General features: G+C 43.7%; 2 protein-coding genes and 4 long non-coding RNA genes across 20 annotated transcripts in view; 3 read left to right on the top strand and 3 right to left on the bottom strand.

Moving 5' to 3' along the window:
- Positions 1-34,940: 34,940 nt before the first annotated feature.
- Positions 34,941-51,007, bottom strand: LOC123601149. Its single transcript, XR_006713994.1, has 3 exons — positions 50,996-51,007; positions 47,751-47,755; positions 34,941-36,908 (listed from the first exon to the last, which is right to left on the bottom strand). It is a non-coding gene; the product is annotated as an uncharacterized LOC123601149 (long non-coding RNA).
- Positions 41,711-58,940, top strand: LOC123601151. Its single transcript, XR_006714000.1, has 3 exons — positions 41,711-41,721; positions 52,348-52,355; positions 58,831-58,940. It is a non-coding gene; the product is annotated as an uncharacterized LOC123601151 (long non-coding RNA).
- Positions 58,941-70,392: 11,452 nt separating this feature from the next.
- MGAT1 (alpha-1,3-mannosyl-glycoprotein 2-beta-N-acetylglucosaminyltransferase) lies at positions 70,393-93,285 on the bottom strand. 10 transcript variants are annotated; one of them, XM_045483954.1, is made up of 4 exons: positions 90,254-90,378; positions 88,974-89,405; positions 78,225-78,332; positions 70,393-73,022 (listed from the first exon to the last, which is right to left on the bottom strand). In XM_045483954.1, exon 4 carries the CDS (start codon positions 72,897-72,899, stop codon positions 71,556-71,558), a length of 1,344 nt encoding a protein of 447 aa, XP_045339910.1. In that variant the 5' UTR covers positions 72,900-73,022; positions 78,225-78,332; positions 88,974-89,405; positions 90,254-90,378; the 3' UTR covers positions 70,393-71,555. The 10 variants fall into 10 exon arrangements, 9 of the variants coding, with proteins under 9 accessions (XP_045339910.1, XP_045339878.1, XP_045339869.1 ...); XR_006713989.1 differs by lacking the exons at positions 78,225-78,332; positions 88,974-89,405; positions 90,254-90,378 and adding an exon at positions 83,637-83,811 and having other exon boundaries at positions 70,393-70,912; positions 71,386-73,022; XM_045483922.1 differs by lacking the exons at positions 78,225-78,332; positions 90,254-90,378 and adding an exon at positions 90,524-93,285.
- Positions 93,286-101,316: 8,031 nt separating this feature from the next.
- LOC123601153 lies at positions 101,317-108,565 on the top strand. Its single transcript, XR_006714001.1, has 3 exons — positions 101,317-102,166; positions 102,838-102,913; positions 107,791-108,565. It is a non-coding gene; the product is annotated as an uncharacterized LOC123601153 (long non-coding RNA).
- Positions 108,566-115,214: 6,649 nt separating this feature from the next.
- On the top strand, positions 115,215-117,657 carry LOC123601157. The gene is made up of 2 exons (XR_006714002.1): positions 115,215-116,068; positions 117,539-117,657. It is a non-coding gene; the product is annotated as an uncharacterized LOC123601157 (long non-coding RNA).
- A 12,226-nt stretch (positions 117,658-129,883) lies between these two features.
- ZFP62 (ZFP62 zinc finger protein) overlaps positions 129,884-144,179 on the bottom strand; it is a 16,052-nt gene continuing 1,756 nt past the window's right edge. Inside the window, exons 1-4 of one of the 6 annotated variants that reach the window (XM_045484034.1) lie at positions 142,277-142,353; positions 140,660-140,766; positions 134,682-134,968; positions 129,884-133,755 (exon numbers count right to left, since the gene is read on the bottom strand). In XM_045484034.1, the coding sequence (XP_045339990.1) occupies positions 130,973-133,755; position 134,682 (2,784 nt within the window). In that variant the 5' untranslated portion in view covers positions 134,683-134,968; positions 140,660-140,766; positions 142,277-142,353 and the 3' untranslated portion in view covers positions 129,884-130,972. Of the gene's footprint in view, positions 133,756-134,494; positions 134,512-134,681; positions 134,969-140,659; positions 141,581-141,611; positions 142,233-142,272 lie in introns of those variants that run through there. The other 5 variants (XM_045484025.1, XM_045484007.1, XM_045484015.1 and 2 more) reach the window with 5 other exon arrangements.

Genomic DNA, 144,179 nt, shown 5'->3' on the forward strand with positions numbered 1-144,179 from the left:
GAGTGGGCATCCCTGTCGTGTTCCTGATCTCAGGGAAAAAGCTCTCAGTTTTTCCCCATTGAGGATGATGTTAGCTGTGGGATTTTCATAAATGGCTTTTATGATCTTTAAGTATGTTCCTTCTATCCCGACTTTCTCAAGGGTTTTTATAAAGAAAGGGTGCTAGATTTTGTCAAAGGCCTTTTCTGCATCGATTGACAGGATCATATGGTTCTTCTCTTTTCTTTTATTAATGTGATGTATCACGTTGATTGATTTGTGAATGTTGAACCAGCCCTGCATCCCAGGAATGAATCCCACTTGATCATGGTGAATAATTCTTTTTATATGCCGTTGAATTCGATTTGCTAGTATCTTATTGAGAATTTTTGCATCCATATTCATCAGGGATATTGGCCTGTAGTTCTCTTTTTTTACTGGGTCTCTGTCTGGTTTAGGAATCAAAGTAATACTGGCTTCATAGAATGAGTCTGGAAGTTTTCCTTCCCTTTCTATTTCTTGGAATAGCTTCAGAAGGATAGGTATTATCTCTGCTTTAAACGTCTGGTAGAACTCCCCTGGGAAGCCGTCTGGTCCTGGACTCTTCTTTGTTGGGAGATTTTTGATAACCAATTCAATTTCTTCGCTGGTTATGGGTCTGTTCAAGCTTTCTATTTCCTCCTGATTGAGTTTTGGAAGAGTGTGGGTGTTCAGGAATTTGTCCATTTCTTCCAGGTTGTCCAATTTGTTGGCATATAATTTTTCATAGTATTCCCAGATAATTGTTTGTATCTCTGAGGGATTGGTTATAATAATTCCATTTTCATTCATGATTTTATCTATTTGGGTCATCTCCCTTTTCTTTTTTTTTTAATTTTTTTTAATGTTTATTTATTTTTGAGACAGAAAGAGACAGAGCATGAACGGGGGAGGTGCAGAGAAAGAGGGAGACACAGAATTGGAAGCAGGCTCCAGGCTCTGAGCCATCAGCCCTGAGCCCGATGTGGGGCTCGAACTCACGGACCGCGAGATCATGACCCGGGCTGAAGTCGGATGCTTAACCGACTGAGCGACCCAGGCACCCCTCATCTCCCTTTTCTTTTTGAGAAGCCTGGCTCGAGGTTTGTCAATTTTGTTTATTTTTTCAAAAAAACAACTCTTGGTTTCGTTGATCTGCTCTACAGTTTTTTTAGATTCTATATTGTTTATTTCTGCTCTGATCTTTATTATTTCTCTTCTTCTGCTGGGTTTCGGCTGCCTTTGCTGTTCTGCTTCTATTTCCTTTAGGTGTGCTGTTAGATTTTGTATCTGGGATTTTTCTTGTTTCTTGAGATAGGCCTGGATTGCAATGTATTTTCCTCTCAGGACTGCCTTCGCTGCATCCCAAAGCATTTGGATTGTTGTATTTTCACTTTCATTTGTTTCCATATATTTTTTAATTTCTTCTCTAATTGCCTGGTTGACCCATTCATTCTTTAGTAGGGTGTTCTTTAACCTCCATGCTTTTGGAGGTTTTCCAGACTTTTTCCTGTGGTTGATTTCAAGCTTCATAGCATTGTGGTCTGAAAGTATGCATGGTATAATTTCAATTCTGGTAAACTTATGAAGGGCTGTTTTGTGACCCAGTATATGATCTATCTTGGAGAATGTTCCATGTGCACTCGAGAAGAAAGTGTATTCTGTTGCTTTGGGATGCAGAGTTCTAAATATATCTGTCAAGTCCATCTGATCCAATGTCTCATTCAGGGCCCTTGTTTCTTTATTGACTGTGTGTCTAGAAGATCTGTCCATTGTTGTAAGTGGAGTGTTAAAGTCCCCTGCAATTACCACATTCTTATAAATAAGGATTCTTATGTTTATGAGTAATTGTTTTATATATTTGGGGGCTCCGGTATTCGGCGCATAGACATTTATAATTGTTAGCTCTTCCTGATGGATAGACCCTTTAATTATTATATAATGCCCTTCTTCATCTCTTATTACAGTCTTTAATTTAAAGTCTAGTTTGTCTGATAGAAGTATGGCTACTCCAGCTTTCTTTTGGCTTCCAGTAGCATGATAAATAGTTCTCCATCCATTCACTCTCAGTCTAAAGGTGTCCTCAGATCTAAAATGAGTCTCTTGTAGACAGCAAATAGATGGGTCTTGTTTTTTTATCCATTCTGATACCCTATGTCTTTTGGTTGGTGCATTTAGTCCATTTACATTCAGTGTTATTATAGAAAGATATGAGTTTAGAGTCATTGTGATGTCTGTATGTTTTATGCTTGTAGTGATGTCTCTGGTACTTTGTCTCACAGGGTCCCCCTTAGGATCTCTTGTAGGGCTGGTTTAGTGGTGATGAATTCCTCAGTTTTATTTGTTTGGGAAGACCTTTATCTCTTCTTCTATTCTAAATGACAGACTTGCTGGATAAAGGATTCTCGGCTGCATATTTTTTTCTGTTCAACACATTGAAGATCTCGTGCCAATCCTTTCTGGCCTGCCAAGTTTCAAAAGAGAGATCAGTCACAAGTCTTATAGGTCTCCCTTTATATGTGAGGGCACGTTTATCCCTTGCTGCTTTCAGAATTTTCTGTTTAACCTTGAATTTTGCCAGTTTCACTATGATATGTCGTGCAGAAGATCGATTCAAGTTACGTCTGAAGGGAATTCTCTGTGCCTCTTGGATTTCAATGCCTTTTTCCTTCCCCAGTTCAGGGAAGTTCTCAGCTATTATTTCTTCAAGTACACCTTCAGCACCTTTCCCTCTCTCTTCCTCCTCTAGGATACCAATTATGCGTAAATTATTTCTTTTAGTGTATCACTTAGTTCTCTAATTTTCCCCTCATACTCCTGGATTTTTTTATGTCTCTTTTTCTCAGATTCTTCTTTTTCCATGATTTTATCTTCTAGTTCACCTATTATCTCCTCTGCCTCTTCAATCTGAGCCGTGGTCAGTTCCATTTTATTTTGCATCTCGTTTAAAGCGTTTTTCAGCTCCTCCTGACTGTTCTTTAGTCCCTTGATCTCTGTAGCAAGAGATTCTCTGCTGTCCTCTATACTGTTTTCAAGCCCAGCGATTAATTTTATGACTATTATTCTAAATTCACTTTCTGTTATATTATTTAAATCCTTTTTGATCAGTTCATTAGCTGTTGTTATTTCCTGGAGATTCTTTTGAGAGGAATTCTTCCGTTTGGTCATTTTGGCTAGTCCCTGGAGTGGTGCGGACCTGCAGGGCACTTCCCCTGTGCTGTGGTGTATAACTGGAGTTGGTGGGCGGGGCTGCAGTCAGACCTGATGTCTGCCCCCAGCCCACCGCTGGGGCCACAGTCAGACTGGTGTGTGCCTTCTCTTCCCCTCTCCTAGGGGCAGGATTCACTGGGGTGGCGTGGCCTGTCTGGGCTACTTGCACACTGCCAGGCTGTGGTGCGGGGGATCTGGCGTATTAGCTGGGGTGGGTAGGCAAGGTGCACAGGGGCAGGAGTGGTAGGCTTAGCTCGCTTCTCCTTAGGTGATCAACTTCAGGAGGGTCCCTGTGGCAGCGGCAGGGAGTCAGACCCGCTGCCGGAGGGGTGGCTCCACAGAAGCACAGCGTTGGGTGTTTGCGAGGAGCAAGCAAGTTCCCTGGCAGGAACTGGTTCCCTTTGGGATTTTGGCTGGGGGATGGGTGAGGGAGATGGCGCTGGCTAGCGCCTTTGTTCCCCGCCAAACTGAGCTCTGTCATCCGGGGCTCAGCAACTCTCCCTCCCTTTGTCCTCCAGCCTTCCCGCTTTCCGAGCAGAGCTGTTAACTTATGACCTCCCAGATGCTAAGTCGTGCTTGCTGTGGGAACACACTCCCTCTGGCCCCTCCGCTTTTGCAAGCCAGACTTGGGGGCTCTGCTTGGCCAGCAGTCTGCCCCTCCGCCCCGGCTCCCTCCCGCCAGTCCATGCAGCGTGCACCGCCTCTCCGCCCTTCCTACCCTCTTCCGTGGGCCTCTCGTCTGCGCTTGGCTCCAGAGACTCTGTTCTGCTAGTCTTCTGGTGGTTTTCTGGGTTATTTAGGCAGGTGTAGGTGGAATCTAAGTGATTAGCAGGACACGCGGTGAGCCCAGCGTCCTCCTACACCGCCATCTTCCTCGAACCCCCCCCCCCAAAGGGACTTTGAATTGAATATTGGACCCAGGCCAGGTTCTCACCACGTGACCATCAGCCAGAATCTCCAACCAGCCACCCCTGTATCACTGCTGCCTGTCCTCTAATGGACAGGGCAAGAATCAGACCCAAAGTTGGGACTTTCCCTCCTTTTCTGAAGGAAGAATGCAGACCCTTCGCTGACAGGGCTCCTGGGTATAGCCCGTAAAGGGCTCCCTTCACCAAAGTCCGCATGTCCTGCTTATTGCCGAGAGAACCAGCTTGCCAGGAGATGGCATTGGTCACTTCATTTTCCACATGATCCCATTCTCATTCCTAGTGAGGAACTCTGGCCCTCCGTGGATCCATTTTCACCCTTTTTTCTCTATTTTATCACTCGGTCATCTCTAAGGCTCATTCCATGTACTCTCGCAGTGGAATATCATTGGTGTTCAGCTGGACACCCTCATCTCATCCTTGTGACTGTGTGATCGGCTTGGCCACAGGACCCTGGCAAGTTGATGCCGTAACCATGCAGGCATTCAGAGGCCTAGGGCATTGGAAGGGCCCAGGTGAGAACATTTGCACGTAGGGTGGGCCAGAGGACTGGGAAGGGAGCGAGACCCCTTTCTTTGTTGAGGGGACATGAAGTGACACAGCCCCTTTCTAAATTGTTCCCATTCCCATTGGATATTTGGAACTTTGGCCCTCCTTATGGACACTCAATTCCCATGGCTCTTTATCTATTTCCCTGTTTAGACTTAGGACCCATAGAGCTGTCACTCACTCAACCCGTGCCCAGGGATAGATTTTCACACCAGCCTGTGCATGTTGGAGGTGCACCCCAAGCAAAGCAGCGTAACCACTACTAATGACAACACTGTACTTCGTCTTGGATTGACCTTCCATCTGGGACACAGATGGGACCACGGGTATTGTTACTGGGAGCATGTCACCACCCAGTGAGATTTCTGGGTTAGGTGCAAAGACATGAACAGCCCTGTGCATCAAGGCAGTGCCATAGTAGCCTCAGTGGCCCAGCAAAACCACCGGTGGTCATGGTGTGGCAACCATGGCATTGGGCTGTGCAGTGCTGTCCTCCTTCAGCATAGTCAACTGTAGCAAAAGTGATAGTTCTGGTGGGCAGGACTAGGCCCAACACAGCTCCAAGGACCGTGGCAAAAGGCAGGGACTGCCACATAGGGTGGAATCCACTAGAGCCGTTCCTGGTGTTTGCCTCCTTACCAGTTCACTTCTTCCAGCCCACGTTTGGAAGATTAAAGTGCTCTCACATGGGTGCCCTCATATGAAATGGATAAGCATGTTATGATGTGGTGAAGAAAGCCAGGGATAACCTATATGGAGGGTGATCTGAGTCAAGACGCTGGCCAGTGTGCAATATGCCTGGAAGAAATGCAGAGGGTGGTACTAGAGCATGCTTGCCTTGTCTACTCATATATCACTGGGGTTGCATGGGTTTGAAATAAGTACTTCTTGCCCTGAGCTTCATTCAAATAGTGTAACCAAATCCCATTTTATAGGTATTCTTGTCTTTTCAAGATGCTTCAACCCCGAGAGGCTCTGAGGATCTTCCTAGCCAAATAAATCCAAAACCACAGGCCTGCTTGGCCAGAAATCGGAGTTCTGTGAGACTCATGCAGAGATGAACCATCACCCAGGGAAAAGGATGCTGCTGAAGAGCCAGGGGCCCTTAGGCCAAACATCTGCCACAGTCACAATGACTGGACCAGAATCCCAGGTCAGGGCCCAGGATACGACACTAAGAATTAAAATAGTGCAAAGAGGTGACAATGGATAGAGGGAGGGCCAGAGTTCTGTATCAGGGATAATGAAGTGGGTGACTGGCAAAATCTTCCCCAGCTCACTGACTGACTCAGGAAGGAGAAACACCTGTGGACTTTGGCAAATGGTGGCATCCACAAGTTCCACCTGTAGGTCTCATCAGCAAGAAGCCTGCCCAGATTCTTCCTTCAGGATCAGAGGGAAAGGCCTGGCTCTGGGTATGTGTCCTGCCCTTGCCATCCGTGCATAGTGGTAGCAGTGATACAGCTGTAGGAGGACTGTGCTGTCCAGTGATGGAAGTGTTTGGAAGCATGTCTTGTTGCAGGATTCCATCCAAAGGTACTTTCTGTGCTGAGCAGATCCTGGACCATCCTGCCCACATGAAAATCTGCCGTTCTTCAAAATGAAGGGATCTCTATTAGTGAGGGGAGGGAGGCCAACTAGATACCCATGCTCATGCATACACTAGTCAGCTAAGCAACACCATGTGCTCAGGGAGAGAAAAGCCATGTTTCCTCTGGGATAATAGACCCACATACCTTCAATTTCATCAGGAACTCACTGGGAAAGTGGCACCATTCATACAGCCATGACTCCTGGAACAGGAACGGAGGCATAGTAAGGAAAGCAGCCTTGGGATGTGCATGAGTACAACAGTGCCAAGTTTGCATCTCCAAAGGGCTGGCATCCACCAACCAAAAAGATATCTTTCTTCATCAGCTCTGGATCCAGACAGGAGGCCAGGTCCATTCCTAAAACCTCTGGCTTAACCTACCCACAAGCGTTATCCCTGGGCACCCTCACACAACTTAAGTTTGGGGAAGGCCACATGATTCTGAAACCAAATTGAGAAGGGCCCAATGTTCATCTCACATGAAATTGGTAGAATGTCGAGGATGAAGTACCCAGCACAGTCTCCTACCAACTGGCGTGTATCTGGAATAAGAAAGACCTGTGGGTTTAGCAACGGGAGCCCACTGAACTACTACATCTGAGAACCCTGTCAGCAAGAAGCCTGCATTCTTACCCTGGGAGCCAGTTATTTCTGGATTGTTCTATCCCTGCCACATTTCCCATCAATTGAGGGAGGTAGCAGTGCATGAGCCATAGCTATTGGGTCCTGAGGGCTCTTGCTCAGGAATCTGCAACAGGGGCTTGGTTCCCTAATTCGTGGCAAGGGCTCTTCCAATGCTGACTCCCTCCTTGTTCATACTGCCCACGTTCAAACCATCTGCTTCTCAGAAGGAAGGCAAGTCAATCATCAGGTCATTGAGGCAAGCTGGCTCCCCTTCCCCCACCAGAGCACAGCAAGCCAAACACCAAGCACCTAGGGACTAAAGACCTTCTTTTCTTTGGTAGAGCAGAGGCTGATAGCTCTCTCTGAGCACAGGAGCAGAGTGATAGTTTGCAGCCAACCCAGGGATGCCAGCTGAGTGAGTGATGGCCCCATGGCCAGAACAGGAGAAAAATAATAAATTGTCAGAAATACAGCAAGGGGAAGGCACTCGGTGCCAGATAGGCCCAATCTCAACATTTCAGAGGAGCTTTGCTTCATTTGCCTTTGGCCCAGAAGGAAGCCAGCTCCCTGCCCAAATCTCTGGCCCAGTCTACATACCAAACATTCTCTTCAGGTCCACCTCAAATGCCCTGGGCTTCTGATTGATCACATACCTTTGAAACTCAGTGAATTAATGAAGATAGAGCCCTGTGGCAGAACCTCTCCCCTAGTCACAAGTACTGGACCATAATCCGAGATAGAGGGCAGAGGCATGGAATCTTGAGACCCTGACTCAGAAATGATCATGAGAGGAACCTTGTTTCTACAAGAGAGCCAAGATGTGTCAAGGTGGATAAGGAGGTCCTGAAGTCTGCAGACCTTAGATAGGGAAATCTATGGAGAAGGGGATCTTCCAACACCAGCTCCTGGCAATCTGGCCCTCAGAAGAAGAAACACCAGAGGGCTTAGGCAAACACGCCATCTAGTGTCTCCATCTGGGAACCCTCGTCAGCTACAGGCCTGCCTTCTTCCTTTAGAAGGACCTAGAGAGCCCTGGGACTTGGTCTGCTTTGCTTGCTTTTCCCATCATTGAATGGAGTAGGAAGTGACAGTGCTTTCCCAGCTGTGGCTCTAAAGTGTGGAAAGGGGCATTGGTGCCCTCTTCGTGTATAGGGCTTTTCTGTGCTGACCAGCTTCTGGAGCTTACCCCTCCAGTGTGAACAGTCTGTTATGTGGAAGGAAAACACCTCAATGAGGAAGAACAACGAGGCGAGCCTGCTCCTCTCACCCCCACCTCTTGCTTCCAACAGCCAAGCACCAAGATCAGGAGTAGGAGGCCTATTCTCCTTTGGAATATCCGATGCTCATGGCTGTTACTGATCAGGATACCCATTTGGAACCCGACACCCATCACTGGATGCCTGCTAAGTGAGGGCCAGCTCCATGGTTCCTAGTGGTGAATGAAGAAGCAGTCAGGAACAGGGGAATGGCCTCAGCAAGGACCAAAGGGCGTTCAATAATTCCATCCCACGGGAATGCAATCAGTGTTGAATGGAGTTGTTTATCTTCAATTCCGCTGGGCCCAGCAAGGAAGCCATCTCCTAGGTAATACATGTGGCCCAGCCTTCCCCAAAACAGCTCTCAGCTGGACCCCTTCTGATGCCCTAGGGCTCTGGATGCCCATGTGGTTCTGAAACCAAAGAGACTGGTCTCCTTTGTCTCCACTGTTCCCACTCTCATAAGGGTTTTCCTCTTTGGGCAACTGCAGGCTAGAGACAGTACTCTCAAAGACTAAATTTGTATGGACATGATGAACTGTAATGGATGATACAACAATGTCATGAAACTGGATGCAACGAGGGCCAGAGCTCTTCAAGTTTAGAAGACCCTGACTAGCACACTGCATTCACAAGCTGGCTTGCTCAGGAATCACAGGGACCTTTTTGGGCTTTCGCTAAAGGAGTGCTCCAAAGGATGCTCGTTGGAGCCCTGTGAGGAAGAGGCCCACATTCTTGCTTAAGAAATAGACAAGAACTTTGTCTTCTTGTGTGCTTCTGCACACCGTATCCATGGAGAGGAGCAGCAGAGATTCTGAGATATGAAGAAGTTGTTTCCATATTTTGATCAAGAGGTGGGAATAAGGGCTCGGTGCAGCGTATATTCAAAAGGCTTTTTGTGTGCCGATCAGGTCAGGGTGCATGCTGGACATGCACAGACTGTTCTGCCGAATGAGGGTAGCTCCATCCATTAGGGGCAGAGTACATGTGACTACGCATTGTCACGAGAGTGTTGCCTGCCCAGCACCAAAGGCTCAGGGACAGCGGTGCTTGGTATCCTCTGGGATATCAGACTCTGTGAGCCCTGCATTGCCTCAGGGAAGGCTTGGAAACTCAACTGCACTGAAAGGACCTTGGTTGGTGTAGGGGAAAGACACAGGATCTCTGTGTGTGAACTGAGACCAAGTTAGGAAAGCAGCAGTGGGAGAGGAATGACACTAAGGAGAGACAAAGCTGTGCATTCAAATTGGCTTGCGGGAAACAAGGAAAGACACCATAACCTTGCTTTCCCCTTATCCCACACAGGAGGCAGGATCCACCCCCAACCTCTTTCTTAGCCTACCCACAAGGCATTCTCCATGGGCACCTACACACCCTGGGTTTAGAGAGGGCCACATCATTCTGAAACCGTCTTGAGAACTGCCCAATGCAACACCTCTCTCACCAACTCTAAAACACCACCAACACCCCAAGCTGAAAGAAGAGGATATTACTCTGAGACACTGTCAGAATAATTTCCATGATGGGGCACCTGGGTGGCTCAGTCAGTTGGGCATCCCACTTCGGCTCAGGTCATGACCTCACGGCTCGTGAGTTCAAGCCCCATGTCAGGTTCTGTGCTGATGGCTCAGAGCCTGGAGCCTACTTCGGATTCTGTGTCTCCCTCTCTCTGCCCCTAACCCACTCACACTCTGTCTCTGTCTCTCTCAAAAAAAAATAAACATTAAAAAAATTAAAAAAAGAAAAGAATACTTTCCATGCAAACTGTCTTTCAACAATAGGGCTCAGAGGTGACAATGGAGACACACATTGCCAGAGTTCTTCATTGCACATGATTTGGAGACACGAGAGAATGAAGCATCCAGCACAGTCTCCTATCAACCAGGTTGTATCCAGAATAAGAAAGCCCTGTGGGCTTAGGCTAAGGGAGCACTCTGAAGGATTACACCTGGGAACCCTGTCAGCATGAAGCCTGCCTTCTTTCTCAACGAGCCAGGGAATTCTGGTTTGGTCTATCCCTGCCATGTCTCCCATCAGTTGAGGGAGGCAGCAGTGTTTGAGCTGTAGGTATGGGGTTCTGAGGGCTCTTGCTCAGGAATCTGCAACAAGATTTGATTCCCTAATTCCTGGCACAGGCTCTTCCAATGCTTACCCCCTCCTCATTTCTAGTGCCCATGTGCAAACCGTGTGCTTCTCAGAATAAACACAACTCAGTCATCCAGGTCAGTGAGGCAAGCTGGCTCCTGTTAATCCTCCATAGCACAGCAGGCCAAGCAGCAAGCACCCAGAGACTCAAGGCCTTTTTTCCTTTGGTAGAGCAGAGCCTGATAGGTCTCATTGAGTACAGGAGCAGAGTGGGAGATTGCGGCCCACCCAGTTGCGCCAGCTGAGTGATGGCTCCATGGCGCCTAAGGCGGGGGGGGGGGGGGGGCGGAATACATTCTCAAAGACACAGCAAGGGGAAGTAAGTTTGCTCTAGGTGTGCCGAACTCATCATTTCACGTGGGAATGGGGATTCCCTTGGAAAGAAGATTTTTGGCTTCATTTGCCCTCAGCCCAGAAGGAGGCCAACCTGCCCAAGTCTCCGGCCAGCATACACAACAAACTTCCTCTGCTGGGTCCCTTCAAATGCCCTGGCCTTGGAATGGACACATACTTCCCAAAAGCTGTGATTTAATGAAGAAGGGGCCCTGTGGCAAAACCTCCCTTACACTCACAAGGACTGACCCAGACTCTCAGGTGGAAGGCAGAAGATGGGACTCTTGAGAAACTGATTCTGAACACATTGTGGAAAAATCCTTGTTTCTACAATAAAGCAACGATACATCAACGTGGATGAGGAGGGTCAGAGCTCTTTACAGCTTGGAAGGGGAATTCCATGGAGAAGGCAGTGCCCTGCACCAGCTCCTAGCAACCTGCTATAAGAAGAAGAAACACCAGAGAGTTTACGCAAAACTGCCATCTAGTGTCTCCTTCTGGGAGCCCTGTCAGCACCAGGCCCGCATTCTTCCTTCAGAAAGACCTAGGGCACCCTGGGCCTTGGTCAGCTTTTGTTGCTTTTTGCAACACTGAATGGAGTGAGCAGTGACAGTGATATGGCTGGGAGGTTCCCCCAGCTGAAGCTCCAAAGTGTGGACAAGGGCACTGGTGCCTTCTTACTGTAAGAGGCTCTTTCTGTGCAGACCATCTTCTGGAGCCTTCGGCTACTGTGTGAACTGTCTGCTTTTCAGGAGGAAGGCACATCAATCAGTCAGAGCAGAGAGGTGAGCTGGCTCCACCCCACCCCACCCCCCCATCCCTTTGCTACAAACAGCCAAGCACCAAGGTCAGTGTATCGAGGCCCATTTTCCTTTGGGATATCTATCAGATGCTGAGGACTATAACTGAGCATGGAACTGAGCGGGAACTCGACACCCATCCAAGGGTGCTTGCTGAAGAACATGAAGTGCCAGCTCCAAGACTCCTAAGGGTGAATGAAGATGCAGTCAGAAACACAGGAAGGGAGAGGATATGGCTACAGTCAGGACCAAAGGGCATTCACTATTTCCATCCAGTGGGAATGCAATAAGTGTGGAATGGATATGTTTATCTTCATTTCCACTAGGCCCAGCAAGGGAGACAGCTCCCTGCTAATACATCTGGCCCACACTCCCGACACACAGCTCTTGGCTAGACCTCCTCCGATGCCCTAGGTCCTTGGATATTCACACAGACCTGAAACCAAATGGCCAAGGCCACTTTAGCTCCACCAGTCCCACAGTCACAAGGGCTGGTCCCTGTGGGACATTTGCAAGCCAGAGATAGTACTCTGAAAGGCTGAATTTGTATGGACCCCAAGACGAACCTTGACGGATGGTAAGCAATGTCATCAAACTGGAAATAATGAGGGCCAGAGTTCTTCATGTTATAAGAACCTGACTAGCACCATGTGTTCTCAAGCTGGCTTGCTCAGGAATCACAAGCTCCTTTTGTGGGCTTTGGCTCCAGGAATTCTGCAAAGGACACCCGTTGGAGCCCTGTGAGCAGGAGGCCCACATTCTCCTTTAAGAAACAGAGGGGAACTTTGTCTTCTAGTATGTTTCTGCCCATCATATCCATCGAGAGTGTCAGCAGTGGATCTGAAATAGGAAGAATGTGCTTCCATGTGACAATCCAGAGGTGGGAACGAGGTCTTGGTGCACTATTTATTCAAAGGGCTTTTTGTGCGCTGCTCAGGTCATGGAGCATGCTGCACCTACCAGAGTGTCTGTTGTTTCCATTGAGTGTAGCTCCATCCATGAGGGATGGGGGTCCACGTGTCTACCCATTCCCATAATACTCTAACTTGCCTACCACCAAAGTCTCAGGGACAGGGGGAATAGATGTCCTCTGGGACATCAGACTCTGAGAGCCGTGCTCAGGAATCTGCAGGAAAGGCTTGGCAACTCACCCACAAATTGGGGATCATGGTTGCTGGAGGAGACAGACACAGGGTCTCCATGTGTGAACTGAGAACAAGTTAGGAAAGCAGCAATTGGAGAGGAATGACTCCAGGGTGAGTCAAAGCTGTGCCTTCAAATGGGCACGGGGAAAACCAGGGAAAGGGACCCCCACTCTCCCTTACACTTGACCCACACGGGAAGGTGGCATCCACCCACAACTTCAGACTTAGCCTACCCACGATCATTCTTCCTGGGCACCTTCACACACGCTGGGTATGGGCAGGGCCATATCATTCTGAAACCAGATTGAGAAGGGCCAATGCAACATCTCTATCACCACCACAGGCACACCCCCAAATCCCCAAGCTGAAACAAGAGGATGTTTTTATGGGACGCTGTGCCAGAATAGTGTCCGTGCAAACCCTCTTTAATCAGAAAAGCTCAGTCAGGAGCGGCAACGGAGATGCACACTGCCAGAGGTCTTCACTACACATGAGATTTGGAGAAAGTTGAGAAGTTAGTACCCAATGCCATCTCCTATCAACCAGGTCATAGCCAGAATAAGAAAGCCCTGTGGGATTAGGCCAAAGGGGCCCTCTGAATGATTACACCTGGGCACCCTGTCAACACGAAACCTGCCTTCTTTCTCAAGGCGCCAGGGAGTTCTGGTTTGGTCTATCCCTGCCATGTTTCCCATCAGTTGAGGGAGGCAGCAGTGTTTGAGCTGTAGGTATGGGGTTCTGAGGGCTCTTGCTCAGGAATCTGCAACAAGGACTTGGTTCCCTCATTCCTGGCAAGGGCTCTTCCAATGCTCACCTCCTCCTCATTCCTAGTTCCCACGTGCAAACCGTGTGCTTCTCAGAATAAACGCAACTCAGTCATCCAGGTCAGTGAGACAAGCTGGCTCCCATTAACCCTCTGTAGCATAGCAGGTCAAGCACCAAGCACCCAGAGACTCAAGGCCTTCTTTCCTTTGACACAACAGAGCCTGATAGGTCTCATTGAGCACTGGAGCAGAGTGGGAGATTGCGGCCCACCCAGTTGTGCCAGTGGAGTGAGTGATAACTCCATGGTGCCTAAGGGAGAAAAAATATTACATTGTCAGACACACAGCAAGGGAAAGGAAATGGGCACCAGGTGGGCCAAAGCTTGGCATTTATGGTGGGAATGGGGATCCACTTGGAAAGATGGCTTTCTTCATTTGCCCTCAGCCCAGAAGGAGGCCTACTTTCTGCCTGTACTCGGGCCTAGAGTAAACAGACATCCTCCGTCGGTCCCCTTCAAATCCCTGAGCTCGGAATGGCTGCATACTTCTGAAACCCAGTGAATTAATGAAGAAGTAGCCCTTTGGCAATGTCTCTTTCACAGTCACAAGGACTGGATCAGACTCCCAGGAGGAAGACAGAGGATAGACTCTTGAGACACTGATTCTGAACAGATTGCGGGAAGAGCCTTGTTTCTACAAGAGAGCAAACATGTGTCAAGATGCATAAGGAGGTCCAGAGTTCTTCAGAGCTTGGAAAGGGAATTCTATGGAGAAGGGAGTGCCCAGCACCAACTCCTCACAACCTGGCTGGCTGTGAGGAGAAGAAGCAACAACAGACGGCTTAGGCGGAGGTGCCTTCTAGAGTCTCCTTCCAGGAACTCTCTTAGCAACAGTACTGCTTTCTTACTTCTTGAGGACCTATACAACCCTGGGGCTTGGTTTGCTTTTGTTGCTTTTCCCATCATTGAACAGAGGGAACAGTGACACTGTTGTAGCTTGGAGGTTCCCGGAGCTGTGGCTCTAAAGTGTGGGGAGGGGCATTGGTGCCTCTTCAGTACAAAGCTCTTTGTGTGCTGACCAGCTTCAGGAGCCTACTGCTCCTGTGTGAACTGTCTGCTTTTCAGAAGGAAGGCATCTCAATCAGGTAGATCAAGGAGGTGAGCTGGCTCGCCTCCCCCCTGCCCCTGGCTACAAACAGCCAAGCACCAAACTCCGGGATAGGAGGGCTATTCTCCTTTGCAATATCCAATGCTCATGGCTGTTAATGAGCACAGGACCGAGTGGGAAGCTGACGCCTGTCCCTGAGCGCCTTCTTAGTGCAAGCCAGCTCCAAGGCTCATAAGAGTGAATGAAAGAGGCAGTCAGAAACACAGACACAAAGAGTGAGGATATGGCTGCAGCCAGAACCTAAGGGCATTCAATGTGTCCATCAAATGTGAATGCAATCATGTGGAATGGAGATGTTTATCTTCATTTCCCTTGGGACCACCAAAGGGGCCAGCTTCTTTCTAATAAGTCTGGCCCAGCCTCCACACCAACAGCTATCTTCTGACCCCTACCAAAGCCCGAGTGCTCTGGATGTCCATGTAGCCCTGAAACTAAAAGGTCAGGGACACTCTGTCTCCACTGGTCCCAAAGTCACAAGGGCTGTCCCCATTGGACATCTGTAGCCGGATATAGTAGTCTGAAAGACTGTGTTTTTATGGTTGCGAAGACGAACCTTGATGGATGAGAAAGCAACGTCATGAAAGTGGATGCACTGAGGGCCAGAGTTCTTCATGTTCCGAAGAACCTAACCAGCACAATGAATTCATAATGAGCCTTGGTCAGGAATCACAAGAACCTTTGGGACCTTTGGCTATAGGAGGTCTCCACAGGATGCCCTTTAGAGCCCTGTCAGCATGAAGCCCACAATCTCCCTTAAGAAACAGAGGGGGGGTGGCGCCTGGATGGCTCAGTTGGTTGGGTGGCCAGCTTCAGCTCAGGTCACGATCTTGTGGTTTGTGGGTTGGAGCGCCACATCAGGCTTTGTTCTGAATGCTTGCTCTGAGCCTGGAGCCTGCTTCGGGTTTTGTGTCCCCTTCCTTCTCTGCCCTCCCCCACTTGTGCTCTGTCTCACTCTGTCTCTCAAAAATAAATAAATGTACAACAATGTTTTCAAAAAGGAACTAGAGGGGAACTTTGGCTTCTGGTGTGCTTCTGCCCATCGTATTAGTAGACAGGGGCAACGTTGGCTGTGATCTATGAAGAATGTGTTTCCATGTGATGATCAGATTGTGGGAAGGAGGCCTTGGTGCTCTATTTATTCATAGGCATTTTTGTGTGCTGATCACATTTTGGGATCATGGTGCATATGCACAAACTGTTCTTTTGATTGAGAGTAGCTCCCTCCATTAGGGGCACGGGTCCGTGCGGCTACCCATTTGCATGATACTGTAGCCTGCCCACCAAAAGAGGCTCAAGGATGGGGGAGGAGCAGCAGTCCTCTGGGACATCACTTTGGGGAGCTCTGTATTAGGTCAGGAAAAGCTTGGAAACTCACCCCTAAACTGGGGACCTGTGTTGGTGTAGGTGCCAGGCAAAGGGTAGGGTAACAGTATGTGAACTGAGACCAAATTTGGAAAGCAGCAATGGGAGAGAGATTACTACAAGGTGAGCCAAGGCTATGCATTCAAGTTTTACGTGGGAAACTGAGGAAAGAGTCCATGACCTTCCCTTCCCCTTGCCCCACATAGGAGATGGGTCCACCCCCAACCACGGGCTTTGACTACTCAGGATAATTCTTCCTGGTCACGTTCTAACCTAGTGATTGATACAAGCTATTAGTTGAATGTTAGTTTCCCCAGAGTGAAGTCTGACAGAGTTGAGTACATGGAACTTGACGCACAGTACCCGCGCAGGTTTTCAAGCCCTTGGAACTGAGTGAAATTAGGTGTTAGCTAAAAGATGGTGTCCTCAGAGTGTGCTTTCACACGGGTGACTATACAGTACCTACCTTGCAGGCCCCGCGCAGTTGTCAGACAGCTCTCTTTTAGTGCAGCAAGATATTAGGAGAAAGACCATTTCGCCACACCGTGTTTCACGTGATGGAGTGTAAGGGCACTTTCTACGCAAGCCACCGTAGGTTCGCAAACACTTGGACCTGAGTGAAACGAGATGCTAGCTGAAAGATGGTTTCTCCACAGGGTGGAGGGTCACTTTCCACGTCGTTCTCCGCATAGGATTTCAATAATGCCAACCTGGTGATACAAGATGTTCCTGGAAAGATGGTTTCCCCAAATGTGCAGCTTCACAAAGGTGAGTGTATGGCACTTTCAATATAGGCCTCCCACCACTGTTCCGCCTCTTCTCACTTAGGGAAAGGAGATGTTAGCTGAAAGGTGATTCCTCCCCCCTGTCCCCCACGGTTTTGTTTCACACAGTTGAGGGCAGAGCACTTGCCGTGTACGTCTGCATACGCTTTCAAACTCCTGCAACTTAGTCAAACAAGATGTCAGCTGAGAGATGTTTTCTCTGCAGGATTCTTTCAGAGTATCAAGTACATGTCACTTTCCACATCGTGCCCCGCATAGGTTTTCAAACGCTTCTAACTTAGTGATACAAGATGTCAGTTGAAGGACGGTTTCCCCGAAGGGCAAACCTTTGACAGAGTTGAGTGGCATGTGCTGCATAAAGCCCCCACAGGCTTTACATGCTTCTTACCTGGTGAAACCCAATGTAGTTGAAAGACGGTTTCCCCAACAGTGTTGTTTCACAGCGTTGAGGGTCTAGGCCCCACATGGGATTGCAAACACTTCCAAGTTAGTGGAACCAGAGGTGAGTGGAAAGCGTTTCTCCAAAGTGCAGTTTGCCTGAGTCGAGTATATGGCACCTTCCACATAGGCCCCACAATAGGCGTTTGTTCAAACACTGGTCTAACTTAGCGATACAAGATGTTCCTTCACAGAGCCGAGTTTGTGGCACTGACCATACATGTGGGCGCCGCATAGGTTTTCAAACAGTTCTCCCTCAGTGAGCCAAGATGTTAGTTGCAAGATGGCTTCTCTATAGGACTTTCTCACAATGCCGAGTAAATGTCACTTGCCCCTTCTTTGCCCGCAGAGGATTTCCGGCAAATCTAACTTAGTGATACGGGATATTATTTGAAAGGTGGTTTCCCCAAAGTGTCTCTTGACAGAGTCGCGTATATGGCACCTTCATCATAGGCCCCGAATGGGTTTTCAGACACCTCTGCCCAGTGAAGCGTGATGTCAGTCCACAGTATTCTCTCCCACTGTCGACTATATGTCACTTTCCCCCTGGCTCCCCACAGAGGGTTTCAAACACTTCTACATTAGCGATGCAAGCTGTTAGCCAGAAGATGGCTCCTACAATGTGCAGTGTGACAGTGCTCTGTATATATATATATATATATATATATATATATATATATATAGCACTTTGTGCTTAGGCCCCAACGGGTTTCTCAAACACTTCTAACTTAGTGAAACCACGTGTTAGTTGAAACGGTCTCCCCACAGTGTTGTTTCACAGAGTTGAGTATATGGCACTTTCGCTGTAGGCCCCGCACAAACGGTTTGCAGCCACAGGTAACATAGTGAAGTAAGCTGTTAGTTGAAGGACGGCTTCTCCGCCCTCCCCCCTCCCCACACACACACCCCAGGTGTTGTTTGACAGAGTGAGGTGTCTCATACTTTTGGTGTGAGCTCCGCATAGCTTTTCAAACATGTCTAACAAGGGAACCCAGATGCTATTTGAAGGATGGTTTCACGACAGTGTTGTTTTACAGAGTTGAGCACATGGCACTTTCTGCGTAGGAAGCCCCTCATTTCTGAAACTCTTCTCAGTAAGGGAAACGAGAGGTTAGTTGAAAGGTGGTGTCTCCACGGTGTTGTTTCACAGAGTTGACTCTATGGCACTTTCGTCACAGGCCCTGCATGGGTCTTGAAGCCCTTGTCACTTTGGGAAACGAGCTGTTATTTGAAAAGTGGTTTCCCCCCAGGGTCTCACAGAGTTGAGGGTAGGGCCCTTGCCGCATAGACCCCCAACAGTTTCCAAACACTCTTAAGTTAGTGAAACCAGGTGTTAGTTGAGTGCTCGTTTCAGCACACCATTGTTTCTCACAGTTGAGTAGACGGCACTCAACCGTTAGGCTTCTCGTAGGTTTTCAAACCCTTCTACCTTAGAGAAACCACATGGTAGTTGAAGGGCAGTTTCCCCACAGTATTGTTTCCTAGAGTTGAGCATACGGTCCCGTGCGCTAGGCGCCTGCGAGCCTTTTGAAACACCTGTGGCTTAGTGAAACCAGATGCTAAGAGACAGATTGTGTCCCCACAGTGTCATCTCACAGGGTTCAGTATATGGCACTCTCGTTGTAGGCCTTGCAATGTTTGGAGCTACGTCTACCTTAGCGAAGTGAGATGTCAGTGGAACGACGGCTTTCACCAAGTGTTATTTGCCACAGCGCAGTGTGAGATACTTTCAGGCTAGGCTCCGCGTAGCTTTCTAAACACTTCTAACGAGGGAACCCAGATGCTGTTTGAAGGAGGGCTTCACCACAGTGTTGTTTACAGAGTTGTGCACAGGGCCCTCTCTGCGTAGTACCCACGTAGGTTTTCAAACCCTTCTCACTAAGTGAAACGAGCGGTTAGTTGAAACGTGGAGACCCATAGTATTGTCTCACAGAGTTGAGTGTATGGCATTTTCCACATAGGCCCTGCATAGGTTGTCAAACACTTCTAACTTTGTGAAACGAGATGTGATTGGAAAGATGGTTTCCCCCACAGCGTCTCAGAGAGTTGAGTATACGGCAGTTTTGTTGTAGTCTCCGGATGCTTCTCAAACACTTCCAACTTAGTGAAACCACGTGGTAGTTGGAAGATGCTTTCTCCACAAGGTTGTGTCACAGAGTTGAGTGTATGTCACTTTCTACATAAGCCTCCATAGGTTTTCAAACACGTCTGCCTTAGTGAACTGAGATGTTAGTTGAAAGGTGTTTTCCCCCACCGTGTTTTTCCCCATAGCTGAGTATATGGCACTCACCGTCCACGTCTGCATACATTTTCAAACTCTTCTAACTTAGGCAAACAAGGTGTTAGCTGAAAGATGGTTTCTCCACAGTATGTTTTCACAGAGTCGAGAACATGGCACTTTCCTCATTGTTCCTAGCAACGTTTTTCACGTACGTCTAACATGGTGAAACAAGATATTAGTTGGAAGATGGTTTCCCTAAAAATTGACAGTGGAGCAGATGGCACTTTCCACCTAAGCACCCCCACAAGTTTCGAAACACTCTTACAAAATGAACCCAGATGTTATTTGAAAGACGGTTTCACCACAGTCGTGTTGCGCAGAGTTGAGCATATGACACTTTCTTTGTAGAACTGGCATAGGTTTTCAACCATGTCTAAGTGAAGAGCAGTTAGCTACAACATGGATTCACCACAGTGTTGTGTCACAGAGTTGAGTGCATGGTCTACACGCCTAGGTCCATGTGTCTTCTCAGACACGTGTAACCTAGTGAAACGAGAGGCTAGAAGAAAGATTCTTTCCCCCACAGTGTTGTTTCACAGAGTTGAGTATATGGCACTTTCGGAATAGGCCCCACATGGTTTGCATCTACATCTAACATAGTGAATTAAAATGTGAGTTGGATGGGGCGCCTGGGTGGCGCAGTCGGTTAAGGGTCCGACTTCAGCCAGGTCACGATCTCGCGGTCCGTGAGTTCGAGCCCCGCGTCGGGCTCTGGGCTGATGGCTCGGAGCCTGGAGCCTGTTTCCGATTCTGTGTCTCCCTCTCTCTCTGCCCCTCCCCCGTTCATGCTCTGTCTCTCTCTGTCCCAAAAATAAATAAACGTTGAAAAAAAAAAAATTTAAAAAAAAAAAAAAAATGTGAGTTGGAGGACGGCTTCCCCAGGTGTTGTTTGACAGAGTGGAGTGTATGATTCTTGCGGTGTAGGCTCTGCATAAGTTTTCAAACACTTCTAACAGGGGAGCCCAGAACCGCATAAGGTTCTCAAACACTTCTAAGTGAAACAAGAGGTCAGTTGAAAGGTGGAGTCCCCACAGTGTTGTTTCACAGAGTTGACTAGGTGGCACTTTCGGCGCAGGCCCTACATGGGTTTTCAAACGCTTGTAACTTTGTGAAATAAGATGTTAGTTGAAAGATGGTTTCTCCACAGTGTCTCACAGAGTTGAGTTTGTGGCACTTTCGGTGTCATCTCCGTGTGCTTTTCAAACACTTCTAACTTACTGAAACAACATGTTAGTTGGAAGAGGGTTTCCCTGACTGTGTTGTGTCTCGAAGTTGAAAATATGGCGCTTTCCTCATAGACCCTGGATAGTTTTCAAACAGGCTTGAAGCAGGGAAACCAGATGTTAGTTGAAAGATTGTTTTGCCACACCATTATCTCTCACAGTTGAGTCCATGGCACTTAACCGTTAGGCTTCCCATGGGTTTTCAAAGACTTCTACCTTAGGGAAACCAGATGGTAGTTGAACGATGGTTTCCCCATAGTGTTGTTTCACAGACTTGACTGTATGGCACTCTCCGTGTGGCCTCCACTTAGGTTTTCAAACCCTTGTAACTACACACAGTGAGAAGTTAATTGAAAGGTCGTTTCACCACAGTGTTGTTTTATTGAGTGGAGCGTATGGCGCTAGCCACATGGGCCCCGCATGTGTTTTCAAACACTTGTAACAGTGAAACCAGATAGTAGTTGAACAATCCTTTCACTACACTGGTATTCACACAGTTGAGTATAGGGCACCTTGTGATCAGGCAATCCTATGAGAGCATAGGGTTTCCACACACTGCTTACTTAGAGAAACTAGCTGGTAGTTGAAGATCGTTTTCCCACAGTGTTGTTTCACAGAGTTGAGTATATGGCACAGTCTTCATAGGCCCCTCGGGGGTTTCAAACACTTCTAACTTAGTGGTCCAGTTTTTAGTTAAAAGTCAGTTTCTCCCATGTTGTTTCACAGAGTTGAGCGTATGGTGCTATGCACCTAAGCCCCCTCCCCCGTCTTTTCAAACCCTTGTAACCTCGCAAATCCAGATGCTCGGAGAAAGACTGTGTCACCATAGTGTCTGTTCTCGGAGTTGAGTATATGGCACTTTCATTGTGGGCCCAGCATGGTTTTCAAACACATCAAACTTAGGGAAATAAGATGTGAGTTGGAGGACGGCTTCCTCCAAGTGTTGTTTGACACAGTGCAATGTAAGATACACCCAGTGTAGCCACCGCATGGGATTTCAAACACGTCTGACAAGTGAACCCAGGTGATATTTGGAGGATGGTATCACCACGCTGTTGTTTTACAGAGTTAAGCATGTGGCACTCTCTGCGTAGTCCCTGGATAGGTCTTCAAACACTTTGAACTTAGTGCACCAAGATGTTAGTTGAAAGAGGGTTTCTCCACAGGATTCTCTACAGTGTCCTGTACATGTCACTCTCCACATCGTTCCCCACATAGACCTTCACAGACCTCTATGCGACACGACAGGTTAATTGACAGACTATTTCCACAAAGTGCATTTTGACAGAGTTGAGGATGGGGCGCTTTCACCATAAGCCCTGCATTGATTTCCCAACACTTCGAACCTAGCAAAAAAAGATGGTAGTTGAACGACTGTTTCATTACACTGCTGCTTCACAGAATCAAGTATATGGCACTTTCATGTATCCCAAGCACAGTTTTCCAAACACTTGAACCTTAGTGAAACCAGATGTTAATCGAACAGTGGTCTCCTCACAGAGTTGTGTATATGGCACCTTGTGGAGGCCACTCAAGTGTTTCTAAACACTTCAGACTTTATGAAACCAGGTATTAGTTGAAAGACGGTTGCCCCACAGTGTTGTTTCACAGGGAGGTGGGTATTTAGCACCTTCCGCTTAGGCCCCTCATAGGTTTTCAAACTCTTCCACCTTAGAGTAATGGGCTGTTACTTGAAAGACGGTTTCCCCCGCAACGTATCAGACAGGTGTGTATGTGGCACTTTTGATGTCGCCCCCCGCATGGGTGTTCAAGCACACTAAGCGAAACCAGATGTTAACTGATAGATGTTTGCACCACACAAACGTTTCACAGGGTTGAGTACCAGGCACTTTCGCTGTAGTCCCCGCATGAGTTTTTAGCCACTTCTAGTGTAGTGAAACAAGACATTAGTTGAAAGGTGTGTTGTTTGCCAGAGTTGAATATGTGGCACTTTATGCATGGGCTTTATGCATAGATTTTGGAACATGCCTAGCAAAGTGAAACCGTTAAGTTAGTTGAAAGATGGTTTCCCCACAGCAGTTTTTAGAGTCGAGTATATGTCACTTTCCCCATAGTCCCTAGTGTATGTTTTAAAGCATTTCTAACAGTGAAACAAGTTGTTAATGGAAAGATTTTTATTCCACAATATTGTTTCACAGAGTGGAGTATATGGCACCTTCCTCTAGGTCCCTCATAAGTTTTTAAGCTTTTCTAAATTTCTGAAATCAGATGGTAGTTGAAAGAGGTTTTCACCTCAGTGTTGTCTCACAGAGTTTGAGTATACGGCACTTTCCTCATAGACCCGGCATAGGGTTTCAAGTACTTCTGTTAGTGAAACAAGATATTAGTTGAAAGACCGTTTCTCCATAATACTTTTTCACACAATCAAGTATATGTCACTTTCATCGTAATTCCCCAAAAATGTTTACAGAAACTTCTAACGGTGAAACAAGATGTTAGTTGAAGGATGGTTTCACCACACTGTTGTTTCACAGAGCTGAGTGATGGCGCTTTCCGTATAGTTGCCCACGTGGGTTTTCTAATACTTACAAATTAGTGACATCAAATGGTAGTTGAAAGATGGTTTCACCACAGTGTTGTCTCACAGAGTGGAGGATATGGCGCTTCTCTCATAGTTGCTCACGTAAGTTTTCCATCCCGTCCAAATTAGTGAAACCGAATGTTTCTTGAAAGAGGGTTCCCCAAAATGTTGTTGTTTCCCATATTTGAGTATAAGGCACTTTCCCTGTAGGTGTCGCATAGGTTTTCAAACCGTTCCAACCTTGTGCAACAAGAGGTTATTTGACTGAGGGTTTGAGCAGACTCTTGTGCAGAGTTGAGTGTATGGCACTTCCCACATAGGCTCCGCATAGGTTTCAAAGATGTTTTTATCGTAGGGATACCAGATGTCAGTTGAAAGATGTTTCATATAGTCATGCATATGGCAGTTTCGGTGATGGCCCCGCATGGGTCTTCAAGCACTTCTAACTTGGTGAAACCCAACGTTAGTGGATAGATGGTTTCACCACACGGTTGTTTCCCAGGTTTGAGTGCATGGCACATTCGGTATAGGCCCCACATGGGTCTTCAAACTAAGAGGGGTCTAATGTACTGAAACAGGATGCTGGTTGAAAGATGGTTTCCGCACAGTGTTATTTGCCAGACTCGAGTATATGACGCTTTATTCGTAGGCCCCACATAGGTTGTCAAATACCTCTAACATAGTGAGACCTGATGGTAGTTGAAGGATGGTTTCTCCACGGTAAGTTTTCAGCGTGGAGTGTATCTCGTTTTCCTCATAGGTTTTCAAACACTTCTCAGTGAAGCAAGATGTTAGTTGATAAATGGCTTATTTATGAAAAGTGTCACATACTTAATGCGGTGTAAAATCACTGTGCGGAAACATCTTGCAACTAACAACTTGTTTCACAAAGTTAGAAATGTTGGAATCCTAGACATAGAAGTAAAAAGGAAAGTGCACTTTACTCACTTTGTCAAGGATCGTTGTAGACAAACCACTTTTCAAATAACATCTGGCTTAACTAAGTGGGAAGTGTTTGCAAACACTTGCAGGGCCACAAAGACACTGCCATGTACTCAACGCTGTGAAACACCAGTGTGGTGATGCCTTTTGCCAACTAACATCTGCTTTCACTGCATAGGTTTTCAAGTGTTTGAAAACCCATGTAGGGACGAAACGGAAAGTGCCAGAGGCTGAAGTGTATGAAACTCTGTGGGGGAACCACCTTCCGACTAAAATCCTGTTTCAGTATGTTGGAAGCATTTGCAAACCTCTGTGGGGTTTAGGCGGAAATGCCTACACGCAGCTCTGTGAAACAACTATGGGGAAAGAATCTTTCACCTAACATCGGGTTTTAGTAAGTGAGAACTCCTTGAAAACCTATGCGGGGCCTACAGGGTAAGGGCCATAGAGTCACCTCCGTGAAACAACACCGTGGGGAAACAAACTTTCAAGTAACATCTATCTGATTTCACAAAGTGAGAAGTGTTTGAAAACCCATGCAGGGCCTGGGCGGAGAGGGCCCATACACTCAACTCCGTGAAAAAACACTGTGGGGTATCCAGCTTGCAACTAACCTCTTGTTTCACCAAGTAGAATTGGAAAGCCTATGTGGGTCCTACGGAGAAAGTGCCATGCACTCAACTCTGTGAAACAGAAAAGTGTGAGGGAAACATTTTTCCACTAACATCTTGTTTCACCAAGTTAAAAATGTTTCAAAGTAAATGCAGCACCTACACCGAGTGTGCCTTATACTCAATACCATGAAACACTCTAGGGAAATCTTTCTCCTGTCGTCTTATTCATTAAGTTTGAAGCATTTGGAGACCTATGCGGAGCCTAGGTGGAAAGTTCTATATACTCAACTCTACCAGGCAGCACTTTAGGGAAACTATCTTTCAACTAACATCTTGTTTCACTAAGTCACAAGTGTTTGAAAAACACTGTAGGCCTACCCCGACCAGTGCCTTGTACCTAACTTTAGGAAGTACCGTGGGGATACCATCATTCAACTAACGGCTACGTTTCACAATGTGAGAAACGTTAGTAAATACGTGCGGGGCCTACACGGAAAGTGCCTTATACTCACCTCTGGAAAAAAGAGTGAAACATCGGGTTTTGCTACGTTAAAATTGCTTGAAAACTAGGCGGAACCTAGAGGTAAGCACCATAAAGTCAGCTCTGTGATAGAACACTGTGGGGAACCCATCGTCCACCCAATTTCTCATTACACTAAGTTAGAGGTGTTTGAACACCATCCGGGGATTACACCGAAAGTGCCACATAGCCCTGGGCACCGTCACGGTCGAGAGACAATCTCCCAACATCTGGTTTCACTCGGTTACAAGTGTTTAAAACACATGCAGGGCCTATGTGGAGAGTACCGAACACTCAACTCCGTGAAACAACACTGTGGGGAAACCACCTTTCAACCTCTATGTGGTTTCTTTGAGGTAGACGTGTTTGAAAACCTATGAGAAGCCAATTGGTTAAGTGCCATGCCTACGCTCAACGGTGAACAATGATGGTGTGCTAAAACAATATTTCAACTAACATCTGGTTACACTAATTTAAAAGTGTTTGAAAACTATTCAGGATCTGTGAGGAGAATGCCATATGCTCAACTCTGTGACAGAACACAGTGGGGACACCATCTTCTGACTAACATGTGTCAGTTTGAAAACCATGAAGAGCTACACCCGAAAGGGACTTACTCTATGAGACGCCCTAGGGAAACCATCTTTGAAGTAACTTCTCGTTTCACAAACTTAAAAGTGTTTGAAAACCCATGCATGCAAGGCCTGCGCAGAAAGTGCCTATAGTCAACTCTGTGAAACAACACTGTGGGTCTCCACGTTTCAACCAACCTCTCGTTTCACTTAGTGAGAAGGGTTTGAAAACCTACATGCGTTCTACACAATGAGTGCCCGTATGCTCAACTCTGTATAACAACACTGGTGAAACCATCCTTCAAGTAGCATCATGGTTCACTGTTAGAAGTGTTTGAAAACCTATGCAGAGCCTACCCTGAAAGTATCTTACACTGCACTCTGGCAAAGACTTTGGGGAAGCCGTCCTTCAACTGACATTTTATTTCACTATGTTACATGTGGTTACAAACCATACGGCGCCTACAGCCAAAGTGCCATATACTCAACTCTGTGAAACAACACTGTGGGGAAACGGGTTCAACTAACACCTGGTTTCACTAAGTTAGAAGAGACCGAACAACAGGAGAGAACCTGATGTGGGGGTCAAGCTTGCAACCATGACATCACACCCTTAGTGATAAAGTGATGCTTAAGTAACCGAGCCCCCCAGTAGCCCTATTCTTTTATTCTTTTACTTTTTAAAATATTTATTTAATGTTGAGAGAGAGAAGGAGACTCAACACACACACAGAGTGATAGAGAGAAGGAACAAGGGAAGGATGAGAAAGAGAGAGAGACACAGAATCTGTAGCAGACTACAGGCCTCAAGCTGTCAGTATAAACTGTAACATGGGACTCGAACTCACAAACTGTGAGATCATGACCTGAGCTGAAACAAGGAGTCAGAAGCTTAAGCAACTGAGCCATCCGTGCGCCCCTTTTTACTCTTCTTAAAAGTGGAATCGGCCATGGGCAACTCTGGCCCCTGGTTCAGAGCAATTCCCTCTGATTTTAATTGGGGATTCTGGGTGAGTTCTTGTGACAGCAAAATAGGTTGGGCCATAAGAGCCCTGCAACATGCCTTCCAGATCTACATTGACAACATTAGATGCAGGTCAGTGGAAAGTGCCTAGCAGAGAATATTTGATTGTAGCTAGGGCCAAAAGGGTTGGGAGGCAGCTGACCTCATTTCCAGAGCTATGGCAAATGGAAGGAGATATTCTCTCTCACTTTCTTCCATTCTCATATAAAATGAAACTTTGGCTGTCCATAGAGCCATTCCCCTCCCGTTGCTATCTGCTAACTAGGACTTGGTTTGCAGGCTGGGTGGGCCAGTAGGGCTGTCAATCACATAGTGAGCTGCCAGGGATTGCTGATGAGTTCTTATGCTGCTTCTCTGCTAACCAAGAGTAATTAGTTTCTGACAATCCACAGAAAAGATTTCCCTACTGTCAGAGAGCACTTAGTGCATGGCCTATGATTCTGAAGAGCACAGAATCCACACACACCAGGTATGTTCTAGGGCCTAGTCAGTGCATACGGAGGCCCTTCAAAATCTAATGCACCACAGGAACGATTCCAAACACCTCTGAATCTCTGTTTCCTCCATTGCCTGTAGGGAAAGATAAGAAAAACAACCAGAGCCAGAACCTTTGCAGAAGGAAATATGCAGACCTCTTGCAGACTGGGCTTTCAGGAGGTTTCCCTTTAGAGGTTTCCTTTGTCTCTAGCCACAGGAGTTTCTTACTCCTTAGACAGGACCCTGTCAGGAAGTTGTCCTTGGAGACACTTCATTGTAATCTATGTCCCATTCTCATAGATATTGAAGCACTTTGGCTTCCAGATTTCCATTTCAATGAATACTTTTTTCTGTTTGCAAATTAGTTTCTCCCTGAGTGCCATTCAGAACCAGTCTCAGAGAAATATCCTTTCTTTTAAGATGGGGAATCGGCCAAGTCCTGATGTCTCTGGCATAATTGGGACACAAGACCCTTCATTATGTGCCTTTCAGAAGTGGGTGGGCAATGGGAGACATAGGGCCCTTGAAGGTGCCCCGCAGAGTTTCCATGTACAGACAATGTGAGGGTTTGGGAGGGAGTGGCCTTACTTCTGGTCGAAGGAGAAACTATGTTAGACATTCCATTCCCGTCTTTACCCTAATCGCCTCTAATGTAGAAGCTTGGCTCTCCTTATAGACCTTTCCATCTACTTTCTGTTTTAATAACTAGGTCATAGGTCACAACCAGGTAGAATTGGTTTGTCAGCCACATACCCAACATACAGAATTTGTGATGAAATACCATTCTGGTCCTGTGCTATGTGAGAGCAATCAGTGTCTTTATCCTGAAGAAGAATGACTCTCCTGCCCATGAGAGCCTGTTGCTTGACTGGCCCAATCTTTGTGATTGGTAGCCAGCTGGCCTCCCTCCCCTGCCTGATTGAATTGTCTTCATTCTGTAAGGCAGATGGACGGGGAATGTATAGTAGATTGCAGGAAATTCAGCCCAAAAAAGCCTTAAAAAGAATACTGCATCATGACTTAGTTAAAAAACCTAAAGCACCCTCAGGAGCACTGTTACCAGGAATTAGTTCCCTGAGGTTTAGGGCATACAAAGGAGCCAAGGTCAGGATCCATCTTTCTCTTTCTGATGGAAAAGTGCAAGCCTTTTGCCAAACACCCAGGTGTAGGCAATGGATGTTTCCTTTTGCCCCTGCCCACAGGTGTTTCTTACTAAAGACAACAGCTTCTCCAAAGATTGTGCTATGCACATCCTTGTCGGCTTCATTCTGCTCTCCTTTGGAATGAAGCACTTTGACCCTCTGGCAATTCATTTCCTTCCTTTTCCTCTTTTTTTCAAACTAGGATCATGCTGGAGTCCATTCAGAATCAGTGTCTCAGAGCAACATACTCTAATTTAAATAAGGGACTCTGGCTGTGTCCTGGTGACTCTGGCATAGATTGACAACAGGACCTCTTATAACTTCCCATGAGAAACTCTGTTCACAGTGAGAGGTCTAGGGCATATGAAGGCCTTGGGTATGGGTGGATGTGTGTAGGAGGTCCCAGAGGATTGTGGAGGAGCTGGCCTTACAGATGCAGCAAGGAGAATTGAAATAAAGTACATATACATGCCCAGCATTACCCCAGTCCCATCTGTAATGTAGATCCTGACCTTCTGTGTAGCCATTCCCACCGATTTGCTATTTTCTAAGTCTTGGGACACATTCAGGGATAACTGGGCTTTCCCTCACTTCACACACGCAGAGCCCAAAGAAATGTGCTAAACTCTCAGTCTGGTCCTGTGCTATGTGAGAGCAAACAGTAATTTCAAATCAAAGGAAGGATGGCCTTCTTGTCCCTGAGTGCTTGGTGCTTGGCAGCTCTGGTAAGTGCAGTGAAGGGTAAACCTCCCTTCACTCTGTCTCACAGATGGTTCCTATAGGCACATTATGCTTTGGGACCTGGTCAGCACAGAAAGGGCTCTTTAAGAACTACTGCATCAGGTCCAGGTTCCTTGACAACCCATGACAACCAGCTGGGAGCAGGAACCCCTTGCCTCTGCATCAATGGTGCATCTATTTCCTGATGGGAAGGACAGGAAAACCCACCAAACCCAGGTTTCCCTCTGTTTCTGAAGGAAGAACACAGGCCTCCTGCAGAATTGCCCTCTCAGATGGAGCCAATGGAGATTTCCTTGGACAACAGCCCCCACCTGTATCTTATTCCCCACACAGTCAGCCTGCCAGGAGATAGGAGTAAGCACTGAAATCTCACTTTAGCCTATTCTCTTCTGTAATGAGGAACTCTGGTCCTCGGGCTGCTTATTGGCATTGTATTTTTCTTTTTTTCAAACTAGATTCTATCTGGGAGCCATTCAGAGCAAGAGTCTCAGAAGAATGTACCCTGTTTACACTTGAACTTTCTAGGATCCATGGGTCTGTGTCAGGTATACAGCCCAGGTCCCAACATTGGTGTGGAGTTCCCAGTCAGTTCTTGAGCCAGTTGACAGCTCTCAGTGTCTGGTATCCCAAAGGAAAGAAGGACCCTCTGTCTCTGGGGGTGTGGTGCTAGAGTCATTGCAGGGATGTGTAGCCTGCTGGCATCCCTCCCCTGGCTGACAGAGGTGCCTTCATCCTGCAGAGTAGATGGTTCATGCATGCCCACTCTGCTCCAGGCCCTGGATAGTGCTCGAAGGGACTTTGAAGTGAATATTGGACCCAAGCCAGCTTCTCACCACTTGACCATCTGCTAGGAGCTCCAAACCACCACCGCTTTATCACTTCCACCTGTCCTCTAATGGGAAATGGCAAGAAACTGACCCAAACCCAGGGCTTTCCCTCTTTTTCTTAAGGAAGAATGCAGACCCTTTGCAGGCAGATCTCCCGGGTGTAGCCCATAAAGGGCTACCTTCACCAAAGTCCACATGTCCTGCTTATTTCTGAGAGAGCCAGCTTGCCAGGAGATGGCATTGGTCACTTCATTCTCTACATGATCCCATTCTCATTCCTAGTGAGGAACTCTGGCTATCCATGGATCCATATTCACCCTTTTGCTCTATTTTCACACTCAGTCCTCTCTGAGGTCCATTCCATGTAGTCTCTCAGAGGAATATCATTGGTGTTCAGCTGGACACCCTCGTTTCACCCGTGTGACTGTGTGATAGGTTTGGCCACAGGACCCTGGCAAGTTGATGTCATAACCATGCAGGCATTCAGAGGCCTAGGGCATTGGAAGGGCCCAGGTTAGGTCATTTTCATGCAGGCTGGGCCAGAGGACTGGGAAGGGAGCAAGACCCCTTTCTTTGTTGAGGGGACATGAAGTGACACAGCCCCTTTCTAAATTGTTCCCATTCCCATTGGATATTTGGAACTTTGGCCCTCCTTATGGACACTCAATTCCCATGGCTCTTTATCTATTTCCCTGTTTAGACTTAGGACCCATAGAGCTGTCACTCACTCAACCCGTGCCCAGGGATAGATTTTCACACCAGCCTGTGCATGTTGGAGGTGCACCCCAAGCAAGGCAGCGTAACCACTACTGACAACACTGTACTTCGTCTTGGATTGACCTTCCATCTGGGACACAGATGGGACCACGGGTATTGTTACTGGGAGCATGTCACCACCCAGTGAGATTTCTGGGTTAGGTGCAAAGACATGAACAGCCCTGTGCATCAAGGCAGTGCCATAGTAGCCTCAGTGGCCCAGCAAAACCACCGGTGGTCATGGTGTGGCAACCATGGCATTGGGCTGTGCAGTGCTGTCCTCCTTCAGCATAGTCAACTGTAGCAAAAGTGATAGTTCTGGTGGGCAGGACTAGGCCCAACACAGCTCCAAGGACCGTGGCAGAAGGCAGGGACTGCCACATAGGGTGGAATCCACTAGAGCCGTTCCTGGTGTTTGCCTCCTTACCAGTTCACTTCTTCCAGCCCACGTTTGGAAGATTAAAGTGCTCTCACATGGGTGCCCTCATATGAAATGGATAAGCATGTTATGATGTGGTGAAGAAAGCCAGGGATAACCTATATGGAGGGTGATCTGAGTCAAGACGCTGGCCAGTGTGCAATATGCCTGGAAGAAATGCAGAGGGTGGTACTAGAGTATGCTTGCCTTGTCTACTCATATATCACTGGGGTTGCATGGGTTTGAAATAAGTACTTCTTGCCCTGAGCTTCATTCAAATAGTGTAACCAAATCCCATTTTATAGGTATTCTTGTCTTTTCAAGATGCTTCAACCCCGAGAGGCTCTGAGGATCTTCCTAGCCAAATAAATCCAAAACCACAGGCCTGCTTGGCCAGAAATCGGAGTTCTGTGAGACTCATGCAGAGATGAACCATCACCCAGGGAAAAGGATGCTGCTGAAGAGCCAGGGGCCCTTAGGCCAAACATCTGCCACAGTCACAATGACTGGACCAGAATCCCAGGTCAGGGCCCAGGATACGACACTAAGAATTAAAATAGTGCAAAGAGGTGACAATGGATAGAGGGAGGGCCAGAGTTCTGTATCAGGGATAATGAAGTGGGTGACTGGCAAAATCTTCCCCAGCTCACTGACTGACTCAGGAAGGAGAAACACCTGTGGACTTTGGCAAATGGTGGCATCCACAAGTTCCACCTGTAGGTCTCATCAGCAAGAAGCCTGCCCAGATTCTTCCTTCAGGATCAGAGGGAAAGGCCTGGCTCTGGGTATGTGTCCTGCCCTTGCCATCCGTGCATAGTGGTAGCAGTGATACAGCTGTAGGAGGACTGTGCTGTCCAGTGATGGAAGTGTTTGGAAGCATGTCTTGTCGCAGGATTCCATCCAAAGGTGCTTTCTGTTCTGAGAAGATCCTGGACCATCCTGCCCACATGAAAATCTGCCGTTCTTCAAAATGAAGGGATCTCTATTAGTGAGGGGAGGGAGGCCAACTGGATACCCATGCTCATGCATACACTATCCAGCTAAGCAACACCATGTGCTCAGGGAGAGAAGGGCCAGGTTTCCTCTGGGATAATGGACCCATATACCTTCAATTTCCTCAGGAACTCACTGAGAAAGTGGCACCATTCGTACAGCCATGGCTCCTGGAACATGAACGGAGACCTAGCTAGGAAAGCAGCCTTGGGATGTGCATGAGTACAACAGTGCCAAGTTCTACATCTCCAAAGGGCTGGCATCCACCAACCAAAAAGATATCTTTCTTCATCAGCTCTGGATCCAGACAGGAGGCCAACTTGATTGCTAAAGCTTCTGGCTTAGCCTACCCACAAGCATGTTCCACCGGGCACCTCCAGATTCTCTAGGCCTGATGGTGTCCACAAATTCTGAAACCCAACCACAGGATGCCTGTGGCCAAACCTATTGCACACTCACCAGCATTGCACCAGACTCCCAGCGTAAAAGGAAAGTACATGACTCTGAGACAATGGCTCTGAAACAATTCCAGGGAGACTCTTGTTTCCAAAGAAAGGAAATTGTTTACTATACTATAGAAGACTACTAAACAACAAAAGCTCAGGGACATGAGAATCAATTGTCCTCTGGGACATCAGACACTCAGAACCCTCCACTGGCTCTGGAACTGACTGGAAATTCACTTACAATCCTTGTAACTCAGTTGTGTATGGGAGAGTCACTTGGTCCCAGTGTGTGAAGTGAGACCAAATTAGAAAATCAGCAATGGACAGGGATGACTACAAGGTGAGTCAAAGCTATCCATTCAAATGGGCACGAGGGAAATTGAGGAAAGAGACCTCTACTTTTCCTTCCTTTTGTCCCACAAAGGGGGCAGGATCCACTACTAACCTCTGGCTTACCCTACCCACAAGCATTCTCCCTAGGCACCTTCACACACCTTAGGTTTGGGGAAGGCCATATCATTCTGAAACCAAATTAAGAAGGACCCAATGGAATACCTCTGTTACCATCACAAGGACACCATGAACCCCACAAACTGAAAGAAGAGGATATTACTCTAAGACTCTGTTTGGAATAGTCTCCATGCAAACCCTCTTTCATCAAAGGGCTAAGGGGTGACAGTGGAGACACTGCCAGAGTTGTTCATCACGCATAAGATTTGGAGAATGTTGAGAATGAAGTACCCAGCATAGTCTTCTGTCAACTGGGTTGTATCCGGAATAAGAAAGACCTGTGGGTTTAGCCACGGGAGCCCCCTGAACTACTACACCTGAGATACCTGTCAGCAAGAAGTCTGCATTCCTGCTTTGGGATCCAGTGATTTCTGGATTGTTGTATTGCTGCCACATTTCCCATCATTTGAGGAAGGTAGCATGCTTGAGCTGTAGCTATAGGGTTCTGAGGGCCCTTGCTCAGGAATATGCAACAAGGACTTGGTTCCCTAATTTCTGGCAAGGGCTCTTCCAGTGCTGACTCCCTCCTCCTCATTTATACCATCCATGTGTAAACCATTTGCTTCTCAGAACAGAGGCAAGTCAATCATCAGGTCAGTGGGGCAAGCTGGCTCCCCTTCACCTACCATAGCACAAGCCAAGCACCAAGCACCTAGGGACTAAAGACGTTCTTTTCTTTGGTAGAGCAGAGGCTGATAGCTCTCTCTGAGCACAGGAGCAGAGTGATAGTTTTCAGCCAACCCAGGGATGCTAGGTGAGTGAGTGATGGCCCCACGGCCAGAACAGGAGAAAAATAATAAATTGTCAGAAATACAGCAAGGGGGAGGAACTGGGTGCCAGATAGGTCCAACCTCGACATTTGAGAAGAGGTTTTGCTTCATTTGCCCTTGACCCAAAAGGAAGCCAGCTCCCTCCCAAATCTCTGGCCCAGTCTACACACAAAACATTCTCTGCAGGTCCACTTCAAATGCCCTGGGCCTCTGAATGACCACATACTTTTGAAACACAGTGAATTAACGAAGATGGAGCCCTGTGGCAAAACCTCTCCCCCAGTCACAAGTACCGGACCACAATCCGAGGAAGAAGGCAGAGGATAGGACTCTTGAGACACTGACTCAGAAGTAACCATGAGAAGAACCTTGTTTCTACAAGACAGCAAAGATGTGTCAAGGTGGATAAGAGGGCCAGAGTTCTGCAGACCTTAGATGGGGAATTCTATGGAGAAGGGAGTGCCCAGCACCAGCTCCTGGAAATCTGGTCCTAAGAAGAAGAAACACCAGAGGGCTTAGGCAAAGGTGCCCTCTAGTGTCTCTATCTGGGAGCGCTGTCAGCTACAGGCCTGCCTTCTTCCATCAGAAGGACCTAGAGAGACCTGGGACCTGGTCTGCTTTTCTTGCTTTTCCTATCATTGGATGGAATAGGCAGTGAAAGTGCTGTACCTGGGAGATTCCCGCATCTGTGGCCCCAAAGTGTGAAGAGGGGCATTGGTGCCCTCTTCCTGTGAGGGCTCTTTATGTGCTGACCAGCTTCTGGAGCCTACAGCTCCTTTATGGATGTGTCTGCTATTCAGAAGGAAAACACCTCAATCAGGCAGACCAAGGAGGCAATCTGGCTCCACTCCCCCAACCCCCGACCCCTTGCAACAAATGGCCAAGCGCCAAGCTCAGGTGTAGGTGGGCTATTCTGCTTTGGGATATCCTAAGCTCATAGTTGTTACTGAGCATGGGACCCGGTGGGAAGCCAACGCCCATCCCTGGGTACCTGCTGAGTTAGTGTCAGCTCCACGGCTCCTAAGGTTGAATGAAGAGGCAGTCAGAAACATAGAAATGGCTTCATCCAGGACCAAAGGGCACTCGATATTTCCATTCAATGGGAAAGCGATCAGTGTGGAATGGACATGCTTATCTTCACTTCCCCTAGGCCCAGCAAGGAGGCCAGCTCCCTCTAATACATCTGACCCATCCTCCACACAAACAGTCCTCCCCACAAACAGTCCTTGGCTGGACCCCTTCTGATGCCCAGGGCTCTGGATGTCCATGTAGTCCTAAAACCAAAAGGCCTGGGCTCCTTCAGTGCCACCTGTCCCACAGTCATAAGGGCTGGTACCTATGGGACATCTGCAAGCTGGAGATAGTACTCTGAAAGACTGAATTTGTATGGACCCCAAGGCGAACCCTGATGGATGATAAAGCAATGTCATGAAACTGGAAACAATGAGGGCCAGAGTTCTTCATGTTTGGAAGAACCTGACTGGCACAATTATTCAGAAGCTGGCTTGCTCAGGACTCACAAGAGCCTTTTGTGGGCATTCGCTACCGGACTGCTTCAAAGGATGCTCATTGGAGGCCTGTGAACAAAAGGCTCGCCTTCTCCCTTAAGAAACAGAGGGGATCTTTGGCTTCTGGTATGCTTTGCCCATTGTATCCGTCACAAGGGGCAACAGAGTTTCAGAGTTATGAAGGAGGTGCTTCCATGTGACGATTAAGAGGTGGGAACGAGGCCTTGGTGCAGTGTGTATTCAAAAGGCTTTGTGTGCACTGATCAGTTCGTGGAGCATGCTGAACATGCAAAGACCATCTGTTTTGATGAATGAGAGTAGCTGAATCCATTAGGGTGGGGGAGTCCATGTGGCTACTGTAGCCGGCCCAGTGCCAAGTCCTCAAAGACAGGGGGCTAGCTGTCCTCTGGGATATCAGACTCTGGGAGCACTGCATTGGCTCAGGAAAGCCGTGGAAACTCACCTCCATACCAGGGACCTTGGTTGTTGTAGGACACAGACACATGGTCTCCATGTATACACTGAGATTGAGTTGGGAAAGCAGAAATGGGAGAGGAATGGCAATGGGGTGAGTCAAAGTTGTGTACTCAGACTGGATGGGGGACACCAAGGAGGGAGACCGACAACTTTACCTCCCCATGTCGCACACAGGAGGTGTGATCAAACCCCAACTTCTGGCTTAGCCTACCTGCAAGCATTCTCCTTGTGTACCTGCACAAACCCTGGTTTGGGGAGGGCCACATGATTCTGAAACCAAATTAGGAAGGGCCCAATGCAACATCTCTAGCAGCATCATAAAAACACCACCAAACACCCAAGCTGAGAGATGAGAGGACTTTGAGACACTATCTCAGAATAGTTTCCATACAAACCGCCTTATATCAAAAGGGCTAAGGGTTGGTAATGGAGACACACACTGCCAGTGTTCTTCATCACACATGAGATTTGAAGAAAGGTGAGAATGAAGTACCCAACGCAGTCTCCTATCAACCAGGTTGTATCCAGAATAAGGAAGCCCTGTGGGCTTAGGCCAAAAGGGCCTTCTGAGGGACTACACCATGGAGCCCTGTCTGCAAGTACTTGCATTCTTTCTTCAGGAGCCAGGGATTTCTGGCTTGGTTATCCCCACCATTTTTCCCATCAGTTGAGGGAGGCCACGGTGCTTGAGCTGTAGCTATTGTGTTCTGAGGGCTCTTGCTCAGGAATCTGCAACAAGGACTTGCTTCCCTCATTCCTGGCAAGGACTCTTCCAATGATCACCGCCTCCTCCTTCATACTGCCCATGTGCAAACTGTCTGCTTCTCAGAATGGAGGCACGTCAATCATCCAGGTCAGAGAAGCAAGCTGGCTCCCCTTCACCATCCATAGCACAGCAGTCCAAGCACCTAGGGACTCAAGGCCTTCTTTCCTTAGGTAGAGCAGAGCCTGATAGCTCTCACTGAGCACAGGGGCAGAGTAGAGTTTGCAGTACCCAGGGGTGCAAACTGAGTGATTGATGGCTCCGTGGCTCCTAAGGGACAAAAAAGGATAAATTGTCAGAAATTCAGCAAGGGGAAGGAAATGGGCACCAGGTAGGCCAAAGCTTGGCAATTCCAGTGGGAATGGGGATCCACTTGGAAAGAAGATGTCTTTCTTCAATTTCCCTTGGCCCAGAAGGAGGCCAGCTCCCAAATGTCTGGCCCAGCCTTCACATCAAACATCCACTGCTGAGTCCCTTAAAATGCCCTGGGCCTCTAAATGGCCACATATTTTGAACCCCAGTGAACTAATGAAGAAGGAGCCTTGTGGCAAAACCTCACCCCAGTCACAAGGACTGAACCAGACTTCCAGGTGGAAGTCAGAGAATAGAACTCTGAGACGCTGACTGTGATGGATTGTGGGAAGAAAATTGTTTCTACAAGAGAACGAAGATGTGCCAAGGTGAATAAGGAGAGCTGGAGTTCTGCAGAACTTGGATGGGGAAGTCTTTGGGGAAGGGAGTGCCCAGGACCTGCTCCTGGCAATCTGGCTCTCAGAAGAAACACCAGAGGGCTTGACAATGGCGCCCTCTAGTGTCTCATCTGGGAGCCCTGTCAGCTACAGGCTTGCCTCCTTCCTTCAGAAGGAATTAGAGAGCCCTGGGACTTTGCTTTGCTTGCTTTTCCCATCATGAAATGGAGTGGGCAATGACAGCGCTCCAACTGGGAGCTTTTCCAGCTATGGCTCTAAAGTGTGGAAAGGGGCATTGGTGCCCTCTTCGTGTATAGGGCTTTTGTGTGCTGACCAGCTTTTGGAGCTTACTGCTCCAGTGTGAACTGTCTGCTATTCAGAAAGAAAACACCTCAATCAGGCAGAACAACGAGGTGAGCCTGCTCCTCTCCCCCACTCCCCTTGATTCCAACAGCCAAGCACCAAGGTGAGGAGTAGGAGGCTTATTCTCCTTTGGAATATCAGATACTCATGGCTGGTACTGAACAGGGCACCCAGTTGGAACCCGACACCCATCACTGGATGCCCACTGAGTGAGTGCCAGCTCTATGGCTCCTAAGGGTGCATGAAGAGGCAGTCAGGAACAGGGGAATGGCCTCAGCCAGGACCAAAGGGCGTTCAATAATTCCACCCTATGGGAATGCAACCAGTGTGGAATGGAGAAGTTTATCTTTATTTCCCCTAGGCCCAGCAAGGAAGCCAGCTCCCAGATAATACATCTGGCCCAGCCTCCCCAAATATAGCTCTCAGCTGGACTCCTTCTGAAGCCCTAGGGCTCTTGATGCTCATGCAGTTCTGAAACCAAAGAGGCTGGTCTCCTTTGTCTCCACCTTTCTCACTCTCATAAGAGCTTTCCCCTTTGGGCATCTGCAGACTGGAGATAGTACTCACAAAGACTAAATTTGTATGGACAAGATGAACTGTAATGGATGATACAGCAATGTCATGAAACTGGATGCAACGAGGGCCAGAGTTCTTCATGTTTAGAAGACTTAGACTAGCACAATGTATTCACAAGCTGGCTTGCTCAGAAATCACAGGGACCTTTTGTGGGCTTTCACTACAGGAGTGCTCCAAAGGATGCTCGTTGGAGCCCTGTGAGGAATAGGCCCACATTCTTGCTTAAGAAATAGACAGGAAATTTGTCTTCTGGTGTGCTTCTGCACATCGTATCCATGGAGAGGGGCAGCAGAGATTCTGAGGTATGAAGAAGTTGTTTCCATGTGATGATCAAGAGGTGGGAATGAGAGCTTGGTGAAGTATATATTCAAAAGGATTTTTGTGTGTTGATCATGTCATGGAGCATGCTGGCCATGCACAGACGGTCTGCTCTTCCAAATGAGGGTAGCTCCATCCATTAGGGGTAGGGTCCATGTGACTACCCATTCCCATGATAGTGTTGCCTGCCAAGCACCAAGGGTTCAGGGACAGGGGGCTTGGTGTCCTCTGGGATATCAGACCCTGTGAGCCCCTCATTGCCTCAGGAAGGGCTTGGAAACTCACTTGCACTGCAGGGACCTTGGTTGGTGTAGGGGACAGACACAGGGTCTCTGTATGTGAACTGAGACCAAGTTAGAAAAGCAGCAATTGGAGAGGAATGACAATAAGGAGAGCCAAAGCTATGCATTCAAATTGGCATGGGGGAACAAAGGAAAGACACTACGACCTTGCCTTCCCCTTGTCCCACACAGGAGGTGAGATCCACCCACAACCTCTGTCTTAGCCTACCCACAAGGCATTCTCCTTGGGCACCTGCACACATCCTGGGTTTAGAGAGGGCCACATCATTCTGAAACCGTATTGAGAATTGCCCAATGCATCACCTCTATCACCATCACTAAAACACTACCAAATCCCCAAGCTGAAAGAAGAGGATATTACTCTGAGACAGTGTCTCAGAATAGTTTCCATGCAAACTGCCTTTCATCAATAGAGCTGAGAGGTGGCAATGGAGACACACATTGCCAGCATTCTTCATCACACATGACTTGGAGAAACTAGAGAATGAAGTATCCAGCACAGTCTCCTATCAACCAGGTTGTATCCAGAATGAGAAAGGCCTGTGGGCTTAGGATAAGGGAGGACTCTGAAGGATTACACCTGGGACCCTTGTCAGCAAGAAGCCAGCCTACTTTCTCAAGGAACCAGGGATTTCTGACATGGTCTATCCATGCCATTTTCCCCGTCAGTTGAGGGAGGCAGCAGTGTTTGAGCTGTAGCTATGGGGTTCTGAGGGCTCTTGCTCAGGAATCTGCAACAAGATTTGGTTCCCTAATTCCCAGCAAGGGCTCTTCCAGTGCTCACCCCCTCCTCGTTATAGTGCCCATGTGTGAACTGTGTCCTTCTCAGAATAAAGGCAACTCAGTCATCCAGGTCAGTGAGGCAAGCTGGCTCCCCTTCACCCTCCATAGCACAGTACGCCAAGCACCAAGCCCCCAGGGACTCAAGGCATTCTTTCCTTTGGTAGATCAGAGCCTGAATGCTCTCACTGAGCACAAGAGCAGAGTGGGACAGTGCAGCCCACCCACTTGTGGAACATTACGGCCCACCCAGTTGTGACAGCTGAGTGAGTGATGGCTCCATGGCGCCTAAGGGAGAAAAAGATACATTGTCAGACACACAACAAGGGAAAGGAAATGGATACCAGGTGGGCAAAAGCTCGTCTTTGATGGTGGGAATGGGGATCCACTTGGAAACATGGCTTTATTCCTTTGCCTCTGCCCAGAAGGAGGCCTGGTCTCTACCCAAATCTCTGGCCTAGCCTAAACACCAGACATCCTCCACTGGTCCCCTTCAAATCCCTGAGCTCTGAATGGCTGCATACTTCTGAAACCCAGTGAATTAATGAAGAAGTAGCCCTATGGCAATATCTCTCCCACAGTCACAAGGACTGGATCAGACTCCCAGGTGGAAAACAGAGGATAGATTCTTGAAACACTGGTTCTGAATGGATTATGGGAAGAGCCTTGTTTCCACAAGACAGCAAACATGTGTCAAGGTGGATAAGGAGGGCCAGAGATCTTCAGAGCTTGGGAGGGGAACTCTATGGAGAAGGGAGTGCCCAGTACCAGCTTCTGTTAACCTGGCTGGCTGTGAGAAGAAGAGACAACAACTTAGGCAAAAGTGCCCTCTAGAGTCTCCTTCTGGGAGCTCTGTCAGCAACAGGACTGCTTTCTGTCTTCTTAAGGACATATACTACCCTGGGACTTGGTTTGCTCTTGTTGCTTTTCCCATCATTGAATGGAGGGAACAGTGACACTGTTATAGCTTGGAGGTTCCCAGAGCTGTGCCTCCAGTGTGTGGGGAGGGGCATTGGTGCCTCTTCAGAACAAAGCTTTTTCTGTGCTGACCAGCTTCTGGAGCCTACTGCTCCTGAGTGAAATGTCTGCTTTCCAGAAGGAAGGCATCTCAATCAGGCAGATCAAGGAGGTGAGCTGGCTCCCCTCCCCCCTGCCCCTGGCTACAAACAGCCAAGCACCAAACTCTGGGATAGGAGGGCTATTCTCCTTTGCGATATCTGATGCTTATGGCTGGTAGTGAGCATGGGACTGAGTGGGAAGCCGACGCCTGTCCCTGAGTGCTTTCTTAGTAAATTCCAGCTGCAAGTCTCCTAAGAGTGAATGAAGAGGCAGTCAGAAAGACAGAAACAAAGGGAGAGGATATGACTGCAGCCAGAACCAAAAGGCATTCAATATTTCCATCAAATGTGAATGCAGTCATGTGAAATGGAGATGTTTATCTTCATTTCCCCTAGGACCACCAAAGAAGCCAGCTTCCTGCCAATATGTCTGGCCCAGTCTCCACACAAGCAGCTATCGACCTGACCCCTTCCAAAGCCCTTATGCTCTGGATGTCTATGTAGTCCTGAAACCAAAGGGCCAGGGACACTTTGGCTCCACCGGTCCCAAAGTCACAAGGGCTGAACCGATTGGACATCTGCAGCTGGATATAGTAGTCTGAAAGACTGAGTTTTTATGGTCCGGAAGACAAAACTTGATGGATGAGAAAGCAACATCATGAAAGTGGATGCACTGAGGGCCAGAGTTTTTCACGTTCAGAAGAGCCTGACCAGCACAATGAATTCATAATATGTCTTGGTTAGGAATCACAAGAACATTTGGATGTCCTTTGGAGCCCTGTGAGCAAGAAGCCCACATTCTCCCTTAAGAAATAGAGTGGGGTGGCGCCTGGGTGGCTCAGTCGGTTGGGTGACCAACTTAGGCTCAGGTCATGATCTTGCAGTTTGTGGGTTGGAGCCCCACATCAGGCTCTGCGCTGAATGCTTGCTCTGAGCCTGGAGCCTCCTTTGGATTCTGTGTCTCCTTCCTTCTCTGCCCCTCCCCCACTTGTGCTCTGTCTCACTCTCTCAAAAATAAAGAAATGTACAAAAAAGTTTTTAAAGGAAATAGAGGGGAAATTTGGCTTTTGGTGTCTATCATATTAGTAGAGAGGGGCAACACTGTCTGTGACATGTGAAGAATGTGCTTCTATGTGATAATCAGATTGTGGGAATTAGGCCTCAGTGTCTATTCAGAAGCATTGGAAAAGTTATTTTTAGCAACATGGCAGAGAAGCAGGGGGATCCATATGTCACACGTCTCTCAAACAAAGAAGTGTAGAAGCCAAAGGACTTTGAACTCCAGAGCCTGGGAGGAAAAGAGACTGAATCTACTAGGAAGAAAATTGGAAATCTGGAAAAAAGATAGGTGGGTAACTGCGAACTGGGGGAGATAAAAAAAAAAGCCCCCGTGGGCAAGGAGGGGAGGGACCCCCTTCTGCGGAGAGACAAAGGGAAGAGAAAGAGCAGCTAGGGAAGTGCAGGACCTTAGCTGAACATGAGAAAGACCTTGGACTGAGCCTGAGAGGGATCTCTAACTGTGGGGCTTTCTTCGGACAGGGGCAGGCTCCCCGTTCGTGCACCTGGGGTGGAGGGGAGCCAGCCCTGGGTGCAGTGGTAAGCCAGAGGCCTAGTCTGCAGCTGGAGAAAGTGGCTCCCTCCCTGGAGGGCTGCATGACAGCACAGAACCTGCCTGCATCCGCCACCCCAGATTGCAGTGGCCCGGCCGAGGTCTCAGTCTGCAGGAGGATAAGGCGGCTGTTTCTCTGGAGGGCTGTGGGAAAGGACAAAGCCTGCCTGCGTCCACGACCCCGGGGGCTTGCGGTGAGGGAAGTGGCTCTCAGTCTGCAATAGGAGAAGTCAGTCCTCCCTGAAGTGTGGCGGCACAGACAAAGCCAGCTGGGACCACATATCACCGCACTGAGAGGCACTTCCCCAGCACCAGAGCGCATGGAGTGAGACTTTGAATCCTAGCCAAGCGCAGGGTCAGGGGAGTTGGTGGAGCGAGAAGTACCACCCCGTCTGTGCCCACGGCACAGTGAGGATGACTCAAATGGAGTCCACCGGCTCCGGCTCCATGGAGAAGAGACTGGAAGATCACCATTCCCCCCCTCCCACCACCACCAAGGCGGGGCCTCAGGGATCACTCCCAGGCCCCGCAGTGGAGGTGGGTTTAGAATACACCAAACCACACCCCCTTGCACTGGGTAACTGCACATCCACCTGAGCAGCACAGACCCTGCAAACAGCTGTTCCGGACAAGCGATGCAGCATTGCCTGGATTAACACTAAGCCAATTCTGGATACATTGATATATTCTCCCCCCACCCCATTTCTCCTCCTTATCTCTTCCCTCCCCTAGGCAGGTTACTCTGGTTATTGGTCTGTCTAAACAGGCATATTTAATCCATTGTCTTGATACATATTCTACACCTCCTTCTTTACACTCCTTTCTCTCTCTCTGGGATAATCAAGCCATATAGTTTCTCTGTCTGAGTAATTTTATCTTCGTTTCATTTTCCCCGCCTCCTTCTTTATTTTCCTTTCTATTTCTCTGGATTAAGCCTTTTAATCTCTCTGCCTAATCAACATTTATTCCCCCCCAACCCCCCAGCCCCTCTCCTGTTATTTCTCTTTGTATATGCTCTTACATCAGCACTGCCTCCACCCTCTTCTTTACTTGTAGTCGGTGTTTTGGGGATTTTTGTTTTTAATCTTTAGGTTTTTGTTTCTGTTTATTTGTGTTATTTGTTTGTGTGTTTTTGTCTCCTGTCTATCTGTTTTCCTTTACAGGGCTACTCCAAGGAACAAGTCAAAGCACACCTTGTGGAGGGTACAAAATATTACTACGAGTAGGGTAATAAAATAACCAAATTCACAACATCAGAGAGCAAGTAACAATACCTGAAAAAACACTTCCTGAAGGACCAGGCTCTGGACAGTGTATGACCCTCCTTTAATATAGCAATGCCCACAGGTGCAGAGTACACAAGCTTTTAAAACGCATAAGGGACAGAAAACTAGGCAAAATGATGAAATGGATTAATTCTCCTCAAAAGAAACTCCAGGAAGTAGCAACAGCTAACAAATTGACCAAAAACAATTTAAGCAATATAACGGAACAAGAATTTAGATTAATAGTCATAAAATAAATCACTGGGCTTGAAAAAAGCATAGAGGACGCCAGAGAATCTATTGCTACAGAGATCAAGGGACTAAAAAATAGTCATGATGAATTAAAAAATGCTATAAAAGAGGTGCAAAATAAAATGGAGAAGGCCATAGCATGAATTGAAGAGGCAGAGGAGAGAATAGGTGAATTGGAAGATAAAATTATAGAAAAAGAGGAAGCTGAGAAAAAGAGAGATAAAAAAAATCCATGTATATGAGGGGAGACTTAGAGAACTAAGTGATGCAATCAAATGGAACAATAACCATATCATAGGAATTCCAGAAGAAGAACAGAGAGAAAGGGGCTGAAGGTGTACTTGAACAAATTATAGCTGAGAAGTTCCCTGATCTGGGGGAGGAAACAGACATTGATCCAAGAGGCACAGAGAACTCCCTTCAGACATAACTTGAATCGATCTTCTGCATGACATAGCATAGTGAAACTGGCAAAATACAAGGATAAAGAGAGAATTCTGAAAGCAGCTAGGGATAAACATGCTCTAATTTACAGAGGTAGACCCGTAAGAGTAGTCACGGACCTATCTACTGAAAGTTGGCAGGCCAGAAAGAATGGCAGGAAATCTTTAATGTGATGAACAGAAAAAATATGCAGCCAAGAATCCTTTATCCAGCAAGCCTGTCATTCAGAATGGAAGGAGAGATGCAGGTTTTCCCAAACAAACAAAAACTGAAGGCATTCATCACCACTAAACCAGCCCTACAAGAGATCCTAAGAGGTATTCTGTGAGTGAAATGTTGCAAGAACCACGAAGTAACAGAGACACCACTACAAGCATAAAACCTACAGCCATCACAATGACTCTAAACCCATATCTTTCGATAATAACACTGAATGTGAATGGACTATTGCTCCAACCTAAAGACATAGGGTATCAGAATGGATAAAAAAAACAAGACCCATCTATTTGCTGTCTACAAGAGACTCATTTTAGACCTGAGGACACCTTCAGATTGAAGTGAGGGGTTGGAGAACTATCTATCATGCTACTGGAAGTCACAAGAAAGCTGGAGTAGCCACACTTATATCAAACAAACTAGACTTGAAATTAAAAGCTGTAATATGAGATGAAGAAGGGCATTATATAATAATTACAGAGTCTATCCATCAGGAAGAGCTAACAATTATCAATGTCTATTGATCAATGTCTATGCGCTGAATACAGGAGCCCCCAAATATATAAAATATATATACGTTTTATATATATATATATATTTTTTATATATATATATATAATTTATATAATATATTTATATATATATAATATATAAAACAATCACAAACATAAGCAACCTTATTGATAAGAATGTGGTAATTGCAGGGGACTTTAATACTCCACTTACAACAATGGATAGATAATCTAGACACAGGACCAATAAAGAAACAAGGGCCCTGAATGATACATTGGATCAGATTGGCTTGACAGATATATTTAGAACTCTGCATCCTAAACAAACAGAATATACTTTCTTCTCGAGTGCACATGGAACCTTCTCCAAGATGTATCACATACTGGGTCACAAAACAGCCCTTCATAAGTATAAAAGAATTGAGATCATACCATGCACACTTTCAGACCACAATGCTATGAAGCTTGAAATCAACCACAGAAAAGTCTGGAAAACCTCCAAAAGCATGGAGGTTAAAGAACACCCTACTAAAGAATGAATGGGTCAACCAGGCAATTAGAGAAGAAATAAAAAAATATATGGAAACAAATGAAAATGAAAATACAACAATCCAAATGCTTTGGAATGCAGTGAAGGCAGTCCTGAGAGGAAAATACATTGCAATCCAGGCCTATTTCCAGAAACAAGAGAAATTCCAAATACAAAATCTAACAGCACACCTAAAGGAAACAGAAGCACAACAGCAAAGACACCCCAAACCCAGCAGAATAAGATAAATAGTAAAGATCAGAGCAGAAATAAACAATATAGAATCTAAAAAAAAAAAACAACAGTAGAGCAGATCAATGAAAGAGTTGGTTTTTTTGAAAAAATAAACAAAACTGATAAACCTCTAGCCAGGCTTCTCAAAAAGAAAAGAGAGAGGACCCAAATTGACAAAATCATGAATGAAAATGGAATTATTACAACCAATCCCTCAGAAATATAAGCAATTATCAGGGAATACTATGAAAAATTATATGCCAACAAACTGGACAACCTGGAAGAAATGGACAAATCCTAAGCACCCACACACTTCCAAAACTCAATCAGGAGGAAATAGAAATTTGAACAGACCCATAACCAGTGAAGAAATTGAATAAGTTATCAAAAATCTCCCAAAAAATAAGAGTCCAGGACCAGATGGATTCCTGGGGAATTGTACCAGACATTTAAAGCAGAGATAATACCTATCCTTCTCAAGCTGTTCCAAAAAATAGGGAAGGAAAACTTCCAGACTCATTCTATGAAGCCAGCATTACTTTGATTCCTAAACCAGACAGAGACCCAGCAAAAAAGGTGAACTACAGGCCAATATCCTGATGAGTATGGATGCAAAAATTCTCAATAAGATACTAGCAAATCGAATTCAACAGCATATAAAAAGAATTATTCACCAGGGATTCATTCCTGGGCTGCAGGCTGGTTCAATATTCACAAATCAATGTGATACATCACATTAAAAAAAGAAAAGATAAGAACCATATGATCCTGTCAATCGATGCAGAAAAAGCATTTGACAAAATTCAGCATCCTTGCTTAATAAAAACCCTCGAGAAAGTTGGGATAGAAGGAACATACTTAAACACCATAAAAGCCATTTATGAAAAATCCACAGCTACCATCATCCTCAATGGGGAAAAACTGAGAGCTTTCCCCCTGAGATAAGGAACACGACAGGGATGTCTACTCTCACTGCTGTTGTTTAACATGGTGTTGGAAGTTCTAGCATCAGCAATCAGACAACAAAAAGAAATCAAAGGCATCAAAATTGGCAAAGATGAAGTCAAGCTTTCACTTTTTGCAGATGACATGATATTATACATGGAAAACCCGACAAACTCCACCAAAGTCTGCTAGAACTGAAACGTGAATTCAGCAAAGTCATAGAATACAAAATTAATGTACAGAAATCAGTTTCAGTCTTATACACTAACAATGAAGCAACAGAAAGACAAATAAAGAAACTGATCCCATTCACAGTTGCACCAAGAATCATAAAATACCTAGGAGTAAACCTAACAAAGATGTAAAAGATCTGTATGCTGAAAACTATAGAAAGCTTATGAAGGAAATTTTTTGGAACAGCTTCAAAAGAATAGGTGTTAACTCTTCCTTAAATATTTGGTAGAATTCCCCTGGAAAGCCATCTGGCCCTGGACTCTTATTTTTTGGCATATTTTTGATTACTAATTCGATTTCTTTACTGGTTATGGGTCTGTTCAAATTTTCTGTTTCTTCCTGTTTTAGTTTTGGTAGTGTATGTTTCTAGGAATTTGTCCATCACTTCCAGATTGCCCATTTTATTGGTGTATAATTGCTCATAATATTCTCTTACTATTGTTTTTATTTCTGCTGTGTTGGTTATGATCTCTCCTCTTTCATTCTTGATTTTATTTATTTGGGTCCTTTCCTTTTCCCTTTGATAAAAGTAGCTAGTGGTTTATCAATTTTAATTCCTTCCAAGAACCAGCTTCTTGTTTCATTGATCTGTTCTACTGTTTTTTTGGTTTCAGTAGCTTTAATTTCTGCTCTAATCTTTATTATTTCCTGTCTTCTGCTGGTTTGGGGTTTTGTTTACTGTTCTTTTTTCAGCTCCTTAAGGCATAAGGTTAGTTTGTGTATCTAAGATCTTTCTTCCTTCTTTAGGAAGGCCTGGATTGCTATACACATTCCTCTTATCACCACCTTTCCTGCATCTCAGAGGTTTTGTGTTGTGGTGTTATCATTTTCATTGGCTTCCATGAACTTTTTAATTTCCTCTTTAACTTCTTGGTTAGCCCATTCATTGTTTAGTAGGTTGTTCTTTAGTCTCCAAGTATTTGTTACCTTTCCAAATTTTTTCTTGTGGTTGATTTCGAGTTTCATAGCATTGTGGTCTGAAAATATGCACGGTATGATCTCAAACTTTTTGTACTTCTTGAGGGCTGTTTTGTCTCCCAGTGTGTGGTCTATTCTTGAGAACATTCCGTGTTCAATGGAGAAGCATGTATATTCTGCTGCTTTAGAATGAAATGTTCTGAATGTGACTGTTAAGTCCATCTCTTCCAGTGTCATTCAAAGCCATTGTTTCCTTGTTGATTTATTGATTACATTATCTGTCCATTGCTGTGAGTGGGGTGTTGAAGTCCCCTACTATTATGGTATTACTATCAATGAGTTTCTTTATGCTTGTGATTAATTGATTTACATATTTGGGTTTGGCGCATAAATGTTTGGCACATAAATGTTTACAGCTGTTAGGTCTTCTTTGCGGATAGACCCCTTAATTATGATATAATGCCCCTCTTCATCTCTTGATACAGTCTTTATTTTAAAGTCTAGATTGTCTGATATAAGTATGGCTACTCTGGCTTTCTTTTGTTGACCATTAGCATGATAGATCATTCTCCATCCCCTTACTTTCAATCTGAAGGTGTCTTTAGTAAGTGGGTCTCTTGTAAACAGCATATAGATGGATCTTGTTTTCTTATCCATTCTGTTACCCTATGTCTTTTGATTGGAGCATTGAGTCCATTGACCTTTAGAGCGAATACTGAAAGATATGAATTTATTGCCATTATGTTGCTTGTAGAGTTGGAGTTTCTGGTAGTGTTCTCTGGTCTTTTCTAGTCTTTGTTGCTTTTGGTCTTTATTTACTTGTTGTTGTTGTTGTTGTTGTTGTTGTTGTTGTTGTTGTTATCTTTTCTCCCCTCAGAGAGTCCCCTTTAAAATTACTTGCAGGGCTGGTTTACTGGTCACAAACTCCTTTAATTTTTGTTTGTCTGGGAAACTTTTTATCTCTCCTTCTATTTTGAATGACAGCCTTACTGGATAAAGAATTCTTGGCTGCATATTTTTCTGATTCAGCACACTGAATATATCCTGCCACTCTCTTCTGGCCTGCAAAGTTTCTGTGGATAGATCTGCTGCAAACCTGATCTGTCTTCCCTTACAGGTTAAGGGCTTTTTTTCCCTTGCTGCTTTCATGATTCTCTCCTTGCCTGAATATTTTGTTAATTTGACTGTGATATGCCTTGTTGATGGTCGGTTTTTGTTGAATCTAATGGGAGTCTTCTGTGCTTCCTGGATTTTGATGTCTGTGTCTTTCCCCAGGTTAGGAAAGTTTTCCACTATGGTTTGCTCACATAACCCTTCTAACCCTATTTCTCTCTCTTCCTCTTCTTGGCCCTCTATGATTCTGATGTTGTTCCTTTTTAATGAGTCATTGATTTCTCTAATTCTTAAATAATGCTCTTTTGCTTTAATCTCCCTCTTTTGTTCTGCTTCATTATTTTCCATAAGTTTGTCCTCTATATTCTGATTCTCTGTTCTGCCTCATCCATCCTTGCCACCATGGCATCCATTTGAGATTGCAGCTCAGTTATAGCATTTTTTATTTCATCCTGATTAGCCTTTACTTCTTTTATCCCTGCATAAAGGGATTCTAATCTATTTTTGACTCCAGCTAGTATTCTTATTATCATGATCCTAAATTCTGGTTCAGACATTTTGCTTGTATCTGTGTTGGTTAAGTCCCTGACTGTCATTTCTTCCTGCTCTTTCTTTTGGGGTGAATTCCTTCGTTTTGTCATTTTGAAGGGAGAAAAAGAACTAATGGGGTAAAAAATTAAAATAAAAAAATTAATATTAAAAAAATATTAAAATTAAAAACTTAAAACACACACACACACAATCGAATAAATGATGCTATATTCTGGGTGTGGTTTGGTTTGGGTGTTGAAAGGGGCTTGATAGATTAGAGAAAAATGGGGAAAGAAAAAAAAGGAAATCATTTGAAAATTTGAAAAAATGAATACACTGAAGTAGACTAAAATGAAATGATGGAAGTAAAATAGAATTTGAAAAAATTTACACAAAAGTAAAAAATATAGTAGAACAAAATTAAAGAAATTTTTTTAATAAATTGAAAATAAAATTGAATTTTTTCTCTTTCTGTATTCAAGAAAAAGAAATGAAAAAGAGAAAAAAGAGAAAGAAGAAAGAAAGAAAGACATTGAATAGATGGACCTGTGAACAGAGTGAAATATGACTGAAATTACTTAGTTTTCTTCTAGAAGTCAAACTATGAAGCACTTTATAGTCCATAAACTAAGCAGGTGGAGAGATTTGTGTTCCTGAAGAGCGAGGTTGGCCCAGATGGACAGGGCTAGTGTAATGGCTCCACTCTCCACTAGATGGCGCTGCTTAGCTTACTGTGGTGGATTGTTGTGGTGCTTGTAGGTGCCTATGCACATTCGTGAGAGCAGTGAAAATGGCATCACCCAGCTACCCAGTCTCTAGTATCAGAACTCTGTTCTCCCTGATCAGCAATGCGTACCCTCCTTTGTCTTCAGCTTCTGTCCACTCCCTGCTTTTACACAGTCCGTGAACAAGTCCCAGGCAACACCTCTCTCCTGAGTTTTGTTTCCGATGTGGCTGTTTTTCCCAACCCCTTACTTCTGAAGGACTGCGGCTTTGACCCGTTCTGTCCCTCTGCCAAGGGTCTCACTGAGCAATGGCCAGGTGCCGGCCGCACCCAGGAATGTTTGCTTGTCTGTGCTGCTGCCGATGCCCAGAGACTGTGGTTGGGTGCCAGCCCACCCCAGAAAAAGTTCACAAGATAGTTAAAAGCAGCATTTCAGGAATTATGGAAAATCACAACACACATCTGGCACCAGGCTTTACCCTCAATGACCTTGTTCCAGCACCAGTGAATGTGGTTGTTCTCCCGGGTCCACTGGTGCCTTCCCTTTGGGGTACCCACACAGCCTCTACCAGGTGTCCTCCCAGCAGGGAAACCACCTCTCCCCATGTGGCCTGAAGAACCCAGGACTCCACTCTCCTCCTGGGGATTCGCCCTTGCCACCAGAGTACTGCCAGGTATCGAGCTGTGGAGTTTCAGTCTCTGCACTCTCCTGTTTCTAGTCTTAATGGAATTTAAACCCTCTCACTTCTCTTTTCTCCCTCTTAATTCAGTCCCTGCAGCTGTTTCCATGTTTCCCCTTTCTCTCCAGCTGCTTTTTTTGGGGGGTGGGGGGTGGGGTGCTTTTCCCATATTCTCTCCCCCCCCCCCCGTCTCTGTCCTCTCTCCCATGCAAAAGCAGCTCCCTGCCCTCTGTGGCTTCTCTCCTCCCAGTTTACCTCTCCACACTGTGTACCTGCTGAATTCTGTGGTTCAGGTTGTGCAGATTGTTGTGTTAATCCTCATATCAGTTTTCTAGGTGTGCAGGATGGTTTAGTGTTAGTCTGGCTGTATTTCATGGATGGGAGACACACAAAAAACTTCCATGCTGTTCCACCATCTTGGCTCCCCCCTCTTTCCATTTCTCTTTTTTGGAACACTTTGAAAATAGTAGGTATTAACTCTTCTTAAGTGTCCGGTAAAAAACTCCTGGGAAGCCATCTGGCCCAGGACTCTTATTTGTTGGGAGATTTTTGACAACTGATTGAATTTCTTTGCTTGTTATGGGCCTGTTCAAATTTCCTATTTCTTACCATTTGAGTTTTGATAGTTTGTGAGTGTCTAGAAATTTGTCCATTTCTTCAAGATTGTCCAATTTGTTGGTATATAATTTTTCATAGTATTTTCTTACAATTGTATTTCTGTGGTGTTGGTTGTGATCTCCCTTCTTTCATTTGTAATTTTATCTATTTGTATCTTCCCTCTTTTCTTTTTGAGAAGTCTGGTGAGGGATTACCAAATTTGTTTATTCTTTCAAAAAACCAGCTCTTCCTTTCATTGACCTCTTCTGTTCTTTTCTTGTGTGGGGGAGGGGAGGAATTCTACATCATTTATTTGTGCTCTAATCTTTATTATTTCCTTTCTTCTGCTGGCTTTGGGCTTTATTTGCTGCTCCTTTCTACCTCCTTTAGGTGTAAGGTTAGGCTGTGTATTTGGGACTTTTCTTGTTTCTTGAGATAGGCCTGAATTGTAATGTATTTTCCTCTTAGGACTGCCTTTGTGCATTCAAAGGTTTTGGACTGTCTTGTTTTAATTTTCACTTGCTTCTATGTATTTTTCAATTTCTTCTTAAATTTCCTAGTTAACCCATTCATTCTTTAGTAGAATGTTCCTTAACTTCAATGTATTTGAAGGCTTTCCAAATTCTTTCTTGTGTTGATTTCAAGTTTCATAGTGTTGTCACCTGAGAATATGTATGGTTTGATCTCAATCTTTTTGTACCTGTTAAGGGCTGTTTTGTGACCCAATATGTGATCTCTTCTGAAGAATGTTCCATGTGCATTTGACAAGAATGTGTATTCTGATGCTCTAGGATGAAATATTCAGAAGATATATTTTAAGTCCATCTGGTCCAATGTGTAATTCATAGCCATTGTTTCCTTGTTGAGTTTCTATTTACATGATCTGTCCATTTCTGTGAGTGGAGTTTTAAAGTCTTTTACAGGGGCACCTGGGTGGCTCAGTTGGTTGAGCATCCGACTTCGGCTCAGGTCATGATCTCACAGTCCGTGAGTTCGAGCCCCGCATCGGGCTCTGTGCTGATGGCTCAGAGCCTGGAGGCTGCTTTGGATTCTGTGTCTCCCTCTCTCTTTGCCCCTCCCCTGCTCATGCTCTGTCTCGGTCTCAAAAATAAATAAAAACATTTTTAAAAATTTTAAAAATAAAAAAATAAAGTCTTTTACAATTATAGTATTATTATCAATAAGTTTGCTTATGTTTGTGATTAATTGATCTATATATTTGGGTTTCCACATTGGGGGCATAAATATTTACAATTGTTAGCTCTTCCTGATCAATAGACCCCTTAATTATGATATAATGCCCTTCTTCATCTCTTGTTACAGTCTTTGTTGTAAAAATCTAATGTGTCTGATATAAGTATGGCTACTCCGTCTTTATTTTAGCTTCTATTAGCATGATAGATTGTTCTCCATCCCCTCACTTTCAATCTGCATGTGTCCTTAGGTCTAAAATGAGTCTCTTGTAGGCAGCATATAGATGGATCTTGGTTTTTTATCCGTTCTGAAACTCTATGTCTTTTGATTGGGGTATTTAGTCCATTTACAATCAGAGTGATTATTGAAAGATATGAATTTAATGCCATTGTGTTATCTGTAGAGTTGCTGTTTGTGGTGACGCTGTGGTCCTTTGTAATTTTTGCTGCTTTCCCCTCACAGAGTCTCCCTAGAATCTCTTTCAAGGCTGATTTAATGGTCAACAAGCTCCTTTGGTTTTTGTTTTCATGGAGAAGTTTTTATCTCTCCTTATATTCTTTATGACAGCTTTGGTGGATAAACGATTCTGGCTGCATATTTTTCCTATTCAGCATATTGACTATTTCTTGCCACTCTCTTCTGGTCTGTCACGTTTCAGTGAACAGGTCTGCTATTAACCTCATGAGTCTATCCTTGTATGTTAAGGATCATTTTTCCCTAGCTGCTTACAGAATCTCTCTTTATCTTTGTATTTTGCCAGTTTCACTATGATATGTCATGGTGTTGACATGTTTTTGTTGATTTTGAAGGGAATTCTCTGTGCCTCTTGGACTTCTATGCCTGCATCCTTCCCCACTTTAGGGAACTTTTCAGTTATAATTTGTTCAAATAAACCTTCTGCCCCCTTTTCTCGCTTTTCTTCTTCTGGGACTCCTGTGATACAGATATTGTTTCATTTCATGAAGTCACTTAGTTCGCTAATTCTCCCCTCATGATCTAGTAATTTTCTTTCCCTCTTTTTTCAGCTTCATTATTTTCCATAATTTTATCTTCTTTTTTTTTTTTTTTTAATTTTTTTTTTCAACGTTTATTTATTTTTGGGACAGAGAGAGACAGAGCATGAACGGGGGAGGGGCAGAGAGAGAGGGAGACACAGAATCGGAAACAGGCTCCAGGCTCTGAGCCATCAGCCCAGAGCCCGACGCGGGGCTCGAACTCACGGACCGCGAGATCGTGACCTGGCTGAAGTCGGACGCTTAACCGACTGCGTCACCCAGGCGCCCCCATAATTTTATCTTCTATTTTACCTATTCTCTCCTCTGCTTCTTCAGTTCTCACTGCCACTGTGTCTAGTTTATTTTCCATCTCAGGTATAACATTTTTTTTTTTAGTGATAAAAATTCATTTTATTAAAAGATATTTTCAGAGCTAACATTTTTTTAACCTAAGCTTAAACACTTTATTTGCTAGTCATTTGTTAAAATAGGAACCATTTTACAAGATATCAAGGTAAAGCATATTATTTATTTTATGAACCCAAAATAAGTTTCTTTTGCTCTATAAAATCATTATTATGTATGAACCCAAAATAAGTTTTCTATAAATCATTATTTATAAAATCTCTATAAAATCATTATTATGTATAGATTATAATTCATAATTCAATTGTCATTTAATAGCATTGAATTTCTATTTTATACTATCATGACTTCAACACACAGCAGTTTTCTAAAATGTGCTCAAAGTGGAGTGTATTTATATAATAGATGAAATATTATAGCTGTTATGGTGATTGGAATTGAATAGATATAGTATATGTAAAAAGTAGGGGTAACAATTTACAGTTATTTGATGTTGGTAGAAGCATTTTGATTAATATTAGTACTTTTCTTTTTTTTAATTTAATTTTTTATTTTTTTAAATTTACATCCAAATTACTTAGCATATAGTGCAACAATGATTTCAGGAGTAGATTTCTTAGTGCCCCTTACCCATTTACCCCCATCCCCCCTCCCACAACCCCTTCAGTAACTCTCAGTTTGTTCTCCATATTTATGAGTCTCTTCTGTTTTGTCCCCCTCCCTGTTTTTATATTATTTTTGTTTCCCTTCCCTTATGTTCATCTGTTTTGTCTCTTAAAGTCCTCATATCCGTGAAGTCATATGATTTTTGTCTTTCTCTGACTGACTAATTTCACTTAGCATAATGCCCTCTAGTTCCATCCACGTAGTTGCAAATGTCAAGATTTCAATATTTTTGATTGCCGAGTAATACTCCATTGCATATATATACCACATTTTCTTTATCCATTCATCCATTGATGGACATTTGGGCTCTTTCCATACTTAGGCTATTGTTAATAGTGCTGCTATAAATATGGGGGTGCATGTGTCCCTTCGAAACAGCACACCTGTATCCCGTGGATAAATGCCTAGTAGTGCAATTGCTGGGTCATAGGGTAGTTCTATTTTTAGTTTCTTGAGGAACCTCCATACTGTTTTCGAGAGTGGCTGCACCAGCTTGCATTTCCACCAACAATGCAAAAGAGATCCTTTTTCTCTGCATCCTCACCAACATCTGTTGTTGCCTGAGTTGTTAATGTTAGCCATTCTGACAGGTGTCAGGTGATATCTTATGGTGGTTTTGATTTGTATTTCCTTGATGATGAGTCAAGTTGAGCATTTTTTCATGTGTCCGTTGGCCATCTGGATGTCTTCTTTGAAGAAGCGTCTATTCATGTCTTTTGCCCATTTCTTCACTGGATTATTTGTTTTTTGGGTGTTGAGTCTGACAAGTTCTTTATAGATTTTGGATACTAACCCTTTATCTGATATGTCATTTGCAAATATCTTCTTCCATTCTGTCCATTGCCTTTTAGTTTTGATGATTGTTTCCTTTGCTGTGCAGAAGTTTTTTATTTTGATGAGGTCCCAGTAGTTCATTTTTGCTTTTGCTTCCCTTGCCTCGGGAGACGTATTGAGTAAGAAATTGCTGCGGCCAAGATCAAAGAAGGTATAGCATTTTTTAATTCATCCAGTGAAGCTCTGAGGTCTTTGATCTCTGCAGGCAGGGGTTCTCTTGTGTTTTCTATGCTTTTTTCAAGAGCAGCTATTAGTCCTATGACCATTATACTAAATTCTTGTTGAGATATATTGTTTATATCTGTTTTGAGCAATTCTCTGGCTGTGATTTCTTCTTGACCTTTCTTTTGGGGAGAATTTCTTCAGCTTGTCATTTTGGCTGTTTCTGTCTTTTCCATGTTTTAAAAGCTTGCTATGTGTCTTGCACCTGAGAGTACTACTATATTAAAAAGGGTTTGTACACTGTCCAGGGCCTGGAACTCCAGGAAGTGTGTCTGGTGTATGTTGCATTCATTCTGTTGTTGCATTTTGGCTGCTCTTTCTCACTGGTCAGTCCTCTGCTGAGCTCCTCCTTGCTTGTAGTGGTGGAGTGTTCAGACCTTTAACTACTTGTGCTTTGATTTGTTTGTTAAAGTAACCCTGGGGGAGAAAGGATGGAGGAAAGCCTGATTCCATAAAAAGAGAAAAAGGAAAAGGGAGAAAGGAAAACCAGAGAATCAAAAAACTATAAGACTTATTCCAGATAAAAAGAAAGGAAAATAAAGAAGGAAGAGAAAAGATGGAAAAAGAACAAAATAAAAATGCCTGATCAAATATATACGTATATATATTTATATAATAAGAATTGACAAAAAAACAAATCAGAAACTATGAGCCTGATTCCAAAAGAAAAAAAGAAGAGGGAAGGAAACAAAAGAAAAAAAAATTTTTTAATTTTTTTAATAATAAAAAAAAAAACCCAGTTGTCTGTTGGTCCCTGGGGCTGGTGGCTGTGCTGGTGTGGAAGAAAGACTGGCTGAGTTTGGTCAGTCAACCTTGCTCCAGCTCCGGTAAATAAGCAGTTGCCAGGCATGGAGGCGTGGGGTTTGGTGTAAGCTTGTCCCACCTCCACTGGGGGTCGCTGTGCTGCTCTCTGAAGTCTCACCCTAATTGGCGTTGGAGGGAAAAATGGCCTCACTCCGATCTCTTATCCCTGGATTGGGGCTCTCAACCCATACCATTCAGGCAGCCCTCATAGAATAGCGAGGGTGGCCCGCTTGCCCTGCACTACAGTTATCCTGCACCTTCCACTTGGCTTTCAGCTGGGAGTCAAAACCTCATGTCTTAAAGGCCCCCACACCACACAGACCCTGCTCTCTTTATCTTTGTATTTTTCCAGGTTCAGCCTCTCAAACCTGCTGATGAAAGGCTGGCACCTGCTGGGTCTTTTGTCTATAGAGAGGCAATAACCACTCTTCCCAAAGTACTCTGGGAGGGGGCCTGGTCTCTCCCAGTGCACTACAGAGATCTCTACCCCAAGCTATGCACTCCAGGAAACAACTCCCTCCTTCCCAGAACAGTGTGCCAAGGCTCATCTCCGGAGAAAGTTGCACACTTTCAAACCCTCCAAGTTTCAGGTCCAAAGGATGTTTGCCAAAAAGAACTGGCACTCTCCATACTTCTCATTCCCCAGTCTGTGGTCCAGAGAGGTTTTCCTCTTGTGCTAACTCAGTGCCACATTTTCACAACCCTTCTCTCTTTCACTCCCCTATGTCTTTCCACTCCCCTGTGTCTTTTCCCTCCCCTCTGTGGCTATGATATTTTATCTCCCCCAATTCACATATATGCACCTTGATCCTGACAGGCTATCTCCCTCCATTTCTGGAGATCCTTCTGCTGTTCTGCAGATCAATTTCCTGGGTATTCCAAGTGATCTGACTGCAATACACCCATGCTTAAGGGAGAAGGAAATTCCAGGTCTCCCTACTTCTCTGAGATCTTAACTCCCTCCAATCTATTTTCTTTCTAGGGACCTGCTCCATCTGTCCTGAAGCTATCTAGAACCCTACTTTAAATCACCTCATTAACATAAACTCAGGTGTGATTGAATGGGGCTCATTTTGAATAACAAAAGACATTCCTATCACTCAGGAAATTCCAAGGGTTTTAGGAGATTTGTGCCTGGGGACAAAAAGACCAAATGTATTTTTGTCTTATAACACAGAGAGTTAAGTTTCCCATCCCTCAAGGTATTGGCTCCTATTCTAAGCTTCCGTGAAGCCTCAACTGTTGCCAAATCTTACTTGAGGACTGATCATGAAAGAATGGAGTAGAAAAGGAGGATTTCTGTACTTTTCTAGAGCACCGGGAGCTCCTTTTCTCATCCATGAGCCAGAACTAAAGGGTTTCTCTTGGAACAGGTCTGTACCCACTGTCTACTTTCTTAATTGATGGCTGCTTTTAAGGTGACTATGGTTGGTGTTTATGCTTACTCTCTAAAAAAGGTTGTATCCTAGTTCTAAAAAGGTGTACCTTTTTAGACTATATTTTAAATTTACATGAGAATTTTGAGGTTTTTAGGTAAGTTTAAAGTTGAACTAAAATTCTGTTCTGGGTAACCAGCTATCACCAGGCTCGTTAGGCTTTTCACCTCTACCTACAAATCTTCTCAATATTTTGCAACATAGATGAGTTCATCCTGTAAAGATTGTTCATAAGTAGCTCATCTGGTTTGGGGCAGGGGGCGGCTAGCTTAAGTTCTCCTTGTTAGGTTGTTCTAGCTAATTCATTACGCAAAAGGGACCATGGGTAATCTTTGCTGTGTAGGGCTTTTAATTTTCCTTTCATCTTTCCCTTATGATACTTTATAGAGCCAAGTTAAATTTCTATCTCCTATACTTTTAAGATTTAACTAAATGTTTTGATTATCCTATATTAGTTGAATTTATAGTTGTTTGGGCTAGTTTTGGCTCAAGATGGTCAGTTTGATATGAAATCTTCTGGGTGTCAGCCAAATGCTTTATTTAAGCTACATCTTGTTTATCCAAGCACAGCTTCCTGTATGCTTACCTTGTTACCACTTGTCTCCTCTTGTGGTTTTTATAGTTTGAATAGGTTGTCTTTGAGTTTTGTCACTTGAGGAGGGTGATGGGCAGTGTGTGTGTGCTTCATGGCCCAATTCAACTGAGATCTCTATTCTCAATTTACTACTAAATCCTCCTTTAGTTCTTAGTTTCATAAGGACTTTCGTGGAAAATATTCTAATGTAGAAAATGTAGCCCATTACTTCCCACCTCATAAGTTACACCTTGACCTAACTTTTTTATGTTAAGATACTTGTGCATACTTTTCTTCCTTTTTAGGGTTTGCTGAAGATGGCGGTATATACACTGGATTAGCAAGAGGTATTGAGGTTTATTGATTATAGAACAGGCCCCACTAGGGGGATATAAAGCACCGCCAAGTCCTTTCAGTTTTAAGCTGTTGCTAATAGTTCTCTGGCGGATAAATTTGTTTGGTTAATTATCTAAGTTTAGGGCTAAACATAGTGGGGTATCTAATCCCAGTTTGGGTCTTAGCCATCCTGTGGTCGGAGATATTAAAGTTACTTTCGTGCTGTATTTTTATGTTAGCTGTAGCTTTTTATAGCCTAGTTAACATTTAACTTTAGTGCGGGTTTTCTCTATAACATGCTTTACGCGGTAGGTCTATTAGTTCGGGTTAATCGTATGACCGCGGTGGCTGGCACGAAATTTACCAACACTTGTTTAATATGGCTTAGTCAAACTTTCATTCTTGGCTTAATTCTTATCACTGCTGTATCCCGTGGGGGTGTGGCTAAGCAAGGTGTCATGAGCTACTGCAGTCATGTGCTTGATACCTGCTTCTTTAGATCATTAATAATTTAGAGGGCATTTTCACCAGTGTGGGAGGCTTGCATCTGTGATCCTATTAATATGGATCCTATTAATATGGAAAGGCTAGGACCAAACCTTTGTGTTTATGGAGTCTGGCGACTCATCTGGGCATTTTCAGTGCCTTGCTTTGTGTATTTAAGCTACATTAACAGGGGGTGTTGGGTTAGTTAGTTGGTTGATGGGGTTGGTTGTGGGAGAATATTGCTCAATGGGGACGAATTAGAGCCCAAGGTTGCGTATCTATAGATAGCTGTGGATCGAGGTGTTATACTGGTATTTTATACTATGATTTTGGTGCATTTATAAGTTTTCATACTTAGGCCTTATGTTTGGATGCAGGTTTAGTCTTGTTTTTGGGGTTTGGCAGGGGTTGTAGTACATTAAATTTGGAGGATAACAGAAGGGGGAAAATAATGAACTCAAGGTTAGTTCCAAGTACACTGAACTTTGCTCTTCTTCCCTAATCTGCCTATTTACTTTTTAGTGTTTTCAAGTAGCTGGTAAATGCAATTTGTCCAGGCTTTATAATTGTGTTCAGCTCTCTTAACTCTGTCTGAAAGACAGAATAGAGGCAGCTCATTCCATGTTACCCTGAACTGGAACCACCCTTGAATTTTATATTATATATATGATTTTTTTTCTAATAAAGTTCTTCATTATTACTATTATCTTCCCAATAGGGGCTTTAATGCACTTTAATTACCCAATAACTCCTTCCCAATCTTATTTATTCTTCTTGAATGTTAGCTTAACTCAATAAGATTATTTAAACACATCAATTAGTAATTTTACATTAAATTTACATTACTTAAATTACCTCATTTATTAATATCTATGCTCACCACTTCTTTTCATTCCATGCCTTCTTTCTGTAATTATATTCCTTCTTGCCAGAGTACTATCCAAGATAAAGCCAGATACAAGTTAAAAGTTTTATTCAATAATAGATTTTGAAATAGGAAGGAGGGTCCTGCATGAACTGATTTCAACTTCACCGAAAGAGAAGGCTGGAAACTATTTAAAGTTCAGGGTGTGTTACGGGAAAGGCGGGGAGAGGTAAGAAGAGCAGTTAGTCCATGTGGCTAATCCACCTGGATTTGTCAATTGGCACTTATCCAGAGGAGAAAGAAATTCTAGCATGTTCTAGCATGCTTGCTGACTGAGCTCAGGAACTGAGAGCTCATGGCAAATCCTACCTATTTATTCTCTAACTATTCTAATAAAAAAAAATGTATCTGGTAAAAAAAAAAAGTACATTCTGAAAAGATCCTTATCATTTTACTAATATCAAGTATATTTGTATATAATAATGTCTATTAGTGTTTTGTTGATTTAACAAAGCACTCATCTTCAATCAAATTAAGAACTTCTGTTTATCAAAATCACCACTGAGAAGGGAAGCCACAGACTAAGAATATATATGTGCAGTAGGTATAAACAACAAAGATGTTATATCCAGAATATGTTTTAAAAATTTTTTTAACGTTTATTTATTATTGAGAGACAGAGAGAGACAGAGCATGAGCAGGGGAGGGGCAGAGACAGAAAGGGGGAGACACAGAATCCGTAGCAGGCTCCAGGCTCCAAGCTATCAGCACAGAGCCCGATGTGGGGCTCGAACCCACAAACCGCGAGATCATGACCTGAGCTGAAGTTGGACACTTAACTGACTGAGCCACCCAGGCACCTCCCGGATATTTTTGTTTAAACATTTATAAATCAAAAGACAAACACCCCATTTTTTAAAACAGGGCAAAGATTTGAACACTTTCCAAAAGAGGATATCCAAATGGCCAATCAGTGTATGAAAAAGCTTACATGGCCTTATCCATGTCTGAGTTCTAAATGTTGCAAACACAACTCACTTTTCATGGTTTTGACCAACAAATTTATTTTTCCATCCTAGACCACTCCTCTGATATCTTTACCCATAGATTAGACTTACTCGCTGGATGTTCACATAGGCAACTCAAAATAAAAATTGTTCAAAGGTGGGGAGCCTGGTTGGTTCAGTTGCTGGAGCATGAGACTCTGGATATCAGTGTTGTGGGCTCAAGTCCCATGTTGGGTGTAGAGATTACTTAAAAAAAAATTTTTTTTAATGTACAAAGGTTAATTCATTATCCTCACACAATTCATTTCTCAAATTTTCCCCATAACTCTAAATGGTACTTCCTTCTATTTACCTGCTCCTGCAAGAAATCCAAGAGTAACCTGCTGCTTCATGGTTCACCTTTTACATGCATTCTCCTCTTCATCTTTAATAATAGAGTACTACATCATGTTTTATTTGTGTGTGAATTAGTTTATCTATCTATAATATAATGAACACTGACACAAGAACTACATATTTCTAACAATTTACATATGTGTATTGTACCCTGCCCCGAAATTCTGCACTGTCCTGTCCCCACACCAAATACCAATTTTTATCAACGAAATGTCTATAAAAATTACCTTAAAGTGGTTTTGGTTTTCCCTGATTAATAAAGTAATTAGGGATAACTTCAAATATTTACAGGCTAAAAACTTTTCCTCTTTTCAGAATTACATGTGTCATGTCTTTTGCCCTTTTTCGACTGGAAAATATGTTTGAATACTTCTGAATCTGTAAAAGTTCTTTATCCTTTGTTTTAATCCCTGTCAGTAATATATATTACAATGGTTATTTTGTAGCTTGTGACTTGTTTTTTTCACTTCTTAAAGGCATATTCAGATGACATTTAATTTTAATGAGGGATCTGAGACCTGTCTAGACCGGGCTCATTTTTATTTCCACATATTTGGAATTCAAAAAACTCTGTGTGGACTGGGTCAGGGAAGTTGTTTGGGACCCATTGAAAACTGGTATGACATTGTGGGCAGTGGCAGAGGTCAGATACTTAAGAGGGAAGTTATTTAGCAGAGGGAAGATGACAGCAGGTCCTGGTTAGCTTAAATGGAGAGCACTGTGAGAGACATCTCTTCTAGACATCACATCTTGGTTCTCTGGATGACCAAAAGAGCAGAGAGCTCAGTATGTTACACATTCCATAGCAAGAGGTTCTGGAGACATTTGGGAAGGAGCTGTCTGAAGTAGAAAAAATGAGGCAATGAGAAGACTTTTGGCCAAAAAATCTGAGAGCGATGTAGTTGTAGTCCTATCTCTTCATTGGACTTCACCCTGCTCTAGATTGATGCTTCCAGTTTTTGTGATCTTCAAATGCCTCCTTCCCTCTTTCACTCCACTCACCACACTCCTATCAAAGCCAAACTATCCCTTAAATTTCCCCTGCTAGAAAGAGTATGACAGTAAACCTTGAAATTTACTTTATTCATTTACCTGTAAAATCACTTCAGTTCCTGTCTCACATGGGATGGAGGCAGACAACAAGGTAATTAAATATGAGCTCAGTGTGATGGCTATTTGGAACTTGAAAAGAAACAGGCTAAATACTGAGTTGGGAAAGAGATGGCAAGAAGTGATATTCTTTTTACAAATCTTATAGAGACCTTGTTATATAAATGTGAATACTTGAATATGCTAATATTCAATGAGACATAAGTTGGTAGATAAAAGAACAAAAAAGTGAAATGAATTTATTCCAGAGGACCCAGGAGGTGCAAAGTATAAACAAGACCTGACTGGGGGCACCTGGATGGCTCAGTCAGTTAAGTGTGTGACTTCTGCGCAGATTATGATCTCACAGTTTGTGAGTTTGAGCCCCATGTGGGGCTCTGTGCTGACAGCTCAGAGCCTGAAGCCTGCTTGGGATTCTGTGTCTCCCCCTCTCTCTGCCCTTCCCCCACTTGTTCTCTCTTTCTCTCTCTCTCTCAAAAATAAACATTTTTTTAAAAGCCATGATTAGAGAAAAAGGGATAAAAAGGATGAACCAAAGAAGAAACAGAAAAAGAATCTAAGAAAAAGAATCTAAGAAAATCATTAGTTTGGTCTGGGAAGACAGGTGTTTGGAACCACACATATCTGTCATCCTGGAGTGGAGAACTGCCATGGACTGGACTGGAGCCTGTGTCCATCATTTTGGGCCTCAATTCAAGGGAGTAATATAGTCAAAACAGGCAAGTCAGACTAGGTTTTCGAGGTGAGGCCTCTCCCAAATCTTGATAAAACCCCCAGGTATGGGGCCATGGGGCTCTGGTTCTGCAGTTTCAGAAACTCAACTTTTTTCATTCATCCACTAGTAAGGAGTCTGAGGAGTCAACAACTCAAACCCAGAAGAGACTATGTAAATCAAAATCCCAATACCTGACAATTCACCCAGCTGTCAGTAGAGGGCACCCCTGCCCAAGAAAGACCAAATTCAGAGAAGAAACTTGCTCAACAAACCAAGAATCAAGTTAGTTGAGTTACGGGTAAACTTCGTTTTCTTTCCTTTTTCTTTTCTTTTCCTTTCTTTTCTTTTCTTTTCTTTTCTTTTCTTTTCTTTTCTTTTCAGATCTAGAAGAGTTTATTTTGGAGGAGTGTATTATTTTCTATTTATTTTTCTATATTTTACAAGACCTATACTATGAGTATATATTACTTATATGAACAGGAAAAAAAGGTTATTTGAAAATAAAATTCATTCATCAACTTTCTGTCAACTGGTACAGAAAATTATATGTATTTGTCATATGACAAATATTAATTGTCCTATCATCTATATGAGACTTCTTGGTACTTTGTCTTTCAACTTCTCTGGGTTTGAGAATTTTCATAATAAAACTTTGGGGATATCTTGAATATAAAATTGAGAAAAGTTTTGGGAGAAAAAAAGATTCACATTGATTAATTCAAAGATCATTCTATCTAAATAGTAGAACCAGTCTCTTAGATAATGATACTCTCACTCCTAGTATTGATGAATAAATGCTTTAAAAATCTTATTCTCAAAGCATTTGTTTAAACATTCCCTTCTGATTACATAAAATCTTCTAACATTTCAATGACAGAACATAGTACCTAAGCATACTGGGTAATATTGTCACTTGACAAATTACCCCAAAACTTAGCATCATAAAACAACCATTTGATTTTTGCTATTTGTGGGTCATCAATTCAGGAAGGGTTGACAGGGTAGTTGTCAATTTGGGTGTCCCATGTAGTTACACTCAGATGCTGGCCAGAGCTGCAGACACCTAAAGGCTCCCAGCTGGGTATGTAAGATAGCTCACTCACACGGCTGTGCCTCTCTGGCAAGGCAGTTTCAGGGTCCATTAGACTTCTTACATGGCAGGTCTACATAGCTTTGGCTCCAAGCTTGAGCAGTCCAGCAAACCAGGTAGAAGCTGCGTCCCTTTTCATGATCTGATCTCACTCCTGCTGCATGGCTTTATGCGGGCCCAGCTGACTGATCCAAAAGTGTGTTGCTCCTAGTATTTTCCTCTGGGAAGGCATTCAGGGCTTGAGTGAGGCCTGATCACCACTCACCTACTCCATTTGGGGCTGAGGGGCTTCTCTTTTTTTCTAAATAGAAACTTTGAAAAATAAGCAAACACTATCTTCAAGAAGGGGTGTTTGACAGGTTTTGCTGTATTGCTTGTGCCCAGAGAAGGCTGACCCATCTTACATGGTAAGAGAAGTTTTAGGGGTGCCTGGGTGGCTCAGTCAGATAAGCGTCTGATTCTTGGTTTCGGCTCAGATCATGATCTCATAGTTCATGGGATCATGCCCTGCATTGGGCTCTGTGTTGACAGCATGGAGCTTGCTTGGGATTCTCTCTCTCTCTCTCTCTCTCTCTCTCTCTCTCTCTCCCCCCCCCCACCCCTCTCCTACTTGCACTCTAAATAAATAAATAAATAAATAAATAAATAAATAAATAAATAAGTTTTAGCTGAACATATGGCTGCCACTCTGTTTCCTTAGTCTCTCCTGAAATTTGGGGAACAAGAGCAAGTTCTTGTGAGTGGGAGATGAGGGAAGGCCTTATACACAGATTCCAGGTTTCATTCTAAAAAAAAAAAGGAGGCTTGTCTTCTTCTCTTTTCCTCCTTCCTGACTGGAGCCAGAGCACCATCTTTGGGAGCTGGGAATCACGTGTTGAAGATAGTAGGATGACAAATGAAAGACAGTCTCTGGTGGGTGCGGACATCCTGTAGTAGCCCAGAAACACCACTTGGATTTTTGAGCAGGTAAGAAATAGACCATCTTATTTAGGCCATGATCATGTTGGGTCTTTTTCCAGCTGCCAGACTAATACCCTATCAGATAAAGGTCCTCTACTTTTAATACAGGTGTACAGTGCATCTCTGGAGACACACAGATCCTTGAGTACATGGCTTAGGCAATGGTCACAAGAATGTAAATCCCTTCTCCTTCCCTTAGAAAGAAAGAGCGATAGGAATAATAACAAAGAATGAGGATCAGTCAGAAGGTACCAGGCCCCTTTTCCTGGAGGTTCTCCCACAACAGTGCAACCAGCAGGCAAAGGGTCCAGGAAGGATGTGAGGTATACACTCTCAAAACACTAAAGAAAATATCTGCTCCTTTGTCATTAAGCATTTCTGGGGTGAAGTGGCCTTTAAGAATTTCAGATGTCATGTGTGACCCTGGGAAAGCCTAGTCCCCTTAAGCACATTGGCCCTGCTTCTCACAGAATCCACTAGGATTAGGGCCCTAGGAGTCTTAAACTCTGCTCCTCTCTGGGTCAAGGCTCCTAATGCAATCCTCAAAACCTCCCCATCATCCTGCCCTCTGAAATCCTCTCTGTCGCTGTCACAAGTTCATTCTTCCAGGCCTAGGGTGTGCCAGAAGCCCTGAAATTTCCCGCACAGTCACTGCCTTTATCCTTAGAGGAATTATAATTTGATTCTGCTGATTAGTTACTTTTTCCAGCAGACTGGTATGTCTGTGTGATCCAGTTCTGGCCAGGGAGCTGTAATCAGGCTGTTGCTGACTTCCAGGAACACTGCAACAAGAATCCACCTTTTGCCCTTCTTCTTTTCTCTTTCTTCCTGCCTAAAATGTAAGCATGATGGCCAGAACTCCTGCAGTCAGAGTAACACCTAGGAGGGAAGCATCATGCTAAGGAATGAGACAGAGAGACAGAAGACACGGAAACTACCTTGCAGCCTTACACCACCTAGCTCTCACTTACATAAGGTACTGTGGTTAGACTTGTCTGCTGTAAGTAGCTAAATCAAGTTCAATATACTGTCATCATTTTAGAATAAAGAGCCAGATTTCAAATGAGCTGAAGGGACAGTGGAAGGGAGTAACAGCCTCAGGACCACCGAGGGCCCTTTGTCTCAACAGCTATGCCTGTATCACTCTGCTTCCTCCAGACGCATACAAAGGGGAACATAAGGTAGGATCAAAGATGAAACTGGGTAAAAGAGAGCACCAGAGATGGAGATTTCTCTAGGACTTGAACTGTTGCTTTCACACATATTAATCTTCACAATCAGCCCAAAGGGAGGCACTATTGTCCTCACAGGAAGAGGCTCTGGCTGGACAGATGGCTGATCCAGAGTCCAACGTACAGGCAGTGAGCCAGAGCTGGGTCCAGCTTACATCCTTCACGTGATAGGACCAAACCACCAAGCCACATCTTCCTGCCTCAAAACAAAAGATGTGGCACTCCTCTCCTCGCCTCTGCTCCAAGTATAAATTCTCTGTGACTTGCCCAGGTTGGACAGAGGGTAGATAGGAGGACAGATGGAGGTTCAAGGGCCCCACTGGAGGCAAACCACTGATCTCTACAGAAATCCTGCCAGGAACCCTGAAATCCATCATTTATAAAGATAATTAAGAAAAAGGGGAAATTATTAAAATTATGGTGAAGGTAAATATTTGACATGGCTATGATATAATATATAGGGTATATATGTGTTTAACTCATATAAAGCTAAATCAATATTTCTGTATTTCTATGGGTTTTATTGATCAATAAATGTTTTATTTATTTATTTATTTATTCACTTACTTATGCAAGAAAGAAACCTGGTATGTATAATGTATAAACAGAGGTGAGGGGGAATGTGGAAGTGTGAATGTTTTTATTATCTGCTTTCTGATTTTTCTGAAATGAACATGTATTGTTTTTGTAATTAGAAAAAAAGTAAACTATACCTTTCATTTTAAAAGGGCATTGTATCTGACATTAAATACAGACCCTTCCAACCCAGCCAGGGCCCCAGCCTCAGACCCTGCTCCCTCTCCTAAGTCCTCTACTGTGCCCTGGTCCCCATGTACCATCTCTAGCCTTTGCCCCTCAGCTCTGGCAAGATTCTGAACACACCTGTGTGGGTCAATTGAAAGCTCAGGGAAAGCATGGTCAGGGACCATCCATTTGTCCACACTGAAGGTGACTCACCCCACAAGTGATGACCCAGATGACCCAGGATGACCCAGAAAAGAGAGAAGGCTGTTAAAAGTAAACAATAGATCCCAAATGGAGTCAGTTGTGCTAATCCCATGACACCAAAGAGGGCTTAATACCAAACCTAACTGCAGTTTCAATCTTCCCCATGAATGTAATCTTAACCAGTATGGAATTTCCTGATCAGCACTGATGAGGTAATCTAAATAATAAGATCCTTTTGTTCCCCAAAGTGAGGTGACTTCGCCCCCCCAATTTTTTTTTTTTGGTTTATGACTTCCTTGTCCTGCCTTTAAAAACCTTCCCTTTCTATAACCCTTTAAGAACTTTCTACTTGCTAGACAGGATGCTGCCTGATCATGAATCATTCAATAAGGCCAATTAGATCTTTATAATTTTCTTGAATATCTGTTATTTAACAAGAGCAAAGTCCAAGAGACTGATGGAGGGGAGACTCATGGAGAGAAGGCAGAAATAGCGGTTCTTGGTACCAGGAGCAGGAGGATGGCATGAAATGGAGGAAGGACTATGGGTCACAGGCAGAGGCAGAAGTGCCAAGGCTAAGGCCAGTGGTGGCCTGGCCCAAGCAGCTGCTGGGCCCACATGCACACCGCATCCCTGTAAGGCCTTCTGTAGGCAGCTGAGACCCCAGATGCCACTCGGGCAGACCCTCCACCTGCACAGCCTGCATTGGCCATACCAGTAGGTCACTGGCTGTTTCAGGGAGGGCCTACCTGGCAGGGGAGCTGCAGTGAGCTAGGTGAACTTTTTGGAATTACCTTTAAATCTCTGAACTCAAGGTTAATCCTGAAACATTTAATACATGGTACTTTTGTATTTGGTAACATCCCCAGGAAGATCATGGTTCTTTTTTTTTTTTTTTAAGTGTACTTATTTATTTTGAGAAAGAGAAAGTAGGAGTAGGGGAGGAGCAGAGAGAGGGAGAGAGAGAGAATCCCAAGCAGACTTTTCGAGGTCAGTGCAGAGCTGGATGTGAGGCTCAAACTCATGAACTGTGAGATCATGACCTAAGCCGAACCCAGACGTTTAACAAGCTGAGCCACCCAGGTGCTCCAGAATCATGGTTCTTAATGGATAGCAGCCCTGCACACATGAACCACACCTGAAGATGACCAGAAGAGGAACAGGACCAGGGATCCCTGAAAGTTCTCCTTGCTTCAGGAGAAACCTGAGAAATCAGTCTGTATCTTTAAGACTGGCATCTCCTCTGCAATCTCTCCCAGAGGGCTGCCACTGCTCATGCTACCAGCCGAGGCAGATTGTGTGCTGCTTGCCAGGACGTCCAGTACCATCCACCACTCTGGGGCCTGAGGGAGGAGGCCAGAGTACAAAGGAACCTGAGAAGACATTCTTGGAGGAAGGCAGTAAAGGATATAAAAGGAACAGTCTAGTATTAGGTGATAGTTAACAGCACAGGCCCCAGTCAAATCCACCACTCCATCCTGACCAGGTGGGTGATTTAGGGCAAGGGAATCTCTATGTGCCCATTTTGTCACCTCTAAAACAGGAGCAGTTCTTACCACCCACAATTGCTTTGAGGATGAAATGAGTTGATATTAATCACAGAGTGCTCAGAACAAGCCACCTGGTGAATAACTGTGTAATACATTTAGTGCTAAGAACATGGAGTTTGGCAGCCAATGTGTTGTGTCAGGCAGGATCCGGTGCTGCACTGGTCCTCTTTTCCTATCTGCAAATCACGGATAATGAGCATCTCCCTCCCAAAACAGAGTTAAGTAATCCATCTAGGAGCACATGGGAAGACAAAACTAGTTCTACAAACATCTGAAAGTTTAAAATGAATGTCTGACCCTGGTTCCCATAGCACACTCCACATTCCTAAGCCCAGGAAAAAGGAGGCTAGAGTTGCTTCCTTTGTGCCCAGGTGACCCCATTCACTCCACAGCTCACATGTGTAAAACTCCAGAATGGTATCTGTCAGCAAAGTCACCTACTCAGAGTTTTAAATCCACTAATGAATCATTAAAAAAAGTAAAAATAGTGAAGAACAGAAACTCTCAATGTATTACACATAAGTTTTAGGAAATGTTTATCAGTTACATGTATGTTGTAGGTGGCAGTAAAAGGCATTCTCACTGGGATCATGGTCAGGACTCTGAGTGCCACTGCCAGAGCTTACCTGGTATCAGCTCTGCATCCAGAGCTCAGGGCCAGGGCCAGGAGGATGCCCAGGAAATGCATGACCACCAGGGGGCACCCAGCACACAGCACCCACTCTGTCAGGGACTGCCAGGGTTCTCAGGCCAGGCTTTCAGGCTGACAGCAAGCTCAAGCCCACCAAAGGTTCACAGCCCAACTCCAGAGATTAGCAGCAAGGGAACTGTAGCCTCAGACCCTCTCCACCTCCATGCCTGGCCTTTCTTTCACACCCAACCCCCCCAGCTGTCATCTTCCGGTCATCTGCTTTCCTTCCTTTAGCTGATCCATTTCCTCTTGCCCAACCAGCCCTTTCCCTCAGTCCCTATTCTCCCTTCTTTTTCCTCCTTCCTTTTTCCCTTCTTCTTCCTCCTTCCTCTAGCCATCACCTCTCCACCCCCTCCTCCTGTGCTAGGACACAAACACATACACACAGTTTTTCGGACAATTTAGCCTTTATTTTTGAAAATAATTCTGTAGCTTCAACTTTCTTCCGTGAACCGAGGTCAGGCCAGAAGCAAAAACACACACATTGCTCTCCAACTTGCCATCCTCATCCTAATCTGAGCAGATAAGGATATGCCCCGGAGACAGCGGAGGGAGGCAGGAGCCATCCTGTCTTGGCTGTTCTACCTCACCCTGGGAAGGCCACCAGAAACCACAACCTTTAGGGAGGAGCCTGTGCACCAAACCCCAGGGGAAAAGGGACACAAGAAGCTAATCTCTCTTCCACAAAGCCAGCATGAAACCTCCTAGAGCAAAAGGGAAGGGATCAATTTTTAGAAAGGTCAGGATCCAGGAACAGAGTCTGTTTCTTTGAGGCAGGATGAGGGAGGTATGTCCCAGCACACCAAGGCTTTCCCCCTACCACCTTTCCCCCAACTTCTGCAGACAAACTGAGGAGACGTCTTGCTTTCCCCCTTCAACTTCTCATCTTAGAATCACAAATTGTTAAGCTGCAAGGAAAGAAGAGCAGAAAGGAGGTCAGGGATAAGGAGAAGAGTAGAAGAGAAATAAGAGTAGGTGGCAGTAAACCCTGAAAGCCTAACAGCTCCACCCAGACTCTGATGATGAAACCCCTTTGGTTAGTTTCATTTTGGCCACAGATAAGTCCCCTTTTCAAATAACCCAGCAACCCTTCAAATTGGGGGAAGGTAGGGGTGGGGAGCAGGTATAGGAGGTGAGCTCACACCCTGGCTGGAAGAGCCGGGACAGGGGAAAGAGAGCTGGTCAAGAGAACTAAAGTTGCTCACCTCTCCGCAGATGCTCTAGGAGAAAACCTGGAACATGGAAGTCTATGGCTCCAACATGCCCAAGTCTCTCCCCTACCACACAGTGGTTTCTTGCTTAATACTGCTCAACATATCCCAGGAAGTTTCCCCTGATGTGACCCACCCCCCCGCCTTGAGAATGGGAGAATAACCCTCACCTTATCCTCTGTGCTTCTGAATGCCACTCGAAAAAAGAAGAAAAAAAGAAAAAAAAAAAGATAAATGTACCCAAGAGACACACAGAGAGGGCGATGCAGCCCAAGGACACGGTCCCATCTCATCCCATGATATGGCAAGGAAGGAGCCCAGGAGGAACAGACAGGCACCGCTAATTCCAGCTAGGATCATAGCCATCCCAGGTCTGTGGGGGAGCCAGGTGGACACGGCGGCCCCGGAATAGGAAGCTGACAATGCCCCGGTAGCCGGCCCTGGGAACACCAGACTTGAGGTCATCCATGACGCCCAGGGCTTTGGCAAAGGCCTTGAAGCTGTCCCTGCCTGTGTACTGCACCCGCACCTCCCCCAGCTCGTTCTGCTCACTGGTCCTCACTTTCTCCACCTGCAGCAGGGGAGCCCCATAGACACGGGCAAGGAAATCTCGGTCATAGGTCTCCTGTCGCAGATATGAGAGATCCAGCTGGGTGAAGGGCACGAAGTGCTGGTTCAGCTTGATGAACTTGAGGTGCTGGTCAAAGAACTGCCCGTGGCTTACACCCTTGCGGCCAAAGGTCATCGTTCTGGAGATCTCAGGTCGCACACAGGCCCGGCCCTGCCGCTGCTCAGGCCTGCGCATCCAGTCATCCCAGAAGGCCCTGGGCCACTTGGGCTCCAGCTCAGCCCAGAGCTCAGCCAACAGCAGCCAGCCCAGGCCAGGAAAGAAGTCTGTGCGGTAGAGCAGCTCTGGCTTGCTGGAGTCCACCATCTGCTCCTTGCCATTGTCATTCCAGGCAGACACACACCAAAGGGAGGGGTCGGCCTTCAGCAGCGGGTAGGTGGCCTGGAAGTACTCGAAGAAGTCTGGCGCCACCTCCAGGTCATCCTCCACCACCACAGCTGCTGAGAACTTGAACCTATGGAAGACCTGGCCCAGTGCCCAGCGGTAGTGCCGTGCAATCTTATAGTAGCCCTGGAACTTGCGGTGGTCTGGGGGCACCGCAATGTTGCTCAGGTCCGGCTGCCGGATATGCGTGACAGCACTGCCATAGGAGGTGATGACCTGGGCTGTCTCCTCGTGCCCGCAGTCCTGGCTGACGATTATGGGGAAGTGCTCAGCCGAGGGCCGGTAGTGCAGCAGCTTGTCCAGGCAGCGCCGGACAGTGCTGCGGTCACAGGCAATGACCAAGATGGGGATCACAGCTGGTGGTGAGGACACAGGCACATGCGGTGGGATGGGTGGGGCAGCAGTGGGCACCCTCCACCTCTGGCTCCACCGAGCATGATGCTCCCTGATCTGCTGCAGCAGCCCCCTCTGCCTTTCCAACTCCACCTGCGCGTCCTCGGCCAGGCGGATCACCTCGCGGGTGAGGCTGGCGGGATCATCATCCAGAGAACTGTCAGAGGGCAGCCTGCCAGGCGCTGGGCGTGTCCAGAAGAAAAGCAGCAGCAGGGCATTCCAGGCCACAAAGAGGATGGCGCCCCACAGCACAAGCCCTGCAGACTGCTTCTTCAGCATCCTGGCCCCCGAGGGGGTGGCAGGCAAGGGTGGGGCTCAAGGCTGCCCTTGGCTTGCCTAGTTCACTTCCACAGCTCTAGGGATGCTTTCTCTGGACCTCAGGATTAGGAAGCAGCCATGCACCTGAGAAGACAGAGAAAACCAATCTTCATCACAAAAGCATGGGGCTGTCCTAGGGGGAGGAATGCAGGATGGGAGAGGAGGGAGCCCAGGAGGTGGACTCCAGAGCTCTCGTAGAAAAGAACAGCCCATCTCCTAATCTGGGATGAATGGGGCAGGACAACATACTCTCCTCACTCCAAAAGGAGTCCATGTGTCCTCAGAAAAGCAATGTGGTTTGAAGGGAAAGTAGAAAGTGATGTTGTAAAGGAGGAAGCAAGGGAACCCCACTTTCCCTTCCATACCTGACAGATTTCATTTCCATCTTCCATCCAGAGTTTAGGGGCAGGGGTGGAGGGGAGACCATCTGACTCTCATTCCTCAAATCAAACTGCTCAAAGATTATTGATTTAAAAACTCTAATATCACACCTCTGGGCTAAAATCAACACCCTACCTAAAAAGGAAGCACTAGAGACATTCCTACAAAGGTCAGGGGCAAACTAAGCTGCCCACCATGTATATGACTAACATTCTGCTAGAGGGATCAGCCAATGTGAATGGGCTACAGAAGAAAAAAGCAGAAGTGGAAAAAGAAACATGACTATCTCTATTTATTGATACTGTAAGAATATGCCTGGAAAACTGTAGAGAATTAATGATAAAACCACCCCAAACAACTGAAGAACTGAGCAAAGTAGCAGGATATAAACATTAACATGCAAAAACAGGCTTCAGATAAACAAAAAATAACTCATTAGAAGAAACAATGGATGAGAAAATCCTATTTACCCTAGCCATGAAAATGATAAATTAAGAATAAACTTAAGAAATATTCAAAACCTACATGAACAAGATGATAGGTCCTGAAAGACACAAGAGGACTTAATATCCCTTGTTCTTAGTTATGACACCTCAACATCATCAAAATCTGAATAAAAATCAATTTTCTGGGAGCTAGACAAAATGACACTAAAGTTCATGTGAAAAAAATAAACATACAAGATCTAGAAAAATAATGAAAATGAGGCGTGAAAGAGGGACTAGCCCTACCAGCCATTAAAATACTACATATTACACAACTTCTATAATTAAAACTATGTGAAAAACAAACTCAAAATGGATAAATGACCTGAATGTGAGACAGGAAACCATCAAAACCCTAGAGGAGAAAACAGGAAAAGACCTCTCTGACCTCAGCCGTACCATCCCCAAAGGCAAGAAAATTAAAAGCAAAAATGAACTGTTGGGACCTCATGAAGATAAAAACCTTCTGCACAGCAAAGGAAACAATCAACAAAACTAAAAGGCAACCAATGGAATGGGAAAAGATATTTGCAAATGACATATTGTACAAAGGGCTAGTATCCAAAATCTATAAAGAGCTCACCAAACTCCACACCCGAGAAACAAATAACCCAGTGAAGAAATGGGCAGAAAACATGAATAGACACTTCTCTAAAGAAGACATTCGGAAGGCCAACAGGCACATGAAAAGATGCTCAACGTTGCTCCTCATCAGGGAAATACAAATCAAAACCACACTCAGATATCACCTCACGCCAGTCAGAGTGGCCAAAATGAACAAATCAGGAGACTATAGATGCTGGCGAGGATGTGGAGAAACGGGAACCCTCCTGCACTGTTGGTGGGAATGCAAACTGGTGTAGCCGCTCTGGAAAACAGTGTGGAGGTTCCTCAAAAAATTAAAAATAGACCTACCCTATGACCCAGCAGTAGCACTGCTAGGAATTTACCCAAGGGATACAGGAGTACTGATGCATAGGGGCACTTGTACCCCAATGTTTATAGCAGCACTCTCAACAATAGCCAAATTATGGAAAGAGCCTAAATGTTCATCAACTGATGGATAAAGAAATTGTGGTTTATATACACAATGGAGTACTATGTGGCAATGAGAAAGAATGAAATATGGCCCTTTGTAGCAACATGGACGGAACTGGACAGTGTGATGCTAAGTGAAATAAGCTATACAGAGAAAGAGAGATACCATATGTTTTCACTCTTATGTGGATCCTGAGAAACTTAACAGGAACCCATGGGGGAGGGGAAGGAAAAAAAAAAAAAGAGAGAGAGAGAGGTTAGAGTGGAGAGAGCCAAAGCATAAGAGACTCTTAAAAACTGAGAACAGGGGCGCCTGGGTGGCTCAGTCGGTTAAGCGGCCGACTTCGGCTCAGGTCATGATCTCACAGTCTGTGAGTTCAAGCCCCGCGTCGGGCTCTGTGCTGCCAGCTCAGAGCCTGGAGCCTGTTTCGTATTCTGTGTCTCCCTCTCTCTGACCCTCCCCCATTCATGCTCTGTCTCTCTCTATCTCAAAAATAAATAAACGTTAAAAAAAAAACAAAACTGAGGGCTGATGGGGGGGTGGGAGGAAGGGGAGGGTGGGTGATGGGTATTGAAGAGGACATCTTTTGGGATGAGCACTGGGTGTTGTATGGAAACCAATTTGACAATAAATTTCATATATTTAAAAATAAATAAAAAAATAAAACTATGTGATACTAGTAGGTTAATAGATTATCCAAAGGAACACAATTTAAATTACAGAAATAGACCCCAAAACATGTAGAAACCTAATATATGATACAGGTGATATTTAAAATTACTAGGGCAAAAAAATGTCTTATTAAGAGTGTTATAACAACTATATAGCTATTTGGAAAAATGAAATTACATCTGTGCAAAAGAATAACTTCCAAGTGGATTAGAGATCTAAATATAAAAAATATAACTATACAAGTGCTAGAAGAAAATACGGGTCAATTCCTCTATAACCTGGGTAGGGAGAAAGGCTTTCTAAGTATGATTCAAAATCTAGATGCAGTAATAAATAAAACATTTTTGCATGATAAAAACACCATTAGCCAAGTCAAAAGACAAACTGGGGAAGAATATTTGCAATATACACACAAATATACAAATATACAAATAAAAAGCCAATACCCTAAGAGACAAAGAACTTTTACCCTGAGGAGGTAAAAAGCCAAAACTCTGTCTTTAGACAAGGGCAACTCACAAAAAGATACTGAAATGGTCCTTACCCATATGAAAAGATATTCAAGTTCACTTATAACAGAAAAATGCAAATTAAACTATATTAAGAATTTCTCACCTATCAGACACAAAAATTCAAACCCTTGTCCTTTTATTAAGACTGTCAACTGAAAGACACAAGTTCTTAATTTTAATGATAATCAGTTATCAGGGGTTTTTATCTTTTATGGATCATGCCATTGGCATTGTATCTAAGAAATCTTTGCCCAAATCACAAATATCTTTCCTTGTTTTCTTTTTTAGGTTTTATAGTTTTAGGTTTTACATTTAGGTTCATTTTGAGTTAATTTTTGTATATAGTATGAGGTATGGAACTAATGTCCTTTCAGAGCATTCTGGCAGTTTGTTAAAATGCTAAACAGAAGATAACCATACCACCAAGTCCACTCTTAGATATATAGTCAAGAGAAATAAAAACACATGTCCATACAAAAATTATCTGGAATGTTTATGCAGCTTTATTCATAATCGCCAAAAACTGGGAAAAACCCAAAGGCACATCAACAGAGGAATATGGATAAACAAATTGTGGTTTACCTGCAAAATGGGATAATATATAGTAATAAAAAGGAATAAACTACTGATACACACAACACATGGATTAATCTCAAAATAACTGTGATATGTGAATGGCCAAAAAAGAGCACATACACTGATTCCACTTATATAAATCTCCAGAAAATATAAAATAATCTATAGTAGCAGAAAGCCGATCGATGGTTGCCTAGGCATGGAGACAATGAGGACAGTGAGGGGAGGTATCACAAAGGAACAAGAGGAAACTTTGCGGGTATGGATGCAATTTATTCTATGTCAATTATACCTCAATAAAACTTTTTCTTTAAAAAAAAAGGCAATATTGGGTTAAATGACAAAATTGGAATATAGACAATTAAAGTATCAGTGTTGATCAACTGAGAGCCATACTGTGGTTATGGAAAATAATACCCCAATTCTTAGGTAAATTAGACTGAAGTAATTAGGAGAGCCAAGAAAGCAACTTCTCAAATGGTTCAGAACACAAATATCATGTATACAGAGAGAGAGAGAGAGAGAGAGAGAGAGAGAGATCAAATGCATCAAAATGCTAATAGGTGAATCTGAGTAAAGGGATTAAAAGTGCCCTTATACCATTTTAATTATTGCACCTTTTTGTAAGTTTGAATTTATTTCCAAATAAAGTTTCTTAAAATCGATATGGGGACATGGCCCAAAGTTCTGACTAGTTTTGTCCAATATAGCCCAAGTTAGGCACATCAGTAGGGGCAACTAAAACAATCCCTTTGTCCTGAACTCCCTAATCATTCAATGACATGCATCACACACCTGCTGTCTGCCAGGCTCTGGGAAGGGACTGGGACACATATCTTACAAGAAAAAGGCATGGTCCTACCAACCCTCTCACTCTATCAGAACCCACTATTTGGAAGAATCTACCACACCCTCCAATTCCCAGGTAGCTGCCATAACAATCCACACAACTCTGTCCCTGGCCTTCCCACTTCTGGTCTATACCCTTCACATCCTAAAGCTTCAGGTATGTTCCCTCTTGTGCCCTGCTGCTCTGCCAGCTACCCCTTGCCTCACAGCCACCAAAAAATCTGGGCTTCTCTGCTAGTTACCCTTTGCCTCCCAGCCACCAAAATCTCAGATTCCAGATCTCATCTCTGTACTTCTGGGCTCTTGAGCAGGCAGATCCAGTGTTAAAGGACCAAAGTATTGATCCTGAAGGGTCTCTAAAGGAACCTAGATTCTGTCTCCCTTCTGGGGGGACTACCCCAGTCCCTGCCAGCACCACCACCACATGTTGTCCTCTGAGAAACCATCTACCCCACAACTCCATAGCACCAGTCTCCTCAGAAAACTCAGGTCCATTTCCGTTTTACTGTATCATTAAATTCCCATGTTGTCAGTGCTCATATACAAATCAAGGTTTCCTAGAAGAAGAGAGAGACAACAGATTTCCAGTTTCTTCCTTGCTGCCACAATGTGGTCCATGTTGGAACTTTCCCTCCAATCTTACGGCCAGGATTCCCTATCCCCCAAATAGGGAGATTTTTCTCCTGCCTCCTAACTGACTGGGCAGGAAAAGTCTTTAGATAAAGGGATGGAGGAAAGAAAAGAGACTGAATTCTATCATCTGAAATGTTACCTCAAGGCTGGAGGAGCAGAAACCATCTCTGACTTATCCATGAGCCACCTCAGACCAGCAAGCTCTCAGACTGGTGGCAAAACCCCAAGGAACACCATCCTCACAACCCTGCAGATGACAAGTAAAAGCCTTCACTCTTCTCCAGACATTGGGAATTAGGTGGCCCGCATCCACTTCCAGAGGCCTCTGCTCACCTATCCTTCTAAGCCATGCAGATCAAAGCAATTTTCTCAGTCCCTCAGAGGACTGGATTCTTAGCAAATCTGTAAACATTGAGAGTGGCTGGATAGCCCACAGGAAACCGCTGTTCCAGTCCAGTCCAGGCCTCTACCTTAGCCCTCAGGACTTAGTTCGCCAGACTATGACCATTTTTTCTAAATTGTAAAACAGAACTTGTTCCTCTTTCCATAAGAGAACACAATACCCCTATTCCCAGGCTCCACTGCTTCTCTACACAAACTTACCCAGAGTCCCAGAGCAGTTTCCTACTGCTTCTCCACATACTCTCCAGGACAGGATCCTCTGCTCTATATGGAAGTTAATGAATGGTGTGTGCATACACAAGCACATGCACTCCCCAGCAGCTGGCTGTGACTGAGGGGTGATAAAGCACCAAGGGCCAGCCCAGCCTGTAGCCAGCAAGCCCACACACTCATCCAGAAAGTGCTGCTCTCAGTCCTACCATCAGGAGTAACAAGGGCAAGCCAAATAGCTCAGGGCAATGTGTGGTACCACCCCATGTTTTTTCACATCTCTAAAACTCAATCTTCTCACCTCTAATATGGAAATAATAATAAGATAGAAATCAATCACTGGGTTGCCGTAAGGATTGGGTGAGATAATCTGCATCAAGTATTTAGAACAGTGCCCAGTTGTGATATAAATGCTAACCACTTGTTCCTCTGTTCCCTCTCTAGCTGGCTGGCTCTCTTTGCTCCACTCTACTACATCCTTCTGGGCTACAAACACATAAGCCTGCCTCAGGGCCTTTGCACGTACCTGTATGACTGGTCTGATCTTCCCTCTCTCCTTCACTTGGTGTACTCTGACTCATGTCTCTGCCAGGGAAGGTATCAGACAATATGAAGTCTATCTCCCCTTCACAAACACTGACATCAGTGCAATCTCTTGCTCAAGATCTATAAAGTTCCCTCAGCTACAAGCTATTCAGGATGGGACCAGCTCCCCCACTGCAGCCAAGCAGCTGTGCTAGGATCTTGGACCATCAAGAGATTTGCCGATGACCTAAAAAGTGACTTCTGTGTGGATGTCACTCACCCACAATTCCTTAACCGCCATTCCCAAGCCCAAAAAGCACCAAAAAATTGAGTTTTCTACACTCATTTGGCAGTAAAACCTTTGGTGAAATCTGATGTGATCTAATGTAAGACTATTTATAGCATTTATTTATCTCATTTAGTGACACTATTTATACATTTTGCCACAGAAACCAAAATGTTGGATTATGGTGTGCTGTTCCACATTTTATACTACATCATAAACGTACTAGATCATCTTTTTAAAATCCAAAAAAATCCTGAATTCTGAAACATATCCAGACCAAGCATTTTAGAATTATGAAAATGTTAAGAGACAGCTACTCATTCACTGCCATAGTTCCATTTCAAGCCCACAAACCTTTAAATTGAACCCTCTTTCCTTATGAAATACTGTTTTAAGCCTGAACTCTTGATATAGTTTCTCAGCTAGTTTACCTATCGCTAATCTCACGTCCCTCTAAGCAACCTTCCCAAAAGCAACAGAGCATCCTTCTTAAAGTGCGCACCTCATCACAACACTAACCTGCCTTAAAAACCATCAGAAGCTACCACTGCCCACAGAATAAAACTCAAATCATTATGACACGCAAGGCCTTCACAGAAAATTAACTCAAACATCGTTTTTTCAACCTCACCTCCAATCCCTAACCCTATGAACCCCACACTCTGGCTTCAGCAAGCTACTTACTTCCCCCAAAGAGTACACTTGTATGCGCTGCAGTCTTTGCTCCAGCTGTTCTTCATCTTGAGACATTACCTATGGCCCCAGTGCAAGCACTCAACACATCCATAACATCCCAGGCAGAGCCAGCCAGGCCTTCCCACGACTACACTCACACCACACTCTCCCCACACCTCCTGTTTCTCCCCTCCACACTGTAACAAAATCTGTGGTTGTGCTTACATGCCTCTCACCTTACTCCTTAGGAAAAAGTCTCGGTGACCTCTAAGTCTATTACAACTCTTGGCACATGTATGAAGTTCAAGTGGCTAGATGGGGGACTGCTTGCATTATTAGCTAGATCAGCGAGAAAGAAGACCAAACCAGCAGCACAAGACTGAAGGATTACATTTTCCAAAGATGATCATCACATACCCCATCCCACATGCTTTTCTTACAAAGATGTAATGCCATTCCTCCCACTAGAGGTGGGGGAGATGGGGTCTATGTTCCCTCTCTTTGATCTGTGACTATGGAGGAAGTAACCATACATGATTTGCAAAACTAGTCCATGAAAGGCAATAGTTTCCACCTGTTGCTCCTGAGATGCCTGCTGTTTGAATGCAGCCACAATGGTTAGAGGAAGCCCAAGCCACATGGACAGGACACCTATAGGTATTCCAGCTCACAACCCAAACTAAGGTTCTAGTAGACAGCAAGCATCTGAAAGGTTTGATCCCAGCCCTGGCCACATCTGATTTCAACTGCATAAAAGACCATGACCAAGAACCACATAGCTAAGATAGGAATAAAATGATTCTGTTGTTTTAAGCCTTAATATTTTGATGTGATTTGAGATACAGCAAAAAGTATCTGAAATAATGAGTAAAAGAGAATCTAAGTACCTTTGATAAGCACAGCCAAGTGTTCTTCCTGTCCTCTGTGCTCACGCCCCAAGTCCAAGTTGAGGCCTGCCTCAACTCATATTCCTTTCCTTATTAGAAGCTATTGTTGAATAAAAACATTTAATGGCTTAAATCAATAGCAATCATTTATTCTCTCTCATAGTTCCAACAGGTCAGGAATTTGGACAGTGAAGCACAGAGGAGATGACCTGTCTCTACTCCATGATGTCTGGGACCTCAGCTGGAAGATTCAAAAAGCTGGGGCCTGGCTTAAAGGCTTATTCTGTCACATGTCTGCAGGTTGATGTTAGCATGGTTAACTGAAGTGCTGGCTGCAACACCTCCACGTGGCCTCTTCACGTGGCTTGGGTTTCCTCTGAACTCGATGGCTGGGTTCCAAAGATGAGTGTTCCAAGAAAGAGAGTAAACCAGGTGAGACTATATCCTTTTCATGATCCAGCCTTGGATCACTTCTGCCTACTCATAGGTCAGAGGAATCATGACTGCCTCCCCATACTCAAAGGGAAAAAACCACAGATCCCACCACTGGTGGGTGAGAACAAAGTCCAATTGTAACAACAAGTGGAATGGGATATTGATGGGGTGACTATTTTGGGACAAAACAATCTGCCACACCTTCCTTTTCTAAAATAGAACAATAGTCCTTTTAACCCTGACCCAAGTTCCTGAGGTTCTGTTATTAATGATATTTGCCTGCAAGGCACAGAAATCAAAATTAGTTTTGATTTGCTAGAATTTTTATACTCTTTTAGCCAAGTGACACAGCTGATCCACACTACCAAGTACAAAGACATCTGCACTGTGGTGCAAGATGAGTGAGCATTTTGGGTGTATAAAACCCTCAGCCAAAACCCTCAGGAGGCTATAAGCAGATCCCACCAATCCCTATGGGTCTCAATTTCTTCCTCTGAAGGACTGCCTAGAAACTGTGAGATCCCTAACACTCTGATTCCATGGTATTACCTCTGTAGCTAGTCCTCCATCTCTGGCAAAAATATTTCTTAAACAGCAGAACACCAGATAGTCAACTTCTCTTTGTGAGCAACAATGGAGAAGTCATACTTAGATTTAAAAAAGTATGCAAGTTGAAGGAATGTTGACAGGCTTTCCCTTCTATCTTTATCTTGCTTAGTATGTTAAAAAGCACTGCCTAAAAAACCCAAAGGATAGAATACACCACAGATAATGGAGACCAAACTGAATTCATTATAAGCCCTCTGCTAGACTCTTGCATCATGTATAAGGCTCCATAGTTTCACAAGAAATGAAAAGAAGTCAGAGAAGATACACTAAGTAATTCAAGAACTTACAGAATAAGACCTGGGAGGAAGGGATGCGGGTTATTCATCCTGAAAAAGAAAATGCTAAAAGAAGTATGATGTTGGTGTAGCAAAAAGCATGATGGCCTGGGAAACCAGGTAACCTTGGGCAGGTCACTTGACCCACTTGTTCCTTGGTTCCCATAATTTGAACAGGGATAGAGTTGATTTGGCTCTTCTCCACGTTCCCTGGTTTCTAATGATGAAAAGGACAGCAACAATCTCCTCAATGTCCCAAACAGGAAATTAGTTTAACCTGTCACATAGGCCACTGAGGTTAAACATAACTACAATACTAACTCTGAGAGAAGGACACAGAAGCAGGTATCCAGGAGAGCGCAATGGTCTCCAATAATGGGGTCAGACAGGGGTGATTCACAATGAGAGGCAGACTCGGGATGTAAGCATCTAAGAGAAAAGGCTCCGTGGTCTGAAAACTATTACAAACGACAGAAAATAAAGCTGCATCTCTCATTCGGGGACGACCTAAAGCAAAGAGTAATTAAACAGGCCACAGGATCAAGGGTTAACCAAGGTGGAGCCTCACCCTGGGGCTCACTGTTCAGTACAAACACAGATCAGCTGGCCACACAGCCCCTCTGCTCCACAGTTTATAAGATTGGCGGGGGGGGGAGGGGGGGAAGGCCTGCACGTCTCAGGAGGCCCCAACTCCACACACGTGAGCTAACAGGAGGAAAAAGTTTTCTTTCCAGTTTACGTATTTTCACATTGTGTCAATTCTTCCTGGAGGCTGAGGAGAAAGAACCCTAGTGGAAGGGACGCTGGGTGGGGATTGGGGAAAGGCCACCTCCCATTGCCGCTCCCCAAACCCTCTGCAGCAATCCCACCCCCTCTGGCCGTGCACCCACGTACGCCCTAAGGCCGAGTTTCACAACCGCTTCCCTCCCGGCGGAGCCTGCCCGCCCTCCCTCCAACAGCTGGAGGCCCGGATTCCGAGAGCGGAATGCGGAGTTCGACTTCCCGGCTAGAGAGGGGTGCGCGACCGAAACCCGGGGCGGGCCGGGCCAAGTCCTCTCTGAGGCTTCCGGGCACCAGGGCTGTCGGGGGACACGAAGTGCTCGGAGAGGAGCAGCTTCTCAAGCCGGGACCTGAACTCCTGGAGCGCCCTCTCCACTCCCGCGGGGCCTCCTTCAGTTGGACCTCCATGCCCTCCCTGGGACAAGCCTCAGAGCGGACAGACGCCGACGTTTCAGGCCCCTACTCACCAGGTCCTCCCAACTTCCCGGCCCTGAACCTGGACCGCCCCGGGGCGCGGGGAACAATCCCGGTGCCCCGGCGCGTTCCAGGCGCTCGCGCGGGTGCCGGCGCCGGCGCCTTCCTCCGGGCCGGCCCTTCCTACACGAACCGGACCCGCCCGCCGGGCGAGCAACGTGGCCCTTCCCCGGTAAGGGCGGGACGGGGAGGGCCGAGGGGCGGGACCGGCCGCCCTCACTCGCCAGGGGCCCCTTTTTCCCGGGCCCGCCTCCTCCCTCCGCCCGACTCTTAGCAATCACCCTGGATTTCCTCAGAACTTGATGGCTGAGCATCCCAAGTTTTACGAGGTTCTGAACTTCAGGAGGCGCTGTGTTGGCATCTGTTACCACAGGGACCTTCCCTTCTCCCAATCGCAATCCCACGGGTCCCCACTCACACCTTCGGACCCCTCCAGTAGAGACGTCTGGAGTCTTCCCCTTCGCAGCCCCAGAGCTTGGAGCCTCATGGAATTGAAGGGGAAAGCCCTGGCTGAGGTAAGGCCAGGCAGCCGGGAGGGTGCATTCACCAAATCCAAGGCCAAGCGTCTGGGGTCAGCTCTCAGCAACCTGCTCAACGCTAGCTTCCGGGAAGGAGGAGTTGGGGGCAATAGGTCACAGGGTGGAGGGCTATGAGAACAAAAACCAGGGTGCCAAAAAGGAAGCCAGAGAGGAAACACCTGCTGCCAAAAGCAGAAGAGGGCCAGCTGTTGTTTCTTTTCTTTTTTTCTTTTTTAAATACTTCCATTTTGTTGTTTTTTTCCTTTCGAGGTGGGGAATGAGAGCTGTTCTAAGTACAAGAGCAGAGACAGACTTGTCCCTGGGGTAAGAACCATCAGACCTAAGGAGTAAAGGACTTAATCACAGGATTTTGTGGTAGCCCTGTGAAAGGGGGTGAGGGAGCACCCTGGAAGAGCCTTGATGTCTGTATCTGACCCTGGGAAGTGAGGGTGGAGAACTTAGAACTACTGGCTACTCAAGCACATGACTTCTCTGAAAAGGACTGAGTCCAGGGCCAGCCCTACCATGTGACCAGGACACACTCTGCAGGCAACAGGCCCTCCCCCCAACCACTTCCCTCCTGTGTTCCAGAGCACATAGCAGGCAGAAACTTAGCAGTGTGTAGTTACTGACTGATTTTGCTCACTAACTTGTTTCTACATGAAACCAGGAATTACCAGGGTTCTAGAGAAACAAAAAGGCAGGGCATGCCCAGAAGGCACCCCATGCCTGGGGCTGAGGAAATAAACCAACTGCACAGAGGCCTCCTCATGCAGGACCCTCCTAGAAGCTCTGAAGAGTATACATTAATCATTCTATTCTTCAGATCAGGAGTGTGAATATCAAGGGTAAGTGACAACCAGCTGACAGTTGCAAGACCTAGCGAGGAGCATGGCCATGTTTTAAACCCAGGCATCCCTGCCTCCATAGCTGGCACTCATTCCTTCCTATCATGCTCCCTTGCTCTGAGATGGCTGTGTGTCCAACAAGACAAGTGCACAGTGGGGCAGGAGGGAAGTCCTGGTAGAAGCAATTGGAGACTAGCCTGAAGGAGCAAAGTGAGAAAAGAGCTGACACCTCAGAGGGTGGACATGCGTGCATATACACGCGCGCACGTGTGTGTGTGTGTGTGTGTGTGTGTGTGTGTGTGCGTGTGTCTAAGGTTTCCAGCTGAGCTGATTTCATGGACCATGGTAGGAAATGCAAGCCCACGCTCATCTGCCAGCCAGCAGCCATGGTCTCTGCACTTCTGCCCTCTCTTTGTTTTCCTCATGAAGGGAGTTGGGGGATATGGAAGGCCTACACACTCACACTCCATGTCAAAGTAAGAAGGAAAAGGATAATTCCTAAAACTGTAGAAAGTTGGGAAACACTGGTTTGCAGATCCAAGATATCAGGAGCTAAAATCACCCTCCAGGACAAAGGACACAGTGGGATGCTGAAAGGTAGGGCAGAACAACCAGCCCACGAGATGTCACATTCCCACCTCTAACAATAATCCTTCTCTATCTAAGGCAGTTCAATGGGGAAAAGAATGGGGGACTGTTTGTGCACCATAACTCACACCCAATGACTACTGTCCTTTGTTGAAATTCCAAGGCTCACAGGAAGATCTTAGGGTAGAAATTCCCCAACTGCAAAAGAACTGTCCCAAGCAGAAAGAGCCTGGTTAGTGAATTGGGATGGGCTGAATTCTTGGATGGAAACAAGAGAAAACATTTGGTATGAGAGGCAAGAAGCCAGGGTGGTAAGTGCCAAGTTGACCTGGGAAAAAAGGCCCAGGCTTTTGATGGACATTTCATGAGGAGGTACTATGGAGGAGATAAAGGGCAGAAATAAGGAGATAGGTGCCTGGATTCTGGGAATGAAACTGGGATTCGAATATCTGAAAATGGAAGAAATCTGAAGATCTGGTCACAAGATAAGAGAAAATTAGAAGGGAAAATACTGTATCCTGCCCACCCCTACTACCTCCAAAAGAGGACTGGAGAGATAAAGAGAAGGAAGTGAAAATTATTCCAACTTCCCTCCCAGAAACTATGCCTAAGATATCCTGAAACTTTTTACAATTTGGAAAGAATTCATGCTCTGAACTTAAGACAGATCTTTGCTGGAAACCATCAGAAGAAGTAAAATCAAAGTTTTAAATCAGTGTTTTGTCTGTTTTTCCCTCTCCCCTTCTCACAACATTCCCACTCCCCATGGAGACCTAGAAACACAGCTCATCAAGATCAATGACCAGTCAGCAATGTCTGTGAAATGGAACTTTTGGTTAGCTCTATGCAATTCCTTTTGGAAGACAGAATGGTATAAATAAATTCAGTTAAAACACACACACAACTTTTAGTTAAGTCTATCATTAAGTCTTAAGGTCCTGGCTAAGTGGCCTGAGCATCCTGGTAACCCTATGAGAAGGCCAATGGCTGTCTCATGACAGGATCAGGCAGAGCACAGGACTAGTGCTTTCAGTGGAAATGACGGGAGAGGAATTCTGGCTCAGTCTAGGGAGGAAATATGTCTTATCAGAGAGGCTGTCTGAAAGGGCACTGAATTCCCCTCCCTGAAGGTTTACAGCAGAATCCAGATGGCCCTTGACAGGTCAGATGCTGTAAAAGCAGCACAGAACTCGGCAGGGGATTACAGGGTCTGCCTCTCCACACTTAGGCAAACCCTTTGTGCTCAGGACTTCTGCAGCTTCCCCTTACATACCAAACTGGGGAAATAATCCCTGCTCTCTCTTCCTCACAACAATGTGGTGATGGAAAACTGACACAATAGCCTGGACATTTCACATAACATCACTACAAACACAGCACAACTCTGTGGTACTTTAAGTGTTTCGAAGCACTCACAGGCCTTCCAGGTAAGAAGAGGGCTGCAGACGCATCCTGGGACCACATATCCCTTGCAAAGACTGGCATCAGGAATTTGCTGGGCCAAGTTGAAGGAGGTGACATGCCACCCTGAAATCCAGACCTTCTAAAGTAGAAGCTCGGCCTGAAAGGGGCTGCCCCAGAGAAGGAACAGCTCACTACTGGGGGAAGGCAGGCAAGAAAGAAAGGACAGGAAAAAAGAAACTAACTCATAAATACAGGATTTTCAGCTTGCAAATGAACCTAGTTATTGCCTCCAGCCCCCAATGAATGTGAGGTTCAGGTGGTTACACAGCCAGTAAGAGGCAAAGAGATGCTAGAAGCCAAGCTTCCTCCCCCACAACCAGGCCATTATACCCCACTATCTATCAAAATTCCCAACACATCTCCTTTCTGTTTGTTGTCGCTGTGAAAAGCAGGTATCTGGCATAGAAAAACTGGAGTTCAAGATAGGAAAGGGAAGGAGGTAAGAAGGTAATTATGAACAGGTTTGCTTTAAGTGGGAACGGAGCCTGCAAAAATATAAAGGGCTAAGAGATAACAGTCTGAAAAAACTGTCATCTAAAAGAACAGGAGAGAGGCACCTGAGTGGCTCAATCAGTTAAGTGGCCACTCTTGTTCACCACTCAGGTCATGATCTCACAGTTCATGGGATTGAACGCTACATCAGGGTTCCATGCTGACAGTGTAGAGCCTGCTTGGGATTCTCTTTCTCCCTCTCTCTCTGTCCCTCCCCTGCTGATGCTCTCTCTCTCACACACACAATAAATAAACTTTAAAGAAAATAATAAAGTGGGAAACAACACCTTCTTTAAAAAAAAAAAAGAGCAAGAGAGAATACCAGGATATGGCAAAGGAAGAAAAGGCCAGTACTTACTCCAAAAAATGGAGCTCAGTCTCCTAAATACACACTTGGCCCTTAGACTTATCTTTTCTCCACCCCTCTTTAATCTGCTACCTCAAAGAGGCATACTTGTCATAAGTGTGGAGAACCCTGAGGGCTAGAATCCCTCAATCACCTTTGCCACTTGATGATTCAGGTATTGTTTAAGAGCAACAGGATGAGACAAATTCAGGGTAGGCTTTTAATTGAGGACATCCAAGGCTTTTACCAGTACACTAATTCAATAAAAGAGCAGAATTCCTAATTCAGAGGTTTTTTTGTATATAACAATTATGCAATCATTATCAAGCAATGTCAATGGTACTATTTCATAAGTACATGGCCCTGGATACTTTCCAAAATTTATCATTTCGTTTGCTCCCTGTAACAACCTGTGAGGGACCTGTAAAGTTACTTATCTCCATCTTGCAGGTGAACAGAACACTGGCAGAGCTTAAACCAACATATCTAGGGTTGCACACTAAGAAAGCAAGAGCTAGAACAAAAATCCAACTGATCTCAAACCTGTGTTCTGTCCCTGTTATCTGCATGAGATTTCATGGTCTAAACACCTTATAGGGGGAGAAGGAAGAAAGACAACTTAGGAAGTTATCTAGACCATTTTCTACCCTCCCCCTCAAAGGCAATTCTATTCAATTAGTTCCCCAAAACACAGCAGCCTGCTTCTGCCTGGGTAATCCGTTCTAGTCTTATTTAGCCCTAAATGTGTTGACTCAGTGTTCAAAAGACTCTTATAGATAATCTAACCAAGCCTCTCTTCAGAAGCTGAAATTATTTTCATGTTCTCCTGGGCCTAACTTCACAATTGCCATTGCCTACAACCCCTTACAAGATACTCCTTCTGCCTGGGTAAAGAGAGGCTGGGAACAGCCTCTCTAAGAGAGTGAAAGAGAGGTGAAGCTTCCTCTGTACCCATCAGAGTAAGGGTTCTCATCAGGCACTTCATAAATGGCAGCATCCCCAGACTTGACCCACTCAACATTTTCTGCACAAAAGCAGTAAGACACCAAGTGGGAAGTGAGACAAGAACCTTACCTTTCTTCTCTTCTCTCAGCTGCTCCCCTGGAGATCATCAAACCCCCTTCCAGTACTCCATTTCAAAAACTTCAAATCCCAAATCAGATACACCAAACAAAGTGCAGCTTCTCTCCTGTTATCCAGGTCCAAAGTCCATGGCTGAGTGGACTCTGAGGGGGAGGAGTCTGGGGGGGAAGGGGTATGTCCAGGCCCCTCCCCCCCCAATGCAGGGTTCAGTGTCCCTCCCAGGGGTCTGTTACATTCCTTCATTCAGCTGGCTTATTAAGCTCAGAGTCTGGTGTTGGGCAGATCCCAGGTTCTATCCCATCTCTTGCTCAGGGAAGGGAAGTCATCCACTGTGAGGACTGGCCTTTCTGTCTTCTGCTGGGGTTCATGAGAAGAAACAGGCCATAGAACCAGCATGGCCAGAAGGCTGATTTCAGTGTTAACCTGTGGAATATTTAAACATTGTGACACTCTCTAATCTATTATATGCCCAAATGGATTCCTAAGACTACTTAACTATTCTTTTACTCTGCTCTATCATCAAAATACCAAAAGCACTAACAATGCATGTAGATGGTCTTCTAAGAAATATAGAAAAGAACATCCTCCTCCCATCTCCTTCTTGTCTTGTTATTACCATACACTAATCTCCTACATCTCCCAAGCTTCTTAGAGTGTTCAGTGTTTTCATCGTCCAGCTCTCCCTGAATGAACTAAATCCATTCCAGACCTAGATGCTGGCACCTTCCCCATGCATTCTTTGCTCTTTTCCCTTCACCCTCGCCTCCCCTCTGCATCCAAAACTGTGCCAGGGATGGAATTCCCAATCTCAGTCAAACTCCTTCCCGAGGCCACTGAGAGCACTCTCCTGGAACAGAGGCCTGAGTCCTGCCAGCAATAGCTGCACAGTGTTCTAATTTTGCAGTCCGGAAGCCCACCCGCGTCGCCCCCTCTCTTCTAAGTTTATTCTAAACACACACACACGCGCGCTCACACACACACACACACACACACACACACACACACACCGGTCGCCCCCTCCCTTCTAAATTTATTACTAAACACACACACACACACACACACACACACACACACACCCTTCCTTCCTGTAGGGGCGTGGCGTTCACATGAACCCCCCCGCCCCCAAAATTTAACTCCTCCCACCCTCCTCCTCGGAACCCAGTGCTCCGCATTCAATGAGGAAGGGAGTGACACAGCGACCCTCTCTAGACTCTGACACCCACCTCTCTGCCGCCCGGACGACCCTCGCCCAATCTGCGCTAAGTTGTTACCTGGATCCCTCCCGCCCGGTCTTAGCAGGAAGCCTCGGCCCTCCCGAGAGCAGAGTCCAGGCCCCAGGTTAGGTCCCGAAAGCTGGCCCAGGCCCCACCCCCTCGACCCCCGGCGGCCAGGCCCTCCCCTCGCGCTCCTTTCCCCCCCTCCCACCATCCGCCGCAGCCACTTCCGCCCGTCCTCCGGAAGTGAGCGAGAGGCAACTGCCACCTCCCCACATCCCGCCTTGTTCTTCCACCACACCCCCCCTTGCTCCCGCCTATCACCACCGCCACCACGGGAGCGCGGGATGTTGGTCTGCAGGGTTTGAAGCTGTTCTGCAGTCACTGCGAATAGGACTGGAGACGAGGTGTGAGCAGGACCGAGTCCGGAAGAGAACAGAGATGGGGGCCAAAGTAGCTGCCCTGCAAGAAGGGGCGGGGCAGAGAGTCCGGCGAAGGGATGGGGCGCGCATCACTTCGAGCCTTGTGGTAAGAAGAGCGCATGCGTCACGACGCCTCGGCCTGTCGCGAGAGTAGAAGCCGGTGGGCCTGGCGGGTAGGACTTGGGCAGGAAGGGGGTGGGGCAGCTTGGCCCTGGTGCCCTCCTGAGGTCGCCTAGCAACAGCCTGCTTGACCTATGTGCTGGCAAAGGCCAAGGCAGCGCCCCTCTCCGGTCGTCCGTCCTCCCGGTGAGAAACAATTGAGGAAGCACTGAAGCCAGTATTAACCGTTCCAGTGCTGACAGCTCTGTGGCAGTACCAAAGAAGTTTTATTTTGTTCATCGCTTACTTATCCTCGCTACTTCTCTCGCCTAGGTAGGACCTTTCATTGCGTCAAGGGAAAGAAAAGGGTAAGAATACTCTAAAATGAGTGCCCCGCGACTTCACTACACCCTCCACGCACAGTGTGCGAAGCACTTTATATGGTTTACCACCCCTTGCACAGCAGACAGGTCAGCCTGAGGTTGCACGACTTAGGATGTGGTAGAGACTGGACTCCCAGGCTGTAACACTACCCAGTACTGCCGCTATCACGTTCCACCGGAGACCTCTCTCCGAAGAAACATTTCCACTCCTGCGATGGACTGCCAAGTTCCAAAATTGCCCTGGTAGCTTCTTTTCTAAATATATTGACCTGACTTGCTCTTGAGTTCAACTTAAATCCAAGAGTAATTTTTGGAGTTCATATGTCATCCCCTTAATGACATGTTCTAGAATCTTGCCAGGACTATGAACGAATTGGCAGGCTGTTTTCCCCTCATTTTTGAAAACACTAACCTAAGCTTCAGTCTTCTGGCATATCTTATGAGATGCTATGTTTTATAAGAAGGAATATATATTTGGTCTTTATTTCATTCCTGGCTCAAAGTTCCTAAAACCCTTGGAATTTCCTAAGTGGTAAGAGCACTAGAAGCATCTATTGTTCTAATATTTGGCCCACTGACCGTGGTCCTGACACAGGGCTTGTGAAACTTGAAATTTCCTGGGTGATGGGAAAGTCCTTTGTTCAAAAGAAGCCACTCTGGGTGGGCTCCTAGACAGCTCCTAGATGAGGGTTGGTTACTAGAGGGACAAGACATGATTCTGTGGAGATGGAAAAAGGGCTGAAAATGGGGTTCATGACTGATCATGTGTAAGTGATGAAACTTCCATAGAACTCCCAATAGTCAGGTTCCAAGAGCTTCCAGGTTGGAAAACACATCCATGTACTGGGAGACTGATGCACCCCAACTCCACTGGACAGAAGCTCCTGTAATTGGCACCCTCCCACACCCCACCCCATATATCTCTTCATCTGGATGTTCATCTGCATCCTTCATTATATTGGTGAATGTAAATAAGTGTTTTCCTTAGTTTTGTAAGCTGCTCTAGCAAGTAATTGAATCCAAGGGGAAGAGATCCTGGGAACCTCCGATTTGTAGCTAAGACAGAAGTTGTGGGAAACTTGGGGACCTGCTACTTGTGATTAGTATCTACAGTGTGGTCAGTCTCATGGGACTGATCCTTTAACCTGTGGGATCTGATGTAGCCAGCTGGTATCACAGAAGATTGCTTGGTGGGGGTGGGGAGGGGGAAACCCACTCATTTGGTGTCAGAAGTATCAGAAGTGAAGGGTTCTTTATGAGAAGGAAAGAAGACACATGAAAGAAAAGTCTGACTTGTTTGACTCTAAGCTGAGTCCAAGAGGAGCTTTAGCTAATTTTTGGAGTTCATACACCATCCATTTAGTGACATATTCTAGAATATTGCCAGGACCGTGGATAGATTTGCAGCCTCGGGTTTTTCCCCCTTTTTGAAAACTGGAACCTAGGCTCCAGTCTTCTGGCTTAGTTTCTATTCCTGTGATTTCTGCAGATTCCCAGCTGTAATAAATTTGCATATTTTCAGTACTGGGAATGTAATAATTGCTGGGTCAGGAGTCTTGAAATGATTTATTGGGAAAGATGTCATCATACTATTAGAAACATTCTCTTTTTTTAACAGTGTTTTAAATTTTCTTTATTTTGAGAGGTAGAGAGCAAGCAGGGGTGGGGCAGAGAGAGAGAGGGAGAGAGAGAATCCCAAGCAGGCTGTCAGTAGAGACTCTGATGTGGGGCTGCATCCCATGAACTGTGATATCATGACCTGAGTGGAGACCAAGAGCCAGACGCTTAACCGACTGAGTAACTTAGAAATGTTCTGAAAACAAAATTTATATTGCTACTACATGCAAACGTAATAGGTCCACAAATAAGTTCTTTCCCCAATTTCAAACCTACTCCATCCAGCTGTCTTTCTCATCTGAATTAATGGCAACTGCACTTCATTTACTCAGGCCCAAAGCTCAAGAGCCATCCTCATACCTCTGTCACATCCTCTACCCAATCAGATTTTGTTGGCTGTACATTCAAACTATACCTAGTGTCCAACACCTCATCATCCCCACAGCAACCTCCATCCCTCACCTGATCAACCAGGTCTCTCTGCCATACTCCCTGACCCCCAGTAATCTAATCTCCACACAACAGCCAAAGGGATCCTGGCATTTCTCCACTCAAAACCATACAGTGTCTCCCCAGTTCACTTGGAATAAAAAGCCTGAATCCTTGGCCTACAGAGCCAAACACCAACTAACTGCTGATTACCTCTGATCTGCTCTCCCTTTGCTTACTTACTCTGACTCAGGCCCACTGCCTTCATTGCTTTTCCTTGAACCCATTTCAGGTTCTTTGCACTGGCTGTCCCCTTTGCTTATAAAGCTCTTCTAGATATTTCAGATATTTGCTTAATTTACTTCCTTACCTTTTTCAAACTTTTTCTCCAATGTCACCTCAGTGAGACCTTCTCTGACCAACCCATTTAACCCTCCTTCTCACTCACAGCAGTGCCAGTTTCTCTTACTCTGCTCAAGTTTTTCCATAGCACTCACTTATCAACTAACATATTTATTATGTTTACTGCTTCTTGCCTGTCCACACCTGCTAGAATATAAGTTCCATGAGGGGAGCCATATTTGGCTGTTTGATTCCTTGCTGTATCCCAAGTGCCTAGCTGTTAGTAGGTACTCAACAAACATTTGTGGAATAAGTGAACACATAAATGAACTTGAACAACTATTTCCATGATAGAGTTTTCCCATCCCAGCCTTTCTCACCTGTAGATACATGACATAGTTATGGGCATAGTATACATTATTTTGCATTATTAATTTTTTCCATACCATAGATACTGTCCACATTTCTAGATATTTGTAATTAGAACCATTTTTGCTTTTTTTTTTTTTCACGTTTATTTATTTTTGGGACAGAGAGAGACAGAGCATGAACGGGGGAGGGGCAGAGAGAGAGGGAGACACAGAATCAGAAACAGGCTCCAGGCTCTGAGCCATCAGCCCAGAGCCCGACGCGGGGCTCGAACTCCCGGACCGCGAGATCGTGACCTGGCTGAAGTCGGACGCTTAACCGACTGCACCACCCAGGCGCCCCCATTTTTGCTTTTTAAAGGTACTCAGATTTTTGCATGCTTGTTATAACAGTCAAACAGTATAGAGTAGTGTCAAGAAAAAGTTAATTATCTCCCTTCCTCCACTAATCACACCCTGCTAAGAGGACTATTTTTAAATTTAGTTGAGGGCCGCCTGGGTGGCGCAGTCGGTTAAGCGTCTGACTTCAGCCAGGGCACGATCTCGCGGTCCGTGAGTTCGAGCCCCGCATCGGGCTCTGGGCTGATGGCTCAGAGCCTGGACCCTGTTTCCCATTCTGTGTCTCCCTCTCTCTTTGCCCCTCCCCTGCTCATGCTCTGTCTCTCTCTGTCCCAAAAATAAATAAACGTTGAAGAAAAAAAAAAAAATTTAGTTGATATCCTTCCAAATATTTTTCTTAATGTTTTATTTATTTTTGAGAGAGAGAGAGTGAGTAAGAGCGGGGGAAGGGTAGAGAGAGAGGGAAACACAGAATCCAGAGAAGGCTTCAGGCTCTGAGCTGTCAGCACAGAGCCCTACACGGGTCTCAAACTCATGAACCGCAAGATCATGACCTGCGCTGAGGTCAGATGCTTAACCGACTGAGCCACCCAGGCACCCCCAAATATTTTCTATACACACATATAAACATGTAATAGGTACAGATTTTACAGTTCAAAGACTGGTTGTGCCTGAATTATAACTGTATTTTCTATAACTCAAGTCACTTTTAATTCTAGGCCTTATTACCTCTGATGGCAAAAAACCTAAGTCTAGTTAATTCAAGGTAAATGCTGACACTTTGTGATTTGTTTATTTATTAATGTCCAGTTACAGTTTAATCCCAGTGAATTCAGAATTTATTAATGCCTTTTCTATCCTTTTACCCTCACATAATTACCTGTTTTTTAAAAATTATTTTAAAAGAGGGGTGCCTGGGTGACTCAGTTCGTTAAGCATCTGACTTCAGCTCAGGTCATGATCTAGCTGTCCGTGGGTTTGAGCCCAGCATCAGGTTCTGTGCTGACAGCTCAAAAATAAATAAACATTAAAATTGTTATAAAAGAAATGGACATGCATTACGGAAAAGCAGTAAACCATAAATAAGCAAAATGGAAAAAAAAATCCAGAAGTAATCAAGCCTATATATATATATATATTTGTTCCATATATATATACATAGTTAGAATCATAATTAGCTTTAATTGCTTAATATTTAATATTTAATTGCTTAACATTTTTCCATGTCAAAAAATATACTTCTATGGCATTTTTAATGACTGCTTGGTATTCTATTATACAAATGTACCATAATTACAATCCCTGTGTTTTGTACATTTGGGTTGTTTCCAAATTTTCACTTTTGTAAAATTACTTGTAGCTAAATCTCTGTGCACATCCCTAATTATTTTCTTAGTATAAAATACTGAAACTGTTGTCAAAAGGTGCACTCGTTTTTGAAGGTTTTTGATGCTACAGAAGGGTGGCACTGCTTTGACACCAGTGGGCAGGAGAGTCCTTTTCTCTACACCTGCCAACACTGTCTTTCCATTCTTTGTCATCTTTACCAACCTGATAGAAGAGTGGTTTTGTATTGCTTTTAAATTATGTTCTCATTACTAGTAAAGTGGAACCTGCTTGTATACATCACTTTTGTGAATTGTCCACTTGTATCTTTTGCCCATGGGGACTCATCTTTGTGTCACTCCTTTGCTAGAACTCTTATATAATATAAAATAAAATATTGTTACTTGTGCTGCAAATATTTTCCCAGTTTGTTACTTGCCTTTTAAATCTATCTTTGTGCTCATTTGATATTGTAGAAGTCAACAGCAATTAGGCCAGACATCTGGTCTTGCTGCCTATGCTCTGCGTTCAGAATAAATTAATACTTAGGAGTAAACTAGAGACTTTTGTATCTGTTTTTGCCAATGTGGTATAAGGAGTGAATAATGGGACAGGACCACAATCTCCACACAGAAGGCCACAGAATCCCCAGGTGAAGGAGGAGGCGTTGGGGGATAATTTGTGTGTTCTGGAGAGCAGTGATACCCAGTGCCTTCCTAGATTTTTGGAAATCTCAATTTTAAATGATCTGTCATCCCTATTTGTTATCCCTATTGATACACACGTAATTATCATACCATGATTCTTCTGTGTCTGGTAGAGATAATCCTTACCATGGGCATGTTCTATCTTTGTCTTCTCTCTCACTTTCTCTTTGGCCTGGTTGGTATTCTTTCCTAAAACATCCTCTTTAATGTCTGATTCGTTAGTTACCATGCCATTCTCTAAACTCTACTCCCTTCATTAATTCCAGGAGGTGAAGGTGGACTTTTCTGGAACACTGAAGATGGATATTCCCCACCCCCTTTTTCGTGTTCCTTGTGGCCTAAAAAAAGGCGGGGGGGGGGGGAGTCGGGAGGGCCAGAGTTGCACTGCAAATACAGGACTGAAGAGGATGTGACAAGCTCAGACATCACCATAGCTAAGTGTAAAGCTGGACTTTTTACAGACACTAAGGAATCCTTGTAAAACCTAGAATATTAAGCAGAGACTTGAGATGAAGGTTGGATGGCAAGTGGCAGACTCTGGGGATTTCAGTTCAGTCATGGGATGAATGTTATTTAAGTACACTTAAAACCATAGCATTTTCTTCATTTCACAAAGAAGGATGCACTCATCATCTTGTATCTGATTTTTTCCATATTAAATTGTATTATTATTTTAATTATTTTAATTTTGAGCATTTCTCCCCAACTGGATTATGATCTTAAGGATAGAGACCCGTTTACCTTAAAACACTCATATATTTCTGTGTTTGTTTAATTCAGTTAACATTTACCTGCCAGCTCAGATCCTGGCTTCTCTGATTTCTGTGGTGGAAGATTTGGTTTCCTTTTCCAAGGTGCAGATAATGAAATCTATCCTTTACCCCTGGCAAAGTATTCATGAGGATCAAATGAAACCAAGGCTGTGGGAACTCACTGCTCATTTACATTGCTGCAAAGAGCAATGTAAATATCTATGGGGTTTAAAAGTTTACAGATAGCAATCAGAAAGTGCTAGGATGCTGGATCACATTGAGTTTTCATGGGAGATCACTTAATGCCCTCTCTATCTGAGAACAGAGAAAGCCCTGAGCACCTACTTTATCCCCCTCCTCCCTTACAAAGCTACTCCTGTTTCTCACCTGGCCTGTCCCTTTCTCAGGGCTCTCAAAGTGTGATTATGCCATAGTGAAAGCTGGTCTGCTTTTGAGTAACTTTCTTTAAAAATTACAAGTTCTGGGGCGCCTGGGTGGCGCAGTCGGTTAAGCGTCCGACTTCAGCCATGTCACGATCTCGCGGTCCGTGAGTTCGAGCCCCGCGTCAGGCTCTGGGCTGATGGCTCAGAGCCTGGAGCCTGTTTCCGATTCTGTGTCTCCCTCTCTCTCTGCCCCTCCCCCGTTCATGCTCTGTCTCTCTCTGTCCCAAAAATAAATAAACGTTGAAAAAAAAAAAATAAATAAAAAAAAAAAATTACAAGTTCTGACTACTTGGTTTGTTTGAAAAAAAAAATTTTTTACATTTACTTATTTTTGAGAGACAGAGCACAAGTGGGGGAGGAGCACAAGTGGGGGAGAGAAGGAGACACAGAATCCAAAGCAGGCTCCAGGCTCTGAGCCGTCAGAACAGAGCCTTATGCGGGGCTCAAACTCACAAACCATGAGATCATGACCTGAGCCAAAGTCTGACGCTTAACCGACTAAGCCACCCAGGCGTCCCACTTGGTTTGTTTTTAAATCTGTGAATTTGCATTTAAACCATGAGCATTTGCTCAGGTCAATATTTCCTTAGACCAGCTCCATTAGTGAGAATTGTTTGGCTACCTGTTGAGTATAAAAAACCTTGGATCCTGATGCCAGGAGGGTGAGGTTTTCCTGTACTGAGCTCCACAGGTTGTAGGGGTAGCTGGGAAGGAAGAAGAGATGTAGAAGGGAGAAGTCAAGGGAACACAGTCCAAAATAGAAGTGCCTTTTGCCTTCAGGATAGATCAGTCATGGGGAAAGAGGAGAGTTACTCTCAAGAAAGAACAAAGACATTTACAGGAAAAAACTGAAGACATTTCAGAAGGACTGAAGTAAAGAGTGTTTACAGGGATGTAAAATTAATCAGGAATAGTTGCTTTTTAAGGTCATTTAAAGGGGGTAAGTGGGTCACCAGCAAGGTCTTAAAGGGAAGGAGGAGTAGTTCCTGGTTTGGGGTCATAAATGCCTTACTTCAAGCAGAACCAAGCTCAAACAGGAACATTCCTACTCCTTATAATCTAAACTGGTTTTGGTGTCAGGGTGCCTGGATTCTAAAGGCCCTGACTGCAGTGACCAGCTTTCACATACCCCAACCAAATCCTTTAAAGCTTCTCCTCATATAGGAGCAGTTGAAAGTACTTGGAAGAAAACAATTACAACTATTAACCTCAAACTATGCTATAATTATAACCTTGTAATTCCTTTATCTTTTTTGAAATGGGTTTTATTATTTTTTTATTTCTATTTTTATTTATTTTTTGAGAGACAGCGTGCAAATGGGGGAGAGGGGCAGAGGGAGAGAGAGAACCTTAAGCAGGCTCAGTGCTCAGAGTCTGATGTGGGGCTGGATCCCACAACCTGACCTGAGTCAAAATCAAGAGTCAGACGCTTAACCAACTGAACCATCCAGGCACCCCTGAAATGGGTTTTAAATTAGAATAACCATTTCTTATTATTGGAAACATTTTAAATAACTTTTAGTAATAATATTTATTAGTCATAAAAAGGAAAGGACATACATACATCTTTCAAAAGACCATCTCTGATCTTTTGCTAGATATGTTTGCTTTCTTATATGTCCCCTGGCCCCGCAATAGGCTACCTCAGAATAATGGAAGAATGTAAGTTAAAGGCAACCCAACATCCCAACAAACGCTCAGTAGGAATTGTCTGGAAACTGTTTAGGGAGGTGGGGGGAAGCCACAGGCTTCTGGGAGTTAATCCTTTTCTGTGCCTGCCACCTCCCAGTTTTCTCACTGCTGCATGGCAGTTACCTCTGTGTTGTGTCACACACTGATTCATTCCTAGTAGCTATTAAAGGGCTGACTTTTTTAGGTGATTGACCCTCCTAAATAATCAGACCCATTTGAGGTCATGTCTGTGGAAATAATAGCAAGCTTGCATGCTTGCATTCTAACATGCCTTCTTGAGTGGGCAAAAAACAATTGGAATTTCAGCAGAGAATTGGGTGTGATATCTGAAATGGATCAGATATACTCATCTACAATTTAGAGTGAGAAGAATATTCCAAGAAAAAAATTAATTTACTTTTTTCTGGGCTTTGACAATACCTGGAATATCACAGGCATTTCATTCCAGGGAACAGACCAGGGATCTTAGGTCTGAGGTACATGGAGACTCCAGATTCATCTCCTCTCCCTCAGCCTGGGCTGTACTTCTTCCTTCTCTTCCTCCCCCAAAGTCTTCAGAAGTCCGTTATCATCAGCTCAAATGCCACATCCTCTTTGAAACCTCAGTAGTTGTCAGTACTGATTCTTCTTTACCTTGTATTGGAATTCATTATGGTATAACTGTCTTACTCCTTTCCATATTCTTAAGTTCCACCCAACCCCCAGCAGTATCTGGAGAGACTCCAGGGGAGTGTGAGTGGCTATAGGCTAGTCATGAGCAGCCAGAGAGGAAACCCAAGTTTTAGTGAAGCACTATATGAAAATGCCACCTGGGAAGGTGTGGTATCAAACTTAAGAAAGGTTAGAAGAGAGATACAAAATGTAGAAGATTTAACCTGATAAACATGGCATAGTAAATGAGGCAGGACTTCTGAGCTAAAATCTGAGTGAAATTTACAGATTTCAGTAAACCAAACCCCTAAAAAGATACACAGCCAAGAAAATGTTAGAAACTAGGTTACAAATTGTACAAGTTTCAACCTAGAGGGCTAAGTTTGTTGAGTAATGGAGAATAGTATGGGCATTCCAAGAACAGTGCGGTGTTTCCCTATTAAAAATGTGAGGAAGTGCAACCTGAAAAGTAAGTACTGGAAAGCATGAGTTTAGGCCTGCGGAGAGACACTATGGCACAGCTGTGTCATGTACACTAAAGAGCCTGTTGCCTTGGGTTCATATGCCAGCTCTACCACAGAGCTCTGTGCTGTGGGCAAATTCTTTTTTTTTTTTTCAACGTTTATTTATTTTTGGGGGACAGAGAGAGACAGAGCATGAACGGGGGAGGGGCAGAGAGAGAGGGAGACACAGAATCGGAAACAGGCTCCAGGCTCTGAGCCATCAGCCCAGAGCCTGACGCGGGGCTCGAACTCACGGACCGCGAGATCGTGACATGGCTGAAGTCGGACGCTTAACCGACTGTGCCACCCAGGTGCCCCAACTGTGGGCAAATTCTTAACCTCAATGCCTAAATTTCCATACCTGCCAAGTGGGAAACGAATAATGGCCACCTCATGGTATTCTTGTAAAGACTGGAGCAGCTGTCAGCAATAGTGCCTTGCACTTAGTGAATACAATATCTTGTTATTTTATTATATAAAATTTAAATAATCTAGTTGGTAATTTATTTGGAACAAGTAAGGAAACTTTAGGGATAATCTGATCAAAGTTTCTGTGATTCCACAAATGATGAAACACAGTGTCATTATGTGACCTTTACAAGTCACTTCAAATGCATTTTATTATCTACTAGTCTCTTAGGGTCATCTCTAAATGGCTTTTTTATGTATTCAGATCTTGACTTCCAGTATGGTTCTTGAATGCAGGAACTTGTGTCTTAACCTTATGTGTTAAGGCACACATAGCAGAACTTAATAAATATCTGTGAGGTTTTATTTTTTTAATATGGGATTTCAAATTTATCCCAGGGTCAACCATTTAGACATTAACAATGATTAGTTTTGTTGTATTGAGTTTTTTAAACCCACTTGAGAAGACCCAGACGGCCCTGGCAGAAAGATCTGGATAAGAAAGTGTTAACAAAGGGAAGGAAGACCCCAGAAGAAATTGTGGCATGGGCAGCATGTCTTGAAGCATCTTGGCAATCAGAGGGAGAAAGATGTGTTTATTGAAAAGGTGTAATGAAAGCAAAAGAAAGGGACAGCAAGGATCATGTCCCATACTTTTCAACTCTCTCTGTCCACCTGCAGCCGACTCCACTTTATGTACTGATTCCACAAATGTGGAGCCCCTGACCTCAGGCTGGTTACAGCCCAATGAAGAAACACAGCAACAGCCTTACAACACAACACAAGCCATGGAGAGAGCCCTGTAAGGGCCCCAAGCTCAAAACTCATAGCCCAAGCTTTGACCAAGAGGTGAAATTCATTCTTGCCATTAACCAAATGTTATGGGAACAGCCAGAACAACCTGAATAGCAGGAGGCGAAGATCCTAGCACTTCCCTAAACCATCCATTTGTGAGCAATTTCAAATAATGACCAATTTTCCTGGGGAGAGGGGTAAATGAGAAGAAAAACCAAGTCCAAAGGTCTTAATTCTGAGGGGATGAAGAGGCTTGGCCTGTGTGGACAGATAGTGTGCTTTCATGGAAAGGCAAGACTTTTCTTTGAGATATACAGGATTGGAAGCAGGGAAGAGGCTAAAGATGTAGGCTGGGGAGGAGTGGAGTGGGAAGCAATTCTCTGTCCTCCCTATAGGCCCTCCTTTGTGGAAAAGATCACTTATAGAGAGTGGAATTCTGGAGGAATTCTCTCTACAGGAAATAGAGACTGGGATTCTGTTGAAAAACTGGGTAGGGATGGCGACTGTTCCTTTGTCTCTGAGCTAGAGGTGGCAGTGGAACAGCCTGTATCCCTGAGACTTGGATGCCAAGGTTCCAGGGGGACCTGAAGGTCAAGTGGACACAGCAGGAGCAGCATTTGTGCCACATTGTCTCCCCAGTGCCATGTCTAAGCGGGTGCCCACCAGATGAGAGAACCCTGCAGGGGGCTATAGGGTGAGTATCCAACAGCTGGATTGTCAGACACAATACAAAACACCCAGTTGCATTTGAACTTCAGATGAACAAGGACTTACTGTTATTGCATGAAACATACACTAAGAATATTCATTGTTTATCTGAAATTCAAATGTAACTGGGCATCTTGGTTTGTTTGCTTTGCTTGGCTAAATCTGGCAATCCTGGTGACATGTCAACATGCTAAGTGAACCTGAACAGTTTTGAAAATGGAATTAAAGCAGTACGGGCAACTTCTATAAATAGCACTGAGTCCTCCAAGCTCCAGAGTTTGGTTACTGATTCTGAGGTGATAGTACCCTATCCAAGCATTGAGGCCCTCTTCCTTCTGGGAGCTATGGGACAAAAAGAGAAAATAAATATTCTACACAGGCCAATTTGATTGACCAGCCAAAGCAACAGGCAATAATAGCATAGGGATTTCACACAGCCAGTCTTATAGATTGTGAATGCAGGCATGCCAGCATTTGGGGAAAGATAGGGTATAGAGTAGAGTAGGTTAAGGGGAGAGGATCAGAGTGTTTTGCCTATATTATGTCTCATGAAACTTTGCATCCGTGAGTGAATGTGTGTATACATGGCTAACAATATTTCTTACTATAGTCAGGGTCCAAAATGTTTGAAAACCACTAAGATGTTGTTACTTGCAGGATCGTATTATGAAAACTGTGTTGGATCCAACTGTGTTGGATCAACAGCCAGGATGAGTTTGCTTCACACTCACAGGTGAGGGTGAGCTTTGTCCTGTTCTGGAAAAGTCACCTTCTGGAACTACCTTACCTTTTCATGGAATCTGCAGTCTCTTGCATATATGGATCGCTAGTGCTTCATTTAAAGTGGAGTTCTTTCATTTTGCTGCAGTCACTTGCTAAAAACACACACTGGAATCCAGTATTGTACCCAATCTTGGGCAATAAACATAATAATATAAATATATTATATAAATGCAATAAATAATATGGGACTAAAGGCACTGTCCAAACGCCCTTTAAAATTTATTTTATTTCCTCCTCTAAAAGGAAGGTTTTTGAACTTTAAAATCCTTGGATATGATGGGTCACCTGGGTGGCTCAGTTGGCCCAGCATAGGACTTCCACTCAAGTCATAATTTCATGGTTTGTGGGATTGAGCCTCACATAAAGCTTTTTGCACTGACAATGCAGAGCCTGCTTCAGATTCTCTGTCTCCCTCTCTCTGACTCTCCCCTGCTCACACTCCCTCTCTCAAAAATAAATAAACATTAAAAAAAATCCTTGGAGATTACCTGGTGTAATTCCTCAGAGCAATCCCAAATGGTTTTGAAAGAGTCATTATTTTTCTCATGCAGTGAACATACTATGCTTTTACTTAGGAAGAGGAAGAAAAAGTGTTTACAGTCTCATTTTGAACTTTAAAAAATTCCTGTAACAATTAGCCCTTGATTCAGAAATTATAAATAAAACTGTTTTATCATCCAATGTTACTGAAACATTGTGTCCTGTGAGTTTTAGTCTGTATTGTTCCAGGAATTTAATTTTTATTTTGCACTCTTTTGTAAAAAAAAAAAAAAAAAAAAAAAAAAGCTTATAAATCCAAAGCCTAAATATTTATTGTCCTACACCAATTGCTCTGATCTCCAATGTCCCTCCAAATTTTTCATTTATCGATAGATGAGTGGATTTGCTGTGCTTTTTTAGTGGACAATACCAAATAACACCTGGATCTGAAACTGATCCTGACTGTAATTTTGAAAGGCATATAAAGGCTTGAAGCTTCAATGTCTTTAGCTGTAAGATGGACATAATAAAAGTACCTAACTTGTAGAGCTGTTATGGGATTTATATGAGAGAATGAATGTAAAGTCTGGTGTGGCAGAGAATACTATATAATTCACCATTTCTGTTTCCTCTTCATGAACGTGAGACATATTTTCAACCTTCCTTGTATTGGTTTGGGGCTATGTGACTGGGCTCTGGCATGGGCTATTTCCAGCCCTGGCTACCCAGCCTGGCTACCATAGAGGACCTATGTCCCAAGTCATGTATTAAACACAGGATAGTGCCCTAAACCACATAGGACTTTATGTAAGCAAGAAACCAACCTTTATTTGTAAAGATTTAGGGTTTCTTTGTTACTGCAACATTGCCTGGCCTACCCTAATACACTTGATATATATATATATATATATATATATATATATATATATATATATATATATATATATATATATCACAGTAAATGAATTTCAGCATTTAAATTATCTGTGAACCCATATGGAACAATTCCTTGGATATATGTTATTAAGAAAAAAATCTAGACAAAGAACAAGAATATATAGTATTCTTCATTTTGTGTAAGAAAGAAGGGGCAATTAAAATATATATTTGACTCTTGAATAACACAGTTTGAACTGCATGGGCCCACTTATACATGGATTTGTTTTCTATAAATACAGTACAGTATAGTAAATCTATTTTCTCTTCCTTATGATTTTCTTAATAACCTTTTCTCTAGCTTACTTTTTTATAGGAATATAGTATATAATACTTATTATAGTAAGGTATTAATAGTTAAGTTTTTGGAGGAGTCAAAAGTTGTATATGGATTTTCAACTACACGGGGGGTCAGTGCCCCTAACCCTCGTGTTGTTCAAGGATCAACTATATCTATGTATTTGCTGATTTTGGCAAAAAGAAATACCAGAAAGGAGAAACCAGAAATTAATGAAAATGAAACAGAGTGGAGAGGATAATGCATGGGAGTGAGGCTTCTGTGACTAAATGTGTTGATACAGTTGATTTTTGAAGCATGTATTTTATATACTCTGAAACAAAAGTACATCAAAAGGGAAATGCCTTAAGCCTGGACCTTAAAAGAAACTAATGACCTAATTCTATATAAAATTAGTTACTGAACCAACAATGAACGAGAAAGTTATTTTGGGTAATTTGAACACACCACTCTGACTATAAATACATTAATATTATTGGGAACCAAGAATTTTCAATATGAAAGAGAAAAGATAAAATATAAAAAGCATTTTAAGAAAAATGCTATTTAATAATGCCAATAACAATATGAACACACACACACACACACACATATATATACACACACACACATACACACACACACACACACACACACACACACACACACACACACACTCCTAGTTGTGTTCCTGAAGAGCCCAGAGGCAATGGCACCATAGTATAGTAGCAGTGGGCACAGCTAGGCCCCATATCTTGCAACTTCTGATGTAATAATTGGTTCAGGCAAGAATAATCAATGAGTACTAAAACCATCACATAAAAAGTAGTTAGGAGCGCCTGGGTGGCTCAGTTGTTAAGCATCTGACTTCAGCTCAGGTCATGAGCTCACAGTTCATGACTTTTGAGTCCCACATCGGGTGAGCATGAGCTCTGCTGGGTAAAACACGAGCCCAGGTGAGCCCTGCTTCTCTCTCTCTCTCTCTCTCTCTCTCCCTCTCCCTCTCTCTCCCTCTCTCTGCTTCTCATGGGATTCTGCCCCACCCCTGCCTCTTGGTCACTTGCACTGTCTCTCTCTCTCTCTCTCTCTCAAAAAAAAAAAAAAATCAATTACAAAAAATAACTTTAAAAAAAAGTGGTTGGGCAATAGGATATTCCTATAGGGGCAAAGTACCACTCCACATATCATTACTAATTTCAAAGAAAAAGATGTTCCTTTGGTATTGGATACAATGTATGCCCATCCCCACAGATGCATTTGGCCCTGCCTGCCTTTCAGGACCCACTTGCCCTCCTGGGTAAAGAGGTCCCAATGATGGTTGTAAAGCTTCAGCCTCCATCTTGTCAGCTCACCTCCTACAATGACGGACATCTTTGCCTTTGGCAAGATTGTCATTACACCTGCCAGGTGCATAGAAGCTCCTATATCCAAGTCCAACACAGTGGAACCCACAGAAGCCCTGGCTTTCCCAGTGGCTGCCTGGAGGCATTGGCAACACAATCCAGAAGTACAGGGGTATTAGTACACTGTGGGCTTTGTGCCAGAGAAGGACTCCACCCGGATGCAGTGGTGCCACAGAGCACCTCCAAAGATGTCCCACACGACCAAATGAGGCTGCTTATGAAATCATGGCCAGCTTGGCAACAAACTACATTGTATTCATTTTCCCTCCCTTTCTGCCCCCGCCTTTTTTTTTTTTTTTTTTTTTTTTTTGCATTCATAGGATTGTACCTCTCATAAAGCATTAGCCTGTGAACTTTGCCTCTGTCTCTGTTTCCAGGCAGATACTTTTCCATGGAGGTTAGGCAGTCACTTTCTCAGCCAAGTAAGTCATCATTCTTAGCATCACCAGTAGTGGGAAAACCCAATGTACGACCATCCTCATGAGATTCCTGTGAAGTATTCCCCCCCAAAAAAAAAAAAGTTAACCTAAACCTGATCAAGCCTTCAGATCTAACTTCCATTTTAAGGACAATACAGTCTTAAAAGTAAAAGTTAAAGAACCCCATCTGGAAACAATCAGACAAATGAAGAATGTGTGACTTTATTTTTTTTAATGTTTATTTATTTTGAGACATGAGGGAGTTGGGGGGGGGGGTGGGGGCAAGCGGGAGAGGTCCGTGCTGTCAGGACAGAGCCCTACAGGGGGCTTGATCTCAAGAACCACAAGATCACGACCTGAGCCAAGATCAAGAATCAGACACTTAACTGACTGAGCCATCCAGGGGCCCCAGGAATGTGTGACTTTATATAAGTTACCTGGCCTGGACTCTTGAAAAGTCAACATCATAAGTCAAAACCAAACAGAAGTTAAGGTGGGGGGAGTTTCCAGATTAACCTCCAGATGGAATCCACAAATCTTGATTAGATCATGGGGGAATTGCATAGAAATCTTTAGGAGACAATTGGGAAAATTTAAATATGGCTTTGATATTAGTTATGATAATAGAATGATAATTAATTTTATTAGGTGTGATAGTGGCATTGTGGTTATATAAGATTACCCTTGTTTTTAGGAGATTCATGCTGAAGTATTTAGAGATCATGATGTCATATTAATAACTTATTTTCAAAACTGGTGTGTTTTGGTATATGGGGAGGGGGGAGAGAAGGAGAAAAAGCAAATATGGTAAGACATTAACAACAGTTGAATCTAGATGAAAGGCATTTGTGGTTCTAGCCTTTCAATATTTTTAAGTGTTTTTAAATTTTCATAATAAAAAGTAGTAAGATAAGTACAAAAACCAAAAACAACAAACAAACAAAAACAACCTAAGTAAAATTTAGGATATATTTGTATTTGAAGAATTTTTTTTTAAGTTTATTTATTCTGAGAGAGAACACAAACCAGGGAAAGGCAGAGAGAGAAGGAGAGAGAGAATCCCAAGTAGGCTCTACGCTGTCAGCACGGAGCCCAACAGAGGGCTGGATCTCATGACTTGAGCCAAAATCAAGAGTCAAAATGCTTAACCAACTGAGCTACCCAGGCGCCTCATTTGAAGAAATGTTTTATTTTCCTCAGTTCAAGTAAGCAGTCACTACTTTATCAGGGACTAATTTCATCTACCTCAAAATGGATATTTACACCTAAATTGCTGTGCTTTGAAAGCTTTTTAACTCTTGAATATTTCCAGCAGTTTCCCGGGTGGAAGAAATTTGATGCCAATTCTGCACACCCAAATTCCTGGCAGATTAATCAGCAAGTAGTACAGAGAGCTGCTTTCTTTAAAAAGCTTCATTTATCACTCAAACTGTGAATGCTGAGATGCCAAGGCACTGTGGAGAAATGATCCTTTAGAGGTAAAGTTTGAATGATCTGGTATATGTATCAGTACTCTTTGCATGCATTCCAAATCTTGTATATAATGCAGATTAGAATGGCAGCTTTTTCTACAGTTATATTGGCAACAAACACTGATTAGCTATTAAGGATGGCAAAACATTTATTTCAGGCTTCTATTATTAGCACCACCTCTTGACTCACAGAGAAAATTCTTCCCAAAGTTTTGGTTAATGTGACAGTTTTATTTGTTAAGACACACTTTTCCTTTATCATCATTCTCCCACACAGAACCGACCCTCCATTTCCAAGATGCCTCCAGACCAAGGAGTTCCCAGTCTGTTCTCACCATTCCAGTTGGCCCCAGGTCAGCCTGGCTCTAGGGCTTCCATCTACAATACAGTCCGAGGAAAGTGCTTCCTATTACATTATATTCATGCTAACTAAACTGGCTAGGCAATGCCCTGGACTTCTAAAGGAGTTCCCCACAGGATTGAGTTGTCTTTGCCCTGTCCAGGGAGGAACCCCTCTCATATGCACAGAATTCTCGCAGTACGCTAACGTGTGTTCTTCCCTTTAACAGTAGAACTCCTCAGTTAAGGCTGAACTCATGGCCACTGCATTAAGTTTCTGCTGCATTTATGCTGCATAACAAGCACCCCCAAAATCTCAGTGGCCTCCCCCCAAAAAAGCGATTTATTTTTCTTGCAGTTCAGCAGAGACAGCTCTGCGTCAGTCCAGGGACAGATTTAGGGTTGGCTTCACGTGTCTCATCCTCTGAACCAATAGCTTCCTGGGGCAGGCTCTTCTCATGCAGGGCGACAGCCATGCTAGTGGGGTGAGGAGAAACACAAGAGGCCACTTATGGCCTTGGCTCAGAACTGACACACTGTTACTTCTGCCCACATTCCCCTGGGCATCATTAGGGTATGGAAGTACTCTATACCATGAGGAACCTTGCCAAGCACTGGGAGGGGAAGATCAATGGCAAGCAGATAGTACAATCAATCTCAGCCTCCCTTATAACTTGGTGTGTCCTTGCAACTAAATTCTGGCCAAAGGGATGTGAGGGAAAGCAATGTGTGCGACTTCCAGGCCTTGTACTTGTAAGGACTGGACACAACCTAACTTTCCCCTGCCCATCAGCTGAGGACATGGTGGGGCTGCAGCAATCACCTGGCCCAGAGGTAGACGGCACAGCTGTCCCTCCAATCATAGCTCTGGACTGTTATATGTATGTCATTTACATTGGTGGATTTTTGCATTGCTGTTATGGCTTCTGAGCACCCTGGCTAGTACAGCATCCATTCATTCACTCAGTGAGTATCTACTGAGTGTCTTCTTTGTGACAGGCATTGCTCTAGGCCTGAGAGGAAGTATTAGTGAGCAGTCTGCATCTTGACTGTGGTGGTGTTCACACAAATCTTCACCTGTGATAAAATTGCATAGAACTAAATAACACACATACATGAGTACAAGTAAAACTGAGGAAATCTGTACAAGATCTTTGGCTTGCACCAATATTGACATACTAGTTGTGATATTATATTACAGTTTTGCAAAGAAACTAGGTAAAGGATCTTTGTATTCTTTTATTTTATGTTTGTTTATTTTGAGAGAGAGAGAGAGAGAGAGGGAGGGAGGGAGGGGCAGAGAGAGAGAGGGAGAGAGAATCCCAAGAAGGCTCCACACTGCCAGTGCAGAGCCCAATATGGGGCTTGAACCCAGGAACCATGAGATCATGACCTGAGCCGAAGTCAAGAACCAGTCTCAACCAGCTGAGTCACCCCAGAATCTCATGGATCTCTGTATTCTTAACAACTGCTTGTGAATCTAATGATCTCAAAATAAGAAGTTAGAAAAAAAAAAAAAAAAAGACTAGGACTTTGGTCTCTTTGTGCTTACAGTCTAGAATGGTATCAAAAGAAAATCCAGAGAGACTTACTTGGTATGAATATTTTATTGAGCCAGAAACAAACTATTTGCAAACAGGGAGACTTCAAACCAAAAGTGGGTATAGCTGGCTCTCAGAAGTTACAGCTCAATTTATAGAGCATGAGGAAACACATTTGTTTTCTACTGTGATTGGTTACTAGAAACTGATATTCTTTTTAGGGTAGAAGCACAGCATAAACGTACTCATATGTAGTTGACTAGGAAGCTATAGGTTATGCTGACATGAAGAAGGCTTAAGTTTTGTTTAAGGTCAGAGTCAGCATTTTGGAAAAATCAGGACAGTTTTATGTTTTGATTACGTGACTCAGAGTATTGGGCTAGAGGTATATTCAAACTGTGCGCTCCACTTTGGTCTTTCTTTAACCATGGGAATCAAAAGATTCAAAAATCAAAAAGTCACTGATGACAATCTCTGCATGGCAGCAGCCACACTTCAACCATCCAGATGACAAGTGTCCTGAAGTCTGCAGAGCACAATTAAATAAAAGGAACTCAGGGCAGAGCTGCCAGGCAGGAGTGCTCACTTTGGACTGTGAAGTGAGAGATATAAAGTTCTTTGTTCTTTAAGTAGGGTGTCCATGTAAGTTATCATCAAACTGAGACACCTGTGAGAATAATCACGCTGGCACAGCTTGTGTAAACAGATCATTTGGTTAGTCTATTTAAAAATTTTTTAATGTTTATTTATTTTTGAGAGAAAGATAGAGCATGAGTGGGGGAGGGGCAGAGACAGGCAGACACAGAATCCGAAAGGGTTCCAGGCTTGGAGCTGTCAGCTCTGACCTGAGCCAAAGTGGGATGCTTAACCAAGTCACCCAGGCGCCCATGGTATATTTTAAAAACATTGTATCATTGACTCTCTTAGTTATAGGAGCCTCTATTTTTCTAACTAATACGGAGACTAATGGATGCTGCCTTTGTCAGCACCAAATAGCTTAAGAGGAGGGAACCAATAAACCCCAAATCTCAGTGAGTTAATTGTGCTTAAAAGGCTTTTTCTTGGGGCACCTAGGTGGCTCAGTCAGTTACGTATCTGACTTTGGCTCATGTCATAATATCACAGCTCGAGGGTTTGAGCCCTGTGTCAGACTCTGTGCTGACAGCTCAGCCTGCTTCTGGTCCCTCTCCCTTTGCCCCTCCCCTCCTCATGCTCTCTCTCTCTCTCAAAAATAAATAAACAGGGGCGCCTGGGTGGCGCAGTCGGTTAAGCGTCCGACTTCAGCCAGGTCATGATCTCGCGGTCCGGGAGTTCGAGCCCCGCGTCAGGCTCTGGGCTGATGGCTCAGAGCCTGGAGCCTGTTTCCGATTCTGTGTCTCCCTCTCTCTCTGCCCCTCCCCCGTTCATGCTCTGTCTCTCTCTGTCCCAAAAATAAATAAACGGAAAAAAAAATAAATAAATAAACATTTTTTAAAAGGGTATTTCTTGCTCATACAAAATTTAATATGGTGCTGGTGGCCCTCCTCTATCTTCTAGTCAACTCATTTTGAATATGGACTTCCCAGATTGCTGGAACAGTAGACAAGAGAGTTGGAGGATTACAGAAATTTTTGTGGGCCAAGCCAGGAAGTAGTTTACATCACACCACCCACATTTCATTGACTAGAGCTCAGTCACATCATCACCCCTAACTGTAAAGGAGACTGGGAAAAGTAGTCCTCCTATAAGTCCAGGAAGAGAAATTCTGCCACAGATGCATCATTACAAGCTGGGAGAGGGCACTAATGTGGCCTCAGCATCTTTAGATTGACTCCCTTACCCCTTGGTATACGTGGCTATGCCGTTCCCAGAGAAACCACTGAAGCTGCAAGAAAGCAGTTCAGAATAGCCTATAACAGTGAATTGACTTCACTTTCTCTCTGGTTATTTTGGTTTGTAATATACCACCATTCATCTCTGGGAACACTTTTCTTCCCTCTATTTTATAATCCTCTCTCCCTCTGTATTAGATGGTTTTTTTTTTAATTAAAAAATGTTTATTAATTTTTGACAGAAAGAGAGCATGCATGTGAGCAGAGGAAGAGCAGAGAGAGGAGACAGAGAATCCAAATTGCGCTCCATGCTGAAAGCAGAAAACCCCATGTGGGGCTCAAACTGTCAGAACTGTGAGATCATGACCTGAGCGAAAGTTAGACACTTAACCGACTGAGTCAGCCAGTCACCCCATTAGATGGGGTTCTTAAGAGACACAGATAGATATAGATAGATATATAGATAAATATAGATATAGATGATATAGATATAGATAGATATATATGATATATATATCATATATATATGATATATATATATGATACATATATATCATATATATATGATATATATATATGAGAGAGAATGATTTATTTTAAGAAAGTGGCTTATGCAATTATAGAGGCTGGCATGTCCAAGATCTGCAGGGTGGGCCTGTAGGCTAGAGACCCAGGGAACAGCACTGTGGCTACAGTTCGAGTCTGAATGTCCAATGCTGGCAGAATTCCTCTTGGCTCAGGGGAGGTCAGTCTGCCTGGTCTATGAATGCCTTCAATTGATTGGATGAGGCCCACCCACATTATGGAGGGCAATCTGCTTTAGTCCATCAATTTAAATGTTAACCTTTCCTCTGAAAACACCCTCAAAGAAACATCCAGAATGATGTTTGACCACATATCTGGGCACCATGGTCAGCTAAATTAATGCATAAAACTAATTACATGCTCCAAGGCCAGTTTTTTTTTTTTTTTAATTTTTTTTTTTCAACGTTTATTTATTTTTGGGACAGAGAGAGACAGAGCATGAACGGGGGAGGGGCAGAGTGAGAGGGAGACACAGAATCGGAAACAGGCTCCAGGCTCTGAGCCATCAGCCCAGAGCCCGACGCGGGGCTCGAACCCATGGACCACGAGATCGTGACCTGGCTGAAGTCGGACGCTTAACCGACTGCGCCACCCAGGCGCCCCTCCAAGGCCAGTTTTTAATACTTTATATTTCTTGTCAAAAGTGGAAGGCAGGGTGATATGGGGGTAAGGGTCAAAGCTGGGTTCAAATACCTAATTTTACTCTGAATTCCAGTTTCATTTATAAAATGTGAATAAGAATGTTTACGTTGAATAAATCTGTAAAGATTAGATATCATGTATGTGAGACACCTAGACCTATTGCTGACTCATAAATGAGGGCAATTATTAAGATTTCAGTTTGAACAAAAAGTCTACTAAACACTTTACATTTCTTCTTACAGTTGCTTTTTTATTTGTAGGTGACCCTTGACCTTTTTCATTTTCCCTGTGAGGTTTAGCAGTATCTCAACAGGAAGCTCCTTGCCACAGTGTAACACAGTGTATAGCTCTCATGTGGTTTCACCATCTCCTGGTACTCAAGTCGCCAACAGTCAGCTGTGTCCTACTTTTCCATGACCCATCACTGACAACCCGTGTAATGTCACATGTTTGAACAACTTATTTAGGCATGTCAGAGAAAATCCAAGGGGAAAGAGGAGTCAGGAAGAATTGTAAAAATAAATAAAAGGTAGGAGTTGGCAGGAAATGATTTAAGGAGAAAAGGAAATAGAAATCAGATTTGCTTCTAATTTCCTTTGTGTTCTTACACCATTTTAGAAATTAGCATTTACATTTATGACTGATTGGATGAACCAACTCTTCTGATCCTCTCATTCAACAAACATACAGATTTCCTTATTGGGGTGGAGTTGAGGAAGTTTTCAAAGTAGGCCAAAGCCACATGGGAACATGTGTCAAAAGTGAAATGGTCTTCCATAAGTTGAGCTTCGAGTAGGTAATGTAGAAGTTATCAAACAGCTCCTTTGAGCTCTTTGGTCTCCTGGTTAAGCAACTGGCTGAGCCACTTTCAAAAAAGACCCAAACACACTGACTTTACAAGACTGGCCTCTGTTTCTCTTTCAGATGATAGTACAGTGGTGGGTAGGTGGGTGGTCCAGGGCAATAGTTGCTTTGCTCCACAAGGTCATTCTGGGTAATGAATGAGGCTGAGATGGTGGCTTTACATCACCATTGCATGATATCTACCTGTGGGTTCATGATGTCACTCCAGCTGTCCCCGTTCCCAGCCAGGTGGAAGAGGCAAAGTAAGCAGAGGACTAAGAGCTTCGTTTTTAGGGAATCACCTGACAGATGCCCTTTTACTTCTGCTCACATCCCATTGGCCAGAAACTTGAAGGGAAGCTGGACATATGCCCTGACAAAACTCTGCTGGGTGGGGTCTGATTACTAAATGGAACAAGGAGACACTGGGTGCCTTGGAGTACTTAGTAGTCTTTGCTGTACCTGGTTCTTTGGAGGTGATTCAACTCTCTCAGAAGAATCTGTTAGACCCAGTGGGCAAACCCCCAATTCCCCACTCTACTAGAAAACCTCTACTTCCATCTATTTGGGAGTACTATCTAAATTTCTATCTGAAAAATGGATTTCTACCCACAAAAAAGTTTGAAGACCAGTTTACAGATTAGTGTGCCACGGTAGAAAGAGAAGCTCACATCAGTGAAATAACTTTAGCCAGAGGACCTTGTTACACCTTGGAGCTGTTCTTCCACTCCCTGGCCGCCACCATTCTGACAAGCAGACCCTGAGGCAAGGGAGGTGGGGAACTATAAAGAGCCAGGCTGCACCTCCTCACACAGGAGGCTCATTTGCTTTCCCACCTGATCCCTCTTCCACACTCAGCACTAAACAGTTCTCAATCTCAGGAGAAAATAAGAATCCCAAGATTGAAAATCCCATCTTGCTTTGAGTGCAGTCACTGGGGGCATGTGGTGGGGGTGGTGCTCAGAATCAGGGAAATGGAGATATACACAAGCAGGATTAGGCCATCTGGATTTGCTAACTGGTGTTTATGGAAGCAAGGCCCCTACCCTCCTACAGAGACTGGGAGACAGGGACCTTATCTGCAAGTGTTGGCTGGAAGAAACTAAATTCTTCTGGCAGCTTTAAGCTTTCCCACGCAAGAACTTCAGGGGGCTGGAGTGGACATCCCAAGCACATGGCCTTGAACTGTTAGAAACTATGCTAGTGTTTGTTCCAGTCTCTTAATGCAGGGCTTGGACGGAGTGGTTAGTGCCAAAGCTCTTCTGCAGCGCTGACAGCCCACGCCTCGTCCATACAGGGGATCTTTGTGGGGTCGGGTCCAGAACAGCATGGCCCTTAGAATAGGGAGAGTGAATAAGATTCAGGGCTTCCCTGCTCACAGCGCCACACATCCCTGCCTTCTCCAAAGCACCCCCGCTGGGGTGGAAATCTTTCCGGGCATAAGCTGGGATAAGAGGAGCCTTGGTTGCCATTACCCATCTTCTTGGTTGTCCTCACGGCTTTTGTATTTTGGTTGTCCTCACGTTTTTACAAATTAGAATGGGCCTGTAGTCACAACCTGGGTCCCCGAGCTTCCTAGAGCGGCTGAGCAGGGAGCAGGCTCCAGGTCACACTTCTTACAGCGACAATAGCTTTGGCTGTGTTGCGGGTTTGAGCTGGGACCGCTGGGCGTGGCCCCGAGGGCGGGGCCTGGCACCCCAAGGAGCTTTACGGAGGCGACCACTCAGGCTGTCTTTGGAGCTCTAGCCCCCTCCCTAGTACACCTCACTCCTCAACTCTTCTCCATACCCCACCTCCAATCCTTACCTTGTCCCCAGAGCACTTTCCTTCTCTTTCACACACGACCTTGACCCACCCCACTCACCACTTGTATTTGCTGGTGCCTTTTAAGTTCAGCTTCTTTCTAGCAGTGTGTCTGCTTGTAACTTTCTTCTTCCTCCTTTGCTGGGTAATGCCTACTCAGCCTCAGCCCTCAGCTCTCAGCCCTCAGTTACAACACTGCCTTTTCATTTTTGTCTTTCCCTGAGCCCCCAGACCAGGTCAGTCCCTGCTCCCTCCCACCTCTGGACTTCTCCCAAAGTGAGGCCTCAGTTGTTTATCTACTCTAGTGAAGTCTCACAGTGAAAAGAAGCAAAGGAAGAGAGAAGTAGTTTGTTTGATGGCACAGCAGAGTGAAGGCAAGGCTACCTCAACACTGGAGGTCAAGGCCAGCATGTTTGAAAGCAGAAGCTAAGATGCCATTGGAGAGGAGAAAGGTGGTGAGGGCAGTACAATTGAAGAAGGAGACCCGGTTTAGAAAAAGCAACAAGAAAGAAAGGAAAGTATGCCCACAGAGACAAAAGAAGCAGGCATCACAGGTATTAGTAGTGTACCTGCCCTGTACCTGTTGTTCAATAAATGCTTGAATGGGAGAGATAAAAACTATGGTTGTCTATTTCAGATGATCTCAGTCTTCTTAGGAAAGTATAGTTAAGTCTTATTCAATATGGACATTGAGCATCAAGGGACTATGAGGAAATATTCTCATTTGTTGGTGTATTAGTTAGGCTTGACTAATAAACCAGATCAACTACTATAACAAGTAGACCCAAAATGCAATGGCTCTATGATGTAGTTTCTATAATTTAATAGTTTAAATTTAATTGAATTTAACAGTCCAGAATGGGTTTTCAGGTCAGTGATTATCCAGGCTCCACACATCCTCTAAAGTCCTGAGAATGAAGAAAGAACAGGAGGAGCATGCATAGGAGGTTCTTGCAAGCCTGGTATGGAAGGAACACACAATACTGCTCGCATTCCTTTGGAAAGACCTTAGTCATGTGGCCTCACCCATCTGCCAAAAAGAACAGAAAATGTAGTCTAGCTGTGTGTCCATAGAAGGGAAAACAGAGTTTGGTAGACAGCTACTGGTCTTCACTATGGTAGGCAGAGTACTGGACTCTGAAGATGACCTAATCCTCAGAACCTGTGAATATATTGCCTTACATGGCAAAAGGGACTTTGCAGATGTTTGAAATGAGGATGTTACATGTTGTTATACCTTGAGTTTAAAATGGTTGTGTCCTGACAAGAAAAAAATGTTCCAGATAATGGTCAGGTTTTACCCCATTAGGGCCCCTGGGCACTAAGGTGAGCATCACTGTGATGTGCTTCTTCTCTGCCCAGATGCCATCTTGCTTCTTTTTTTCTTTTTGATGCTGTCTTGCTTCTGACAAAATTTTGAAGCTGGATAACTAAATGAGGAACTTATTCTAACCCTATAATCGGTGTGTGTTTATGGCACCTTTCCACAAGTCTGCAGCCCACCTGAAATACTGCAGTTTGGAACTGGCTAAAATAAAGAGTGTCAGGAAGGTGGGAGAGGTGAGCTGCGATCCCCAGGCGGAGGCCCTACAGCAAGTGGCATGGGCCCATTGAGTCATCAAGGCTGTGTTCTATGCAGAAGTTTTAGTATGGTGTTTGTCCACCATCCCTTGCTCCTGACTGATTAGGCACTAAGGCACAGTTAGTCATAGAGAGTCTTAGAGAGTGCATAGGCCATGACAAACCAGTTAACCTCAGAGACAGCTAAGGAGCTGGTGGATGAGGAAGGCCCTCACTGGTCAACATATCCAGACAAGAGAAACAAGCTAACATCTAAAGTTCTAGATGTGGGGGTTAGTGACAGAAGAACTGGGAAGTGATGTAACTCTTCCCATAAAAGTGGCTAAAAAACTTTTTTTTTTTTATGGGGAGGAGGTGACAAGATCATAGGAAGAAGAAAATGTTTGTTGTAGTATTGCTATTATAGTATTTCTATTGTAACATGATTTTATCTTTATTTTTAGAGGAAAAAACCCTCCTGAAAAAGAAGCTGGGACCTAGGAGCTCCACGGATTGTGCTCATTGCAGTGTCTTGCTTGTTTTGTTTAAATTGTATCTTCAGAGGACAAGGTCTAAGAAATAACTTTTTTTGGCATAAGTGACTTCAGAATGAAAAATTTTAAATATGTAATTGGAATGGTTTCAAGATAACTATTAGTAAATAGCTAACATCTGTATCTCAGATATTGTTTTGTGGAAGGAGAAGATGAACTTGCTTGCTAACAGGCCAACTAAAATAAAATTGGGAGGATGGCAGTGTGCACCCCAAAAATATGTTATCAAAAAATTATTTACTGGGGTGCCTGGGTTGCTCAGTCAGTTAAGTGTCCAACTTAGGCTCAGGTTATGATCTCACAGTTTGTGAATTCGAGCCCCGCATTGGGCTCTGTGCTGACAGCTCAGAGCCTGGAGCCTGCTTCGGATTCTGTGTCTCCCTCTCTCTCTGCCCCTCCTCTGCTTGTGCTCTGTCTGTCTTTCTCTCTCTCTCAAAAATAAATAAACATTAAAAAAACAAAAAAAATATTTACTAAGGCTAGGAGTCTTGGAGAAGGGATTCTTTTTTTCCAATTTGTATTCACTTTAGAATCCCGGCTCCTGAACAAAGTTCCCTTTTGCTGAAAGTTAATACAATATAAAGGAGAGCTGTAGGCTGTGAAAAACAATTGTGTAGGAAGTTGTAAGGCCCAGGGTTGAGAGAGTGGCAGACAGCAGTGTATCAGTCAGGCTCCAAGTAGGAAAACAGAAACCACTCTAAGTATTTGGACAGAGGGAATCCAACGCAGGGAATCTGTGACACACTCAGAGATCAGCATCAGAGAAAGCCACTGCCAAATGTCATCAGATACAGCTTTTAAAATAATGTTCAAGGAGGGGTGCCTAGGTGGCCCAGTCAGCTAAGCATCTGTCTTCAGCTTGGGTCATGATCTCATGGTTCATGGATTTGAACCCCACATTGGCTTCAGTGCTGCTCCAGTGCTGTCAGTGCAGTGCCTCCTTTGGATCCTCTGTCTCCTTCTCTCTCTGCCCCTCCCTTACACACTCTTTCTCTCTCCCTCCCTCTCTCTCTCTCTATCCGTCCCTCCCTCCCTCTCTCAAAGATAAATAAATATTTAAAAATTAATAAATAAAATAATGTTCAAGGAAAGTAAAGACAAATTTGAGAACTTGGCATACTATAAAAAAGAAAACAAATGGAAAGTCTCAAACTGAAAAACAGACTATCTATTTAATGGCAGATTACACAGCTAACGAGAGACTTAGTGAACTAAAATATAAGTTATATCCAGAATGAAGCTTGGGCAGGGAGTGGGGGACAGAGGGATGGAAATGGCAGGTTAATAGACATAGGAGATATGGTGATAAGGTCTAACATGCCTTTATTGGAGTCACAGAAGGAAACAGAAAGAGAAGGGATTAGAGATAACATTTGGGCACACAAACAGCTGAGAATTTACCAAAACTGAAGATACAAATCCACAAATTTAAAAGCCCAAAGAATCTGAAGCAGCATTACTAGGGGAAAAATCCACACCCAAACATAACATAGTAAAACTGGAATAAATCAAAGACACAGAAAAAAACTTAACAGAATGCATTAAACAGGAGGATGAGCAGCTGACTGCTCACCAGCCAGTGTGGCAGTCAGAAATTGGTGGCTTGATGCCTCCAATGTGACAAAAGGATATGACACTCAACTTAGAATTATATTCCCAGAAAAAAATATCTTTTAAGAATGAAAGTGGAATGAATCTATGTTTAGGCAAACAAAAATTGGAAGGTGTTAGTTACCATTAACAGGACAGAATGTCATACAGTATGTTTTTTGAGACAGAAGAAAAATAACCCCACATGGGAAGTTGAAGAGGCAGAGAAAAAAATAGTAAATATGTGGATAAATCTCAATAACTATTTGGTATAGAGAACAATAATAATGTATTTCGACACATATCTGTATACTTTATATATACATAATTAAATTCACAAAAACAATAGCATATAAAATGAGACATAAATGAGGTTACAGTATTCTACGATCCTTTCATTGTCTAGTATGAAGATAAAATTCCAATTAGAATTAGGTTTTTATAAATAAAGAATGGATCTTCTAATTCCTTGGCCATTAAAGGAAGAGAAAAAGTGTATAACTTCCAAACCAATAGAAGGAAAGCCTGAATAATAGGCTAATTGTAGTAGAATCCTAACAGAATTCTAACCCGATCTTTAAGCAAAAGGCATTACTACAGATAGAGGCTTACTTCATAAAATTTCAATTCACCAGGAAGATATGACAATTCTATATATTTTTAAATTGTTTTAATGTTTTATTTTTATTTTTGAGAGAGAGAGACCTAGACAGAGAGGGAGACCTAGACTCTGAAGCAGGCTCCAGGCTCTGAGCTGTCAGTGCAGAGACGGACCTGGGGCTTGAACCCACAAACTGTGAGATCATGACCTGAGCTGAAGTCAGACAGTTAACCAACTGAACCACCTAGGTGCCCCGACAATTCCATATTTGCATGCATCTGGTAACATGGCCTCAAATATATAAAGTAAAATTCATAGAACTATAAGTAGAAATGGATAACTCAACAATTGCTTCATTAATTGATAGAACAAGCAGATAAAAATCCATTAAGAGCTGAGAAGATCTGAACAATACATTACAAACTTGATCAAATGGCTTTATCTAGATCAGTGCACCCAGCATCTCCAGAACACATTCTTTTCGAGTGCCAGTGGAAACCTCACTGAGATCAAACATGTGCTGGGCCATAAGCAAATCTCAACAAATTTCAAAGGACAACAATCATACAGTCTGTTTTCTGACCGTAATGCAATCATAAACTATAACTAGGAAGTCCTTGTACATTTAAAGTTTTTAAAGTACGTTTCTAAATAATCTATGGCATCTGTTGTGACTATTTGTGCTTTCTGTTCTTTCTTCTTTATTACATCAGAGATTTGTCAATGTTAGCATCTTTCCAAAATACTAACCTTGACTTTTGATCCTTTCTATTGTGTTGTTCTCAGTTTCATTAATTTTTGCTCTTGTTTTTATCTCCTTCCTTTAACTTAAAAAAAAAAGACAGAATTTAAAAAACAGATCATTAGTCAATTTAACAATAATGTTTCTATAGAGATTTGCAAAATGCAAAATGCTTTTTCATGAATCCTTAAAGCAACCTTATGAGTTGGGTCTTTCCCCTCATTTTACAGATGGGAAAATTATAGACAGGAAAAGAAATAAATTATAATTGTTGCATTCACTGGAATACTGGCCCTAAGATTTGCATCCAAGACCAGAGGAATTTCTCCTGCTCTCCTCCAGGGCTTTGCCCTGTCAACTCCAGGACCTACTCTTAGCCTTTGAGATCTTAAGGGACACTCACCCCCAAACATCCATGGTTACGATGGTAGAGGCTTGGCTCCCACCAACCCTTTCTGCATTAATCTCTAGTCCATCTATTTCTAGGAAAACACAGGGAAGTGGGGGGGGGGGGTGGGAGCAAAATGCATATAGATGAGTGGGCAGGCTGCCTAAGCTGGAGAAGCAAGTGTGAAGCAGCCTTTGTCCTACCCAACACTCTTAGTCACTGGAGTAGAGCTGGAGGCTTCTTCTGCTGGCCCCTTTTCCAGCTTGAAAAAGCAAAGCATGCTTGCTAAGAAACAATGGATTGCTTGCTTAGAAGTAAGATACTGCTGACTAACCAAATCCAATCATTTTTCTGGAATCTCATCTTAGGTTGCATCTGTGTGTGGGCTGGTCCTAGGGAGATTTTCTTGGCTTTCAGATGGGCTGCCTTCCACTACCTGAGCATCCTGTTGCTGGAGTCCTGGGACAGGGGCCACCACATGGCGAGACTTTCTTCACACACCTTTATGCTAAAGCTTCTCATTCCAGGCACACTTCTGAGGGTTCTAATAACACTAACTTCTCCAAGCCTCATTACAATCTAGGAGGTTGCTGCTATTATTATTCCAATAAGAGATAGCTGAGGACACATGACATAAAACAGAAGACTTAATTACTTGCCTAAAGTCATCTGGGAGTAAGTGAAAGAATCCTTATTTGCATCTGGGCTTCATGGTTGAAAGATCATGTTTTGGTCACTACACTTTGTAGTCTCTCTACAAGGGATTCACACAAACTCCTTCCTGAGCATAACTGATACTATCCACAACCTGAGAAGAACTCCCAGGGCTAAATGGGAACACTCAGTAGAAAGAAGAATTGAGTTAAATTTTGTGATTTCCTTCTCCATGTCTCCATCCTGAGGCACTCAGCTGAGGCTGGAGAAAAAGCATGAGAAACCTCCCAGCCCAAGTAATCCCCTGGAAGCAATTGTACCCAATTTCTCAAGGTCCTGATGCAGACTTCAGGTCCCCACTGTCTGTCCTCATCTAACTGGTCCTCAGTTGACCCTCTCTCCTTTTTGAATCCCATGAACGAAAAGTTCCTTTGCATTGCATGACTGTGGTACTCAGTACCATTTCACCCCTAGAGTCTCTATACATAAATACAGATGAAATTATTTTTCAAGCTTTCACTTTCAAATTCACTAATAGAAACAGAGAGTACATGTCTATGGAAGGCTTTTCCATACTCACTGTTAATTAAGGTTTCCCCTTCCTGCTTCCCCCCAGCTTCTCTCTCCTCTATCTTCTTGCTTCTCCTCCTTCGAGTTCCCTAAAGACTGAACTCACTCCATAGTCTTTCCCAAAAGACCTTTAGTAAGTTTTGGTAAGTTACATTTTTTTTTTGCAATTTTTTTCATTTCACGTTAATATTTATAACTTATTGTAATGAAATTGTAATATCTTACTGTTTTAATACTGGTAGCATTTATAACATCAAACTTTAGAAATTCTAAGACTTCATGGGGCACCTGGGTGGTTCAGTCAGTTAGGTGGCTGGCTTTGGCCCAGGTCATGATCTCACAGCTCAAATGAAGGCTCCTGAGTTCAGGCCTGCATCAGGCTCTGTGCTGACAGCTTAGAGCCTGGAGCCTGCTTTATTCTGTGTCTCCCTCTCTCTCTGCCCCTCCCCTGCTTTCCCTCTCTCTCCTAAAAATAAACATTAAGAAAAAAAAAATTAAAAAAAAAAAAGTAATTCTCTGAGACTTCAAGCTACAAAGGAAATGGGTGCTTTATTCAAATGGTTGCAACAGGGAAAGTGCTTACAGGAACTGTTTCTCCAAACATGGGAATGAGAGGGGTTTTATAGGGGAAATAAACAAAAGCAAATGTCCACAGCAGTTTTGGTGGGCTTTGGTCATGTAGGTATCACTATCTTTCAGAAGTGAGATGTGTTTCTTTGCGATTTGGCTCATCTTATGTTAACATTCTGTTCTCATAATTGTTGACTCAAGGAATTTAGAGGGAGTGGGTTATTCCCTCAGTATCAGGGAGTCAGGGGGTCAGTGCAGATTCAGAGAAGAAAAATTTTGTAGTTCTCCTTATTCCCCCCTTTTTATTCCTGACTTTGGTTTTCTTTTTTCCTTAATCAGTCTCACCAGAAGTTTGTCAGTTTTATTATTAGTCTTTTCCGAAATACACAAACACACACATTTGATTTTGTTGATTCTCTATATATTGTATACTTGTTTTTCTCTTTCATAAATGTCTACCTTTTATTACTTTCCTATTTTAATACTTTTGGGATTTATTCTTATTGTTCTAACTGTTTGAGATGGTGCTTATGTGATTAACTACTAGGTTTTCTGATTTTCTTAAATATCTTTTTAGGCTATAAGTGTTTCTCTAAGCCCTGCTTAAGCAACATCTCACTGGTCTTGATATGCAGTATTCAGTTCAAAGTATTTTCTTCCTTGGAACCATGATTAACAAAAGTATTTATAGGGGCACCTGGTTGGCTCAGTCAGTTGAGCATTTGACTTCAGCTCAGGTCATGATCTCACATCTCGTTGAGTTCAACCCCCATATTGGGCTCACTGCTCTCAGTGCAGTGCCTGCTTGGATCCTCTGTCCCCCTCTGTTTCTGTCCCTCCCCTGCTCATACTCTCTCTCTCAAAAATAAATAAAATATTAAAAATTATTTATAAATTTCTGAATATAATGGGGACGTCCTAAGTATCTTTTTATTATTAATTTCTAATTTATACTCAAGGGAACAAATTCTGTGTTTTCAGTTCTTTAAAATTTGTTGAGGTTTACTTTATGGTCCAGCATATGGTCAGTTTTTTTTCCCCCAGCTTCACTGAGATAAAATTTATATGTAGCTCATGTAGATCAATTTTTGAAAGTTTAATGTGTGCTTGGAAAAAAATATGTATCCTTAATACATCGGTGCAGTGTTCCGTGTAGATATCCATTAGATTGCTTGTTAAATCATAGTGTTAAAATCTGTAACTTTACTAATGTTTAACATTCTTGTCCTATTAATTACTGAGAGAGAGGTATCAAAAATCTCTCATCGTGATTATGGATTTTATATTTCTCCTTTCAGTTCTGCATATATTTGCTAACTCTTGAGCTATGGTATTAGGTAGATGCTAACTTACAACTGTATGTCTTCCCAGCATTTTCTCTTCCCTAGACTTTTGTCTTTTTTTTAAAAAAAATTTTTTTTTAACATTTATTCATTTTTGAAAACAGACAGAGACAGAGTACAAGCAGGGGAGGGGCAGAGAGAGAGAGACAGAATCTGAAGCAGGGCTCCAGGTTCTGAGCTGTCAGCACAGAGCCTGACACGGGGCTCAAGCTCACAAATTGTGAGACCATGACCTAAGCCAAAGTTGAACGCTCAACCGACTGAGCCACCCAGGCACCCCACCTTTTGTCTTAATGTAATGATTCCCTTTATCTTCAGGAATATTTTGTGCCTTAAAGTATGTATTTCATCTAATATTAGCAGAGCTACAGCAGTTTCTATTGGTTACTATTTCAAATAACTTCCTCCCATTCTTTTACTTTCAAATGTTGTATGTCCTCATATTTAAGGTGAGTCTCTTGTATGCAGCATAGCATGGGTTTTATGTTTTTGTCCTGTCTACTATAGGGTGAATGTTTGTATTCCCCCAAGATTCACATTTGGAATCCTAATGCTCAGTGTCTGAGTGTTAGGAGGTTGGGTGTTTGTGAAGTGATTAAGTCATGAGAGTGGTATACTGATGCATTAGTGCTATTATACTAGACACTCCCCCGCCACTTCCCAATGAACTTCCCAGACCTTTCCACAATGTGAGGGTACAATTAGAAATCTGAAATTTGCAAAAGAGCCCTCACCCAACCATGCTGATCTCCAACCACTCTGATCTTGGACTTCCAGCTTCTAGAACAGTGAGAAATACATTTCTGTTGTTGATAAGCTACCCAGTCTGTAGCATTTTGTTACAGTGGCCTGAACAGACCAAGACATTGTCTGAAAATCTTTATTTAAATTAAATAGAAATATTAACATTTTGGCTTAAGATCTACTTTTTTCCCTTCTCCTACCCATTTTTTTACTTTCCTTTTAATTTTTAAAATTTCATTTTTGCTTTACTAGTATAAAAATATACATTCTATTTTATGATTCCCCTAGATTTTACAATATGTATGAAATTAACCAAAACCTTACCTCATACAATAAATTCTTTTTACTCTCCTTTCACAGATATTATTGTTGTCTGGTATTGTAAGTTTATCTTAACAACTGTAAATCTTTATTGTTTTGTATAAAATGTTTATTTACATTTGCCTACATATCTCTTATTACTCTCTTTGCTCTTCATTTCTTTTTGCATCTCAGAACTTCATCTGGGATCACTTTCTTTCTGTATTAAAATGCGTTCTTTAGAATTGCCTTTAGTGATGGTCAGCAGGGGAAAATGAAACAAGTTTTGTCTTAAAATGTGTTTATTTTGTCCTATTTTTTAAAAAAAAAAATTTAAATTTATTTTTGAGAGACAGAGCATGAGTGGAGGAGGGGGCATGCAGAGAGAAGACACAGGAAGCAGACTCCAAGCTCTGAGCTGTCAGCACAGAGCCTGATGTGGGACTCGAATTCACAAGCTGTGAGATCATGACCTGAGCTGAAGTAGGACACTTAACTGACCGAGCCACCCAGGAGCCCTGAAATGTGTTTATTTTGTCCTCACTCTTAAAAGATATTTTCAGTGGGTATAAAAGCCTGGGTTGACAGCTATTTTCTGTCTTTATATTCATGTTTTCATTCCATTCTGTCTTCCATTGTTTCTGGGAAGTCTGTTGTTTAAAGGGAGTATTTTTTCTTTAGCTGAAAAAAATTTTTTTTTTCTTTTTCTGCAGTTACACTATGATGTATGTAGGTATGACTTCTGTAAATGCATTCTTTGGGCTTTTAAATCTGTAGACTTGTATTTTTCATCAGCTCTGGAAAATTCTCAGCTTCAGTCCCTTTCTTTGCCCCTTCTGTACTTGCCTTCTGAGACTACTATTAAATATATATAAAACTTCCCAATGAAACCTTCCCTTCTCTGTGTTTTTACATATTTTTTCTAACCCCATGCTGGATTTTGGATAATTTCTTCACCTTTATCTTTCAGTTCACTAATTCTATTTTTAACTTTGTCACAATCTGTAGCCAAAGGCATCTTTAAATATTTTAAAGTTTTTTTTTTTTTCCACATATATACTTGATAATATGTGAAGTCTATGTGGATCTTTTTGCTGGTTTTGTCATGTTGCCTTTTTTCCTTGTTCCTGATTGTGGGGGAAAAGCTTAGGAATTCCCTGAGCTTGCACCGATGGGTTAATAAGGCATAAAGAAATAGGAAGCCACAGGATAAAAGCATCCAAGATTAGGTAAACAAGGCAAAGCACCCCCAGTATAGAACAAAGGTATTGGAATAGGAAACCTCAGGATGAAAGCATCCAAGATTAGGTAAACAAGATTAGGTAAACAAGGCAAAGCACCCCCTGTATAGAAAAAGGTATAGGAATAGGAAACCTCAGGATGAAAGCATCCAAGATTAGCAAAAGGAGATTAGGTATTCAGGGTGGAAATTTAGTACAAGCCCCCAATTTAGTACAATAGCAAAAAGCTGCTTTCACAGTTAAGGACCAAAATAGGTAAACAGGTAAACAGGGCTATAAACCACAGCAGGGTGAGGTTGCTTGGAGCAGAGCTAATTAGCAAAAGAAAGGTGCCTTGTTGACCCTGAGGTAACAGGCTGTCTTGTCTCCAGAACTAGCTAAAATAAACAGATGTGGCCTCTTGCCTCTGGTAAACAACCTTCTGCCCAGCACCAGGATTTTGTTTTGTATTGACCCAAACCCCTAACACCATATATCTTCAAACCCCCCTTTCCCTCACACCCATGAGCTAATGTTCACGGTTTCATTGTCTCTTTGTGCACGTCCATTACGCTTGTAAGCCTTCTGATCCTAATGAAAAGAGCAAGGCCCCTTACTCCAAGCTCTTGTCTCCTCCTGGACATTAGCCCCTCTCGCATTTTAATCTTGTGTCTGTTTTCTTGCTGGACAAGAGAGAACTCCAGACCCAGAGTCTAGGACACCCGATTATCCCTGCTTGCTTATTAATTGCTCCCAAAAAATTATCTTTAAAAGTTTCCCTGAGGTCTAGATTGAGCAATTCCTCTTCCAAAGATGCCTTGTGTTTGCTTTTGCTGGCAAAAGGGCTGGTCATTGACCACAAGTTGTTAGGGATATATTCTTTCCCTTTCTTTGCTATTGCTCTGCTCAGTTACAAGGCCACTTTCTCTATAGTCTCCTGGGACTGAGAGATGGGTTTATCTTGAGGATGTAGCACATTGGGAACCCAAGTTACCTTCAGAAAGTTCTAAGATTCACCACCACGGGTAGGTCTGGGCCTGACCTTGTCTCACTCACTCCGTGTGACCAGGTAAGCGGGATCCAGCTGTGCTGTGTCAGCAAACAGTTTAGGACATAAGTTGCTTTGGTGTTCCCTTCACTGATGACAAGATCTCATTTTTAAATCACCATCTGTTGAAACTACACTTTTTATCCTCAATGCTTTCTTCAGGGGAAGGGGAGAGCATGCCACCTACATTTTAAAAAATGCACTTTTTGGGGGCACCTGGGTGGCTCAGCCAGTCAAGTGTCTGACTCTTGATTTCAGCCCAGGTCATGATCTCACAGTTAGCGAGACTGAGCCCCATGTGGGTTGCCACACTGGGTGCAAAGCCACCTTGTGATTCTCTCTCTACACCTCCCCCACTTACACCTGCATGTACACTCTAAGTAAACTTTAAAAAATGCACTTTTTCACTGTTTTTGGTATGAAATTGACCCAGACAACGTAGCCTACCTTTGCCAGAAGGTACTACCCTGCCTTTTCAGTGTTAGTTTTTCTCTTACAGACTTTGAGGTTTTCCAGTCCAGATCTTTAGATTTATAAACCTTATTTCTATCCTTCTAGTGTTTGCCCATGACATTTTACCACACATAGTTAACTTAAAATCCAGTGTTAAAAAGAATCTTGACCTCCTCAGAAATAATATAAGCACTTTAGGCCACTTTTAGGCATATCTTCCAGCTTTACCTACTATTGTCCAACATTTCAATTCTATCTTTAGCCCTTTGAATTAGACACTGACTTAAAAATTAGTCTTTTGATATACCTCTATGTTGGCAAGTTTAATTTCCTTCTTGCGCATCAGGTATTTTTTTTGGAAAGAGGTGGGGGATGGTGTTCCCTGAATGAGCTCAAGTCCTGAAGTAAGACTGAACTGGCACAGTTGCAACACAAAGTCCAGCTGGGACAACTGGAAACTCAAAAGACCCCTCCTCATCTGAGATGAGCTTGAGCAGCATGTTATCTGGCCGTAGATGGAATGAAGGCCTAGGCCAGGAGGCCCTGAAGCCCATTTCCTGTGGGTCAGTCAGTGCAAGCCTCAGTAGGAGCGTATCCCAGTGCTTAGTGGGCTGGGGCACTCAGAATCCCCATTTGAATGGTAACCATCCTCTCCCTTATTTCACTTCTCTCCCAATAATAGGTGGTACATTAGGTCCAAGTGGAGCTCAGATAGGTGGGTGTCTGTGGGGGGCAGGGGCTCAAGCCACTGGTGGCCTCAGGGGAGTGAAAGATGGATACGTGGTGACTCCTTGGAATTGATATTCTATGGCCTCCCTTTCCTCCCACTATGTACCAACCCTGGAGCCACCAGCCACTTTGGAGGATGTGTGAGCTTTTCTGATGATTTTAATCACTCCTCCCTCTCTTTTTTTGGTAATTTTTTTTTTGGGGGGGGAGGGGCAGAGAAAGAGGGAGACAGAGAATTCCAAGCAGGCTCCACACTATTAGTGCAGAGCCCCACGTGAGGCTCAAACTTACGAACCATGAGATCATGACCTGAGCCAAAATCAAGAATCAAATGCTTACCCAACTGAGCCATCCAGGCACCCCATCCCATTCCTCCCTCTTTATAAACCCAATTCACTTGTCCCACCCAAATACCACCACCACCTCCTTCTTGCCCGTTGGTGGTGGTCACCTTCCTCTGAGCAATGCAGTTTAGTTCAGCATCCATTAGTGTGGTTTTTGCTTGTGGACTTTCTCCCTTACCTTTATTTACTGCTGCTGCCTAGTTCCTAGGACAGGGGGTTATAACTGGCAGATATTCAATGAGCATTTGCTGGATAAATTGCCAGTGTTCCATGTAGAGAAGGACTGAGAACATGTGTGGTTGTGACATTCCAAAGTGGAGTTAAGTGGCGGAAATGGTCTTTCCTTCCTTTTCCTAGACCCATCCCCCCTCCTTCCATCAAAACTTACTGGTGGAGGCCTGGAGACAAAATGAAAGAACTGTACTCTTAGAGTGAAGCATGGAAAACTATGTGAAGGTAGAGCAGGGCTGGAGACAAATCCTAGAAAGCCAGGAAACTAGCTAGAGATTGTGCTTTTGTAAAGAGAGTGGATTCTGGGGCCAGAGAGACAGGACTAGAATTCAGCCTCTATAGACAGGCCCCACCTGGAGTATTCTTCAACAGCGTACTTAACTTTCAAAAGACTCTCCTTTTACCCTTTGAGTTACCTGGTTAATATAAATAATATTTTGTTAATTTCTATCTTTTCCCAAGAGAACTATTTCTGTGTGGTGACAGATCAGTCCCACAGCCTGCCCATTCTTAGGAGCTATGATCCAGCCCCAGTATGAGGATCAATCCATTTTGCACTTCTCCTGGTGAAGACACCACCTAATTTCTTGTGAAACCTGAGCTACTAGACCCGTGGTATAAGTCTCCTGCTGCCCTCCCTGCATTGGATCTGGTCTAACTTACCCCACAAAGATATGACAAATGGCTTTCTCTGCCATACTGCTCCATCTGAAGTCAGTCACAGTCTGTTTACTTTTGAGGAATTTCTTTATTGGAGTTCCATCTTACCTCACCACAACCATCTGGCTCTTCATGGCCAAGAAAGAGTGAGCCCTGAACATAGTATTCATAACATTTTACAACAGACAAGACACACATGTAGTGCATGAAATCTTTACAATAACACATTCCAAAACAATCAAACATTTAACAGGATTATTAAGCATGAATTTCCTCTGATCCCTCTATTATCAACAGCTACTCAGCTTTTTAGCTCTTGCAATACAATGACCTTCTCAGCATTCCTACTCATAGGAATCCCTGAGTCAATGATTTTTGTGCAGGTGCAAATTCATGAAGACCTGTTCCAATAGTTATGTAATGTGCTGAATTTCTCTCTATGGTAAAACCTTTCATTTGTAGCACAATGTGTGAGGTTTTCACTCCTCACACTTCATCATTCATTGAGGGGGCTCATTTGAAATTTTTAAAAAGTTTTGTCCATTCAACTGATGTATCACAACATTACAACAGTATAATCCAATCAGCTTGCATTTTTAATGACTCTATTTCCTGTTAGATTCACGTCTACATTTTCAACTCTTCCTACAACAAAACCCAATTTTGTTTCAAAATGTCATCACCCCTCACAAATTATTCAGTTATATCAAGCTTATACTTCACGATCACTCCTCCTAAATATATATTCCCTGAAGCCTATCTCTCCCTGAATTTGCCTGTTGGAGGCCATTCTTGTATTTTTTCCACTGACCAATGTATAATTGGGATTCAAAGCTATAGCTGAATTTCCCCCATTTCTATTCACACAATTTAACCAAATATGAACTTTCTGATGGTGACTATATGACTTCTAAGTGAAGTCCTTTCCTTATCCATGTGCTTTATGTCCAGAAATGTCTGCTTACTTTGAAGGTTTTTCAAATACTCTGTCACTTTGATAGGTTTTATCCCCAGTATCAACTATTTTGTGTTCCATAAAGGCTCAACTACCTTGACACTGCAGGCTTCCTTGCTGGCTATGACTGAAGATCATACTGAAGAGTACTCAGTTTCATTTATACTATGGAAATTATAAGCCATGAACAAATACCTCATAGTTATATGATATTCATACATTCATAAGGTTTTTCTTCCATTTGAGTTGAGACTTGGTAAGCTCTGCCTCCTACAGATATGCTCATCTTGGTCCCTTCCAGAGCATTCCCTCCCTCATGAGTTCTCTTCTGTAATGTGTCACTGTGACTTCCCACATTTATCACATTTAAAGATTCCTCTCCAGTATGGGTTCTTTTATGCTTGGTGAGATTTGATCTGATATTAAAAGCCTTCCCACACTCATTACATCGGTATGGCTTCTTTCCAGTGTGGATCCTTTTGTGTTGGTCAAGAACTGATCTGTAATTGAAGGATTTCCCACACTCACAATTATAGGGCTGCTGCCCACGGTGGACACTTTTATGGTTAATAAGACTTGAGTGTGAGATGTATGCCTTCCCACACTCATCACATTCATAGGGTTTCTCACCCGTATGAATCCTTTTATGCACTGTCAGGCCTGAGCTGTTCCTGAATGCCTTTCCACACCTATCGCATATATAAGGTTTTTCCCCTGTGTGAATCCTCTTGTGTTGAGAAAGGAGTGAACTGTAATTGAAAGACTTCCCACAGTCAACACATTTGAAGGGTTTCTCCCCAAGATGGACTCTTTTATGGCTTAATAGAGTTCTGCTTGAGAAAAAAGCTTTTCCACATTCATCACATGTGTAGGGAGTCTTGCCAGGGTGGGTACTTTTATGGTTAATAAGGCTTGAGTGTGAGATGTAGGCTTTTCCACACACATCACATTCATAGGGCTTCTCCCCCGTGTGGATTCTTTTATGCACTTTAAGGCTTGAGTTGTTTCTGAAGACCTTCTCACACCTGTCACATTCATAAGGTTTCTCTCTAGTGTGGACCCTTTTGTGTTGAGAAAGGAGTGAAGTGTAATTAAAAGATTTCTCACATACATCACATTTGTAGGGCTTCTCCCCAAGATGGATTTTTTTGTGGTTTATAAGGGTTCGGTATGTGATGAAAGCTTTTTCACACTCATCACACTTATAGGGCTTTTCCCCAGGGTGTACACTTTTATGATTTATAAGGCTTGAGAGTGAGATGTAGGCTTTCCCACATTCTTCACATTTGTAAGGTCTCTCCCCAGTGTGGATCCGTTTATGTACTTTAAGGCCTGAATTATTTCTGAAGGCTTTTCCACACTCATCACATCCAAAAGGTTTTTCCCTTGTATGAATCCTTTTATGTTGTTCAAGGGCAGAGCTGTAATTGAAAGACTTCTCACAATAACTACATTTATAGGGCTTCTCCCCAAGATGGATTCCTTTGTGGTTTTTAAGGCTAGAGCGTGAGATATAGGCTTTCCCACAAACATCACACTTATATGGTTTTTCCCCAGTATGGAGCCTCCTATGGACTTTGAGGCCTGAATTGTTCCTAAATGTTTTCCCACACAAGTCACAAACATAAGGTCTCTCTCCAGTGTGAATGGTTTTATGCTGAAGGAGAAGTGAGTTATAGCTGAAGGATTTTCCACAATCCTTACATTCATGAGCTTTCTTCCCAGGGTGAATGCTTTTATGAACTGCGAGGCCTGAGCTATAGCTGAACGCTTTGCCACAGACCTCACACTTGTAAGGTTTCTCTCCCGTGTGGATCCTTTTGTGCACTATAAGGCCTGAGCTGTTCCTGAAGGCCTTCCCGCATTCATCACATTCATAAGGTTTCTCTCCAGTGTGGATGACTTTATGCTGAATGAGGAGAGAGCTATAATTAAATGATTTCTCACACTCATCACATTTATAAGGTTTATCTCCAAAGTGGATGCTTTTATGGTTTAGAAGTGTTCTGCAAGTAATGAAGGCCTTCCCACACTCATCGCATTCATAAGGTTTCTCGCCTGTGTGTATCCTTTTGTGGACCCTAAGGCCGGAGCTATTACTGAAAGTTTTCCCACAGATGTCACATTCGTAGGGCTTCTCCCCTGTGTGGATCCTTTTGTGGACTCTGAGACCAGAGCTGTTCCTGAAAGCCTTCCCACACTCACCACATTCGTAGGGCTTCTCCCCTGTGTGGATCCTCTTATGCTGGTCCAACACAGAGCTGTAATTGAAGGATTTCCCACACTCATCACATTTACAGTTCTTCTCCCCAGAGTGGGTGCTTTTATGGTTTATAAGGCTGGAGTATGACATGTAGGCTTTCCCACACTCCTCACACTTGTACGGTTTCTCCCCAGTATGGATCCGTTTGTGGACTCGAAGGCTTGAGCTACTCCGGAAAGCCCCTCCACAGTCATCACACTCATAGCGTTTTTCCCCAGTATGCATAATTTTATGTTGAACAAGGCGCGAATTGTATTTGAACGATTTCCCACACTCCTCACATCTGTGTGATTTCTTAGCAGCACTGGTTTTCTGCTGGAGACCAGGATGAGAGTTTCCATTAAGGTTCTCCACACATTTGTCTTGTTCACTGCTTATCTGTTCTATAGGGACAGTCTGGTGTGTAATATGTTTTGAGCTTGGATACAAGCTTTTCTCAGATGCCTCATCTTCCTGTTCCATCTTTATATTTGCTGTGTTCTTGGCTTTGCCAATCTTTTCCCTGGTGCCACTTTTGTCTTCCATCCTCCTTTTTCCCTCCGGATTGTCCAATTGACTTTCTACCTTGCTATCCCAATCACAAGTTTCACCAACCTTAGATTCCTGTATATGATCCTTGTGAAAACCTTCCACTTTTGGCCACACAGATTCTGCATTTCCATCATTTTCATACTTTTCAGTTGATTCCTCATTCTCAGTGCCCCTCGTCTTCAAATGTGACACTAAATCAAGAAAACGAAAATGATACCTGTTCACTTTGTTTAGAAGACACTGGAAAAATTACATCCAAATTCACTCATTCACTTGACAAATATTTACTGACTGCATGCTGTGTGATAGGTACCATTTTTAACTGCAGGGAACAAAAAGGGACATGCCAAGATTTCTACCCCTGTGGAGCTGATGTTAAAATGTTAGAGCCTTGGATTTTCAATGGAACAAAGAGCTTTTCTATTCTTGCATGACAGTTTAGCAGGAGGGCAAATGAAATGGGTTGAAATGATGCACAGGACCACAGACGATCATCACCTAGTCATGAAAAAACAGAGGGTAGAACAAATCTCTGAATAAGAGGAAACAGAAAGATTAATAAGACAAAAGGTAAGAAGACATAATCAGCAGAACTAAACAGATAAAGCTAAAAAAAAGAGAAGAAATTAGCACCTAGGTGGAGGTACTGGGGAGACGGTAATGAAAACATGAAGACAGTCATGAGAGACATGAGAAAGAAAGCAAACTACAGCTTCGTGGAGTTGGTTTGGCCTGCTGGACTTTCCCTCCAAGGAAAACCTGACCCTGGAAAGTGGGTAGTCAGGGAGGAATTCTACATGGAAGAGCATGCTTCATCCAGCCTGCCAGGCAAAGATCCATCATTTTTACTTTATGAACAGACTAACAGCAGTCAGAGCATATCAAAGATTAGAAGCTAAAATGCAAACCACCAAGCAAAGGAAATACTACTACCTGGATTCAAATACTTAACCGCATGATCTCAAGAACGTGATTTACCCTCTTTGTGCCAGTTTCCTCATCTGTAAAATGAGGGCAATGGGGCTGACACGAATATTAAGTGAGATAACATATATAAAGTGTTGTGAACAATGCCAACTACTTGGTGAGTGCTATATGCATAATTATTACTACTTACTGAGGTCGGGTTATTTGATTGGAGTTGGAACCTGGGTATAAAGCACAGGACTCAGGAAAGGTAAATTCCTTCCCAGAACAGATTTTAGGGCTCAAGCAGGGCTTCTTTGTTCCTCTTGAAAGTACTCTACTTGTCTCTACTACTTTGGGCAGAGTAGTTCATGTTGCTGAAATGTGAGGACAGGCAGTGGAATCCCATAATCATCAGCTGCAGCACATCTTTTATCAGGGACCATGCTCCATCATTCCCTTTGGCCTTGGCCCATCCACCTCTATTCATCTTCAGCCCTCAGGAAAGAAAGATGTTCAAGTTCCTATAGCCATGAAGCCAAATCCTCTAAAATAAACATAAAAGGGGCACCTGGCTGGTAGAGCATGCAATTCTTGGTCTTGGGGTCATGAATTCAAGCCCCACATTGGGCGTGGAGCCTACTTAAAGTTAAAAAAATAAATAAACACACAAAACTTGATAGAGAAAAACAAAAAAGGAAGGGCTATAGGGGGGGACTAGCCATATTAGGTATTAAAATATACCAAAAAGCCTCTATAAATAAAGCAGCATGGTACTGGTGTATGGCCAAATGGAATAGAACAGAAAGTCCAAAAATAGTCCTAATTACACACAGAAATCAAGCATATGATAAAGATGTCAGATCAAATTATTGAGGCAAAGATGGTATTTAGAATAGTGTTGGAACAACTATAAAACCATTAGAAAAAGATAAAATCAGATTCATTCTTTACACCATACTCAAGAATAAACTCCAAATGCAGCAGATCTCTAATTATAAAAATGTGATGCCATACAAATACTAGAAGGAAACATGAGTGAATGTTTCTATAATCTGATTACAGAAAAAGTTTTCAAACTATGACTCATATGCAATAAGAGAAGATTGATAAATTTGTATAAATACAAATTACATGTCAAAAAGGCTATAAGCAAAATTGAGAAATGGCAAAAATGAAAGAAAATATTTACCATGTGCATCATATAGAGGGGCTAATATCTCTCATACAAAAAATTTTCAAAAGTTGAAAAATATAGACTAAAATTCCTACAGAAAAATGTTCAAGAGAAAAATTTGCAAGAATGAACAATTCACAAAAATATTAAAATGTCCTGCAAACATGTTTTCAATGTCACTCATAAGAGAAATGCAAATGAGAACTACACTAAGATACCATTTCTCATCTGTTGTATTAAAAGCTTGACAATACACTCTGTTGGTGAGGCTGCTGCGGAAACAGGCACTCTCATATGTTAATGGGAATGCAAATTGGCATAAGCCCTGTTGAGGGGCATTTGCCAATATCTAACACAACTGTGTGCATTTACACTTCAATCCAGAAATCCCATTTAGGAATTTATACTGAAGATCCACTTCCAACAATACAAAAAAGCATATGTGCATAAAGCTATTCATGGTAGCATTATTTGTAACTACAGAATTTGGAAAACTACCTAAACGTCCAAGCATAGAAGATCTATTAAATAAACTATGGCACATAATCGCAATGGAGTACTAAAAAAAATTAGGAACATCTCTATAAATTCATTGAGAGGGAGCAATTTTCAGGATGTAAAGAGGAAAAAAGCATACATGCTACATTTTATATATAAGGAATAAAAATAAGAAAATGAGCATATATCTGCTTATCTTCATAGTAATGAGAAGCCAGAAAACAGTAAAGCCCCATTACCTGTAAATGGAGGAGTGGGGAGGACAGTGCAAAATGACAGGGAAGATAGACACTCTAAGAACAGCTTTTTGCACAGTTTTTACTTATGGAAGCATGATGATACGCTGCATATTCAAAGAATAAAATTAAATCAGTGAGAATTACAAAAAGGAAAAGCAGCTAAACCAAAAAGCAAACGAAAACAAATGAACTCATTTGTGTTTGACATGAATACTGTAACCACAGGAAGGGAACAAAAACAAACTGTAACCTGAGGAAGGGAACAAAAAGAAACAAACAACTAACCCATGTAACTTAGGCACACAATTATTACATAATATGTGACTATATACTTTTCAGTCTTGGGAAGGAGGGGGTGGTGGGGAAGCACTGAAAACAACTGAACACTTTTTTTTTTTTTAATATATGAAATTTATTGTCAACAACTGAACACTTTTTAAGCAGGTTTGTTTTCTGCAAAGATATAGGCAAAGTAATTTTTTTAAATTGTTATTATAATTTTTTAATGCTTATTTTTGAGAGAGAGCCCAAGCAGGGGAGGGGCAGAGAAAAAGGGGGACAGAGGATCCAAAGCACGCTCTGTGCTGACAGCAGAGAGCCCAATGCAGGGCTCGAACTCACAAACATGATCTGCACTGAAGTCAGAAGCTTAACTGACTAAGCCACCCAAGGTGCCCTGTTGGCAAAGTAATTTTGAAACAATTCTAGATGTGGTGGGGGATTGAGTAAATATGTTGATTTAGTTGCAAGCCAAGGCTCTCCTGGAGGAAGAGGAGACCTACAAATATGGAATAGGGGAAGACAAGAAAGAACCTGTAGAGATGAATCAGAGATCAGTGTGAATTCATGATTTCTAAACATATATATGTGTGTGTGCACATGTCTGTGTATTCACAGGAATTCACATATTCCCTAGCTCTCTGCTGAAAAGCCAAGAAGCAAAAAATATCTTAGTGGTAATAAGCACATCCAGCACCCTGTTCTTAGTCTCTACGACCATTACCTACTAAAAGGAACTATAGCTCCTCAGAGAAATGGCAGATTCTAGGCCAGGGCAGGATACACACAAGGTGAGCTGGGGCATCTTGTTATGCCAACAAGTAAGGAGATGCTTAAAAATGACAGGACATGTCATAAGACCACAAGCCAGCCTGGCCACACATTTTAGGCTCCATAATAATTATGTACAGTAATGAATTACACACCATTGAAAATGGGATTTCGTGAGTCCATACATAAACAGGGGAGAAAGAGAAGATGCTTACTTACAGGAGAATGCCAGGGTCAGTTAGTATACGTAGAGAAAACAGTAGAGTTGAAAATAAATTAGTATTCTGCAACTATCAGAGCAAAGACTGGATCAGGGCAGAATTATCACTGGATTCTAAATCTAGGGGAAATTTTGAGAAGGTGCAGTACATATGCACAATCTTAAAATATTCACCCCAGACTAAAAGGGAAAAATAGTAATTATACAGTAGAGAAATCAGACAATGTCTTGGCCAACTGTGGTAAATTAATATCACCAATGGAGGCAGACTGACATTATGTGCTTCCCGAAGTGACATCCTGAGGACACATCACCTACAAGAATGCAGCACCAAGCAGTTTGCCAACCTTTGTTAGATAATATCAAGGAATCAGAATTTAGGATGGTATGATAATGGCACTGTGGCTGTTAGAAGTGTCATTTTTGTTTGTAGACTGAAAGTATGTTAGAATGTAATGGCATTATGTCTGAAGTTTCCTTTAAAAAACTTTAATAAAGGAAAAATACAAAGGGAAAGGTGAAACAAATGTAGCAGAATTAAAATAATTATTGAAGCTGATCTATGGGTGTATGAAATTCATTGTACTATTTTACTTTCCTGTATGTTTAAATTTTTTCATAATAAAAAATTAAAAGAAAAAATCACTCATACTACTTTCAGTGGGCAAATGAATTAGAGAGAACCGAGTCCTGAAGTCTGGGAGGAGGTTACTAAAGCCAATCAAGAAGACTCATGTGCCCTATCAAAATATAGCATTTTACACAGAGCTAGAACAAACAAACCCAAAATTTGTATGGAACTACAAAAGACCCTGAATAGCCAAAATAACTTTGAACAAGAAAAGCAAAGCTGGAGGCAGCACAATTCTGGACTTCAAGGAATATTAAAAAGCTCCAGGGAACAAAACAGTTATGGTGCTGGCACAAAAACAGACACACAGATCAGCAGAACAGAATACAAAACCCAGAAATGAACGCACAATTATACGGTCAATTAATCTTTGCCAAAGCAGGAAAGAATATCCAAAGGGGGAAAAGACAATCTTTTTGAAAAATGGTGTTAGAAAACTGGACAGCAACGTGCAAAAAAAATGAAAGTAGACCACTTTCTTACACCATACACAAAAATAAATTCAAAATGGATTTGAAAGGCCTAAATGTGAGACAGGAAACCATAAAAATCCTAAGGAAGAACACAAGTAGTAACTTCTTTGACATTGGCCATAGCAACTTATTTTCAGATATGTCTCCTGAGGCAAGAAAAACAAAAGCAAAAATAAACTACTGGGAATTCATCAAGATAAAAAGCTTCTGCACAGCAAAGGAAACAATCAACAAAACTAAATGGCAACCTACAGAATGGAAGAAAGTATTTGCAAATTACCTATGTATGGATAAAGAGTTAGTATCCAAAACATATACAGAAACTTAACATCCAAAACATGAATAATCAAATTAAAAAATGTGCAGAAGACAGGCATAGATATTTTCCCAAAGACACACAGATGGCCAACAGACACATGAAAGGATGCTCAATATCACTCATCATCCAGAATGGCTAAAATTAACAACTCAGGAAACAACAGGTGTTGGGGAGGATGCAGAGTAAGGGGATCACTTTTGTACTGTTGGTGGGAATGCAAACTAGTGCAGCCACTATGGAAAATAGTATTGAGGTTCCTCAAAAAGTTACAAATAGAACTGCCCTATGATCCAGCAATTGCAGTACTAGGTATTTACCCAAAGAATACAAAAATACTAATTCAAAGGGATACATACACCCCCATGTTTACAGCAGCATTATCTACAACAGCCAAATTATGGAAACAGCCCAAGTGTCTGTCCACTGATGAATGGATAAAGAAAATGTGGTATACATATAAAACGGAATACTACTCAGCCATAAAAAAGAATGAAATCTTGCCATTTGCAATGACATGGATGGAGCTAGAGAGTATTACGCTAAGTGAAATAAGTCAGTCAGAGAAAGATAAATATCATATGATTTCATTCCTATGTGGAATTTAAGAAACAAAATAAATGGGCAAAGGAGCAAGAGAGAGAGAGGGGGGGGGCGGAGAGAAAGAAAAGAAAAGTTCAAGAAACAGACTCTTAATTAAAGAAAACAAACTGGTGGTTACCAGAAGGGAGAGGGATGAGGGATGGGGGCAATGGAGGGATGACGGGGCTTAAAGAGTGCACCTGTCATGATGAGCACAGGGTGATATATGGAAGTGCTGAATCACTAAATTGTATACCTGAAACAATATTACACTGTACGTTAACTAAATGGAATTTAAATTCCTCTCTAACTCCTCTCTAGTTGTCAGCAGGAAGCATGACCCAACAATCTGGTAACATCAGTCAAAAGTGCTAGCTTTAGAATGCCATCTGCTCCTTCCAAATTACACATCCTACCACCTCTGAACTCCTTGGTACTTGTCATTCATGTTCTATCAATGCCCAAAAAAGCCTCTGCACATAATAAGAACCTGCCCTTAATTCTTGCTGTCCCTGCACAAAAGAGTCAGACGCCCCTTCTTAGAGAGACTGGACAACTCACAAAAGAATCGTGGCTTACTCTGGCCAAAAAGTCCTGCCTATTAACAGGCTGTAATGAGCAATGCATCAGCAGCTACTCTAGATTTCCAGATTACCAAACATTCCACAAGTCTATTTGCCATCAAGTGTCACATCAGGATTCTGTACCTTAAGTTCTTTTTACTTGGAAATGACCAAAAAAAACAAGACATGTGAGCACAAAATTCTTACCAATTCAGAAGAAAGAATACCTAGGAAATTGGAGAATGAGACAGATGAAAGATGGAATCACGGAATACAGATGAATAGAGAGAATATGTGTGCTTTAGTTATTATTGCATTCAGTTTATGAACATCAGCATTGTAAATGGTTAACATGAGTTGGTTCTATTGCTTAAAAGTAGAAATAATGATGAAAGGTGATTTTTCCTTAAAGTAAAAAATGAAATAGAACATTCTCATACCTGGTAGTGGTGAAGAGATTTCTAGTCATCCTGAGGAAAAAGGTAAGCAGAGGAGATTCTGAAAGGGAGACTGAGAGATTTTCTGAAGCTAAATGGGCAGAGACTGGCTGGAAGGGAGTCATTAACAGAATTAGATTATTAGGCTAGCATAAAGCTAATAAGCATCATAAACACAAGATCAGGAGAGAAAACCTACTTGGTCTTATTTGTTCTTTAAGCACTCTACACGAACTGTTATAATAATGATTTGGCATGTTTAACAATTTACCAGTAACTGGCTGAGTTAACGTAAAACAAAAATTATTTTGACTGATCTCTTCTTTAAAAACCCTTGCTAAAGTATGTCCTAGTAGAACCTCATTGAGTGCATCATTGATGAAGTAACAAAAAATTGAAAACAACCCAAATGGCTCCAAACAGATCTAAAAAATTATGGAATATTAAAAACATTCAAACAATAGTCAATCTGTTACCACAGTGCTGTTTTGTTGTTGTTTTCAAAGCTCTTTGTATTCTGATGATGCCTAAAATACAGAAGGAAAAAAGCAAGGGGACAGAACTTTGGAGCATACCCTATCACCTCTGTGAAAAAAGGGGAACTAACTACATTCACATTTGCCCAGTATTTGCATAAACAAACTGGATGGTTACACTCTAACAAATGTAACTGTCTAGGGATTTGGGCATGAGAAGATGACTGAGCGGGAGCAAGCCTTGTCACTGGTAACTGCTTATATTAAACATCTAAACCATAGGAGTATTAAATATATTAGTAAACATATTTAGAAAATTATTAACAAAACAAAACCCTCGGGCTTTCAAATAGAAAACAACCTAGTGGCCACCTAGTCTAAACGTTTTTAGAGCAGCACACCCAGCCCTGGCACTTCCCGTTCATCTTTCACATCCCGGTCGTCCCTGAGTCTAGAAGCCTCTTCCATATTCCCCCTACCTAGTCAACTCCTCAACTTTCAGAGTCCACGGCAAGCCGCCTCCTCCGGTCGTACCCCAGTCGGTACACGGGTGAGCTTCCCCAGAGCAAGTGTCTGGAAGCTCCTCCCCGGGGCTGGATCTGCACCTGTGGCTGCAACCTCTCAACTTCCCAACCAAGGGAAGAAGTGGGGGGGAGGGGAGTACTGAAGCAGATCACCCCTAGGGGTCCCTCTAATGCTCGTAATCACTCTCACGTCCCAGGGCCAAACTTAACTGCAAGGGGGAGTCACACCAGGGGAATTATTTTAACGGGCTCATGTCCAGGACTCCCCTCCGGCCCGAGAAAGCAGCGAATAGTACAGAAAGACAAGAGCCAGGCCCCAGTCTTTCTCCGGACGCTGGGCAACCCCAACCCGGCCCTGGCCGCTCGGACGGCCGGAGTTGGGGCCCAGAGAGAGACCAGCCTGTTCCAGGGGCACGCCCCACACCCCTCGGCTGGCCTGAGGTCTTCCCTCCGCTCCACTCCCCCCGGAACGTGCCTCCTGAGGTGTGTATAGGAAGGGGAAACGCTTCCCTCCATATCCCTCCCAAGACCCAAGGGGCAGCCAAGACTTGGCCACTAAGGAAAGGGCGTGGCAGGCGAGGGCCCGGGGCGGAAGCGCGGGCAGCCGCGAACTCACGTACTAGCTGTGTGGCGGCTCCGCGGGAGCCCGGCCGCCGGCGGGACAAAAGCGCGGACGGCCCGGCCGGAAGGGCCCGCGCTGGCTCTAGGGCACTTCCGAGTCCTCTCTGGGAGGCTGGAGGACGGACTCGATGATATTTCTCCGTTCGGGCACGTGACCCGTGGTGCGTTCGGAGGGCGTGGGCGTGGGCGCGGGGCGAAGCTAGTTTCTGTACTGCTTTGTAGTCCGTTTGGGGCCGCATCCGGGAGACAGGAGGAGACGCTTCCAGGTTTTGTGGACTTCATATTCCAGGGTGGGGATGACAGTAAGGCAAATGAGGGGCTAGGTAGAATAAACACCTAACGACTCTACCTGAACACGGAACACTTTACAGAGTGAGGCGCGGGGCCGCCCCCGGGAGGAGGCGGAGCTGAGCGTCGAGTCGGTGGGCTCCGTCCGTCCCCTCCGAGAGGTAGGCCGGGGGCAGACGCGGCGGCCCGGAAGAGCGTCCTGCGAAGCGCCTGGGCTGTGGGAACGCTGGGCGCGGCGGAAGCGCCCCAGGACCGGGCTGGAACCCCGGCCTGGAAGGACTTTTGAAAGAGATCCTTTTTTTTTTTTTTTTTTAAGTAACATCTGCATATTTTTCATCTTAGGTTTACGTAATTGCAAAGAAAAATTTTTGGCACACTGTGCTGACATTTAAAAAAAACAAAACCTCTTATTTTAGACGAATACAATGCACTCTGAATCCACAATTTAATATCATTCGCTTTTAACGGAAAATTTACATCATTTCAGATTTTTCCTTGAACCTATATTTTATGTCCCTCATGAGATTTTTATTCTCACCTGAAATATTTTCATTCTCACTGTTAGCCTAATGTAAAAAAGTTAAATGCTTTAAATTGTATTGTTTTCTCTAGCATCCATCTTCGTAACGGAATCAGAAGTTTACGTATTTTTCTCACTCAAGTGTTAATTGTTTTCTGGATTATCAGCAAAATTATATGTATTGCTAAATTTCAATGATCAGTTCTTAGACTAAAGATAAAATGTTTTGGAAGCAAACTTTTAATAAGATCGATTTTTGAAAACAGTTCAAGTTATGCAAAGTACTTGGATGAATTTCACTTATCGCTGTAGTGAGCCGGTATTCAGCATCAATTCTGTGTCCAGTTTTTATTCTTTATAGATGTAGGTGCAAGGTAAATGGAGGGAATAGAAGGTGCTTCCTTGTAGCGATGGGTTCTTGATCTGCTTCGGCTCCATGCAAGAAGGCGCAACTCAGAGTGAGTCTGGGCCAGTGTGAGGTGTGTTCTGTTAGAGAAGAAGGGAGACCATAGGAAGGAGCAGGGCCCCAGGCCCTTCTGAGCGCAGCACAGGTTTAGGGAAAAGCACTTGCTGGAGTTAAGAATTGAGAGTTGATTCCCCTACATCTACCCCAACCGGTATAGCCTCGCCAACATACAGAGCATTTGAAATGTGACTAGTGCCGTTGAAGATCTGAATTTTTAATCACATTTAATTTCAATAGCCACACGTAGCTAATGTCCTCTGTATTGGACAGCATTGCTGTAGAAGTTGCTGCAGGCAGTGCCGCCAGAAGAATTCACATAACCAGATTAAAGGTTATTGGTGTTAGTTAGCCTGCCACCCATGGCAGGGAACACTGGATTTTTCTCTTTAGGCAGCAAGGTGCCTAATGTTTATGTCCAGGTTGGGAGGTTTTGCTCAATGAAAGGTAGTGGGGGGTGGAGGTGGGGGGTGGAGGGGATCATTGGGAAGCCACATAAATCATCTTAAGGTGATTTTTACTTTAACTAATGGTTTTTCCTCCATGAGCTTTGTCACACTTTAGACACCTTTTGTTTGGCCTGTGTCTACACACACACACTACCCTTTTCCAGTACCTGTGTTTTATGGAT

Source organism: Leopardus geoffroyi, chromosome A1 (assembly GCF_018350155.1).
Source record: "Leopardus geoffroyi isolate Oge1 chromosome A1, O.geoffroyi_Oge1_pat1.0, whole genome shotgun sequence".
NCBI lineage: Eukaryota > Metazoa > Chordata > Mammalia > Carnivora > Felidae > Leopardus > Leopardus geoffroyi.

Coding starts and splice junctions, on each gene's coding strand:
- MGAT1 (XM_045483922.1), bottom strand. CDS start 72,899: ATGCTGAAGAAGCAGTCTGCAGGGCTTGTGCTGTGGGGCGCCATCCTC.